We start from the raw sequence: 121896 nt of genomic DNA, 5'->3' as shown, positions 1-121896 counted from the left end.
ATAATTAAACATCATCTATGCAATAATTTCTGCCATTGAATAAAGTTTTATTGGACAGTGTACATAGGCCATCCCATCATTGGCAGATAATAAAAATAGCAGACAATAAGTAGCTAGCTAATAGTCCATACAGATAAATAAATGCATTATGAATAATAGAGAGTAGGTAGGTGAATGTAATAACGCTGTGTTTTCTAATTCCAAAAATCAACACCTGCTGTTCAGATCTCCAGTTTATGGCTAGCTTTTTTTGTTTGTTTTTGTCTGAGACCAGGACCCAAACTCAGTATCAGATGCTTTCACTCACTGGCTTGCACCTTACTACCTGAGCCACACATCCAATCCCAATGGCAATTTTTAATAGCAGCCAGAACAATAAGAATCAAGCTGTCCAGTCCAGAGACTTTAATTCATGTGAACTAGATTGTTCACCTTGAAACCAGTTCTGCAAAGAGTACATTTTCCTGCCTATCCTCAGGTAAATCTATGCAATCTCTTGGAAGAGGCCAAGTGCTGCATGCATCTGGGTTTGGTTCTGCACAGCATGCCTTTTGTGGCTGCGGTGGTTCTCCTTCCACCGAGGGTTTCCCATTAGATTTTCTATGTGGTAATAATGATGGAGAGGATGTGTCAGCCCTGAGGAGGGCTAGATAGGGAGGAGCAATTTCATTGCACTTCCGAATCTATGCTGCCACCTAGCGAATCTCATCATGAGAAAGTGCATTGGTATTAAAGACAGGAAAACCTAGAGGCAAACATCAGTGGCAGCTGTGCCTCAGGTCCTGAGCTGAGCAGCTGACACACATTATCTCAGTTAATTGGCAACAAGCCCTAGCAAGGGCTCAGAGAAGTGAAGAACCTGGTTTGCTGAAAGAATGAAGAAATCAAGAACTTGGCCTTTACTCGTGTGCACTCTTTTCAAAGTGACTGAATGTTTGTGGTGGATTTAGATAAACTCGGGTGGAAGTAGTAATCTTGAGGACTTTTGAGGATTGATGGATGCAAGAGCTAATATCTATGAAGAATTTGATTTGAGTTAGGCATTATTCTAGCTGCTTCTTACACAATAACTGTGAACATAAGAACTGTTGTTGATTTCCTTCTTTTTTTTAATACTGGGGTTTTTTGTTTGCTTTTTTGTTTTTTCGGTTTTTTTTTTTTTGTTGTTGTTGTTAATGGGTATGAACTAGGCCTGGCACTGTCGCCGAGCTCTTCAACTTAAGGCTACTGCCCTACCCCTGGGCCTGGGCATTGTCCCTGAGCCCTTCAGCTCAAGGCTACCACCCTACCCTTGAGCCAAGCCCTACTTCCTGTTTTCTAGAAGTTAATTGGAGATAAGAGTCTCAGGTCATTTTGTGCCTGGGCTGGGTTTGAAACTCGATCCTCAGATCTCAGCCTCCTGAGTAGCTAGGATTACAGGTGTGAGCCACTGCACCCGTCTTAGACTGGATTTTTGAACTCAAAGTTTTGCACTTGTTAGGTAGATGCTCTACTACAAGCTATATCCCCAGTCATTTTTGCTTTAATTATTTTGAGAGGAAGGGCTTACGTGTTTACCCCGGCCAGATTGGATTATATGTAAATCCTTTTACCTATACTATCCCCTGTAGCTGTAATCACAGGTGCATACTTCCATGGTAAGACATGGGCTGAATCTTGCTAGTGTTTTGTTTGGGTTGCATTAGAACCTAGATCCTCCTCTCTCTGCTTCTTGAGTAGTAACTGAGATTATAGGCAGGAGTCATCGTGCCTGGCTTCTTTCTCCATATCCTCCATAGGTCAAAAGCAGCACCTGGCCCAGAATGGTGTAACATAGCAATCATCACTGGTTATGACTTGATGGGAGCTTGTTTCAGCCATTAGATGTATTTTTCTCTTTGGTCTACAGCCTCGGCATTCCCAGAGAGTGCATGGGAAGTGTCCACTTGGTCCCCATGCTCAGGAGGAGGGTGACAACACAGTCCTTGCTCTTGAGAACACTGCACTAATGACACAGTCATACTCCGGGTGGAGGATGCCATGAGAGTGCATGACCAGCACGCTAAGAGAGCTCCAAACAGAGCTACCAGACTCCCAGAAGAAACGGAAAACTTCCTGGAGGGAAGGACTTCCAGCTGTAGGGAGAACATTTCTGCTTCCTTTTTTATTTTTTTATTTTTTGGTCCTGGGGCTTGAACCTAGGGCCGGAGCACTGTCCTTGGGCTTTCTCAAGGCTAGAGCTCTACCACTTGAGCCACAGCACCATTTCTGGCTTTTTTCTATGCATGTGGTACCAAGGAGTAGAACCCGGGTCTTCGGGCATGCTAGGCAAGCACTCTACCACTAGGCCAAACTCGCAGCCCAACATTCTTTCTACTCACCTTCTCCCCAGCATAGACAGAAATGGCGGTGTGTGGCCCAAGTATAATTTCTCTCCAAGCTGTGTTGTGCAGTGACAGCCCCCCCACATTCCTTTCTTCCTGGGTGTTCAGGATTCCTTTTATCAATGTCTGTCCTAGAGCTTAAACTCTGAGCTGGGTGCTGTCCCTGAGCTTTTTCTCTCCACATTAGCATTCTACCCCCTTGATCCACAGCCCCACTTCTGGCTTTTTGGTAGTTAATTGGAGATAAGAATCTCATGGACTTTCCTGTCCAGGCTGGCTTCAAACTATAATCCTCAGATCTCAGCCTCTTGAATCATTAAGGATTACATGTGTGAGCCACTAGCTCCTGGCCAAGCTTTTTATCTCCATGGAGAGACCACCAGGTTGGTGCCTCTGGGCATACTGACCTTCTTCCTCCTATGCTGTCTCCATTTTGTTCCTCACCAGAGGTGTGAACTTGGAAAGTTTATATTTTCTGAGCTTGTTTCCTCACTTATACATTATTCTTCTCAGTGGTAGGAGTGGGGGTGGGGTGGAAAGAGTCTCCAGAATTGGGAGTCCTTACTCTTCATATTTTCCAGTCCTTGCTCTTGAGTAGCTGGGGCCGGGAGTCTTGGGGACTGTGGGAGGGGAGTGGGCAGGAAGCTGGTGTTTGCTGAATCCTAGCATTTGGCCTACTGACGGGTGAGTGAGGCTTGAGGAAGAGGCTCTTTTCTAAAGTAAGCTAACTTTCTCACTCCCAGGCAGCTTGCATGGTCCTTTAAGCAAAACATGCTCAGGAACAGTGCCCAGACTCTGAGTTCAAACCTCAGGACTGGCGCACATGTGTACACACACACACACACACACACACACACACACACACACACACACACACACACACACAGTGATCTGATCCTTCTTCCTCCTGTTCCCAGAAACCAGGGCCCTCGGGTGCGACGTCCTGCCTGGCAGTTTTGGCAGGTGGGATGGATACAGATGGTTTGGTTAAGTTAGGAGGTATCCCCACCCCAGTGTAAATTTATTTTGCTCTCAGGACTAACAGCAACACAAACATTCGGCTGTGTGTTTATCAGGTTCCATGGTTTGTCTTGCTCAACACATTTACCACTGGAGGGTAAAGGACTCTGGTCTCCATGGACAGACTCCTTCACTCCTTTTGACCTTCTACCCGCCTTCCCCAGGGAGAATTTACTAATCAGACTGGACAGAGTCCAGGACATTCCTTGACTCTGTGTGTGTGTGTGTGTGTGTGTGTGTGTGTGTGTGTGTGTGTGTGTTTTAACCAGGTAAGAGGCTAGCTCTGGGTGAAAAGTGGAAGACTATATATGAGAAACAATCTAAAACTACTGTGCTAGAGGAGTGGCTCACATGACACCTGCCTAGTGAGCCCAAGGCCCTGAACTAAACCCCAGCACTGAAGAGAGAAAAATAAGATGCTCTCTCTTCAAGAAACTGTATTTGAGATTCCACTCTGCCTTCTTCTGACCCTTCTGGCTTTCTGTAACCTACTGCTCCCCCCCATTTAGTGTGATGCCATAATATCCCTATAATATGATACTGTATTATAACTTATTTAATGTATTTCTTATCTATTCTCCATTTCAAGAAGCTGGGAGGGGGTCTAAGAACATCATAAGCACTCAATGATTACTTCTTGCCCACTGTATAAATCTTAGGACCACAGCTTTAGATGAAAGTATTAGTTTAGGGAATCCAAAATTACTGATTATCAAACATGGCAACAAACCAAATATACATCGTCCTTGATTGCTCCTAAGTCCTACCTACACACCACTCATTCCCATTAGTGTGATCTGATAGTGGTAGGGTTGGAGTCCCTTCCTGTCTCAGGAGACTCTGAATACTGGTCAGGCTGCAGCTTCTGCAGCCTGTAACAGGACTTCTCTCAGAGAATTTACCACGCAAGTGATCACTGTACGTGGAGTACGAGCTGGGAGTAACAAACAGAGCAGCAAATACAGAACAGAAAATAATCATCTTTGAAATGACAACAAATGTGACACAATATCTAAGCACTAACACCTAAGGGGGTGGCTGCCCAGCTCTGCAGAGCAGCTCCTCAGGAGAGAGAGGCTGACTTCTTTCCAGGTTGCCTGGTCTTCAGTCCTTGTAACTTTTCATCTTTTAGCGCCTTCAGGAATTTATCTGTGGTAGAGAAAAACCAACTTAGCTGTTGTACAAAGGGCTTTTTTCTCATCCTTCTGGTAATTGTGCTTCCTGCAAAAGCCCCAAATCCCTTAAGAGCTACAATAGATCTAAGTGGAATAGTCTAGGGACTGTTTTCTTTCTGGGGCTATAAAATAGGTGCATTAGAGGGTATGTGATGGGATTGGAGTCCATTCCACATGGGAGGGGTTGGGGAGAGGGGAGGACTTAGCCTGCTGTATACAAGAACTGGAATGGCCTTTCTAGAACAATCTACCTCTTCCAGTGGTCAGACTGAAAACCTTAGCCAGGAAAGGTCATGGGAACACACAGCCTATTACCTAATGTGTAATAAACACGTTCTTGGAATGTAGCTGTATTTAACCCCTTTACACTCCAGTGGGGAGGTACCGGTCCACACACGAGGGAGGCTGCCACATCACAATACTTGATCCTAACCAGTTTAGACCTCAGATCAGAGATGGCAGAGGAGTCCAGAACTCTGACCACAGTGTCACAGAGGGTTTCTTCTCCAGGACTGGGAAATGCAGTGTCCCAAGCCTTGGGCCTTCTAGGTAGGGGCAGTTCCCAACTCACTCTATCGACACTTCATGTGACTCTTACCTACTTCTCCCTCATCCAACCCAAACGCCCAAGGTTAAGATGGTGCATTAAAGGTTAGAAGCTCCTAGAGGTAGGGGCTGTCGGTGGTGGGTGGAGCTCCAGACCACAGAGATGAGGTAGGAAGATTCGAGTTGAGGATGGGGAGAGCCAGCTAGAGTTCCAGGTGTGGAGGCTCAGAGCTTACCAAAAGGGTTCGGGACTATAGAATTTGGGACTAAATGGTTCGCGACGTTCTGACGTGTGGTGAAAGGGGTAGGGTCGGTTGACATGCATGACTGGGGCGGTCTGGGCTGGGGGTGGGGGGGTGTGGGGCAGACGGACAGATTTTGGACCTGCGACTCCTGAGACGGGAGTCGGATCATTAGGTTACCATCTGGGTCCCCAGCATGAAGCCAAGGGGGGAGCTAAGGCCGGGTTCAGATTGGTCCCATCTCGAGGGGCACGCACAGCGCTGGGAGTCGAAGCCATCCCCAGTGATGGTGAGCAGCTCCAGCTCCTTGATCCGGATCTCCAGCTCGCACAGCTCCTCGGGGTGGGAGGCAGAGGCGAGCCGGGGGGTGGTGGGGCCGGGGGCCAAGGTCGAGGCAGCCCCCTCGGGCCCTGGCGAGTAGAAGAAGCGCAGAGGCTCATAAGGGATGGAGGCCAGGCCGGAGGGCCAGGGTGGGCAGGGGCGCTCGCTGGGAGGCCCCAGGCCGGGCGGCAGCGAGGGCGTCGAGGCTGGGGGCCCGAGGGGCAGGGACCGACCCCCGGCCGCCCCGCCCGCCGGCGCCCCGCCCGCCTTCAGAGGCACGAAGAGCTTCTTCCAGATGTTGAAGTCGCTCAGCGGCGACGAGGAGATGCCCCGGTCGTAGAGGGACGGGAAGTAGAGGGGTGGGGCCGGCCGCTGGCTCATCGTGGGGCTCTGGCTGCCGCGCCGCCCCTTCGGCATCTTTTGAATGGGAGGCTGCGAGGGAGGAACCCCGCGCCGAGAGAGCGCGCCTCGGCCCCCGCGTCGTCGCCGGGGTCGCGAAGTTCCACAGGCCACGCCCCCGACGGAGCGCGGCCTCGCCCTCCGCTCCAGCCCCACCCTAGACGGGCGGGCCTCTGAAGCCCGAGGCCACGCCCCCGAACGTGCCCCGCCCCTCCCCAGAGGGAAAGCCACGCCCTCCGGCCGTCCGCCCTTGGTTTCCGAGAATGCGCAACACAAACTTTGCGGTAGCCCCGCCCTCTACACAGGCCCCACCCCGCCCTGGCTCCTCCCACCATCTTCCAATTCTTATTTTTTTCTTGTGGTGTGTGTTGGTGTTGGTGCCTGAACTCATGGCCTCAGTGCTGTCCCTGAGCTCCTATCCTTTTTTTTTTTTTTTAGTCAAAGCTAGCCGTACAGCTCCATTTTTAGCTTTTTGGTGAACAACTGGAGATAAGAGCCTCATGGCCTCATGGTCTTTCCTGCCAAGGTTCGCTTTGAACCCCTATCCTCAAAGCTCAACCTATTTGCATAGCTAGAATTAACAGACCTGAGCCACTGGCGCCTGGCTCCTATAATATATTTTAATTCCAAAGCAGGAAGCAGTGATCTGGCCAAGACTGCAAAAGAAAAAAAATTTCAGCCTTCCTGTCCTTTATCAAGGAAGGAAAAGCATTCTCAACAGTCAAACCCCTTTGCCCCAGAATACTGTTCCTTATAAACCTTGTCAGAAAGGAAAACAACCAACCCTTGGATGGCTGACTTTTCTTTCTCTATAGTGGGAGGCAAAGGAGAACTTGGATTGGGAAAGGCTATTACAGCCCACCTCTGTTTCTTCCAAACATAGCTGTTACGAAAGACTCTGGTAAAGAGGAACCTGGTCTACACTTGTAATGGCCTTGAATTTTTCAGTGAAATCAGCTGGTTATCTCCCAAACACATACATTGTCAGGGCAACAAACAGCCAAAAGGAAATCCTCCTGGACCCACCTCAGACAGCATGCCCTGAGTCACCTGAGTATCCCCAAGGTGTTTCTTTATGAATAGCCTGTGATTATTAGTCAGGGAGGGGAGGAAAGGGAAAGGCCAGAAAACATTCTTTGAGCAGTCTCACTGGGGTGAGTGAACCAGGATGGGTGGGGGACCAGTCAAGATCAGTCATTACTAGCTCCACAAGTGAATGGCAGTGTTATCTATGCTGTGTGTGTGTGTGTGTGTGTGTGTGTGTGTGTGTGTGTGTGTGTGTGTGTGATAGAAACAAGTATCCAAGCTGGGTAGTTTTTGGCAAGTTGCTTGACTTCTAAGTCCATTTTCTATAAAATAGAAGAGAAAGAAGTTGCTTCATAGGGTTTGATGGTCAAGCAGTGTTAGCAAAGATTCTGGGAAAAGAGAACTTGGTCTGAATTCATAATAGGTCTGATACAGAGTATCTTCAATGGGTGTGAGGCACCTGGAAGCCCCTCTGTGCTGAGGGGCTTGTCTACAACTAGGAGGTATTCTCCAGCCTTAGCTGTCAACTCCCGGAGGGCAGGAGTCCTTCCCAGGAATTCTATAATGCTGAGTTTATAACAGGGTCTGATAAATATTTAGGAAGCTTTAAAATAGCTTAACATTATTTAAAACATGATTTCAAAAGTGCGGTAGGAAGCTGGGCAGCAGGAACTCACACTTACAATCCTAGCTACTAAAGAGGTTGAGCTCTGAGGATCATGGTTCAAAGCCAGACCAGGCAGTAAAGTTCATGAGTCTCTTATCTCCAATTAATCACCAAAAAGCAGGAATTGGAGCTATCACTCAAGTGGTAGAGTGCTAGGCAAAAAAAAAAAAAAGCTCAGGGACAGGGCCTAGGCACTGAATTCAAGCCTCAAGACCAGCACGAGAGACAGAGACAGAGAGAGAGAGAGAGAGAGAGAGAGAGAGAGAGAGAGAGAGAGAGAGAGAGAGACAGACAGACAGACAGACAGACAGACAGACAGACAGACAGAGACAGAGAGAGAGGGAGAGAGACAAAGAGAGAGGGAAAGAAAGAGACAGATAGAGACAGGGAGAGAGACACAGAGAGGGGGGAGAGAGATAGAGACAGACAAAGAGGGGGATCAAAATATCTACCTTAAACTATTCCATTTTGGCATAAGACACATCTTGGAGGGAAAGTAATTGAGGAACTTCAGTAATTGCCAAACAAAGTATTGAGACACTGAATGAACTCTGTGTAAAAATAGGGCATAAAGTTTTCTTTGCAGCCAGGTCCCATGACTATAATTCTAGGAGCCCCACTTCCCATTTTCTAGTGGTTAACTGAAGATAAGAGCCTCAGGGTCTTTAGTGCCTGGACTGGCTTTGAATCATGATCCTTAGATCTCAGACTAGGATTATGGGTGTGAGCCACCACACCTGGCCACCCCATCACCTTCTTAAAATGATGTATAAACTCACAGGGTTAATCAGTTGTCTCGATTATCACTTCCTTCCTGTGAGGCCTCCATGTAGAAAATAGAAGAAAAATGTTTTATACTTCTACAAGACAGATTGGTTCTTTCTCCAGACTTACCCATCAGAAGAGTAGAAATTTCTCCCCAACACACTGACTTCTGCCTTCACAACTGGAAGTTGGAATTTTCCATTGCCAAAGCTGGCTCCAGCCAAGAAAGGATGGAGACCTGTGACTTGTGAGCAGTCGCTGGAATGTTTCAGTCAGAGACACTGACGGCTCTTCCAGACATTTCCCGTAGGCCTTCTCCATCATTTTAGCTCTTCATTTAGGGGAGTGACTGGCCACCGCTCCTTAACCAGCCACTTGGTATCTGTAGGGTTATCTGATCTGGGGATGTATAAGACTTAGAGCTTGGAACACAAAATGGAAATCCCTTATTCCAAATGCTTGACACCAGGAGAATGTAGGTGTTTGCAGTTAAAAAAAAATATTTTGGAGTATCGATTTTACAAATTGAACATTACTATTTTGAAAGTTAAAAAAAATCTGAAATGTTCCAAAGGTCAATTTCTTTTTTAGGTCCCAGTGTAATGTTCAGATGGTTCCAGATTTGCTGGATACTAGTGCCTTCTGTGATTGTAGCTACTGAGATCTGAGAATCGTGAGTCAAAGCCAGACCAAGCAGAAAAGTCTGTAAGACTCTCCACTTAACTACCAAAAAGTGGCTCAAGTGGTAGAGTGCCAACCATGAGCAAAAAAGCTGTCCACCCTGGCCTTAAATTCAAGTCTCTGTACTACCAGAAACAGTAGCAACAACTACAAAACAGTTCCAGATTTTGGAGTGCTTCAGATTTCTGGAATAGGAGTATTCAACCTGTCCAAGAAGGGGGATTCCTTGTGATGAGGACAGTCCTCTAAATCTCAATTTTTTTAAATCTATTAACCGAAGAGGGTATCTGCTTCATAAAAGGGTTGATATAATTTGGTGAAAACATGCATGAGCGGTACCTGGATATGTATGTGCACTGAAGTGAGGCTGTAATTATTATACAGTAGGCGATGAATTTCACTGAGTCCTGGTGAACTGATAGAGAAAATAGAATGATGGACATTTCCTCCTGAAAACCAAACCTACTTCAGTTAATATCGCAAATTCCATATCTAAGAAGCTAATTTGTCAGACACATACCCATGGCTCATGTCTGTAGCCCTAGCTACTCAGGAGGCTGAGATCTGAGGATCACGGTTCAAAGCCAGCTCAAGCAGGAAAGTCTGTCAGACTTTCATCTCCAATTAATCAAGAGAAAACTGGCTGTGGCTCACAGTGGTAGAGGGCTAGCCTTAAGCAAGAGCTCAGGGACAATGCCCAGGCCTTGAGGTCAATCCTCAAGGTGGGGAGAAGAAGCTAGTGGCTGAAGACAATGGTAATAAACTAATAGGAGAAGCTACAATGTTGGTGATATGGTTCAAGTGGTAGAATGCCTGCTTTGGTGAAACAGGATAACTTGAGGAAATGAGGCCCGGTGAATGCAACTCAGAAATGTGGTATTTAGAAACATAGATGTGTCATCTTTGCTTCGAAGAGAGATGACAGGATGTATTACTTCCTGAGGAATGCATTTCTCAATCCAAAAATTAACACTTACCTGACAGACTGTATGCCTTCCTAAGAAAGTTACTTCCCCAAATTTAAGCAACTTTCTATCCCCAAATACAGATAATAAGACATCTTCCTTATCTCAAGTTTAAGGATCTGTTTTATGGCAGGATGCATTCTTACCTGTAAGAAATATCCCCAAACACCTACAAACTCTAAAAGTAAGACCAGGAGAAACTAGAGCAAGCACCCATCTTGCATAACTTTAAAGCCAGACTTTCTGCTGAAGTGAGGAGACAAAGTCCAGTAACTTCTCACAGCCATCCTGGTACTTTGCTAGGTGGAAGAGGCTTTCCACTCAGCTCTACAACGCCTGATGGTGAGAGAGGCCATTCATTGAATGGCAGATGCCATGCTGTTTAGACTTAGGAGAGCTTTTGCTACACAGAAAACACTGGCCTTGGGTTTCCCTAAATGGTTCAATTCACTTGCCTCTGAGGCTACCTCCCTCTATGGAAAGGTTGAGGCATATATTCCCTAGATAGAAAAGGTCGGCTGGAACCTGAGCTGCTTCCATAGATGGACTGGCCTGCCGGTAGTGAAATAAGGATCCTGGAGCTAAGTAACACCATCTTGGTATCTTAATAATAATAGAAGATAGGCACTTTCTGAGAACCCTATAGAGGTTATTGAGGATATTCTTTGTGAGTTGTTGAGCTCCACAAAACACATGTTCCTTCCAGAAAACTGGGTCCTGCTTGTCCTTTATTGTTTTCCTGGACATGTTGCTCTACCTGTGTACAACACTTTTGTTAAGGCTGTTAAGGCTATCCCAAGCATATGGTTTTTGTCTGTTTGCCTGCTTGCTTACTCAATAAAAGTCAGTCAAATTTTCTTACCACAATGACTTGGCCAGAAATTCTTAGTCTGCAATCAAAGTCAAGGATCCTCTGCGAAAAGTCCCTACTTTGAAAGGGAAACTTCACAAAGACTTACATGCATCTGGTGACATAAGGATCACAAGACAAGTTCAAATCCCAGTACTGGAAAAAAAAAAAAAACAAAAAAGGCAAGGGACAAGAGGCTACTCTGTGTGTGTGTGTGTGTGTTTGTGTCCTAGACACTTGTCTTAACTCATTTAACTTTTCTAATAACCTCAAGTCACAGATGTTCTGTCCCTATTTTATAGCTGAGGAAGTGGAGGCACAAGAGGCAGGTAACTTCCCTCAGGTCCTAAGGCTTCATGAGCACTGAAGTCAGCATTCCATACTGAGGAGCTGGCTCCAGCAGCCAGCTTCTTCTCCCTCCCCCCCTCGTCCCCCATGTCTCAGTGCTTAGAACAGCCCACCCTCATGGCCTCTGCTCTCCCAGGCCTCTTCCTGGCAGAGTGCTGGCACTTCTTGAAAGTTATTTGTGCCACACTAAAGGCCAAGCTATTTTAAGTAACTCAAGACAGTCTTTCCTTCATTATCATCTGAATGAACTGTTGTGTTGGTCTTGGTGTGGGGGCCTGTGGTATTCCAACTGTTTACCATACCCACAATTTCAAGAAAGTTTCTAAAGCATGGAAATCATATTCTGATTTCCATGGGTGGATGTATTTTTGTCATTACAGACTAAGTTAAAAGTAAAAACAATTAAAATTAAGCTACAGCTTGGGAGGTAGTTTATAGGAGGGGTGTGCAGAGGCTAGAAGAGAGAATGGGGTTTAAGCACCATCAACCAGCACCAACTAGTTGACCTTGGATTGACCTTGTAGCTGACAGTGATTACTTACTATTACAGTTGTTACATATTCTGGTCATAACACCGGATAGGTCTGTCTGAATATTCTATTCACAAGCAACAAGTAACACAAGGATTTTCCAAAGGCTATGAGATGATACATGGACTTGAACAATTGAGAACACGGTTCAGGAGAGGCCAGGGCAATTCCAAGGATTTAGCAGCAGGAGGAATCAACTTCCTGTTTTATATGGCTACCAAGTGCTAGATTGTTGGCTGTTTCAATGATTATTCATCACCTTTTTCCTTTGCTTCCTTCACCCAGAGATTTGGGGATTGACCCTTTCCTCTTTTAGCGAGGGAAGTACCACCAAGATACAGTTCCATGGGGAAGGAACAGAAGATAGCTGGAAGTTTTCTAGTAAGGGAAACAAAAGCAATTGAAGATTTTCTATTTTTTTTTTCTTCTTCCCTCCTTTTCTTCCCCCCCCCCTTCCTTCCCTCCCCTATCCTACTCCCATTCTTCCTGTACTGAGGAATGTACACAGAGCCTCAGTGGCTAGGTAAGAGCTCTCTACCCATTCAGTCACACTCCTACTCTTCCTTTCCTTTTCTTGCTTCAAAGTGAGAAGTAAATTTGGGAACTTCTGTAGTCACTTTGAAGTGTTCATGAGGTAAAAATCAGTTATTTCAGCATACCAGCCCAGATACTGCTGGATTGTGGAACCCATCCTAGCCGTTGCTTAGAGCTTTAGGCAAAAAAAGCAGACTTTCTGGTAAGTTAGGTTATCTGTTGCTTGCAGCTGAATACCTGCCAGAGAAACTCATAGTCCCACCAAATGTTTTCTTTTGTATTCTTGTATAAGTTTAATTCTAGGAGAGAATATATGCTCATCTTTTTTTGGGGGGGGGGGGAGGATCTGGGGTAAAAGGGCAGACTACACTTAATCATTTTCCAAGACTAAACTTAAATGGTGCATAGAATTCCTAGAAGAATGGTTCTGTTCACAGTAGCTAAAAACCAAATATCCATTATAGTAGGTGTTATCATTGTAACTGATAAGGCAGAGGCTCTTTAGTGTTCTGAATGCCTCCTACAGCTGGAGAGGTGTGATGTTTAGTTAGCAATCCAATTAACCCTCCTCACTTAGTAGTTGTCTGGGTCAGGGTTTCTTCTGCTGAGCCCCTATAATCACATCTATAATCCTAACTACTCAGGAGGCTAAGATGTGAGTTTGGAGATTTGAGGCTAACCCAGGCAGAAAAATGTCCCAAGAGATGCTAAATTCAATTAACCAGCAAAATTCAGGAGTCAAAATGTGGCTCAAATAGTAGAGCTTTGAATGAAAAGGAGGGCAGTAGTGGTTATAAAGGTAGAATTTACCAAACTCAGGTGCATTGCTGCACAGACTCCATAGCTCTGCTCAATGAAACAGGGACGCATCTGTAATCGAAACAACAGACTTACGTATAGACATCCTGTTCATAGTTGCAAACTGAGAAAATTAAGTGCTTTGATTTACCTATAATGGTTAGAGTTGTATCAGGCATACAAGCTCCCAAGTTGTGATCACTCATACCACTTAGGAGTCCAAAAGTCCAAAATATAGAGGAAAACAGTCGGGTAGGCCCTTATCAGGGTACATACAACTGTTCAAACATGGCTGTGAAGATAGATAGGTATATACTTTAGAGCTTACTAAGTCCAATAGGAAGGTAGAAAGCACATCCTTCACAACCTACCCTGGGTTCCACACACCAACTGAGTGTACCCTCATCCAAAGCTCACCCCCCAAGGAAATCCCAGAATCACTATAGCAGTTTCTGTGAAACTTTTAGTACCAGCTTTCGACTTACCTGGCCTTTGCAGGTTGATTCTGGATCCATGTACCCAACCCATAGTCTATGGCAAAAGTCACAACTACTTTTTGCAGGAACAAACTTTCAGATGGAAGGACATTAAACTCACCCTTGCTGATCTGGTCAGCAGCCCTCTCTTCACCTAACACCAAGAACTTCCTCTCAGAATGTCAGATAGACAAAGGAGCAACTAAAGAAATTCCCAGTGACCACAGCTGCACAACCTGAACAAAGAAATAAATGAAGTGGTATTGCATTATGACCCAAACTATATAATAAATATTTATGAGTCAAAAAAAAAAAACTTTCCTCTTGGCTGGGTGCTGTTGACTCACACCTGTAATCCTAGCTACTCAGAAGGCTGAGATCTGAGGATCATGGGTCAAAGCCAACCTGGGAAGGGCCGTATCTCCAATTAACCACCAAAAAAAGCCAGAAGTGGAGCTGTGGCTCAGGTGATAGGGTGTTAGCTTTGAGTACAGTAGCTCTGTACAATTCCCAGGTCCTGAGTTCAAACAAAAAAACAAAAAAACAGGGCTGGGAGTTTAGCCTAGTGGTAGAGTGCTTGTCTAGCATGCGCCAAGACATGGATTCAATTCCTCAGTACCACATGCATAGCAAAAAAGCCAGGAATGGTGCTGTGGCTCAAGTGGTAGAGCTTTTCCTTGAGAAATCCCAAGGATAGTGCCCAGACCCTGAGTTCAAGGCCCAAGACTGGCAAAAACAAAACAAACAAACAAAAAAAAACAAAAAAAAAATCCGACTCTCTTTCAAGTCAGGAAAAGTGTGTGATACTTACTTCTAATTAACCACCTAAAAGCCAGAAGTGGAGCTATGGCTCAAGTGGTAGAGTATGGAGTGAAAAAGCTAAAGGACAGGGCCCCAATACCAGCATACACACACACACACACACAAAAAAACTATATAAAATCCTTCTCTCTCCCCAGTATACTCTAGCCAAGAAGTAGAGGCATGACCCAAGATGGCAGCCAGCCATTCTCACACTGAACTGGAACTCTTAGATTCTGAGTCTGGATACATTTCCTACAGTTCAACAATTTTTTTATTTTTTTGCTTCAGTGAGTCAACATTAGCTTCTTTGCTTAGCCAACAGCTGTGGGCATGGTCTAGATTTCCTCAGGCAGAAAAAAGATCCTTTTGATGAAAATGACTCCAAGTAAAGTATCTTGGAAGTGAAAGAGGAAAGAGAACACAGGTCATCAAGGCGACTCTAGGTGGTGATGAGGATATCTCTAAATCTCTATTGTCAATGCTGTAGTAAAGGCATCATGACAGGAAAGTCACTCCTGCCAAAGATTTCTTCTTTCAGTTGCTACCATTAAACACGCGCGCGTGTATGTGTGTGTGTACGCTATTCTTCCAAAACAATAACCACACTGATCCATTTTATTAATTTTATTTTCAGAAAAGTATATTACTGCATTGTTAGCTAAGAGATTATATATGCATTTGGTTTTTATACAGGTTCTACCTGGGTATTTGTTTAGCTGGGTGTGGTGGTATATGCCTGTAATCACAGGACCCAGGGGCTTTGAGGCAGGAGGGTGAGTTAGAGGACAGCTTGAGCTACATGGCAAGACACTGCTTCAAAAAACAAAATTCCTTCCTCATGTGCAAAAAAATGTATTACACTGTTAAATACTGATAAGATCATAAGAATATAAAGGCTTAAATCTACATGGTCTTGGGAGTTATTTACCAGTAGCCAAAGAGAAAAGGAAAAACTGTCCTTTTTGAGGAAGCAGAGCTGTGAAAAATTCCATTTGTGACTATGATAGTAATTTCTACAAGTCTATATTTTACATAAGCTATGATTAATCAACTAGAAAACAATAATACCATCAGGCAAAATACATCCACATATCTCTTGTTATTAATGGTAACATCACATTTATTCTTTTTTTTTTTTTTTTTGGTCATGAGGCTTGAACTCTGAGCCTGAGCTCTTCAGCTCAAAGTTAATGCTCTTTGAGCCACACCGCCACCCCCTGCTTTTTGGTGATTAATTGAAGATAAGAATCTCAGGGCATGGGGGGTAGCGTAGAATGCTTGCCTAGCATGCTCAAACCCCAGGACTGGAAGAAAAATAAAAGAGTCTCATGGACTTTCATGCAGGGCTGGCTCTGAACTGTGATCTTCGGATCTCAGCCTCCTGAATAGCTAGGATTACAGCTGTGACCCACCAGTGCCTGGCTCCTACAAACATTTATTCTATAACTGTGCAAAGGAACATTTTTTCTCCTACTACATTTGAAGTAACTGTACTTTGGCTTGGAGTGTTTATTCTTTAATTATGTGTAGTAATCTCTCTTTTCTGTCATTGGTAACTGCCTAGAGACAGACCTTGTGTTTCTATGTACTGCCATTTAGAAAGTATGTCCTCCTTGTCTACTGTACATCTTCTGACTAAGACAAAGGGATTCCAATTGCTTTGTATTAAATAGCTAATTGCTTGGCCTAGGAGTGTGACTTAGCACATTCACATTCCTAGATCTAATCTTTAATGTACAGCTTTGGCTGACACTCATACCTAGAACTTTTGGCATGCCTGCATGGTAATACAAGAGCTGTGAAGTTGTGAAAGTTTGTTTCCTTTTGTTTGTGGTGATACTTGGGCTTGAACACAGGACCTAAGCACTGTCCCTTAGGTTTTTTGTTCAAGGCTACACAACTACAACTTGAGACATAGGTCCACTTTCCAGCTTTTTGATGGCTAATTAGGAATAAGAAGCTCACAGGCTTTCTGAACATGACCTTCAGATTTCAATTTCTTAAGAAGCTAGGCTTATAGGCATGAGCCAGTAGCACACGACTGATAAAAGTTTTATGTTGAGCCAAGCACGCTTGCAATCCTAGCTACTAAGGAGGCTGAGATCTGAGGATCGCGGTTCAAAGCCAGCCTGGCACGAAAATCCGAAAGTCCATCTGTGAGACTCATCTCCAATTAACTACCAGAAAACCGGAAGTGGTACTGTTGCTCATAGTAGAACACTAGCCTTGAGCTGAAGAGCTCAGAGACAGTGCCCAGGTCCAGAGGTCAAGCCCCACAACTCACCAAAAAAAAAAAAAAAAGAGTAAAGGATGAAGAGAAGCGACCTCCTCAGGTTACTCCTACATCTTCACTCCTCTACATCTCTTTTGGGGAGTCTTTCCTGAATACAGCATGGGGTCTTTCTAGTTTCTCTGATCCCTTTCTCTTATCTAAGATGTTCAAGATAATTTTATTCTTTCTCAACAATAACCAATTAGAATACAATAAAGGCTTTGGTGTGCAGCAGCAAAAGCAATAAGAAAATGGGGAGATAGGAAAGTGGAGGAGCTTAGGAGATATCCTCTGGTGTTGCATTAGAGATAAAGGTCCCACACTGCTGCCAGAAATGAGATCGCCAGCAACACCATCTTCCCTGATAAGGCGGCTGATGCTCCAGAAAGTCTGTAGTTACAAAAGTCTTTCTGGCAGCATCTGTACTGGAGATCAGGCTCTCCTAGTCGGTTGGAAATGAATTCGAAATTACAATCCCTCATTGCCCAACACTGGTGATAGATTCGGGACCCTGTGGAGAGATGATACACAAGAGGTAAGAAATCACGTGGGTAAAGTTCCATGCCTCCTTGGACCTTTCATTCTACTTCTCAGAACTTATCCTGGGGGAATGAGAAAGGTCTAGGCAAGAAGAGTCAGTCAGGTGGTTGTGAAGCAATATGATTGATGACATACTTCTAAATGAAACTTTCCTATAAAACCAAAGTCTCATTAAAGCCAGTTTTTACATGTATGTATGAAATTTTCTTTACTCCTTAGTATACTATCCTTTCCTGCTATTTTCTCAGACATTCATCACCCATCATCCATCATCATCATTATCATCATCATCATCATCATCATCATCATCATCACTATCATTATCACCACTATCATCATCAGCATCATCTCATCATTTTAGATATAGTTAATAAAAAAACAAAACATGCAATATTTTTGCCTTTTGAGCTTAGTATATGTCTTGTTCAATATGATCTCCAGTTCAGTCCATTAATGAATTAATGAGTTAATTAGGGACTGGAGCTCAAGAACAGAGGTACAGTCTTAGGTTTTTCATTCAAGGCTGGTACTCTCCTACTTGAGCTACAGTTTCAATCCAGTTTTTTAATGGTTAAGTTGCAGATAAAAAATCTCATAGACTTTCATGCCTGGACTAGCTTTGCACCAGGATCCTCATATCTCAGCCTCCTGAATAGCTAGGATTACAAGCGTGAGCTACTGGTGGCCGGCTCCACACAGTTTTGAAGGACTTGGCTCAAATCTACCTAGATCAACAGTTTCTGACTTGGCCCCCTCAGTGTGGCCCTCACTCAATATCATCATGGAATGACCACTTGTCGCTGCCATCAAAGGCTCTTTTCGGGCCGGGAGTTTGGCCTAGTGGTAGAGTGCTTGCCTAGCATGCATGAAGACCCAGGTTCGATTCCTTGGTACCACGTACTTAGAAAAAGCCAGCCAAGTGGTGCTGAGGCTCAAGTGGTAGAGCTCTAGCCTTGAGAAAAATCCAAGGACAGTGCTCAGGCCCTGAGCTCAACCCCAGGACTGGCAAAAAAAACCAACCAAACAAAAACAAACAAGCAAAAGCTCTTTTCAAGATTCTTAAGTACATTTAGCATAGTTTATACTGCTGCAAGGCCAGTAAATGGCACTTGAGTCAGTACCCAATACTTCCCTCTCTTCTAGACTTTACTGTTATACTCATTCTCTCTTTTAACCACCCTCAAGTGACCACAGAGGTTCAATATTCCCAGTCTATATACAGCAGAGGGAAAATATGGCTCACATAATTTCCCCTTGTGCATTTGAATTAGATGTTTGTGGAAGAATTAACTGGCAAATGACATTCCTATAGTTTCTTCATTTAACAATGAGTTAACAATGGCTCTTGGTGGAGAGGAGGGACTGTCCCCTAAAGAATCAAGAACTTTACATGTGGAGCTTGGAATTTTAGCTGCATTCCAGGAGTTCATAGCAAAATTATCAGATACTCCTGATTCTTACACAGGAGCATTCGACTGGGGCCTTACACTTATGAAAGGAGTTCTCTGTTCTAAGGAAATAAATCCTCTTTCATGTAGGTTTTTTTCTGAACCTGTGGGCTTTCTCCAAGTCCTGATGAGTTTATCTGACATGTTTATAATTCTTTGATTCTGACACTGGGAAGAGTCTGTGTGAGGCTTTTCATTTTTATTTCAGAAATGTAGACCTATGGCTTGGAATGTGGCTTAGCAGTAGAGTGCTTCTCTAGCATGCAGGAAGCCCTGGGATCAATTCCTCAGTATCACCTAAACAGAAAAAGCTGGAAGTGGTGCTATGCCTTAAGTGGTACAGTGACAGCCTTGAGCAAAAGAAGCTAAGGGACAGTGCCCAGGCCTTGAGATCAAGCCCCAGGCCCCAGGAGTGGCCAAAAAAAGTAAGGATCAGGTGGTGGCTCAAACCTGTAATCCTAATTACTCAGGAGGCTGAGATCTGAAGACTGCGGTTCAAAGCCAGCCCCGGCACATGAGTCTAAAAGTTTATGAGACTCTTATCTCCAATTAACTACCAGAAAACCAGACGTGGTGCTATGGCTCAATGTGGTACAGCACTAGTCTTGAGCTGAAGAGCTCAGGGACAGTGTCCAGGCTGAGTTCAACCCCACGACCAACCAACAAAAAAGTGATGTAGGCCTGGGAGATATACATATACACATATACGTATACACACACATATAAATAAATAAATAAATATATATATTTTATATATTTTGGGGGGATGGTTGTGGGAATTGAACTCTGGGCCTGGGCATTGTCCCTGAGCTCTTCAGCTCAAGGCTACCTCCCTACCCCTTGAGCCACAGAGCTACTTCTGGTTTTCTGCTGGTTAACTGGAGATTAGAATCTCACAGACTTTAGCACCTGGGCTGGCTTTGAACTGTGATCCTCAGAGCTCAGCCTCCTGAGTAGCTGAGTAGCTAGGATTATAGGCATGAACACCCCGCCCAGCGGTTATATTTTTATACCCAAGACTACCTTGAAGAAACTGGCTTTTCTTACTGATATCATGCATCTGTTCAAACCAGTAAAACAGCATGCTTTTGCTGGTTTCCTTCCTCTACAATTTGCTAACCTCTATTTTAATAGCAATTATGGAAATGGAGAGTTGTATAGTTTAGCGAATTTGGAAAATGTAGATTAAAGCAACTTGTGCCCACTAGCACACCCCAATGCCCACTTCTGAACATTGCTCTCATGAGATCACCTCAACTGGGGTTCTTGTGGTTATTTCTCTCAGGATTCCCTCTCCCCTTTAGCCTTCTTACTTCTACCTTGTCTTGCGTCCCTTTAGGACTCTAGAAGTACAGGATACCCATGGAATGAGACTAACATTGAATCATTTGAGACAGCCACACAGGTCACTGCCATAATTTTTTTATATATGTCCTTTATATTTACATCCCTAGCATTCTAGCTTGGGCACACTAAAGGCTGTAAGAAATTTGGGAGACAGCACAGTGTCACTGATAAAAACAAAAGTTATTCAATCGAATATATTTCCATGTTCAGATCTTGACTAGGATCTACTGTTTAATCAGAGCTACTGGCTTTTTTTTTTTTTTTTGACATATCCAAATAAAAGACCAGTAGTAGGTAGGTGAGAAGGACAAAATTTTTTAAATAGGCTGAAGGCCTGCCCCAAGTGGTAGAGCACCTGCCTAGCAACCACAAGGCTCTGAGCTCAAATTTGAGTAACACACACACACACACACACACACACACACACACACACGCAATGGAAAGTGTCCAATACACAGCTGGAACGAACAAATGATAAATATTACTTGTGGCATACAAGATGAACAAGAGCTAGAGTGGCCCACATATCTGAGGCTCTCGTTCTGGGTGACATGTAGGAGACATGGGTCAGGGATGCTCTTACCAGATTGTGCAACGAGACATGCATCGAGGTTAGATGCACAGGTCGAGTTGGATTTGCACTCTGTAACTGGGTTAATACAGTGGTAACAGATGAGGCTATAACCTAGAATCAAGAAGAAAGCCTATCAGAATGTCTTTAACAACAACAAAACAAACAAAGGAACCTATTAAACTATAACTGACTTCATCCCTGGTTGGGGAAAACACAGCTCACTACACTACCTCTAGGAGCATGGGGTGAGGTCTGCTCTTTTCCTCCCTGGCTGCCTAGTGCTCAGTCACCATTATTACCATGACACTGTCACCATCCCCACTGGGAAGCTGACAGCCCACCAATTATTCTGAGGAAACAAATGAGCACCCAAGTCCTTCAGCCTGAGCACAGAGAAAAACTTGGGGGCGGGGGGGGAATATGGGGGATGGAGGAGGAAGAGCAAGAAGAAAAGAAGAAAGTAGTCAAAATATTTAAGCCCACACAGAATGCCATCTTTGTCTTTAGAATCAGAACATATGTTGGTGACAGCAAGACATCTGGCTTTGGGATGATTTATGATTCCTTGGGTTTTGCAAAGAAAAATGAACTTACACCTAGACTTATAAGAGATGGTTTATAGGAGAAAAATCCCCTGTGAAAACAGCAAAAGGCATGCAGAAGAATGCAGAAAAGAATGCAGGGGACCAGGGTGCTGGAGTAGCTCATGTTGGTGACTGCCGAGTGTGATTGCAACGCCTTTACCCACAGTGATGGTGTGACATTTTCATTTTCACTTCTAAAGGATTTTAGTGTTGATGTTTGTTTTAATGCTTTTTCTCTTGGTGCCAGTATGGGGACTTGAACTAGGGACTTGCACTCTTGCTTGCTGTTTTGTTTTTTCACCCAGGGTGGGTGCTGTACTACTGGAGTTACTTCTGCTTCTAGTGTTCTGCTAGTAAATTGGAGATAAGAATCTTTTGGAAAGCCGTGACTCACACTTGTAATCAGAGCTACTCAAGAGGCCGAGATCTGATGATTGAGGCCAATCTAAAGCCAGCCCGGCACTCTAAAGTCTGTGAGACTCATCTCCAGTTAATCACTAAAAAATGGGAAGTGGTGCTGTGGCTCAAGGAGTAGGGTGGTAGCCTTGAGCCAAAGAGCTCAGGGACAATGCCCAGGCCCAAAGTTCAAGCCCTATGACCAAAAAAAAAAAAAAAAAAAAAAAAAGAATCTTTTGGATTTATCTTCCCAGGCTGACTTTCAATCTTACTTCTCAGCATTTCTCAGATCTTAGTCTCTTGAGCATCTAAAGATTACACAGCAACTGGCTCCAAGTGTAGGTTTTGGAGCCTAAGAACTGACATCCCGTTTGAAGGCCTCAGATTTTTCAAGAAGTTGGGTAAAAAGCAGGTCCACAGTCTGAACATAAGTCAGCAACCAGGCTCCATGTAGCACTATTTTTTTTATTTATTTATTTTTTTGTGGATCATGGGGTTTGAACTTGGCCTGGGCCCTGTCCCTGAGCTCTTCAGCTCAAGGCTACAGCCCTACCCCTGGGCCTGGGTGTTGTCCCTGAGCTCTTCAGCTCAAGGCTACCACCTTATCCTTGGGCCAAGCCCCATTTCCTATTTTCTAGAGGTTAATTAGAGATAAGAGTCTCAAATCCTTTTGTTCCTGGGCTGGCTTTGAACCTTGATCCTCAGATCTCAGCCTCCTGAGTAGCTAGAATTACAGGCATGAGCCACTGCACCAGCTCCTTGTAGCACTTTCATCCCATCTTCGTGGGTGCAAAATTCCACCCATGAAGATTTTCTGATTTGGGAAAGGTGTAGATTAACTCCTTGAAACATCACCAAATAAAACTCCCTCCCCTACTTTGTTTCCAGTGAGCAAGAAAGATGCCTGGAGAGATAAAGTGACCATCCAAGGAAATGCAGCTTTATATAAAGGGATGGAGCCAGGGCCAGCCCTATTCTGTGGCAGCAATTTAGTCAGATCTGCTTGCTCACCCATTGGTCAGCATTAACTCTCTTTAGGAAGGAGGGGTACATAACAAAAGGAAAAGGGACCCTTTCTCTCCAGTCCCTTCCATGTGCCAGGTGTGTATATATACTTACAAGGAAAAAGAAAGAATGGAGGAAGCAGGGGTTGTCCTAGCCTGGCTATTGGAGGGCCATTTTGAGAAGATCATCTGTAAGAGTGAATGGTCTACTGGCTAGAGCCAGAGTACATTTGGCTTCCTAATGGAGAATCAAGGCCCAGTTTGGAACTTTTATGGGGCAGAAATAATCCTAGCTAATATATTCATTTAGTGTTCCAATATCTGTGTACCTATATGCTACTCATAAAATTTTTTAACTTGGGTTTGAACTCATTTTATACCACTTGAGCCATGCCTCCAGCCCTTTTGGCTTTACTTTTCAAATAGGATCTCATGGGGGTTTTTTGGTCCCCATTTGTTGAAGTAGGTTCTTATTAACTTTTTGCCCAGGCTGGCCTTGAGTTATGATCTTAAGTCAATCACTGCCTCCTTGAGTGGCTCAGATAATAAATGTGAGTCACTGGCCTCTTCATAGAGTTGTATGGTGGGGTTAAGGAACTCCATCCCCATTTTGTAAGAGAAAATGAAAATGCTAACCAACTTATCCACAGACATACCAATACTAAATGACAGAACTGAGACTCACACCCAGACTATTACTTCTAAAACTCAGTTTCAGTTTAACCAAGATAGCTTTTCAACTGCCTTGAATGGTGAGAGGGAAATAGTACAGATTGTGGGGATAAGCTGAAGTCAGAGACAAGCAACACATCCATGGATGATGGTATTCTGGCTACTAAGTGTGGATGAGGGAAGGGAAGCTGAGTGTCTAAGCCACCAGCTCCTGGGGTGTCCTTTCCCAGGTTCAGAGAGGAAATTGTGAGAGGTAAATGCCATTATCTGCCTATGAGGTGTTTCTGCCTAGGGCACATTGGCCTATGTCATGAAGTCCCCCAGAGGCCCCTCAGAGTTCGAGAGAGCAAAGGAAGTCTCTTAGGTGTATACACATGACCATGCTTCACACTTCAAATGACCCACCCTCAGACCTGTCACACAGAAGTAGACTTCTAGAAACGAGAAGTGATAGGCTTTATAACTGAGGAGTCATGTAGTTCTGTGATACAGGTACACAACACGATAGCCTACTATGACAGAATTCTAGGGTTAACAAGAGAGGTGGGCATGGAGTCATGATTTGTTCTTATTTTTTTTTTATTTTTTGCCAGTCCTGGGCTTGTGCTCAGGGCCTGAGCCCTGTCCTTGGGATTTCTCAAGGTTAGAGCTCTACCACTTGAGCCTCAGCACCACTTTCAGCTTTTTTCTATGTATGTGGTACCAAGGAATCGAACCCGAGTCTGCATGCATGCTAGGCAGGCACTCTACCACTAGGCCAACTCCCAGCTCCCTTCTTATTTTTAATTCTAAAAACGAGAACGAAGGCCAAGGTACCAGTGGCTCACACCTGTAATCCTAGCTACTCAGGAGGCTGAGATATATGGATTGTGGTTCAAAGCCAGCCTGAGCATAAAAGTCTTTGAGATTCTTCTCTCCAGTTAATCACAGAAAATTCCAGAAGTTATGCTGTAGCTCAAAGTGGCAGAGTGCTAGTCCAACAAAAAGGAGTTCAAGGAAAGTGTACAGACCTACTTTCCTAGAGTTCAGGCCCCTGGACTAGGGGGAAAAAAAGGCGGGGAGGGGGAACAGGTGCCAATGGCTCATGTTTATAATGCTAGCTACTTGGGAGCTGAGATCTCTGAGCTAAGGAATGGTGACTGGAAGTCAATTCAGGCATACAAATCCAGAAGAATCTTGTCTTTAATTAGCCAGCAAAAAGATGAAGGTGTGATTCAAGTGGTAGACCACCAGTGGTAATTTAAAAAAAAAATGCTAAGTAAGAATGCAAGTCCCAGAGTCCCTGAGTTCAAGCCCCAGTAGCAGCACAAGGAGAGAGAGAAAGGAGAGTTCAAGAGTGTTCTTGGACAAGCTACTCCCTTGTTTCTATATAGTCTCCTATGTATCCCTGTACATTCCAGGAGGGCTAGAGACAATATGAGATAAGCTTTGGCATAAGATAGGCCATCAAAATAATATACTCCACCACCCTCAAAACCTTCAGTATTTTAAATTACTTGTTGGGTTTCTAGTTCTTTCTTGTTTCCTTCTCCACCCATTCCCCCATTCAAAAAAAAAAATCAGTAGAGCCAGAATGGCTTAACCACATCATACAAACATGTCATTCCTGAAGCAAAGCAAGTCATCTGGGCATTCCTATTGTTTATGGAGACCAAGACCCAGACAACTTCCTGCAGAAATCTGAGGAAGGATGTACAGACAGGTGTGGGTGTGGGACGGCAAGCCCAAGGGAAGGGTGGCGCCAAACAGAGATGAAGAAACACTGGTGCCAGGCTGGGCACATATTTTTGCATTGTACTTCTGGATATTCTTTTATAAGTTATTTAATATCTTTGGCCCTTAGTTGTATGACCTGAACTGATGTCATTAGATTGGCACGATGATATATAAGCAAACACATGTAAAATGCTTAGGTTACTGATTCACTTTCAGTGCTATAAGCCTTAGTTAATTTAGCTGCTACTTCCTCCCCTTACTGTGCTCACTGGAGCACAGGAGAAGTTACTGGCAGGCGAGAGCACAGAAGAGTCTGAGTATAGCACACCTTATTAGGACTAGCATTTACTGGATTCCCCAAGCTATGAAGGGTATGACCGAGTCATACCCAATCCCCAACCCCCTGCATAGAGCAACTCTGTAATTCAAGATGAGCTCATGGAGGGTAAAGCCATAACATAGAAAATGGTATACAACCCTGGGCCTAGAACACACTGAAAGCAAAAGAACCAAAGCAAGGCATGAAAGAAGAACTGGGACAGAGTCTAGTGGCATCAGCTTAGTCTCCCAGGTCCTTATGAGAAAGGAAGCTGATGGCCATGTGTAGAAAGTACCCATGTGTAGAGTATGGACCACACACCTGAGTATGAGAGGGCCGCCAGGATAAGCAGGAACCCGAGCAGCCTGAATCCTCCGATATTTCTCATTGTGTCTGTTCACAGAGCCTGGAAGGGAGCGACAAGAAGAACATCATGGACCAATAATATGCTTGCAAATTATGTACAAACTTGAGAACAGGATACCAAGAGGGCCTTTAGGAAATGGGACAGGACGCTACCACACATAACACAAACGGGAAATTTCCAGAAGAGAGTACATTCAGTATAGCTGTGCTAGTTTCTTCCTCCTGCCTAAATTCAGACCTACTTACTGAAGAAATATGCATCTTAGTGGGGTAGACAACTGAAGCTCACTAGATTTAGTCTGCAATTCCCAGACCACAAGCTAGCTCCAACCCATAGTAGCCACATACCATTGAATTAACCCAGTTCCAATATGGGTTGTGTAGCCTAATGAAGATGTAAGAAAATTCAGAGGAAATTTTAATTAATTAAAATTAATCAATTAAAATTAATTGAAGAGCACCTCCTGCTCTTCTGGCCCCACCACAAGCTATAAATTGAACCAGAGGGCTTCTGCCCCAGGCCAGGCCCATAACAAGTGCCACAGGGACACTCTGTGCCCACTTTAGGGAAGGCAAGGGAGGTTGTGGGTAACTTCAATTATTAATCTTATTATGTAAATCATCCATAGGTATCAGGCAAGAAGAAAGGTATAGGCTGAAGCCCTCCTTTCAGCCAATAATGAAACCAAAGCACAAGAAGTTTTGAATCCTCCAGTGTTCAAAGCTTTGCCTAGCAAGCTATCCTCCACTCCTGGGCTCATCCTGAAAAAAGGAAGTGGGAGCTTTCGGGACCCCATGGGCCAGGACTTAGACTGAGGCTGGAGATCAAGTGAGCCACATGCCCTCCTCAGTTTGAGAATCCTAGGACTACAGGATCATCGCCCAGATCTGGGTAGTCAGTTATCTGGCACTGTCCAAACAAGAAAAATACTGAGTCCTATGAAAGAACAGGGGACAGACAAAGATGGCCTGGCATTCCTTTATAAGCAAGGCACCACCACTTTCCTAACACATTGCTAGCTTCCTGCTTGATCCTCATGCTAGGATTCTGGGTAGAGATGGGGGAAGGATATAAAAAATGAGTAGTTGATTAATTGTAAAGTATTTTGTAAACATCCTCAAGAATAACAGCAATTGGTAGAATGCTTGCCTAGCATGCACGAAGCCCTGGGGTCCATTCCTTAGTACCATATACTCAGAAAAAGCTAGAAGTGGTGCTATGGCTCAAGTGGTAGAGCGCTAGCCTTGAGCAAAAAGTGTTCAAGAAGGGGCCAGGAGCATAGCCTAGTGCTGTGGCTCAAGTGGCAGAGTGCTATCCTTGAGAAAGCCCAATTACAGTGCCCATGCCTGACTGGCAAAAAGAAAAAAAAAACAAAAATAATAATAGCAATTAAGCCTCAGAAGGATCTATGACTTTTTTTTTCTGAGCCATTACCTCTTACTGTCCTTCATTAAATAGTCTATCACAAATCCATTTCTAATCAGAAATATGCACATTACAAAAGTTTCCTTTGCAATAGTCTTGTACCATTTTTCTTTTGGTTAAGTCTGTGTCAGAATTTTGAGAAGGAAAAAACCTCTCGTGCCTAAAACAACCTCCATTTTAAATGTTTTGAAGAAATGACTTGATGGTAGATAAAATTGTAATCGCGCTTTGTACAGCTATTTGATAACATTTTTGTTAAGATCTCGGTCCACAAAGGCTGCTCATTTTCCACTGAAGTCAGACATGCCAAGAAAATGCCAGCAACTCCCCTTATGTAAACATACCAGGCCTTGTTGGTGACAGTGGCTTTGCCCAATGTACTAGTCTCATGTTACTGCTGTGGTTCTCAAAGATGTTTAGTTCTTGCAAAGAATGTACTACATATTTGTAATCCTCAAAGAAGATAAACAGCACTAAGCCTTTCTCCTTTGAAAGTGGGTAGACTGAATTACTAGAAACAGTCCTAAGTCACTGTGCATAAGACCCATAAAAATAACACAAGTGAGCTTACTTACTGGAACATATCATATGGGTGAGTGAATAAATTAAGATAGCCTTAGTTGCAGGGCAGATTCATTCTGACTGACTCATTAGCTTGACCCCAAATTCCTTATTAGTAATAATCACTTATTCATCACAGGAGTAAAAAAAAAAAAAAAAGTCAAGGTTACAACCTTATAACAAGATATACAAGTGGCATACAGTTCAATGACAGGGAGATGGGTGGCTGATTGTCCAGTTCCATGCTAAACAGCTAGGCAGCCATGAAGAGAAACCAAAATAAAAGCCACTGTCAAAATGGCTATAATTCCCGGAGAGACCAACAGCCCATGCTTTCTCTTATATGTGAAAGCTAGATCTAAAATATATCAAGGCATGATAAATTATACAGGACTCTAGGCATTCACATATAGTGAGACCAAGAGAATCCTCTCAGGGGAGTACACAAAGGTGCAATGCCTATGTGCCTCTGAAAACATAAAATAATATTTATCAAAATGAACTCCAAGGCTCAGACCTGCAAATGTTTTTCATTAAGATATCACATTTCTGCTTTTTTTTCTCTTTTATAAGGACAACAAAATTAATAGCTGTGGAAACATGTTAAAGGAACCAGAACTATTTGTAAAGGTATATCTGAGACATTTAATGTTTTCGAATAAGTTACAGAGGGAGGAGAGTATTGTTTTTAGAGAGAGGGTTTAGGGTTACAGAGGGAGGGAGGAGGGTTTTTATTTTTAGTCAGATCTAAAATACACTGGGAGATGACAAATTATTCAGGATTCTAGATGCTCACATACAGTGAGAGAAAAGAGGATATTTGTATGAAAAAGTCACTGAGGTACAATGTTAAAGTGCCTCTTCATAGTTACATAAAACAATATACATACTGAAACAAACTCCAAGATACAGAAACACTTTTATCTTTTTTACCTTATAAATGGTATATTCATATGTATATCTTTGGAAGGGTGGGAGAAGGCACAGAACTCAAAAGAAAAGGGTTTCACCCTCCAGTGATCAGTGGAGCAGTGGACATTGGTGAACTGTACAACTCATGGGCAGAGATGGGAGGTAAGGATTGGGAGAGAATGAAAGAACAACTGTACAAAAGGAAATATACTCATCACCTGACTCATATGATTGTAATCCCTCTATGCTTCACCTCTGTAACGATGAAGTAATACATCTAACAAAAACAGGCCTCATGGGAATGGTTTTGACAATTTTCCCTTTCCTCAGAATATGTTCGAAAATGTTGACTTTCCACTGCTCTTTTCTGTGAACTGCTCCCTTGTGGTTAGGAATATTAGAATTGTGTATCAGCTGGGTGTTGGTGGCTCATGCCTATAGGAGACTGAGATCTGAGGATCATAGTTCAAAGCCAGTGTAGGCAAAAGTCTGTGAGACTCTACCTCCAATAAACTATTCAGAAAAAGTCAGAAGTGGCACTGTGGTTCAAATGGTATAGCACTAGCTTTGAGCAAAAGTTTCAAGGACCATGCCAGGCCCAGGGTTCAAGCCCCAGGACCAACCAGGAAAAAAAAATTGTCTCTCACTTCCACTGCACACAAATTATGCTTTTTCCCCCCAGATTGTTTTGCTTCAGAGAAGCCTCCCTACCCACTTCCACTAACAACTCCCCTCCCCCTCACCACTTTGCCCTGCCTAGCTTGTCTAACTGGGGCATCAACTATTTCTGTCTACTGAGATAGGGAAGAATCCTGGGGTCATGCTGGTTTCCTCTTACTTCACAAACTGCTATAACCTTTGAACACATCATCCCACCCCTCCAGAATTAAGCAACACTTAATTCTTTAAGGCAAAGTAGGTTTTGAGATTAAAAAAGAAAAAAAAGAAAAAAAAAGGAAGAGGCAAATTGGGGGGAGAGGGTGTATTTTACCTTGTTATCTAATATATTGTATGTTTATTTGGTTATTTGAAATAGGATAGGGAAGGGGGAAAGCAAGATGAGGGGTGGGGGTGTGGGAGGGAAATGGGGACCAATACATGAGAAAAGGTATCAATGTGAGGTAATGCACCTTCTATCTGGTGAATATAATGCAACCCTTCTATTAATTACAATAAAATATATTTTTAAAAAACAACAAAAAATGATATGAATGTGAAAGAACTATAAACCTGGGGCCAGGAGTGTGGCCTAGTGGTAGAGTGCTTGCCTAGCATGCACGAAGATCCGAGTTCGAGATCCAGGTTCAATTCCTCAGTACCAAGTACACAGAAAAAAGCCACAAGTGGTGCTGTGGCTCAAGTGGTTGAGTTCTAGCTTTGAGAAAGCCCAAGGACAGTGCTCAGGCTTTGAGAAGGCCCAGGACTGGCAAAACAAAAAGAACAACAACAAAAACCCCCCACAAAAACACAACTATAAAGTCAATGTAATCTCTGCTTCCCATTAGAAGAAAGAGGTTGGAGACCCAGTGCACAAAGCAATTGCCTTAGACAGAACAATGCCTGTGTCTACAAAAAATGGGGTCAAACTCTATTCTTTTTTTTTTTTCCTTGTAAGTCAAGGGGCTTAAATTCTGAGTGTTGTTCCTGAACTCTTTAGCTCAAGGCTACCACCCCACACCTGGAGCCACAGCCCCACTTCCTATTTTCTATCTAGTGAGTAATTGGAGATAATAATCTCTCTCTCTCTCTCTCTTTTTTTTTTTAAGTGCTGGGGCTGACTTTTAACCTGGATCCTCAGATCTCAGCCTTTTGAGTAGCTAGTTTTACAGGCATGAGCCACTGCGCCCAGCAGTCATAATCTATTCTAAGAACCTGTTGTAGCAGGCAGCCTTCCATGCAAGTGAACAGGCTAAAATTACAGAGATTAGTCAGGATTATCCAGTTGGCCTTCTGTAATCACAGAGCCCTTAAAAGGAAGAAAGGAGGGCTGGGAGTTTGGCCTAGTGGTAGAGTTCTTGCTTAGCATGCACCAAGACCTGCGTTTGATTCCTCAGTACCACATACATAGAAAAAGCCAGAAGTGGTGCTGTGGCTCAAGTGGTAGAGCTCTAGCTTTGAGAAAGACCAAGGACAGCGCTCAGGCCCTGAGCTCAAGTCCAGGACTGGCAAAAGAAAAAGAAAAAAGAAAAAGAAAAAAAGAAAAGAAAAAGAAATACAGTGGCTTCTAGGACATAAGAATGGCCCTCAACTGCTATAATGGCCCTCAACCTACCTCACGAGGAAACCAGAACAAGATCCTTCAGTCACAAGGACTGTGTTGGCCAGTGCCTGAATAAGCAAAGACAGCCTTTGAAAAGAAACCCATACTCTCATTTTGGCTTTAAAGCCCAATGAAACACTTGTCAGAGTCTATAGGGATGATAGCACTCCATGTTTAATGTGTGTTGTTTTAAGCTGGTAAATTTGTGGTGATGTTTCACAACAATTAAAAAAAAAAAAAGAGCCACACATGACACATGTCCCTGCTACCAGAGATGGGAAGAACATTTGAACCAAGGAGTTCAGGACCAGCATGGGTTTGACCTACTCTCAAAAACAAAAGCCAAACCTAATTCAGCAACCTTAGTATGGGAAAGAAGTACAATAGCATTAAAATCCTTGGACCATGAAACTCCCAATTTCAGTAACCCAAGCAGCTAGGATTATAGGCATGAACTACCAGCATCTGGCATGGTGGGGAGAATTCAACTTCTATAATACATTTGAGATCATTCTTATTTTAATATTTTGTGGCACTGAACACCTCAGGCATTGTATAATCTTACTACCACTGAGCTATACCCCAAGAAGTATGTGGTGTAGCGTGTGTGTGTGTGTGTGTGTGTGTGTGTGTGTGTGTGTGTGTGTGTGTGTGTTGTGAATACTGGGGGCTTCATACTTTCCTTTTCACTCACTCAAGGTTGTCATCATCCTACCTCTTGTGCCAAAGCTCTGTTTCTGGCTTTTTACTGGTTAATTAAGGATAAGAGTGTTCTCACAGACTTTTTCACCAGGCCCAGCTAGGAACCATGATCCTCAGATCTCATTTTCCTGAGTAGCTGGGATTATAGGTATGAGCCACCACCACTAGATTCCAAGAATTTTTAACAACACCATTAACTGCTTGGGGCTGATGAACTGCAAGACTAGACATGTCCTTAAAAACAAAACCTTTAATATCTTCATTTTATAGGAAATCAATGGAGGCACAGGAGGATGAAATTACCAGTCTGAAGGCAACAGGATAGTGGAGAAGTCACTGGGGACGATGCACCTTGCTTCTGTAGCTCAGGGGCTGGGGACATATATTTGGATGAACATAATCCGGGGTAAGCAGTGCCTGAGGGCCTGCTTATCCTTAGCTACTTTGCACATGCTGTAGCAAGTACGTCAACCACAATTCAGAGCAACACTGCATCAGCAAGTAGAGACTAGAAAACTCCACCACCACAATGGAAGAGCCCCTCCCAGATACCCAGGTGCTGGGCCAGCGATGACCCAGAATTCTCAAGAGCACCCAGACCTGCCAGATTTCCCTGCCAAAGCCTCTTTGAACTTGTTCCAGGATCTGAGTAAGTGGCTGAAGAAAACCTCTCCTCAGGACACTCCCACCCTAAAATCCATCTTACCAAGGCCTGTCTGTCTTCCTGTCTGTCTGTCTGTCTGTGTGTCTGTCTGTTTCTTCTGTATTTAGAAGGCTCTCTTTTCTCTTCCTGACCATTAGGTAAAATAGAATGTTTTTCTTTGAGCAGCTTTCACTTTTTCCTGGATACGCGTGATTTTTAATATGAGATCTCACTCTTTGTCCACCTGGCCTAAATGAACATCCCACCGGACAAATATTACTCCCCTGCTCCTGCTTCCCACCCCCAGGCTTGTTTGTCTTCTCAGTTCTTTTGAACTGGAACAAAAAAAATGTCCCCAATGCAAACACACACAACTGCAGCAGGATTCCGGAATGCCTGAATAATTAACTGTTCTCACTACCAGGTTCCCTTTCCTGGCACAATTTCATTTCACCCTGACAGCTAAATGCGGCTTGGTGAAGCAAGGCCAATGATGTTGCTGATGGGGAAATGAGAGAAAACAGCAGCACTGCTACTTAACAACAGCGCACCAACACCATGAGACAAAGTAGATTTTATATACACACATATATATACACGTTATTGTAAAAGCTGACCTTCACACTCTAAGGAGACCCAAAGACATAAAGCTGTCTTGCTCCGTCCAGTTCCAAAGTCGGACCCAGACCGGAGTGGATGAAAAGGGTGGTGGGCCCTGACCCTCGTGCTTTCGGAGTGATTTCTTTGTTTAGATCCAGGCGTTCCCCTGGAGATTCGGGAGCAAGAATGGAGAATGGGAAAAGTCAGCACACAGGGCGACAACGCGCGCGAGCCTCTGAGCCCGGTGGAGCTGCAAGCCCGGGGCCCGCTAGGTCCTGGGCTGGCCGCCCAGGGGCTAGCGCTCCTGCCAGGCCCTTCAGGCCCGCGATGATGGAAGGTTGAGGCGCCCGGCTGGGGAAACCTGGCGCCTCCTGGCGTCCCTGGGCCCGACGCCGCGAGCCCCCGAGTCCCGGCCCGCCCGTGCGTCCGAAGCCGGCCCCAGCGCTCGGACCTTACCTGCGCCGAACAATGCGTCCGCACCTCGTACCTGCGCCACTGAAGCACTGAGGGCCGCTGGCTGGCTCCGCTCCAGAGGCCGCCGGGCTTCCACCCAGCGGAGGGGCTCCGCCCCGCCCAGCCCCGCCCCGCCCCGCCCCGCCGCCTCGCGGAACCCAATCCCGACACGCGCCGGTCCGCGCCGCAGCGGAGAGCCGGCGCGCCCAGCTCCCCGGCCAGGACCCACGCCCTAGGAAACTCCCTCCGGATTCCTCGCGTCATTTTGAGCGTGTTCCCGCGTCGTCCCTCCGCTCAGGTCTGCGGCCCCGCGGCGGCCACCAGGACAAATTGTTACGCGTGTACAGCTTTATGGGGTGGGCGGAGAGAGAATCTGCGGGTCTCGGTTCAAAGCCAGGCCAGGCAGGAAAGGCTGAGAGCCTGGAAATGAGCTGTAGCGCAAACACGAGAGCGCCGGCCTGGAACGAAGAGGCGAAGGGGGTCGTGCCCCAGTTCAAGCTCCATACCGCAGCAGCAGCAGCAGAAAGAAAGCCCACGCGCCCGCCATCCCGGGAACTGAGCCGCGCCGCTTATCGGGGTGGGCTTTTGCCATTCGAAGCCGCTGGATGACTCAGCTGCTCCGGTAGGATAAAGTGAGCGGGCGAGGGCGGTCCAGGCCAACAGAACCACCCCCACACAAGGCGCTGCGGAGCAGAAGCCAGTAACATATCTGGAGGAGAATAGTTGGTGTAAAGAAGACAGCAGGCACTGCGCTTGCACACTGCTCGAGGCTAGCGCTCTGCCACTCCAGCCAGAACGCCACTTGCGGCTTTTTCTGTGTATGGGGTACTGAGGCATCGAACCCAGGCTTTCGTGCATGCTAGGTGAGCGCTCTACCACTAGTCTATGCAACCAGCCCACAGGAGGGGGGGGGGGTCCCCTGTTAACGCATCTTTAACCAAATGGAAGATATGGCCACCACCTGTCCTCTTAGCAAGGATAGTATGTGCTGATTTTCACAAGAAAGGCCTACGTTCACTAACAGTCCATGGCTGGGTTAGAGTTCTTCAGTTCTTCAATGGTGACATTGTTAAAATAGCACAATGAATCCTGTGTGTTATACACTGAGAGTTTAAAAAATGTGAAGTTCCTTTCAAATGAAGGAACTGCTTTTAGACTTTTCCTCCTGCTTTCAGTAACGTCATGTGTACTGAGCTAGGAAGAAGCCAACAAAGGCCATCCAATGGCCAGAAGGACATCCTAACATTTAAGTGACACAAATATGTATGTTTCACATGTTGAAACAATTTCAAGTGGAAGTTATCCACTACATTTTTAATGATCTGTGTTTACTGGAAGGATATTCCTGGAAAATGTATTTTAACAGTAATTTCTCTTGCATGTTAAAAACCAACAAAACTACCACCACCACCCACCAAAAGCACAAAGTTACCAGTTGTGGCAGCTCACACTTGTAATTCCAGTACTTGGGAAGCAAGACAGCACAAGGATAAGTGGCTCAAGGCAGACTCAGGGAAATAAGACTCTCATCTCCACCAACAAGTGGGGCACAGTGGCATGTATGCCTGATAGTCCAGCTATGCAGGCGGCATAGCTGGGAGGATAGGCGTCTGAGGCCAGCCTAGGGCAAAAACAAAACAAAAAACGAACATGAGATCCTATTTAGACCAAAACACAAGTCTGAAAAACTAAAGTACAAAAAGAGTCATGGTTCAAGTGGCAGAGTGTCTACTAGTCAGAGGTTCTGAGTTCAAATTCCATTTCTGCCAAAGCATACAAACATACTGTGATAGGTTAGAACAAGCTGACAGAAAAATCAGAAAACATCTGCAAACAAGCCAGAGTCAGCAACTAAAAGAAATCATATGAAAAATTTAGAAAGGAATTACTACTACTTATGTTTGAATTCATGATTTCAATCTTGTTGGGCAGATACTATTACTTAAGCTATTCCAGCATGATTTAAATATTTTATATATGAACAAAAAATCCATAGTGGCTACATGTTTGGGAACCATTTTTTCCAGAGTGACTTTTGCTTCCTCATACTTGAATGATTAAGATGTTAAGGCATTGAAGACAAGATGCATGGCTCAAGCAGTAGACCACTTGCAAGGCTTTGGGTTAATTTCTCAGAACTGGGAAACACACACACACACACACACACACACACACACATATTCATACTATACAATGTTTATATTGTATTTATAATTCTAAAAATTATATTAGAACAGGGCTGAGAGTTTGGCCTAGTGGTAAGAGTACGTCCCTAGCATGCACAAAGACCAGGGTTCAATTCCTTGCTACCATACACATAGAAAAAGCCAGAAGTGGTGCTGTGGCACAAGTGGTAAAACTCTAGCCTTGAGAAAGTCCAAGGACAGTGCTCAGACCCCGAGTTCATGCTCTAGGACTGGCAAAAAAAAAAAAATATATATATATATATATATATGTATGTATTAGAACAGCAAGTGAATCCTTTTAAGAACATATTTTCATCTATCACTACCACTTTCCCTCTCCCCACCCTGCCAATCATGCCAGTCCTGGAGCTTGAACTCTGGGCCAGGCTGCTGCCCGTGAGCTCCTTTTGCTGAAGGCTAGCATGCTACCACTTGAACCACACCACCACTTCTGGCTTTTTCTATCATTTTATTTGAAGATAAGCGTCTCATAGACTTTTCTGGCTGGGCAGGCTTTGAACCATGATCCTCTGATCTCAGCCTCTTGATTAGCTAGGTTATAGGCATGAGGCACCAGTCTGGCATATCCCCTTTATTTCATTATTTTGTGTGTGTGCTGGTACTGGGGTTTGAACTTGGGGCCTGGACATTCTCTCTCCTTTTATTGCTTAACATGGCACTCTGCTATTTGAGCCACACCTCCACTTTCAGCTTTTTTCGGGTTACTTGAAAGTGTCTTGAGTCTTATACACTTTCCTGCCTCAGCTGGTGTTAAACAACAACCCTTAATTCTCAGCCTTCTAAGCAGCTAAAATTATAGGCTCAAGCCCCAGCTACAAACACCTCTTGAATGGTCTAAACCACACAGAACTGATAGCTAATTCAATATCCTTGTCAGGTACAGTCTCAACATTATAAGCACACTCTTTGCTTTGGCCATGATTACCATGGTGCTGAAGAAGAGACCTTTCTGAGTCATTTGTTCAGGTCACTAGTTGTTTCTTTGTATCTGATAGGAACCTCTCCTCAACCTTCACACCTCATTACCTCTGGTGAAGCAGACTTCAAGAGAGTCTATCACTTCCTTCTAGTTCTTTCGGTCATAGGTATCATGGAATGACTGCTCAGCAAGAACCATCACTGACTTTCCTTCCACTTCCGGAGTCCTTTTAAGTCCCAGGGCACTCACTACATGGAGCCTCCGAATGGCACAGCAGAGAATTTCATATGTTTAGGGATCGATATGAACAAAATTAAAGTTTAAATCCAGCACAGGAGAAAACGATGCTTTGCCACTATAAATAGGAGATGTACAAGGCTGCGTCCAGTACCTAGTGTCTATGTGGTCTGTGGCTGATGGAATCATTGTTGCACAATAAGGGACTGACAGAAAACATGGGAATAAAGGAGGAAACCCTTTTGATGTCTCAATCTGTAAGAAAAAGTGTGCCTTCCTGTTTAGATCTCAATATTGCACCCTTCTCTCACTGCTTTTCCTAGTTGGGGAAAATGGATGGTGGGGCACAAAGTCAGGATGCCTGACTGATTTATGTACTCAGGTGGTGAGCCAACAAGTATCAACCATACTTTCTATCTCAAGAGTAAAGGCTTATTAATTAATTTATGGGAAATGGGCAATAACACGGAATACAAGATTGAAACCCGAATTTGTAAAATGTAAGCTCTTAACACTTGGAGGATTTCATTCCAAACCCAATTATATACTGACAAAAACAAAAAACAAACTGTGTTTCAGGAAAGCATCCTTAATCCTAACAAAGTGGATAAAAGAGAAACAAAATAGAATATTTACAAATTTAGAATCCATGAGACAATATGAGGAATCTTGTCAGTAAAAAAAACCCCGACAGTATATACTTTTACACACTTTAAAATAATGCATCTGTAAATAACCAAGGTCAGCATGAGGATTTTTTAACTTAAACTTAAGATCATATTGAAGACCTTAAATTCAAGTTGTAATGAAGAAAACTTTGTTTAGAATGTGGTGGTTTCAATTCACGTATAGATTGTTTAAGAAAAGATAAGCCATTAGAGTTCGAGTTAGTCAACTGGATAAAATATTAGGAATTGCTTAATGGAATACCTAATTACAAACTTTACTTCTTTTTTTTTTTTTGGCCAGTCCTGGGCTTGAGTTCAGCACTTGAGCACTGTTGTTGGGTTTTCTCAAGGCTCTACCACTTGAATCACAGCACCATTTCTGCCTTTTTTCTATGTATGTGGTACCAAGGAACCAAGATCCTTGGGTCTTCGTGCATGGTAGGTAATCACTCTACCAGTAGGCCAAACTCCTGGCCCCCAAACTTTACTTATTTCAAAATAACTCACAACTCCAAGTCTTTCCACAGAACCATTTTTTCTATCCTTATGTAGCTATTTCTGCCACATTTGAAATGCTTATTCAAAATAATTCCTTTGCATTTCTATTCTAAGTAGAAAATATTTTTTTAAACAAATGTCTGTTCCTTAGCTATAGACCTGGAAGAGAAAAAAAATATAGTCCCATTTCTCCCCTCTACTCAAAACCATAAAGCAAATGAAAACAACCCAACTCCTAACACAGCACCAGGGCTATATTTCATGCTATTTGCCTGCTATATGCTGAGCACAATTCCACTCTTGACATTATTGAAAACTCTTAACAGGTTAGGGACCATCTAGAGCTTTAGTCAGCAGAAAGCAACCTAAAGTAGACGTGAGCAATGACGCCTGGGAATGGGGACATCAAAGACCCTTCTTGGCCTTTCTTCCTCTTCCTCTTCATCTGTGTCTTCCATATCTGCAGAATCCTCCTCTTCCTCTTCCTCCTCCTCCTCCTCTTCCTCTTCCATCTCTTCATGTTTATCAGGACCCATTTCCTAAAGAGAAAAACAATCTTTTGATAAGAAGAATAGGTAATATTGACCAAGACGCATTGTACTTATAAACCAATTTGTTGATTTGAAACCCTTTTTGTACAAATACAAAGGGGAATTTTAAAAATTAGGAAAAAGGAACGTACAAGAGCTCCCCCATTGTCTACAGCCATACCACCCTGAACGCGCCCGATCTCGTCAGCTAAGCAGGGTTGGGCCTGGTTAGTACTTGGATGGGAGACAAGAGCTTCCCCGCTCCCCTGTCCCCTGTTCTTGGGACTTGAAATCAGGGCCTGAGCACTATCCTTGAGCTTTCTCAAGGTTAGTGCTCTACCACTTGAGGCACAGCACCACTTCCAGATTTTTCTGTGTGTGTGGTACCAAGAAATCGAACCCAGGGCTTCATGCATGCTAGGCAAGCATTCTACCACTAGGCCATACTCCCAGCCATCCAGGAACTTTTTTGAAAGTCATTCTATAACCTAAAATGCACACGAGACATGCCAGCTGAGTTTCCACAGCCATAAACAATGTGCAATTCCATAACACACCTGCAGACACTATAATGTAGTGTTCCATGTGTTCAATAATACTTAGTATGGTTGTATTGGCAAATATGTTTAAGATAACCTGTTTATCACACGAGGTAGCAAATAAATCACAGCTAATAAGCCAAGATAAAGGCTGAATTTACCATACTAATGTGTTTTTTTAAGAAAACCATTTTTTACTAATCCATATAGATGGAAAAGAGAATGTGAAAATGCTAATCTGGAATGACCTCTGCTGGTAGCTTGTATGTACTGTCAGAGGTCTGGAAGATTTGTATTGCGCTCCTGCTATACTCATGGTTTTAATTCAAACATCAATAGCCTCTTGTTTTGAAATAAATTATTTTATTTTTTCAGTGGCTTATACAACAACAGTCATTTATTCTTTCTTGGTTGCTATGGTTGGTATTTGGGAAGCACCAACGGGGTGCCTCTAGCTTGGGGTACAGCTGGATGATCGCTGGAACTGGCATCAGTCTCCTCGGGGGGTGCTTCTTCATTCACACGTCTGGTACTTGGACTGGGATGATCCACACATCTGCAGACAAACATCTGGGGCTCCTGGGTGCTTCTTCCTGTCTGTGTGAGGAGTGATTTAGCATGGCAGCTTCTGGTAGTTCGATTTGTTACACAATGGATCAGAGCACCAAATGCATGTGGCATGTGGTCCAGAGAACTAGCTTCTCAAGTGTCACTTAGCCAATTTTCAAAAGTACATCACTAATGGGGAAAAGGGTAGCTTGTACTTTTAAATTACCTTGTTGGAGGTACCAGAGGAGGGCAGCAGGGAGGAACACACAGCATCTGAACATCTAGAAACTGCAACTCTGCTCAACTAGTACACTCTAACCAAGCCTTGATTACTTGACTGACAATTTTCTCTCACACACATCTGAAGACTTGGAGCTGCAACATCAGCCAGAATCTTAACTGGTTTCAGAGAAAAAGTTGGTGCATGAGACTAGGAAAGTCTTCCCACCAAGACTTTTTGGTCTGTTTCTTTGAGATATGGCTGTTAAGGCCATGCTGGCCTTAAACTTGAGCTTCTCCTGCCTTCAACTTCCTCATTCTGTGATTACAGGACATGTGCTATCATGCTTAGCCTCCATCAAGACTTTTACCAGCATTACATGATCCGCTGATCTCTCTTCCGCTGTCTGATCTCACCTTTAAACCCCTGGCTCCCAGGGAATAGAACCAGGTTCATTGGTTTAAGGGCACTAAGCCCAAAGCATGTCAGGAACTCCAATCTGCTGCTCCTTTGGCTGAACATTCTTCCTGCCCATATCTATTTGGCTCCCTCCATCATTTTGTGCCTCAGTTTACATGTCACCAAGGCTTTCCCCTACCTGGTATCCTTTATATTAGATGGTAGTAATATACTCCTTCTACTCCCTACACTATGGTTTTTCTCCATGGCACTTGTTACTACTTGACACATGCAGATAGTGTTCACTTATTACAGTATTACAGTTTGTCTCTTCCAATTAGAATGTGAATTCCAAGGCAGGAGTTTGATCATATTGGCTGCTACAGTACTCAAATGCTGAATGAACAAATGAATATAGGAGAAAGGAATTATGTCACTTAGGATGTAACACAAGGACAGTAACAAAAAAGGTATGATATTTTAGACATGGCATGATTTATATTTCATTATTTGTTTATTTGGATGTTCTTTTTAAACTGAGTCGATGAAGTCTTTGGATCTCAGAAGGAGATTCAAATGCATAATGTGGAAGACTTCAGAAGTGACAAAGCATGATATCCAGGTAGCATGATTATCAATTATGCTAAAGAAGACATTCCTGTTAAAGGCTACTAAGTGAAAAGGGAACCAAAATAAAGATGGATGTTGAGTGATAGGCCCTGCAATGCCCTCACATAAGCACACACAAAAAAATACTACCTACACCAAGGAATAGAACAAGACCAACCAAAAGTGCCCAGTGTTTCCAACCTGCAAAGTATGAAGAATTCCTAAGCCTGCTAGTCCATCAGGCTGGAAGAGGGTAGGGGAGAAACTAAATGATTCAACTTCCATATCAAGAAAACAAACACAAACAAAAAAAAGTCAACAAATATAACCTCCCAAGGTCTTTTTTTTTTGCCAGTCCTGGGCTTGGGCTCAGGGTCTGAGCACTGTCCTTGAGTTTTCTCAAGGCTAGAGGTCTACCACTTGAGCCACCGCACTACTTCTGGCTTTTTTCTGTGTATGTGGTACCGAGAAATCAAACCTGGATCTTTGTGCATGGTAGGCAAGCACTCTACCATTAGGCCAAACTCCTGGCCCCCATGGTCTTTTTTAATGTTGGTAATAAGTCCTGAATTATTCTTTGTTTTATTGATTTCCCACTCTTTAGAGAAAACATTCTCTAACAATTTATTATATTTTTACATGTGATTAGGCAGAAACTAAGACTACGTAAGTAAACACATGGTTGAAGGAGGGTTAAGCATGTAATGGATTTATTATTGTTTTAAAAGAATCTAGTAAGACTTCTCAGTTTTAATTTCTAGTATAGTAAGTACCAAAGTAATCCATCTAAGCAAGAGTTTGGTTGAAGCCATCAGGGAGTTTTAGGCATCCTAAGGGTCTGAGATTAAAATGCATGGAAACCACTGTACTATGGCAATAAAGATGACTTTTCTCACATCTAACAAATATTAAAAGTAAACATGAATGGCCTCAAGCTGACCCAAAAGTATCCCAACTGTCTGCCAAAACAAACCTCAATGCTCTTTAAACTTGAGGCCAAGGAATGGGATTGGAAGAAGGAGATTTTAATAACTGTCAAAGAATCACATCATCAAAAAGATATAAAAATTCTAAGCATACTGGCACACAATTATAAAACTTCAAAATACATGAGGCAAATCTAACAAAGAGAAATAGATATAATCATAATTTTAGTGGGAGATTTCAACAATTTTCAGTAGCTGACAGAATAAAACAACAGCAACAAAAAAAGCAATGAATATACAGATGACATAAAAACAAACTCTGTCAACTAATCAACCAGTTTGACCTGTCACTTGTAGAACAGTATTCCCCCACATGACAGAATATACATTTTTTTCAAATACACACAGAGATCATTTAGCAAGATACATAGTCTTTACATAATATTGGGCCATAAAACATTTAAAAGTACTAGAGGTACACAATAAGTTCTCTAACCACAATAAAATTGGAAATCAATAACCAAAGGATAATTCAAAATTTCCAAATGTGTGGAAGTTAACACATTTCTACAAAAGCCACAAATCAAAATTAAGTTTACAAGGGAAATCTGAGTTCAAAAATCCTTTGAACTGGATATTAACCAAAGCACAGCACATCAAAACTTGTGAAGTTCAATTAAAACAGTGCTTAGAGAAGAAAGGCCTAACATTGATAATCAAAACTTCTACCTTAAAAAGCTAGGGAAAAACAATACCCAAAGAAAGTAGAAGAGAAATATAGACAATGGCAGAAATAAATGTGGTAGAAATATGCAAATAGAGAAAAAAATCAGTAAAACCAAAAGTTGTTCCTTTAAATGATCATTAAGAATGATAATAATCATGTGATGGAAAAAAGCAGAAGATACAAGTTACCAGTATTAAGAACCAAGGATTTATAACTACAGCTCTTGTAGCCATTAAAAGGATATCAAAAAACTATTAGGAATAACTTTACATCAATATATTCAACATTTAGATGATATGGATAAATTCCTTGAAAGGCACAAATTACCAAAACTGAAAGAAGAAGAAATAGAAAATATGAATATTCAAGAAATAAATTCATATTTTAAATTTTTTCCCATATAGAAAACTCCATTCCCAGATAGCTTCTCTGCTGAGTATCAACCATTTAAAGACAAGATGATACGGAGCTCATACAGACAACTGGGCTAGTCAAATATGGAAGTCTGTTACAAGGAGAAGCAAATTCCTAGTAAGTGAAACTTTCTATCATTTCTCCATGGGAAGAAAGCTAAAACTTTGCTTCCAAATTCAGACTACAGGCCCTTTGCATTAGACTATAAGTACAATGGCCTAAAGTTTCACTATCACCCTTTCCCTTCCAAACTGGAGGTGGGACTCCATCTCTGTGTCTCTGTGGGTCAGGCTAACATCACATGCATCTGCCAGACTGACCTCTAACCCATCCACCCACTCACCTCTAACACATGGGCCATCCCAGGAGCTAAAGAGCATTTTCTTAATGTTCAAGGCCAACAACTCAGGTGCACACTAGATGGACTATTTTATCCCTATTGTACACTAGAGCCTCATTACCTAATCCTTTCATCGCCCATAACGTTGAGGCTACTATTATACTTGCCCCAGAAGGTAACCCTAAAAGTGAAGTTGTAAACATATACCTGCTTGACTTGACAAATGATCCCAGAAAGAGACTGCTAAAAGTGCACGTCCACACATTAGGTTTCCTTTGGAGTCATCTCTAGAGGAAATCTGTTTGTTTGCTAAATGAGGAGTTTTAGCAAAAACACTGTAAGAAATTTTTTCCTTGTAATTTTATCTTTTAAGTTTAGCAAGGATTTATTTTAGGGAAAAACTGAAGGAGAAACATTTACTGCTTCCCATGCAGAAAGTGAGAGTTAAAATCTCCTCTTCCTCCAGGCTTAATGAAATCAAGTAAGGCAAAAGAAAGAAAAAGGGGGGGAGGGCTAGGGGGAGAGAGGGAGGGAGGGAGGGAGGAAGGGAGAAAAGAGAAAAGTGGGATGTGGCTCAAGTGGCAGAGTACTTGTCTAACAAGTTTGAGATTGAGTTAAAAAAAAACCCAATACTGTACCCCCACCCCTAAAATTTCTGCTCTACAGCTTCTGGAAGAAAGTATCTTGTAGAAATGGGTAAAGAGAAGTAGCTTCTTTCATAGAAGAATTAAGTCAGTCACCTTTAGGTTTCCTATGTTCAGATCCTGTCATGGCACTAAGGCAAGAGGCCACTACTTACTATGATTCTGAGATATGGCCAGTCCAGTCAGGTTCACAAAGAGGCAAAATCCACAAGAAGCCACCCCCAGCCCCCCAGTTTTATCAATGGCCTTAAGTATCATTTCATGCTGTTGGTGTACAACAGAAAGGACATTCCTTATGGACTTGAGGGTGACTCTGGTATCAGTACAATTGGCACAGCTAGAGATTTCCAAATTCCCTGCCCCATTTATGCCCTTGCCTCGATTCCTAAGACCAATCCAAAGAAGGTTTGAAGAGATACGGTAGTTTGGGCCTCTGCCACTGCCTGGCAATATTTCCTGTGGCTCATGATCCTAACAATGAGAGTGGAAATGACTAAAGGTGCTACTTTGCTCCTGAGCAGACTTCCAAACTTATCAATCTGTTATCAGAGAAATTTAATCTTGGCCACTCTTCTACACAATATCTATACAATTCATTTCCTACTCACTGATCTAGGCTGTGAGACAATAGATCATAGGTCATAATATAGGCTGGAAAGTACGCCAGAGAGCTGTAGAAGTCAGGGAGTAAACTGTCAAACACTCAGTGATTCTGAATAAAGCCAATTCTAACTGATCTAGTGTGGCACTTCTCATATTCTAATATATGTAGTCCATGGAGCTAAATCTTTAAAATAGGCAACACAAGAGTTTCTCTGGTTGAAGTATGAGGAGCTTAGCTTAGCTGTTAAAAGTAAACTATGGGGTCAGGAGTTTGGCCTAATGGTAGAGTGCTTGCCTAGTATGCACAAAGGCCTGGGTTCGATTCCTCGGTAACACATACATAGAAAAAAAAGCTGGAAGTGGTGCTGAGGCTCAAGTGGTAGAGCTCTGGCCTTGAGAAAAATCCGAGGACAGTGCTCAGGCCCTGAGTTCAAGCCCCACAACTGGAAAAAAAAAAAAAAGTAAACTATGATTCCCAACATACTCATATGGCCCCCAAGACACTGCCTAAGAATGACCAAATTTTCTAGAGCAGCATTTATAAGCCCTTTGTCTGAATAAACGAAGATCTTCTGTAGAGTTAATTCTACAGTCAGGTAAGCCAGCAATAGAGGAAACTTTTAACTTACCAATCGCGCTATAGACACCCTGAATGTTGGACATGCCATGTGGAATCGGGGAATGGCAACATTAAAGATCTTGTCTTTAAAGTACAGGAAGTGGAAGATATAATAACCTTCCATATAGCCTGAAGTTGTCGAGAATGTAGTACAGCTAGTGTACTCATATACTCGACCTGGGCTGATGATGGGGAATTCACCTGCAGAGAAAACAAGAAACCATAGGGTAGCATTTCCTAGCAAGAGACTAAAACAAGAAATTGTAAAGACACATCCTAAGTGTTTAGACCAGACAAAACAGCAGTTGTAAGGAAGTGTCCTTATACCAATGGATCAAAAAATGAGAAAGAATTACTTTTTTTTTTTTTTTTGCCAGTCCTGGGCTTTATAGCTCAGGGCGTGAGCACTGTCCTTGGACTTTCTCAAGGTTAGAGCTCTACCACTTGAGCCTCAGCACCACTTCCAGCTTTTTTCTATGCATGTGGTACCAAAGAATCGAACCCAGGTCCTTGTGCATGCTAGGCAAGCACTCTACCACTAGGCCAAACTCCCGGAATTACATTTTAAATAACACTGGGTCTGTAAATAAGTCAAAAAAAAAAAAAAAGGTCATTAAGTACACATGTAGCCCATGAACGTGTTCATGGTAATGAACTGGAAAACCGAGTTCTGGAATAGGGGTTTAGTTCAGTGGTAAAGTAAACGCCTAGCATTTGCACGGCCCTGGACACACTCCCCAGTACCACATGACAAACAAGAAAAACTCCTGAGTTTTATAATTCTGCTGATAACAGAAGTTTATAACTTCAGGATATTATTTTCCTGAAATACATGTTTAAACCCGAAGAATCTGATGGCCCAGAAATATAGGATAATCATAACTTACCAAAAAACAAAAAAACTCAATATAAATGGTAACCAGAACTGAGGTAAATGAATTCCACATAGTAAGAAAAAAAAAATCTGTGCTATGAATTTCAACAATTTCCTCCAAACTTCAAGATTACCAATGTGAAATTTATTTTCTTGCTGTTATATGCCATCTAATTCACAGAATACAGAGTATAACCGTATAAATAGATAATAAACGAGGTACAACGGCACATACCTATAATCCCTACTTGTGAGTTCTGGGATTGGGAGAATGCAGCTCAAGAGCAGTGCTAACAAAAGGTTCAAGAGACTATCTTAACTCAAAAAAGCTGGGCAGGGTAATGCTCGCCTATCATCCTAGCTAGGTGGGAGGTATAAAGGAGGAAGAAGATCATAGTTCAGGCAGGCTCTGACTTGACCTGAAAAAAATAACTAAAAAGGAAAGTACTGGGGATGTAGCACAATGGTAGAGTTTGCCTAATGAGTAAAGTCCAAGGCCCAGAGTTTAACCCATAGCATCACTAAAATACAGAAACAAACATAAAAACAAAATACTGCAAGAATAGGCAAGGAATCTCAGGTGATCCACAGAAAGGAAAAATCAATCTCTAAATAAGTTTGCTTTAGTTTCAGAAAAGTTAGTGTTATAAAGCTACAATAATAGAATAGTAGCTTTCATGTAATATATTTGTGGATGTGAAATCTATGAAGGAAGTGAGCCATACATTTAAATCTTGGGTTACGTACCAACTACTCCAGGCCCCTGAACTTCTTCTACATCTCCTTCAGCATTTGTTATTCTCCAATAGCGGCTGGCCAACTGACAAGCCTTCTCAGGAAGAGCATCCTTTGACATTTCAATCCTGGAGAAAGGAGTGGAATGGTGAAGACATAAATCTGGTCTATCCATTTGTTTTCTTGGCTTTAAGAGCTACTGTATTAAGATGAATAACAGAAAAGGATACTTCCAAAAGAAATTCAATCCAAGGTTTATGTTAGTCATTTACTTTTTTTCTAAGTTCTCCAAGATATTGCTTTCTTTAGCTTAATTTCCCACAGAAATGCTTTCAGTCTATTATGCCTTTAACTTTCAGTGAACATCAGCAATGGGAAAGGCAACTGGAATACACAAAACCATGGGAATTATTCTTCTCTGGTCCAGCAGATTCCTTTGGAAATGATTTCTAGAATAGTATCACAAATGACTTCTAAAGAACTGAAATTCTTTCACTCATCAAAAAACTACAGAGCCTTGTCCTTTTCTCCATTAGGTTCTAAAAAAGCACAAAACAAAATGTCACTAATAACTGGAGTTACGCTCAGACTATTTCTCAAAGCTATCAGTGTCACCTCTTTTCTAGGAATCTACTCTTACTTTCACTTTGAGCATCACAGAAACATAGGTGCATATTTTTATTTTAAACATGCCTCTATCCTAAGCAGGATCTAAATTAAACAATTAGAACAACAAACATCTTTGTCTATACTTGGAGAGATCACAGGCAACCAAATATACCAAATACAATCTCAAAATCTCAAAATGCTTTCAGGTAAGTATATATTACTAAAATATTTCTAGTAGATATACATGAATCATTTGTGTATTGAATAAATGCATTTCAAGCAAAATATCCTTAATCTACTGAAGCAATGGGTTGTCTCCTGAAACAATGTTACAGCACAGAATATTAAAGTTTAAAATATTCATTTTTATATTTAACTCCAATGACAATGGCAATATATGATACACACATAGTACTTAATACATTTTTTAGACTTTTAAATTAAATATAGTCAGATGAAATTTGAAAGCATAGTTTTATGTTTGGTAATTTGACAGCTTCAAGAACACATTAAAACTAAAATAGAGCTTTGATGATTAAGACTTAGTGGCCCCTACTTCCCAAAATATGGGATACAACTTTATACCTTGTGCATATGCAAAAAATAAGTGAGCTGATGGCTCACATCTGTAAATCCCAGCTACTCAGGTGGCTGAAATCAGCAGGAAGATTGTGATTTGAAGCAGGCCAGGCGGAAAAGTCTGTGAGACTCTTATCTCCAAATAATCACCAGGAAACTAGAAGTGGCACTGTGACTCAAAGTGGTAGAGTGCTAGCCTTGAGCAAAAGAGCTCAGGAACAGTGCCGTGACCAACCAAAAGAAGGGGAGAGAGGGAGAGAGGAGAAAATGGCCCCTGTCTTGAAGACTAGGCACCCTGTTGGTGGTGCTATTGAGAACTGATTGGATCATGAGGATGCTAATGTCATTAAGGAATAGATTTAAAATCATAGCTGAGTAGACGGTTAGCAGATTCAGAGGGGAGGGCATGCCTTTGAAGACTGTATCTTGTCCCTACCCCCTTGCTGTATTTCTCCTTCTTGGCTACCATGAAGTGAACATTTACACTCGGCCACACATTCCCACCACCATGATGATCTGCTCCTCAATTTACAGGCCCCGATGCAACAGAGCCACATGACTATGGATGAAAGTTCTGAAATCATGAACCAAAATGTATCTTTCTGTCACTGAGTTTATTTTCTCCAGTATTTTGTCACAGTAACAGAAACCAACTCACTTAGCAACCTCACAGTAAGGTACCTCACACCTATAATCCTGGTTACGTAGGGAACTGAGTCTTGGAGGATCTCAGTTTGAGGTCATGTAAGAATTTCAAGAGATCCCCTTCTCAACCAACAGCTGATTGTGATGGCATTCATCCAGCATCCCAGCTGAAATCAGAGGATCAAAGTTCTAGGCTATCACAAGCAAAAGAAGTTTGAGACTCCCATTTCAAAGAAGAGGCTGGGTATGGTGGTGCACACTTGTCATTTCAGCTACTTCAGCAAGCATAAAATAGGATATTAGTCTAAGCTCCAGAAAAAAATAAAGATCCTTTCTAAAAGAAAAAGCAATGCACAAAAAGAACGTGAAGCATGGCTGAATAGTAGAGCAGCTAAGCTATGACTATATCATTTAAAAATAAAACCAAAAACAAATCCTCACCTGATTCGGTACGTGAAGAAATAGTGAGGTGGGTGTATAGAACTGAGTTCTGGCAGAAAGGACGTGGAAACTGACACTGTAATATCCCCTGTTGTTGCTACACACTCTGGATCATGAATGTATCTAGTAATTAAAAGAAACATTTAAAATCAGGCAACTCCCCAAAGATAAAATGTTTAAAGATGTAATTTAAGTAAACAATGGTGCATTGCAACTTTAAATCCTATTTGTAGATAATCCCACTAAAGATAGACAATTACAATTACACTAGAAAAGTGATGATTCTGCAATAATGACAGCAATCAAGGATCTATGGTCAGTGGTCCAAACAATGGATAGAAACTAGAAAGAGGTTATTTCATCTTTAGACCTACGAAAGCTTGACAAACATCTGAAAACCCAAACTATCTGTTAAAATGATGTCTCTGACTCTGCCTAAGTATATTTAAACCCATAATTAGTCCTGCCTTTAATCTAGAAGCCTTTAACGTATAATTAATCTATTATTTCAGCCACAAAGGCTACTGAGAACTAATATCACCTCTAGGACTAATTACAACACCTGAATGTTCTATTAACAAAGCCAGGTGTTGTGGCTCACACCTGTAATCCTAGCTACTCAAGAGGCTGAGATCTGAGAAGGTTCAAAGCCAGCCCGGGCACTAACGTACTAAAGTCCATGAGACTCTTTATTTCCAATTAACAACCAGAAAACCAGAAGTGGTGCTATGGCTCAAGGGGTAGAGCAGTAGCCTTTAGCTCAAGAACTCAGGGACAGCACCTAGACCCAGAGTTCAAGTCCCACGACTTGAACTCAAAAAATAAAAAAAGATAAATAATATTGGCCAGGAATTATTAGCTGCTGACTTGTTACTGCTTAAGTCAAACAATTGACAATCTTTTTTTCTCCACAAGGAGGAACAACGTAGCTACTACCAAACCATAGATTTAAAATCAAAGTCATTTGTTGCTCTTGATTTATCAAGGTAAGGGAAAAAGATGCTAGTTGGTTAAGTGCTTAGACATTTTGACTTTAGTGAGAATAAAGGAGATTTTAAAATAAGAGGTTCTGTTATTAGTCTTTTGGGGAGACTTCATCTCACATACTGTGATGGACAACTTTTTGTGAATTATACCCCAAAAAGTCCTAAATGAAATACCTGAAAATTTGGTCTCTGATGATGGGGAAGCTGCCAGATACAACATTATTGACGTAGGAGGTAAACCAGTCAGTGAAAGTAGCACCTACAATCCAGAAAGAAGAAAATGAGCAAAGAACAAATCGTTTCTGTAAAATATGCACACAAGATGATGAATTATAATCTTTCCATGCTTAAAATATTCTAGAATTCTTCTAATCTCAACCAGTTCAGTTTCTATTTTCAATTTTATCTACCTTAATCCTTCCTTAGTGTTCTCCCAACTCACATCAGAGACTCCAATAGCTACCTTCAAAACATTTTTTCTAGTACAACAATAAGTATCTTCTGTTCATAGTCCCTAATTCATTTGTTTTCTGTTCAAGATTCTAGTTTGAAGATGTAAACAAAGACACCTCCTGCAGACCCTCACCTTTTTTTTAAATTTTTTTTTGCCAGTCCTGGGCTTGAGCTCAGGGCTTGAGCACTGTCCTTGGACTTTCTCAAGGCTAGAGCTCTACCACTTGAGCCTCAGCACCACTTCTGGCTTTTTTCCATGTATGTGGTACTGAGGAATCAAACCTGGGGTCTTCATGCATGCTAGGCAAGCCCTCTACCACTAGGCCAAACTCCCAGCCCCTTAATTTTGTTTTTAATTTTGTTTTGTTTTTTTCTTTTGTCGGTCCTGGGGCTTGAACTCTGGGCCTGGACGCTGTCCCTGAGCTCTTCTGCTCAAGATTACTGCCCTACCCCTGGAGCCACAGCCTTACTTCCTCTCACCTTTAAAAAAAAAAAATTAAAATACTGCTGGGGATTAAACACATACTTTACCACTGAGTTATAGCAAGTATCCCTCACTACTATTACTATATGACGATATTTTGTGTCAGAAATGCCTTTAAAAAGCCAGATAGTCAGAAGCTGTTAAGTGGGTAAAAGTTAAGTAAGAGGAGATAGGACAGCTAGCAAAAGAGTGAACCATGCCTGCATACTAACCTAAAATTCATTAAAATGTAAGAAATATTCTTCCATGACTAGGGAAAGCTAGTTGTGGGAAGAAGTTATGAAGCATGCAGTTTATACTGGTGACAAAGATTGCTGTTTCTGGGCCTGGAATCTGGCCAAATGGTAAAAACGTTTGCCTAACATGCTGAAGACACGGGTTCGATTCCTCAGTACCACATACATAGCAAAAAGCTGAAAGTGGTGCTGTGGCTCAAGTGGTAGAGTTCTAGCCTTGAGAAAGTCCAAGGACAGTGCTCAGGCCCTAAGTTCAGTCCCTAAGAATGGCAAAAAAAAAAAAAAAAAAAAAAAAAAAATTGCTGTTTCTGGGCCAGGAGTTTGGCCTAGCGTGGTTGAGTGCTTGCCTAGCATGCACGAAGACCCGGGTTCGATTCCTCGGTACCACATACGTGGAAAAAAGCCAGAAGTGGTGCTGAGGCTCAAGTGAGAGAGCTCTAGCCTTGAGAATGTCCAAGGACAGTGGTCAGGCTCTGAGCTCAAGTCTAGGACCGGCAAAAAGGAAAAAAAAAAAAAAACAACAAAAAAAAACAGATTGCTGTTTCTTAAGTCTCTAATATATAATATCTTACTATTCAATCATTTGACACAAAAAATAAAAACATGAAGTTCCTTTAGGTAACTACTTGTTTAACTTAGTATTAATATGCTCAATAAACAATGCACACACGTGTTAAAAGAATTATATGCACACTGCAATTCAAGAAGAGGCCTAAGAATATAAGATTGTGCAACTTACGCTTTTTTAAAATAGAAACAATACTCAAAACAGAAGAGCTTTTCCAATGAGAACATAGAGGCTACTTTACAAGCCAGAAAACTTTACCAAATCTAGACCTAAGAGTGTTGGCTGCTCAACTAACTGAAGTTTTACGAATTCCTTTTTTTTTTAATCAGGAGGAAAAAGGGAAAAGAATAACTTTTTTCCCTACCTATGATAAACATGTCAATAGCAGCTGGATTCCGAGCCATTTGGTCCTAGAAGAGAAAAAAAAAAAAAAGCAACTAATACATTTCTCATTGTTCATTACTTTCATCTTTTTCTGAAACAAAGCAAAACATAAAAATAACATATGGGTTCCAATCGGCATTCAGCCCTCACTCTTCAGATCCTGCTCCTAAAAATCGAGCTCTATGTTTAGGACTTTCCTTTAGGGTTGTTAGAAGATAACCAGACACTTGTCCATAAGATAAAATTACAAAAAGCTATCACTGCTATAGTAAATTAAGAAATTATCCCTTATGGGGCCGGGAGTTTGGCCTAGTAGTAGAGTGCTTGCCTAGCATGCACAAAGACCCGGGTTCGATTCCTCGGTACCACATACATAGAAAAATGCCGGAAATGGTGCTGAGGCTCAAGTGGTAGAGCTCTAGCCTTGAGAAAGTTCAAGGACAGTGCTCAGGCCCTGAGCTCAAGCCCAGGACTGGCAAAAAGAAAAAAGAAAAAAGAAAAAAAGAAATTATCCCCTACATTTTGTACTTCGTTATGTAAATTTTGCACAGGAGTTTTTGACATAAAAATTTCATTTTAGTTTTGTGCATGCACTAATAAGACTGGTTGCTTAATTTAAACGGTGTGTATGAGACTTTACTTGTGTTAACTTTTAAAAACTTTTGTTTCATATGTAAATTTCTTTTTTGTAAATTCATTTTTCAGGGATTAAACATTATGTTAGCAAGTGCCTAAAAAATGTGAAACAGTTTACATATGTCAACTGTAACAGAAGGTCCCAAATGGGTTCATTTTCCTAATAGTTTATTTTGAAGAAAGCCATAAAGATGCTTCAAGCTATCTCACTATGCACATTATACTTGTACTGGTTTTGTGCAGTTTATCTACTTTGTTAGTGGAGTATTTTTTGTATACAACCTGTTACAATTCTGTTTCTTAAATTGAGCCTAAGAATGGAATTGATGGGAAATATACAGTATATATTAATAATGTATATGGTGTTTAAAGAATGGTAAGCATTAATTTCATTGTTCATTGTTAATGAAGGTTTTCTTCAATAAATTTATCTTAAATTTGTGTTTATACAGAAAAAAAAAAAGAAAAAAGAAATTATCCCTCAAGAACACAATAAAAGCTGGGTGCAGTGGCTTACACCTGTAATCCTAGCTTTGACGAGGTTGAGATTTGAAAATCACGGTTCAAAGCCAGCCTGGGCACCAAAGAACGTGAGACTCTTAGTGGGGCTGTGGCTCAAGGGGTAAGGTGGTGGTAGCCTTGAGCTGAAGAGCTCAGGGACAGCACCCAGGCCCAAGAATTCAAGCCCATGACCCACCCCAAAAAAAAAAAAAAAAAAGAAAAAAGAACACAATCAAAAGCTAAAGGAATAAAATATGTAGTTTGTCATGTTATAAGAAAGGATTTTGAATTCAGAATCAAGCCGGGCGCTGGTGGCTCATCTTTGTAATCCTAGCTACTCAAGAGGCTGAAATTGGAGGATTGCAGTTCAAAGCCAGCCTATGCACTCAAGTCCGTTATACTTATCTCCAATTAATCTTCAGAAAACCAGAAGTGATGCTATGGCCCAAAGGGTAGGGCAGTAGCTTTGAGCTGAAGAGCTCAAGGAGAGCGCCCAGGCCCAGAGTTCAAGCCCCACCAGGGGGAAAAAAATTTCAGATCAAGAGACTCAAATACAGCAGTACCCACTGTTTGTCCAAAGGTGACATTTTCTTTCACCGTTTCATACTTTAAGCAAGAACATTAACTCTCTAGTAATGAAAATGTATAATGCTCCAAACTTACTCTATAACAATGGAAAGAAAATGCACATATTTATATGATCCATCAGAAAGTATCCTGAAGTCACAAATACATTCCTACTTACTGGACATTGGTAGAAAACTTCATTTTTGTTTCGACCCTCTGCAGCTTCCACAGCTATGTACTGACTCAAACCAGTATGTATGCAAAATGTTAAGGGGAGACAGTATTTCAGTCCCTGTCTCTGCTGGAATCCCCCAGCAGCCGTATCGACATCTAACAAATCTTCAGAACGATAGTGATTTGACAGCGCCATACTTCCCAACAATCTGAGGAGAAAATACACACAAAACATATCAATAAACATCTGTGCCTTACCTTTGCCATGCACAATTCATACTGACAATGTCCTAAGCAATGCTAGACACCTAGCATGTCTAGCATTTTTCACTGAGATTAGGTCTCACAAATTTTTTGCCATGAGTGACCTCAAAGCACTGATCCTTTTTCTCCTAAGTATCTAGGACTGTGTGAACCATTGAACCCAGTCAGACCTTAATCATAAAGATGTATTGGTAGAAGTGATACTGCAACATTTATTTTGGCAAAACATAAATCTAGCCATAGATATTCTCTTCTGGGTTATTATAAAGAAGGGGAAAGTCCTATGTTCTTGTAATGTATCAAGGATAATTACGATGTACTTTCTAGAAGAAAATAACTTGCATCATTAAAATATAATAATATTGAGCATTTTACCCAGGAACGACCAACTTCTGCCCATTGTGGATACGGTATGAACACCGATAATCATCAGGAAGCTTGCAACCAATCTGAGCTTCAACTGCATCTAGGTCTTCCTCACGAGCACCCTCTGCAAATGCAAACCACACAGAGAATGAGACACACTGAGCCTCATATCTAACCACCTACCAGCTAAGCAGTGCAAGAATCACAGCCAAGTGAGTTCTGTCCAAAACAGAATGCTATGGTGAAGAGAAAGTAATTGAAAGTCATATGAAGCCCAGAGAAAAGCAAAGATCTTGGGTTTCTTTCAACAGGGAAACACTGTAAATTGCAAGGAGGATGATTAGAAAATCCTATCTAGACAAAGCATTAGAAAATAAAGTCAAGCACAGAAATGTTAAAGGGAGTCAGAAAGGAGAAAAACATAATTAACTTACAAGTAAGGCTGAAATTTTAATTTTCAACAAAAACAACAGAAGTCACAAGAATGATCAGTCTCTTCAAAGCAGTGGGAGAAAAATCACTGCTGATTAGAATTTTATATCCAGTGAATACATCCATAAACAGTGTAGATGAAATAAATCTGGAAAGGCTGGCAGTGTACCTCAAGTGGTAGAGTGCGTGCCTAACCAACACAGGGCATGGCTTCAGCTGCCAGCGAAGAAAAAGGAGGAGGCAGGGGAAGAGAGAGTATGGAGAGAAGAAGGGAGGAAACAAAAAAACAACCAGGCAACATTCAACAGCGGCAATCCCTCACGAAAGGAAATAATGAATTCTTCAGCTAGGAAAATGAGGCTATAGGAAGGAAGAAAAAGATACCAAAAAAAGAACTTAAAAATCTAAAACAATGTCAAATACATAGAAAATAATAAAGTTTTCAGGAATATGTTGAAAATCAAAACCATAAAATATAAAATGACTTGGGATATATCTCACTTGCCGAACATGTGAGGCCCTGGGTTCAATCCATAGCACCCTCCCTATCTACCGAAAGAGATATAATTTAAGAGGCAGCAGTGAGACCATTAGAATTAAGGTATTTTAATATTCTTTCATTTACAAGAGTGAAAACTGTCCAGCCCTTGGGCCACCTAAGGTCTGTGAAATCATTTTGTACGTGAGAGTACAAACAAAACAAAACAAAAAAAGCCCCACAAAACCATATACAACAGACACATCTAAAAATAGATGCAGGGAAAAAAAAACTAGATCGGCTCAATTAAAGTCAGACTCTAAAGCAAAACTTTATTAGAGTTAATACTGGGCATTTATAATGACAAAAAGGCTAAACTTGCTATACAGATAAGATTTTTTTCATTTAACAACATACACACGGCCAGGAGTTTGGCCTAGTGGTTAAAGTGCTTGCCTAACAACATACACACATATAATGTGACAGAACTAAAATGGCAAAAGATATTTATATATATCTACAAGAAGAGGTACATGGGTTGTAGTCGCTTAAAATAACCTTTAGTATTTTTTTCTCTTTCTTTCTTTCCTTCATTTTTTCTTTCTTTTTTCTTTCTCAACCCTAGGGCTTAAACTCAGGGCATGGGCATTATCCCTGGGCCAGGGAGCCACAGCTCCACTTCTGGCTTTTTAGTGGTTAAGTGGGGCTAAGAGTTTCATGGACTTCCCTGCCCAAGCTGTCATCAAACCACAATTCTAATGTTTTAGCCTTCTGAGTAGACAAGATTACAGGTGTGAACCACTAGTGTCTGGCTAATTTATTTTTTAAATATGTGTGAGGACAGTTTGAACAGGGCAAGGTTTTCTTAAGTACCTCTCCCATGTAGACAAGCACCTGGCCCCTTTACTGTAGGCTCAGCTGAGGGGAGGTGAGTAGGCTGGGCCCACCTCCCAAGGAAATTGAGCCAGGATACAGATACATTATTTGTCTCTGTGGGTCTGAAGTCCAGATATGACTTAACCTGATCCTCTGCACAAGTATCATAAGACTGAAATCTAGTGTAAACAACACAACTTTTGCTTGGTATTTCTCCCAGTTTAATGTATTGGTAGAATCTAATTCTTCATAATTGTGCAATTGAGGTAATCAATACCTAGAAGCCACCCACCAATCCCTATTAAGTGGCCATTCACAACATACCAGCTTGCATATCTGGGGTCAGTAGGAACACGCTCTCTGGTTTCTGGAAAGCCCAGTCCCTTTTAAAGGTTGACCTGACTAAATCAGGCCTACTGAAGATAATTTTCCTTTTTTAGGGATGAACTGACATTCAAATTATTTAGACCTTAACTGTATATACAAAATCTCTTCACCTTTTCCATAACAGAGCTTAATCACAGGAGAATACATCTATACTCAATGAGAGAAAACTGAACTAGGTTTATACATGAGGAAATGAAAGTCCTGGGGACTATCTGAGAACTTTGCCTATCAGGTTAAGAGATTCTAACTTATCTATCTCAGTGAGGAAAAGAAACAACAGACCAAAACAATAAGTGTGTCAAAGATCAGATCCAAATAAATTTTACTTTTATATAGTACTGAACTCAATAGCTATAGAATATACATTGTTATCAAGTACACATGTAACAATTACTGAGTCATATGCTAAAAAACATAACTTTTTCTCTTTTTGTGCTAGTACTAGAGCTTTAACTCAGAGCGTAGGTACAATTCCATTGCTTTTTTCCTCAAGGCTAGCACTTGACTTCTTTTGAGCCATAGCTCCACTTCTGGCTTCTTAGTGGTTAATTGGAGGTAAGAATTTCACGGACTTTCCTACACAGGCTAACCTGGCACCACAATCCTCAGTTCTCAGCCTTGTAATTAGTTAGGATCACAGGCATGAGCCACCAGCTCCTGGCCAAAATAACTTTTAAATGATAGAAGACATACAGAGTATATTCTTTGATCACAGAGAAACTGAAATAGAAACTATTTTAAAGATCATCAAATTAAAAAAAGCTTCAAATGTTAGGAAATCAAGCAATACATTTCTATACAAACTCATGGCTTAAAAATCAGCACCTGTTGCTTACTTCTAGCTACTCGTGAGGCTAACATCTGAGGATCTCGGTTCAAAGTCAGCCGGGGCACTACAAAACCATGAGATTCTTCAATTAATCACTAGAAAATGGGAAGTGGGGCTGTGGCTCAAGGGTAGGGTGGTACCCTTGAGCTGAAGAGTTCAGGGACAATGCCCAGGCCCAGAGTTCAAGCCCCATGAACCTCTCCCCCCCCACAAAAAAATCAGCATCTATAAAATCCTAGCCACTCAGAAGGCTGAGATCTGAGGATCATGGTTCAAAGCCATGGGCCACAAAGTTTGTGAGACTTTTATCTCCAATTAACTGCCAGAAAACCAGAAGTGGCACTGTGGCTCCAAGTGGTACAGCACTAGCCTTAAACAAAAAGAGCTAAGGGACAGCACCCGGATCCTGCGTTTAAGCCCCACAACTGATTAAAAAAAAAAAAAATCAGAAACTATTTTTTCTCAAAAAATATTTTGAGCTGAGCCTGCCTGTAATGCCAATACTCAAAAGAGTTTATAAAAGTTGGAGGATCATGAGCTTGAGGTTAGCCAAGGCTACACAGTATTAGGCTAGCCTGGTCAACTTAGCAAGACCTTGTTTAAAAGCAAAATAAAAACCTCAAAACACTGTTGCATAAAAATAATGCACTAAATGCCCTTGTACGGAGGGAAGAATCCATGATCTAAGCAATCATCTCAAGTCAGAGGAAATAAATTATAAATTAAAAGTGAAATAAATAAATAAAAAATACATAATTAGAATGGATGCATAAAAAAACCAGATTTTTTTTTTAAAGATCTAAGTAGCCCTGACAGGACAGAGTAAGAAAAATAGAAAAAAACAAAACAAAACAAAATAAATAATTATGACTAGAAGTAGAAAAAGTGCTATCACTACAAATGTAATACAAATTAAAAAGATAAAGAATTTAAAATATTTCATGCCAACAAATTTGAAAATATAGATGAAGTAGACAATTTAGTGAGTAAACATTATGTATTAAAACTGACATAAATAGGTGCTTGTAATTCATACCTGTAACCATAGCCCAGGAGGCTGAGATCTGAAGATCGCAGTTCTAAGCCAGCCTGGGCAGCAAAGTCCATGAGACTTATTTCCAATTAACCACCAAAAAGCTAAAAGCAGGACTGTGGCTCAAGGAAAAGAGCACTCGGGCTCCAAATTCAAGCCCCAGCATACAAGGAAGGAAGGAAGGAAGGGAGGGAGGGAGGGAGGGAGGGAGGAAAGAAGGAAGGAAAGGAGGGAAGGAGGGTAGGAGAAGGGAAGGGAAGAAGGGAGGGAGGAAGGGAGGGAGGGAGGGAGGGAGAGAGGGAGGAAGGAGGGAGGGAGGGAGGGAGGGAGGGAGGGAGGGAGGGAGAGAGAGAGAGAGAGAGAGAGAGAGAGAGAGAGAGAGAGAGAGAAACGATTGAAAGAAGAAAGGAAGGTAGGAAGGATTGAATAAACAGAAATCCTGAATAGTCCTATAGCTAAAAAGAAATTGAATACCTAATAAAAATTCTTCCCATAATGAAAACTGCAGGGTTCAATGGCTTGGTAGCATGTTCTATAAATCATTTAAGCAAGAAATAAGACTGAGCTTACATAAACTCTTCCAGGAAACAGAAAAAGAGGCAACACTTCCTCACTTGTTTTACAAGGCCAGCATCATCTTGATACCAAAACCTGATAGGAACATTGCAAGAAAGGAAAATTACAGACCAAACTCTCTCAGAAAGTATTAATTAAAAAGACCCCCAAAAGCACTAGTAAGCTAATACATTAAAGATAATGTATTATAATAAAAGTAAATTAATTCTAGAAATGCTAAGTTTGTTAGCCTTCAAAAAAATCAATTTAACTTACTACCCAACAGAATAACAGAGAAAAATCATATGGTAATCATAAGGCAGACAAAGTTATTTGATAAAGTTCAATTACTAGCCAAGTGCCAGTGAATTATACCCATAATCCAAGCTAATGCAGGAGACTGAGCTCTGGGGATCTCAGTTCAAAGCAAACCTAGGCAGACAGACCTTCATCATGACTCTTATCTCTAATTAATTAACAAAAGCCAAAACTGGAAGTGTGGCTTGAGAGACAGAGCATCAGCTCAAGCAAAAAAGCTGAGCAAGAATGCAAGGCCTAGAGTTCAAGGCCCAGTACATGTACATGTATATATGTACATGGGTATGGTATCATATGCCTGAATCACAGGACATAAGAGATAAGAGACTAGGAAGAAAGTTCAAAGCTAAGCTATGCTCTTCTGGGCGTGGTGGCTCATGCCTGTAATCCTAACTACTCAGGAGGCTGAGATCTGAGGATTGAGGTCAAAGCCAGCTCTGGCACCCAATTAATCACCAGAAAATGGGAAGTGGGGCTGTGGCTCCAGGATTAGGGTGGAAGCCTTGAGCTGAAGAGCTCAGGGACAGCACCCAGGCCGAGTTCAGCCCCATGACCCCCCATCCCCCCCAAAAAGCTAGGCTGTGCTATATCAGGAGATCTGTCTCAAAAATGTAAACAAACAAAAGAATAGTTAACAAAAATTCCAGAGCAAGCTTCATATTAAAGGTAAAATGTAGGAAGCTTACCCCAATGATGAGCAACTTAAAGATTTACACTACCATTACTTCTATGCAACACAATACCAAGGACTTTACCCAAAGTTTTCATAAAGTAAAGCAAAGAAAGAAGTGATATGGAAAGATGGAAATACAACTATCATTATTTTACCACCTCAGGGAAGTGCAAATTAAACCAATACTTTATCCCTACTAAGAGTAAAGAGAAATTTTAAAGGAAACAACATTAAAATACTGGCAAGCTAACAGAACTACTTGCAAGTATCTTTTGAAGTTTAATATAAGCATATTCTATAACCCAGAAAACCCAATCCTAGTTATTTGCCTTATGTTTATGCATTAAAAACTATATTAAATTTACAGCACTACTGTAGTGACTAGAGCTAGAAAAAAAATTTCAAATGTACATGCTGTGTTCTACTTATATAATGAAACTATATTACAATAAAAACAGGAAAACTATTACATATAATACAGGTGACTCTTATAACTAAAACACAAAAAATTAATACACAATCATACAATTTATATAAATTTGAAAAACAGAAATCTCCTGGAGGCATTATGCTCAACCCAAATATTATGAAAATAAATCATGAGAAAATCTTTAAGGCTATGGTATAACTCAGCAGTAGCATGTGTTTGACCTGGGTTTGATCTCCAGCACCACATAATGCAAATTTTTTTAAAAAGAGATCATGATAGGTATTCTCCAGCAATCTTGTAGCATCAGTTGTGTCTGCACATAAAAAATAAATATAATGCCTAGCGAGGTGACTCATGCCTGTAATCCTAGCTACTCGGGAGGCTGAGATCCGAGGATCACAGTTCAAAGCCAACCCAGGCACTAAAGATTGTGAAAACCTTATGTCCAATTAATCTCTAGAAAACCTGATGTGGGCCGGGTGTGGTGGCTCACATCTGTAATCCTAGCTACTCAGAAGATCTGAGGATCAAGGTTCAAAGCCAGCCCCCAGCCTGGGCACAAAAGGACCTGAGACTCTTTTCTCCAATTAACCACTAGAAAACAAGAAGTGGGGCTTGGCTCAAGGGTAGGGCGGTAGCCTTGAGCTGAAGAGCTCAGGTCCAGGTCAAGTTCAAGCCCCATGACCCCTGTAAAAAAAAAAAAAGAAAAGAAAAATGAGAAAAGAAAACCAGGTGTATCTGGCCCTGAGGTAAAGGGGTAGAGTGGTAGCCTAGAGCTGAAGGGCTCAGGGACAATGCCCAGGCCTTAGGGCAGGGTGGTAGCCTTGAGTCGAGCTCTGGGACAGTGCCCAGGCCCAGAGTCCAAGCCCCACTACAGATTAAGTAAATAAATATAAAGGGCTGGGAATGTGGCTTAGTGGTTAGAATGCTTGCTTATATGCATGAAACCCTGGGTTTGATTCCTCAGTATCAGATAAACAGAAAAAGCTGGAAGTGTTCTGTGACTCAAATGATAAGAGTGCTAGCTTTGAGCAAAAAAAGCTCAGGGACAATGCGTAGGCCTTGAGTTCAAGCCCCAGGACTGACAAAAAGATAAATGTTCTACTTCCTCCTTGAATAAACAACCACCACGTGGATACCAAGGCTAAGGAAAAAATGTCAGGCTCTAGATCAAAGGTCCTTTAAACAAAATTGGGGTTCTGCTTCCTTGGCCAAAGAAGAGTGGTGAATTAAAGACAAGGTCGAAAACAAGAGCTGGGCACAGTGGTTATGCCTGTAATCCTAACTACTCAGGAGGCTAAGGTCTGAAGATAGTGGTTCAAAGCCAGCCTGAGCACTAAAGTCTGTGAGTCTCCAATTAACCACTAGGAAACAGGAAGTGGGGCTGTGGTTCAAGGTGTAGGGCGGTAGCCTTGAGCTGAAGAGCTCAGGGACAACACCTGGGCCCATACTCCAAGCCCCACCACAGACAAAAGAAAAAAAAGAAAATAATCAAATGTTACACCATAAAGCAAGTCTTAAACAGGTCACAATAGAATAAAATTAGACAGATAGCAAGAAAAACTATAGAAACTACACAAATACATGAAGATTGAATGATACACATCGAATGGTCAGTGGGACCTTGAAGAAATTCAGGAAGGAAATTTTCAATTTTCTAGAACCAAATAAAAAATGAAACATACCTGGAATGTGGCAGGCAGTTAGAAGAGGGAAGTTTATAGCTACAAGTCCTTACTTCAAAAATCAGAGATTCTAAATAAATAACCTTATGATGAGCCTCAGAAGTGAAACAAAATTAGGAGGAAATAAAAATGATCAGAGAGGAAATTAATGAAATGGAGACTAAACAAGGTTAAATTCGCACAGGTAGACACATGATAGTGATTCAATATAATCTGTATATTGTACTATCTACACTAGGAATAACTAAAGTGGGGAAGGTGACACTTTATTTCCAGTACCTTTCAGAGACATAACCATCCGAGGGCAGCGGGGCTCCAAATACTTTTTGAGGTCATCCCAGGCCTTTTTAATAGCAGCATAATGATCAATGTATCTTCCTACATCACAGTAAGTGTCTATGAAGATGGATTTCCAGCACTGACGCTTCCGCATTTTCTCTTCCCTACAAAGATTTTTAAAAGACATTTGAAATAACATGTATGCTTTACACTTAACAATATATTTTATTGGGTATTTGTGGTTCCTTCACCTTTTCTTTTGCTTATTTCAGTCACAAAGAGAGGATAGATAGCTAGAAGTGATATAGACATCAGCAATTTTAACAGCAGTTACGACCTAGTGTCCTTTATTTTCATACTTTTTACTTAATTTACTGCTAAAAATATACCAATTATAACTTTCTTGCTGCTACTATTTATCATGGGGCTTGAACTCAGGGCCTGGAGTTATCCCTGAGCTTTTTGTTGTTGTTATTGTTGTTGTTGGTGGTGGTGGTGATGGTGGTTGGGGGGCATGGACTCTGGGCCTGGGGGCTGTCCCTGAGCTCTTCAACTCAAGGTTACTTGCCCTACACCTGGGGCCTGGGCATTGTCCCTGAGCTCTTCAGCCCAAGGATACTGCCCTACCCCTAGAGCCATAGCACTACTTCTGGTTTTCTGGTGGTTAACTGGAGATAAGAGTCTCACGGACTTCAATGCCCAGGCTGGCTTTGAACAATGATTCTTAGAGCTCAGCCTCCTGAGTAGCTAGGATTACAGGCGTGAACCACTGAGCCCAGCTATCCCTGAGCTTTTATGCTCAAGGCTGGCACTCTACCACTTGGAGCCACAGTGCTACTTCCAGTTTTCTGATGGTTAATTGGATATAAGAGTTTCATGGACTTTTCTACCAGTACCGGTTTCCAACTACGATTCTCAAATCTCAACCTCTTGAGTGGCTATGGGCCACCAAGTATGGGCCACCAGGGTAGATCACTGACAGACACTTATCTACTAAGGTCTTTTGTTCAATCTCCAGTAGCACAAAAACTAAAATTTATATTAAAAAGGTACTAAGGGGCCAGGAATTTGGCCTACAGGTAGAGTAATTGCCAAGCATGCACAAAGCTCTGGGTCTGTACCACATATAGAAAAAGCTGGCAGTGGTGCTGTGGCTCAAGTGGTAGAGCTCTATCCTTGAGAAAGCCCAAGGACAGTATTCAGGCCCTGAGTTCAAGCCCCGGAACTGGCAAAAATAAACAAACAAATAAATAAAAAGATACTAAAAGCCTTGCAATTAAAAAACAAAATAAAACAAAAAGAACCTCTAGTTCTAAGCTCAAATTAATGAAATGAGCTATTTATGGAAGTTACCTCTATACTTCCAAATGCCTATACATCTGATACTGAATTTATCCATTTAAATGTACCTGCTGACAATACAAAATGAAAGCAAGGATACAGTAATACTCAAAACTTCTCCATTCTTCCTCTTCCCAGTGTCTGGTAGAACTAAAGCTGGCAGCTATAAACAATGGTACTTAAGCCGAGTGTGGTGGCTCAGGCCCGTAATACTAGCTACTCAGGAGGCTGAGATCTGAGGATCATGATTCAAAGCCAGCCCGGGCACCAAGGAATGTGAGACTCATCTCCAATTAACCTCTGAAAAACGGGAAGTGGGGATGTGGCTCAAGGGGAAGGACTGTAGTCTTGAGCTGAAGAGCTCAAGGACAACGCCCAGGCCCAGACTTCAGCCCCACAAAAAAAAAAAAAAAAAAGACAGAAAAATAGTACTTAAACTTTCACTTCACACTTTACCAATTTAGTCTCGAGCTGACATCCTGCAGTCTAAGAAATGATAGTATTCCTAACCTTCACACCCCAACTGTCTGTCATTTTCACTTTATTCTGGCAAATCTGTTAACATTTGCTGAACCAAGTTGAAGCATATGGCCAAAAGAAATGTCCTACAGTAGACAGTTGTGCCAACAGGCTCGGGCCCATTGGGGATGTGGAAGGGAGGGATTCAGGTAGTGATTCTCACAAAGTTAAACAGGAATGGGCTAAGAACAAAGAGCACCAATATTTACTGGTAGACATAAAGAGAACCAAAACAGGAGACAGAGACCAGGGTTAGAAAGGAATATCAGGATAGACTCGCAGTTTCCATCTGGAGGATAGGAGGGAGGAGAGTCAGATGGACATTTAATGACAGTTGCTAACATAGTGTTAAACAGTAAGAAAGAGCCAGGCACCAATGACTCATGAGTCATTATATGACTCATGTAATCTTAGCTACTCAGGATGCTGAGATCTGAAGATCTCAGTTCAAAGCCAGCCTGGGCACAAAAGACTGAGACTCTTGTTGCCAATTAACTACCCGAAAACAAGAAATGCCACTGTGTCTTAAGTAGTAGAGTGCTAGCCTTGAGCTGAAGAGCTCAGGGACAGTGCCCAAGCCCAGAGTTCAAGCCCCACAACTACTACCACCACCACCAACAACAAATAGAAAAAAGTTCTAATTTTTTTACAGCATATAGAGCTATAGTTTACAACAATTTATTCTATACTTTGTAATATCTATTTTTATAAGAACTAAGAGGAGATGGAAGGTTCCCAACATAAAGTTTAACAAGACAGAAATGCTAATCTTGGTTAACTCACAGAAATGTTAGTATGATAAAAATCATTATATACTATATACATATATTGAAGTATGACATTTAACTCATAGTATGCACAAATTACTGTGTATCAATGAAAACCACAGTTAAAATTTAGCCTAAAGAAATTCATCTACCCCTTTCCACACACACAAAATACATAGTATGAATACTCACTCAGATATCAGCCAGTATTTTTTGCAATGTCTTCTCCATAACGGATCATGAGTTGATAGCTGGCTAAGTCTTCGACTAACATAGCAACAGCTGGCAGTAACCAGATTCACAATTAGTATAAGAGAAAATTACAAAGTTACAAACAAAAATATGGTTAATTTGTTTCTTTTTACTTATTTCCAATTCACTACCATAATAAAATATATTTCTTTTCTTTTTTGCCAGTCCTGGGGCTTGAACTGAGGGCCTGGGCACTGTCACTGAGCTTCTTTTGCTCAAGGCTAGAACTCTAAGACTTTAGCCACAGTGGCACTTCCAGTTTTCTAGTGGTGAATCAGATAAGAGTCTCATGGACTTTTCATGTCCAGGCTGGCTTTGAACTGAGATCCTCAAATCTCAGCCTCCTGACCAGCTAGGATTACAGGCGGGAGCCACCAGTGCCTAGCTTGCGTTCAATATTTTATTACCCTGCATAAACATTTGCAAAGAGAGGGCTGGGAATGTGGCCTGGTAGTAGAGTGCTTGCCTAACATGAATGAAACCTTGGGTTCGATTCCTCAGTACCACATACACAGAAAAAGCCAGAAGTGGTACTGTGGCTCAAGTGGTAGAGTGCTAGCCTTGAGAAAGCTCAAGGACAGCGCCCAGGCCCTAACTTCAAGTCCCAGGACTGGCAAAAAAAAAAAAAAAAAAAAAAAAAAAAAATTGCAAACTCAGGGCCTCATTCTCTCATTTAGCTTTTTCCACTTAAGGCTAGCACCCTACTATACCCCCACTTCTGCCTTTTTGCTAGCTGATTGGGGTTAAGAGTCTCTCCAATTCATCTGCCCAAGCTGGCTTCAAACCAGGATCCTAAGAATCCAGTCTCTTGAGTAATTAGGATATAGATGTGAACCACGAGTATCTGGCTAGGAAAGCACATTTCTAATTATTCAGAAAAGGAATCAATCACAAGTCGTAGAACGTTAGTAAATGATCTCACTGGGGCAACAGACTTCATCACAGAGGGTTTGTCAAGGCCATGGGCAGGATGTTACGCTTTGGTTTTTATATTTTACAGAAACAGCATCCTTATATTTGTACAAACTCAAGTGAAACTCAAAACTAAATTTTGTAAACCTAAGAATCTTGCTAGTTTTATAAATTCAAGTTTTATTTCCTCTCTTCTTGATTTTTCTTTCTCCACTGCCTCTACAATTAAACCGAAAAGAATCTGGAACAAATAGCAAATAAATTTTGATGTATATAAAGGTTGAAAACTACTGTTCTAGAGACTGACTTCAATTATCTAGAGTATGCCACAGGTGATACTGAGACAAGGTGCAAATAGAAATGGTATACAATAAACCACCCTGGGAAAGAAAAGTGATGCTATCTCAGACTCAAACTTTGCCACTGATATTACAACATGATCCCAATGGATTATTCCAGTCCAGCACAGTTGAGTAATGTGCTCAACACAATTGAGTAAATATGTTCCCAAAGTATGACGACTTTGGTAATGGCTGGACACAACAAGTTAAGGCTGAATTGTATTGTAGAGAAAGAAGCTACAGTATACTACACATGACTGCCAGTGAAATTCATGTGTATTCAAATCTATTGATTTTCATAGCTTAAAATTGTGATTACCTAAAGCATTAAAAATGATATCTGTGTCCTCACCTTACCTTACAAGGTCCTTATATAATCTTACCTGCCTGATCCCAAGCAAATTTGCCTGTGAGTCACTCTTTGTATCTAGTCACTCCTTATATCCATCCATACCAGCATTGTAGATTCTCCAATGGGCCATGCTGTTGAACAGTCCCTCACCATGTGAGGCATGTACTATGCTGTGTTTTATATATGGCAGCTCCTTCCACTGCGATTGGTGGTCCCTCAGTCCCCACTCCTCAGCACAGCATCTATTTTGTTCATAACACTTAGCACCTTGTCTTTCCACCTTCTTGATTAGGAGTCTATAAACTCTAGAGGGACTTTATCTGCCTTCTTCACTAATCCCTAACATTTATCAGGTGCACAACAGGCACTCAAAAAACAGAAAAATAATTAGGGAGGAAAAAAATGAACTAAGAGGTAGAGAAGTGCCTCATGTGGTAGGGTGCCTACCAAGCAAACTTAATTCCAGTCTCACCAAAAACAAATCTACTGAATACTTGCTGAATACAAAACCAAACAGAACAGTCCTCACATTCCAGTATGTACAATCTGTCCAGTATAGCAAGTAAATTCCACAAAAGGAGGAAAAAGGTAAAGAGTGTCATCTTAAAGGGATTCACCATACAGGCTGAGAGTTTGGCCTAGTGGTAGAGTGCTTGCCTAGCATGCATGAAGACCCAGGTTTGACTCCTCACTACCGCACACATAGAAAAAGCTGGAAATGGTGCTGTGGCTCAGGTGGCAGAGCTCTATTCTTAAGAAAGCCCAAGGACAGTGCTCAGGCCCTGAGTTCAAGCCCTGATACTGGCCAAAAAAAAAAAAAGATTCACCATGCCAGGTGAGGAAGAGGAGTGCAAGATTTACAAGTAAGGTTTAGCTTAATTAAGCTACACAACAACAACAAAAAATAAGTGTGTGTGTGTGTGTGTGTGTGTGTGTGATATGTGGGTAGTCAAATTTGGCTAGTCTGGACTGTGCACAAACAATAGTGGAGGAGAAATAAGTCTTGAAGAGCCTTAGATAATACACCATATGGTAAGAGCCTCAAACACTACAGAATTTTAATGTCCAGTCTGTAAACAAGGAGTATCATAGGTTTTTAGGGAGAATGATAGATCTATTGTGGGAGAATCACTCTGGAAGCACTCTAAAGTATCAGAGGTAGGGGGCGATGGAAGGTACTGCAGAAATAGGAAGAGTTCAGAGAAACAGAATATTATTCTTCAAATGAACAGTTTGAGTTGGAAAAACCTTTCCTTTACAAATAAAACAGAAAAAACTTTTTGTTGTTTTGCCAGTCTGGGGATTGAACTCAGGGCTTGAGCACTGTCACTGAGCCTCTTTGTGCTCAAGGCTATTACTTGACCCACAGCACCACCTCCAGCTTTTTCTGAGTAGTTTATTGGACATAAGAGATTCCTGGACTTTGCTGTCTGCGCAGGTTTTGAACCAATCCTTAGCTTAGACCTCAGCCTCTTGAGATTACAGGCAGGGGCCACCAGGTGCCCAGCAAAACAACAACAACAAAACAAAAACCCCTTTCTCTTTTTTAATAGACAGAGTAGGAAAAAAAAAGTGTTTTCTAAAAAAAAAAAAAATGTGTTAGCAAGTAGCTGCAAGAAGCTGTGTACTTCTGCCAACCGTAGGCCAACAAACCACTATCTGTAATTCAGAGAAATTTATATTTCTATCCTAACTGCTAACACAGGATACGGGTGGGTGATCAGGTGGCTCGATTTTTTTTTTTCCTATCCTCCTGCTAGGCAAAGAAACTCGGTAGCACAAAAAAAAAAAAAAAAAAAAAAAAAAACAACCCAAAAACAAAAACCTCAGAGCCACGTAGTCAAAGAGGTAAACAATCCTCACACCCAAGGCAGGGCCGGGAAGGTGGACGGGCACACCATCCCCGATGGCCCCCGTTTCTGAAAAGAACGACTCCATATTTAACCGCTGCTCTTCGTTTCTTTCTTGGTTTTTGTTGTGGTTGTTGCTGAACCAGAAACCCAGCGCTTTCCTTTATATAACCGACACCGCTCAGGTGGGAAACCCAACGCGTTATGACAATCCATCACCTGGCATCGCCTCCCCTCACCGGAAGTCAGCACCCAAACACCCCCAGTCCACCGCCCACCCCACCGCCCACCCCACCGTGAGGGGGGCAAGGTGAACCGAGAGTCACATGATTCGCAGTCATCCAAGTGACTCAGGGAGATTCCTCCCCCCCCCCCGCGGGGGTGACACACCGGCGGGCGCGACCTGCCCACGCCACCGGTGCTGGATCCCAGGTCCGGGTCCCAGCAGACACTAGTGCCCGACAGAAAAAGGGGTTCGCTCCCCGGCGTCCGGGGCCCGCGGACTCCGCCGGCGGCGCAGCCCGGGCGGGGACAGCACGACCTCCCTCCGCTGAGGCCTGGGGCCTAGATGGGAAAGGAGACCCCCTCCCCGCCCCCGCCCCAGCCAGGCCCTCCGGGTCCGCGCCTTTCCCCGCCCCCGGGAAGGGGGTGGGGTGAGCGGCTCTAACAGGACGAGGACGGACCCGGTGTCACCTTCCAAGCTGCCGCAGGGCGCCAAGGTTCTCTCTGAAGGCCCGGCTTTCCCCCGCCCCGCCTGGCCGACTCCTCCTCTTGTTCCCACCCTTGCCAAGCGCACTGCCCCATTACTTGATTAGGTCCCGGTAGTCCAAGAAGGATAAGATGAGAAGCAGCGGATCTGTAGGCAGCGACTCCAGGGTCATCGTCATTGCCGTCTCAGCCTCCATGGCCGCCATCTTGCCTAGCCCGATGCAGCCTGGTCCCGCCCCGGCCCCGGCCCCGCCCCTGGCCCCGCCCCCGCCGCCTGACACGCTCGCGGGTCTCAGGCACAGGTTTGTTATGTAACCGCCCTAGGACACGCCCACCCGGAGGCCCCGCCCTCCCGCCACGCCCTACCTCGTACGATCCCGCCCCTGGGCGCCGCACCGCGTCCTTCCCTGGCTCCACGCCCTACGTGGCTGCCTGCTCCCGTCCTGTTCTGCAGATCCACGCATTTTCCCCGATCTCTCCTAACATTCCAGCTCCAAAACCTTCCCGTCCTAACCATTTCACTCCGCGTGTCCTCAAGGCCGCCTCCCAGATCTCACCCTCTGTTTTCCCATCCAGGAACCCCTTCCCTTTCCTGTTTAGCTCCGGTGACCCTCCCACAATCCAAGACTGCTCCTAGCCTTGTGCACACCGTAGGGGCTAGGCCGAAACAACCAGAGCCTCTGGGAAAGTCACTTCTCCTAAACTGAGGAAGGATCTTTGGGGACATTACTGGACCCCCCAACCCCACCCTCGAAGCAACATGTGTAGTCTGTATTAGATGTTTCTCAAGGGGCTTGGAGTTTGGCCTAGTGGTCAGAGTGCTTGCCTAGCATGCATGAAGACCTGGGTTCAATTCCTTGGCACCACATTCATTTAAAAAAAAGTATGATTAGATGTTTCTCAATTGCTGTGGCTGGTTCTCAGCCTGTAACGACAGCACAGAGTGTGAATAGTTAGGTTTTTGTCATTAAATTTACATTCCCAGGGGTTTTGAAGAGCTGAGGTGCCCACAGGGAGTAAAATTTGAAGCCAAAAAGATGGGTGTTGTGCAGCCTTGCCCAGATGATGTATAAGCCTTGGTGTAAAGTGCCAGGTTAGATACCCAACAAGTGTTTGTTCCCCAGAATTTACAAATGCTGGACGGGATCCCTCAACTATCAGACTCTCCATGCTCGTTTTCTCCATTCACAATACCACTGATGAGTTCTCTTTGTGGTTTTAATATTTATAACCCCTACTTTTTTTTCTTTTTCTTTGTTATTATAAGGGTGATGCATAGAAGGTAATCCTTACTCTGTTCAGGAAAACAACCTATAATCACAATTCCATACATCCATAGTATTTATACATATGTTTGTTAACTTTGATTAAGAGTGGTCATTTCTTGTTTATTTATATAAACAGTCTTGTTCAAACTTTTAAGCTAAGGTCATCAAAAAGAAAGTTTAAAGTCAGATTGCTTGATAATCATTTCTATTTACAAAAAAAAAAAAAAAACTGGCGCCTTAGGCAGGACACTTTATGAAGGCATTTAACCCTAGTTTATACTTATGTATGTTGTTAGATGGGCTACATGTTTTAAAACCCATAGACAAGGCCAGAGTTTGGCCTAGTGGTGGAGTGCTTGCCTAGCATGCACGAAGACTCAGGTTTGATTCCTTGGCACCACATACATAGAAAAAGCCAGAAGTGGCACTGTGGCTCAAGTGGTAGAGCCCAAGCCTTGAGAAAGCCCAAGGACAGTGCCCAGGCCCTGAGTTCAAGCCCCAATACTGGCAAACACAAAACAAAACAAAAACCCCAAAACACTGAATTGACTTCTACTGTTGTGCTTTAGTTTGGTCTCAGCTGTGACTTAGTGCAAAAGATTACTAAGAAAGTTTCCTCCATTGTCCCAGTCAGGACCAAGGTGAGAAAGGCACTTGCCCCAAGTACAAATTAAAGAGTGAAAAAGCAAAACAAAACAAAAAACCCTCACAATAATAAAAATAAATAACATTTAAAACGTTTTTGTGTTGATCCAGTTCTTTTTTGAGCACGTACCCAGGGAATTACAGTTTCAAGCAGAAAGAAGCATTTCAGCAGGAGCCCCAGGCACTATGAGAATATGAAGGGCCATAATGGGAAATACATTATCAGCCACATGCTATGTCCACCACTTTCTTTACTCTTATCTGTGAAGGGGTTTCCTTTTTTATCTCTCATCTCACCCTTTGCTATAAAAATCCTAGTGCCTGAACAGAACAGATAAAAATCCAGCTCAGACAACTTCAAATCCCTCAGAAAGGTCTGTGCCCCTCATTGTTCCTCAATAAACATTCCTCGCTTGTTGAGGATTGAGCCTGGCCTTCTTCTTTTCCATTCTCCATTTTCCTAACAAGTATAGGTTTGGGAGAGGATGGTATATCGCCTTCCCTGAGGGGCCTCCTCATAAAGCCCAGTTGAGGGCTAGGGTCAGCAACCTTGGCCATCTAGATGGTGTCCAGGTAGCGCAAGCTACTCTTCTGACCACAAGACATGGGATGGGCAGGAAATTACAGTGTGACCTCAGCCTAGATCCCACTGTAAACCATCTAAGAATCTACCCTGATGTGTCCTCTGATGATCTGAGGATAGAACAGTAAGAAGGAAAGTACCATCTAGTCACTGTGAGCTACCAAAGATGAATTGGAGCTAAGGATATAGCTCAGTTATAAGAATACTAGCAGAAAGCAGAGGCCAGATTGCCATCCTTACCACTATGAAAAGGAACACACACACACACACACACACACACACACACACACACACACAGGCAGGCTAAACACAGAGTCTAGGAACATGGTCCACATATGATGAATGTCCCACAGAACAGTCAGCACCCTACCTGTCAATAATGCCAAACACAGAGGCTGGAAAGATACATTGATATCACTTAATATGGAAAAGAAGTCTATACCAATGAGCTCTCATTCCTTTCTACTTGTCATTCAAAGATTCTCAGTTCTAGTGTAGTTCCTGTCCTAGCTGTTAAGGAAAGAAGAGGTTAACTATAGGAGAATTCCTCTCTGCAAGACCATACTGCATGCCTGGAAGAAGAACAGTAAATTTAGAATTTCTCAAAAATTAAAAAAAATATATATATATATGCCTATGTGACTTCCCTCCTATGCCAGATGCCTATGTCTAGAATATGCTAAAACCAGGCTGAAGGGAATGGAACTCTCCCACACCCCAACTTCCCATAATATATGACAAATTTATTTCTTAAGCTTTGTTTTCAGACAATATGAAGGCCCAGCCCGCTGGAAGGCCTCCAGGCTCTGAGTTCAAAGCCCTAGCACTGGTGTAAAACAAACAAAACCAAAAAACAAATAAACCAAAAAAAAAAAGCAAACAAAACCCACCAACTATTACTATGACTTGATACTGATCTCCCAACTGAGAAAAATAAATTTAGTGATTGAAGTTTCACCCAAATCATCTCCCTCTTCCAGCTTCTTTCTAAAAAGTGGTTTAGATTTTATTCACTGAGGTGAGATAAGCTATTTAAAATTGATTCATTTTTTTCCCCTGAAAGGCAAAAGAAATAGAAAAACCCCAACGTAAGACCAACGGAAAAGACTTCAAATAAAAAAGAATATTTGAAACAGATGAAGTCAATTTTGTGCAAGGGCTGAGATGATCTGAAAGGTAATCCTTTAGGCTATGCTGTAATCATTTACCCCAAGAATATAGAAACCATAATTTTGACTGTGGGCCTTAAATTATCTTGAAGTTTATACTAAATTAAGATGAACAAGAGAAAAGTAAAATAGGGCTGGAAGTCTGGCTCAAGTTGTATAGTGCCAATATAGCAAGCCCAAGTCCTTGAGTTCAAAACCCATGCCACCAAAAATGGGAAAAAAATGTTTTTAAACTATCTTTAAAAAAATCTGCATTTCTGTTGAATGGAAGAAACAAACTTCATGTTAATATTTTGATGGACAAAGTTGTGTTTTATTTTTGTAAGTCCTGGAGCTTAAACTCAGAACCTGGGGCCTGTCCCTGAGCTTTTTTGTTTTTTACTCAAGGCTACTGCTCTACCACTTGAGCCACAGCTCTACTTCCAGCTTTTTGCTGGTTAACTGGAAAGAAAAGTATCCTAGATTTTGGTGCCTGGGCTAGCTTTGAACTAATTCTCAGATTTCAGCATCTTGTGTAGCCAGGATTACAGGTGAGAGCCACTGATGCCCAGAAATATCATAGATTTTCAAAGAATGTAGATCATCACAAAAAGGAGATGGTTGGAGTTATAGCTCTGTAATAAGCACTCCCATTAAATATGTGCCATATCCTGAACTCGATCCCAGCACCACAAAAGAAAACAAAACAGCACAAAGAGAAATGCCTAAGAAAGAAAATTTGCTCACTAGCTATATGTTGGCCCAAAAATAAGCAGTATATTTTAAAGATTAAATATTCATTTATGCTGGGCACTGATGGATCATGTCTAGAATCCTAGGTACTCAGGAGGCTGAGATCTGAAGATAACAGTACAAATCGAACCCAGGCAGACAAATTACTTAGACTCTTTTCTCCAATTAACCAGCAAACATCCCACAAACTAAGGTGAGCCTTAAGTAGTAGTGTGTTAAATCCATGCAAGAGTTCAAGGCCCAAAGTTCAAGCCCCAGTATAGGCATGCATGTATAGTATGTACACACACACACACACACACACACACACACACACACTGATAAAAATGACACAAGATAAAAATGACAAAAGAAGAAAAGGAGCAGGCTTCAACCAACTATGCAACTATGCAACATTAGCATCCAAGTCCTGGCAAGAAAAATCTGAAAGCCATTAGGTAAAAAGGGTATAAAATAAATTTATGCACCTGGTAGAGTGCAAAAGTCTCCAAAAAAGGAGAACCAGACTAAGGGCAGAAGAATCCACATGGAGGTCTAGAGAGGCAGGCAGCTAAGACCCTGACCATACTCCAGCAGCCACTCACAGTGAGCAGGTGTAAATAGCAAGAATGAAATTGCAAGCCACACATAAGAATTTTAGTTGTTACAGTCTTTTACAAGAAGTACAAGATTACAATTCAAACTGGCAGCTGGGCTTCGAGGTGGAGCTTACCTAGCATGTGGTGTGTACTGGGTTAAATCCTCCAAACCACAGAAATGACATCGGATCCAAAGATTAGGTAAAGTTCAACTGGTTTCTCTCCATCTGGACTCCAGTCCATTCTGTTGGTGTTGGTGCCTTGAATTCCTTTGAGTCTCTGAACTGACCGTGTCACTGTGGGAAGCCATCATCTACTCACCCACTTGAACACACTCCACTAGTGAGTACTTCCCACCAATTTCTCTCAAATTGGAGCCATTGAATGTCAATCAAATGCTGGGTCACATACATTATGTATGTAGACATTACATAGCTTGAGCTTCTTTTGGACGAGCATACTGTTTGCACCACCATCCTGGTCTCATGTGGAACTGTGAATCTGGGTGTCTGTGTTGGTGACAGCATCTCTATCCTAATCTACACGTAAAGCCTTTCCTCCAGTGTCACCCACAGACCCTGGTGAGGCTGCTTTGATTATAAACTAGCAATGTCTTTAATGCTTGCTTTGTTGGTGGTTAGAAGTTGCACTCAGAACCTCTCTCATGCTTGGCAGGCACTTACTGAGTACTACCTCCAGCCCAGCTATGTATGCTTTATATCCTACAATATGTACTGTTCAAATCCAATGTTTAGGTACTTGCTTAAGTTAGCTTCTTGTACTGCAGGCTTATCCCAAGGTACTGAGCAGAAAGACAACATGCAGAACATAGCCAAGCAGTATCAAGAGATCCTGAAAGGGCAAATGAGATTTCATTTATTAGTAATTCACTCTCACATAGTACAAGAATTGATATGCTTATAAAGATCCAGACCAAAACATGAATGTCTTCACTTTTTTTTCCCAGTTACTGCTACATTCACTCACTTTAACAAGTCTTAAACTGCTAGGTACATTACCTTTCTCCAAGCTGTAGAACCTAAAGAGGAGCTTCCAGCACACCTAGCCCAACATTTCAGCAGTAAACTGAGGCTCACAAGGGAATTTCTGAAAAAGAAAACAGACAAGTAAATCTCCAAGGCCAGAGCACTAGCAGGACTGGGACTTCACCTGTTGCCGTAGCTGTTTTCCACCCCTCCTTCAAGTATGCAGACTCCTCTAAAAAAGCAAGCCAAGTTAAAACAAAAAAGCCAGGGTTGTTCTACTAAACAGTCTCCCAAGGGAAACAGCATACAGCATATGCACAGGGCAATAGACAGGTCCTGAATTGGGGAGCTTGGAAACAAATGTTCTATCCTCATAGCCAACTGCTGTAACAGGCAGGGACAATTCCACACACAGTGAGGATTTGTTTTGTATTTTATTTTATTTTAATGTATAGAGGGGTTTCAGTTATGTTCACCAGATAGAAGGTGTATTACTTCTCATACATTGATACCCCTTCTCATGTTTTTATCCCCATTTCCCTCCCCCCAAAACGACGATTTCTTAACTAAGCTTGAAAATAACAATATACAACTCTAAGTGCCAGTGGCTCATATCAGTTAATTCTAGCTACTCAGGAGGTCCAGATCTAAGATTGAGGTTCAAAGCCAGCAGGGACAGGAATGCCCCTAAGACTCTTGGGCCAGGAGTTTGGCCTAGTGGTTGAGTGCTTGCCAAGCATGTTTGAAGGCTGTGGGGGTTTCCAGGGTCAGAATTTTCTTTGTCTAGAAGTGCTCTATCAAAGCAGCTCCAGAATCTATACACTCAGGGGAAAAGTTTACAGCCCTGGAAGGGAACTATTAGGGGCTAGAGGAGAGATTTACACACAATGCTAACTCCTCTGGTGGAGGGGGACCTCAGATGTGGGGTAGGAGAAGGAGGGAGAGGAGATGCTTCTGCTTCCTTTCAACTCAGTTAAGGGAAATAGAGCTACTAAGACTCCCACCCCCATCATCCAAGGACAGAGCTAGAGACCCATAGGAAATAACCAGGTAAGATTTGAGTCTGGGGGTGCAGTTCAGTGATGAAGGGTTGCCTAGCATAATATCACATCTGGGGTTCCACACTCACCATTCCAAGGGGGAAAAGGTCGGATAAGGCAAACAGTGTGTGACTGGACAGAACCCTGAGGTGTACACACCCAGTTGCACTCCCCCGTAAAGGAGGTAGTAGGCTTGTTACCTTCATTTTATAGATCAATAAACTGAGGCTCTGGGAGACATTTGTCTAAAGTCTTGGTACAAGACTGACAGTTAAATTGGAGCCTCCTGCTCCTTTCTGAATGGCCTGCCCCACCTACCTCCTTGGCAGTAGTGAAGTAGATTTGTCCTGACACAAGTATCACTACACTAGGAAACTATACACTTGTCCTAGAGCAAGGGAAGCCAAGTAGTAGAGCACCAGTCTTGTACACCAAAGTAAGGTAGAACTTCAGGCCTGGAGGTCAAAAATCCTCCTTCCCCAGAAAAGCAGTGGAGTCGTGAAAGCATCTTCAGAGAGCAGTTGTTCCCACCGCTTTCCAGGAGAGCACGACAGCCATAAATACTGCTCTCCGTGGGTATTTATATTGTTAGTTACTTTTGAAGTAGCAATGCAGTATGAGCACATTTTTTAGAAAAGGTAGTATGACCGGATTTTTTTTTTTTTTAGAAAGAACTGAATTTGCTGGGCTCACGCCTGTAATCCTAGCTACTCAGGAGGCTGAGATCTAAGGAGGATCGTGGTTCAAAGCCAGCCCAAGCAGGAAAGCACATGAGACTATCATCAATTAACCACCAGAGCTCTCTTCCTCTTTGAGCTACAGTTAGCTCAAAGCTCCTAGCTCCTAGCTACTCAGAAGGCTGAGATTTGAGGACTGGAGTTCAAATCCAGCCCAGGCAGAAAAATTCCCTGGAAACTCTTATCTTCAATTAACCACTCAAAAACTGGAAGTGGTACTAAGTAGCTTAGCATGTTACTAGGCAGCACTAATCCCATGTAGTAAGGCAGTAAATAATAGCCCTTTACCTTGAGATAGCATTTGATTGGGGACCTTCAGGTCTGAGCAGTTGCATGACCCCTTATCTACTGCTTGGGCAGCTGCCATAAATCCTAGCCCTTCATGAGGAAGTCCTGGTCCCACATGTCCATACCAGGTCCCCACCTCCTAGCGTACCTCCCCCCACCACTTCCTCATAGATTGTAAGTAGTCACCTCAGACAAAGACAGACACCTTTTCTCCCTGTGAAAATTGGCCTTGCCAGTTTCTTCCTTTGTAATAACACTTCTTTGTTCTACATGAACTTGTGTCTGTGTGGTTTTCAACGTCAGAGCTTACACTGTGGCTTCAAATGGTAGAGTATTGGCATTGAGCAAAAGCGTTCAGGGACAGGACCCGGCCCTGAGTTCAAGCCCCATGACCAAATGGGGGGAAAAGACAAACTGAGGCTGGCAATATAGCTCAGAGGTGGAATGTTAGACTTTGAAAAGCTAAATTGTACTGATTCCACAAGCTGGGTACCTGTGGCTCATGCCTGTAATCCTAGCTATATAGGAGGCTGAGATCTGAGGATTGTGGTTTGAAGCCAGCTCCAACTAGAAAGTTTGTGAGACTCTTATCTCCAATTAAACTGGAAGTGGAGGTGTGACTTAAGTGGCAGAGTGCCAACTTTAGGTGAAAAAGCTAAGGGCCCTGAGTTCATATCCCAGTACACACACACACACACACACACACACACACACACACACACACACCTCAGCCACATTTATTCTGAACACTTTTTCTGTTAGTTGTACATCTCACTATCCTATTTCACCTTGGTGACTTCTCCATTCCAACTTTGCTTCTCCCATTTATATCCATATATGCTGCCTCTCAGGGATAGATTCGTACCCTGGATCAACAGATGAAACTTAGCAGCTCAATGGATCAATAGAAATAAGTTGGGTTTGTTTTATTTGTAATTCAACTTATAAAAAAAAATGATCATCTTGACCTGCTTTTTGTGTGCCTCTAAAACAATTCTTTACTCTGATTGGCCCATTGAGATTACCTGGGCAGCTTTCAAAATGTTACTGGGCCCCATGCAAAACTCCTGATGTAATAAGTGGGACTAAAGTGAAGCCAGGCATTTATTTTGTTTGGTTTGATTATATTTATTTTAAATTTATTGTGTCGGTCCTGGGGTTGAACTCAAGTGTTTGAGCACTATTCCCTGAGCTTCTTTTGCTTAAGACTAGTGCTCTACTACTTAAGCTACAGCTTCACTTCTAGCTTTTTTGATGGTTAACTGAAGATAAGAGGCTTTCCTGCTGGGGCTGGCTTTGAACCATCATCTTCAGACCTCAGCCTTTTGAGTAGTTAGGATTATGGGGTTGAGGAATAGGCAATGGCCACACATTTATTTTCATTCATTCATTCATTCTTACATTTGTTGTAATCCTGGGACTCAAACCCAGGGACTCCTATCATACGATAGGCAAGTACTCTACTACTGAGCTACACTGCCAAGCCCCATCTACTGGTAATTGTCAAATCTTTTCAAGTGAATCCTAAAATCATCCCAAGTTTATTTCTTTGGCTGGGTATCAAATGATGCAAAATCTCTCCATCAAGTCAAGAATTTCTGAGGGAGATCAAAGTAGAAGCATGAGCTCAGGCAGAGACTCTTAAGCGGCAAGAAGCCAGAATTGGGAGGAGGTGTGGCTCAAGCAGGGTGAAAAAATTCAAAGTTGAAATGTGATTTGAAATCTCGATTGAGAGACAAAAACAACATGAAAATGAGAATCAATATCATGTGTGCATAATACAGGTGCTTCAGCTTTGACAAGGCATCATCTAGGGAGAAGATGAGCCAGGAAACAAATATGAGATGATCCGTCTTCCTGTGGCAGAAACTACATTATAGAATATAATGGCACATTGACATCCAGTAATATTACACATGGAAATACAAAAACAAATTGTCAAACTTACACAAAGACAATAGATGAATTTTATTAAGGTAAGAAATGCTACATATTACTCTTCTGGGTTTTCTTATTTGTTTGTTTATTGTGATATTAGAGCTTGAACTCAGGGCCTCAGAACAAATGCTCTACCACTTGAGCTACATCTTCAGCCCTACACTTACATAGGATTTACCACTTGATAGATGCCATACGGAACACATAACACTAGGAAAATTGTGGATTTTCAATTGGAAAAAAATTTCATTAGCAAAGATTTTTGGTAAGGGAGATCTCCAGTAAATGACACGAAAAAAAGAACATGTAGAGATATTTTCAGAAGACTGCTTACCAAAATTGAACCTTGTTAGAAAACAGAGTCATTTTTGGCACTACCTGTTAGGAAACTGAATCATGAGTGTTAGGAAAGATCCAGTGGAGGAAAGGAGAGAAAGAAGGTAAAGACCTCAAGAGACCAGAGCAGGCTTTAATCATGGCTGCAGAGACTCATGTTACTCGGTGTAGGGCCTGAAACAAGGAACTGGAGGGGGCAGGAGTGTTACGGTTTTTACACATTTGAGAGTGAGAGTTTCTTTTGAATGTTGTTTGAACTGGAGCAAGCTGTATAATGTCTTTGCAAATGTGGCAGGCAGGGTACTTTCAGATAAGGTCAGGAGTGAAGTTTTGCTGAGAATTACTCAAGGACAGGGATAAGATTCTAGGGAGGAGATTTTCAGCAAGGCTCCTCAGGGCAGGGTGGTCAGTGAGCCATGGAGCAATACTGAGTTATGAGAACAAAGCAGATTTTTGTTAAACCTAAAGATAGGTACATACACCAATGCTACATTCATGTGTCGAGAATGTAATAAATACGTTGCAACAGAAGAGCCAAAAGACCAAAAACCCTATTCCAAGGTATTCTATACTCTTTGTTTTGTATCTTTAAATTTTCTGTTGAATGATGCAGCAAAAATCTATTTGACAGCACTAAATTCTCTATATCCATCCAAGAAATTATACAAATACTCTATTTGCCTCTACCAAATGTTGGGATATACTGAAAAGGTATTTATGGAACATAAAATTTAAAATTATTGTTGACTATGAGATGGGAAAATTGAGTAGATGCCATTTTGTTGCTAAAACTTAATTAGTAGGAGCATGCCATGCATTCTGGTGATACAAATAAGAATACAGTTTCTAAAATACAAGGCAGATGTATACTCTTAAAATATTGTGCTCAATACTACTTTTGAGTGATTATAAAATTAATGTTAGAAGCCAAATTAGACAGAAATGTAAAATGAGTGTATAATATTCCCTTGAAAGCATACATAAGTTTAGAACATCCTTTGACCAAAAAGTAACTTAGAAGCAGGGAGCCAGGGGCTCACGTCTGTAATCCCAGCCACTCAGAAGGCTGAGATCTGAAGAGCGGGGTTCAAAACCAGCCCAGGTAGGAAAGTTCAGAAATTCTTACCTCCAATTAATCACCAAAAATCCTGAAGTAGAATTGTGGCTCAAATGTTAGAGTACTAGCTTTGAGCACAAAGGCTCAGGGACAGTGCCTAAGCCCTAAGCTCAAGTCCTAGGACCAGCACCCCCCCTTGCCCCCCAAAATAAGAAAAACAAAATAATCAGTGTTCATTTAGAGATATGTTTTATCTATTTAAACATATGTTTATTGGGGCATATATAAATTTGGGGATTATACTACAAATATCTCTTTATTTTCACTTAAGTTCTGTACTTTTTTTTCTTTAAGCCAAAAAAAAAAAAGGTGTGAAAACACACTGCTAATCAGTTCCAGGGTGGAATTCAATTTCAAGCAGTCCTCATCTGTATGAAAATACAGAACAGGGCTGTGGGGACCACTAAGTCTGCAATGTGTTGGGGTTTCCAACCTCAGCCTGGTTTACAGAAAAGAACTGGCTTCTGCATTCTGGAGGCTGAAGGAGGGAGAAGGCCTAGCCTGGGGTTTTCATAACTTTGTGGGAAGGAGCTGCTGTCCACAATGAGAGAGCTAAGCTGAAGGGCTGGAGTCTGGATGTTTACTACAGGGAGCTGGGAGTTATAGAAATGAATAATGCCTCCTGGTTCTCCTTCCAAGAACAGCAAAAGCTGGCAGGGGTTTGAATCCAAATAATTTAATGCTGAGATCCAGTGACAATGGGGCTTTACCTTGAGAGACCCAGGCTCCCTGAGACAGTAGCAGCAACCCAGAGTCACAGAAAAGAGACCCTCACCACCATTCTCTACCTGCCGTCCTTCTAATCTCTATCATGTCTCACTGAGATTGCCCTTACTCAAGAGCATTACATTTTTTAAAAAAAGAAATATAGTTTCTATTCCTTTTGTTTTTAGTTGGGTCTAGGCAGTGAAGAATGGAGAAAGGAAAATAAAAACCTCATCTAAACACTGACATTCCTCTTTTAAAAAAAATGAGGCTGACATGGAAGGCGGTTCAGCATTATTCTATTTGAATATCAGATGGTACTGAGGTGGGAGGCAGCCTTTGCTTTCTCCTCTTTAAAGATTTGTCTTTGTTGGCTGCACAGGTTCATGTTTTTCCTAAGTGTAATAGCTGGGAGGATTCCATCAGTAATAAGAGGCGATTTGGTGAGCTGTTCTGTTATCTGTCAAATCACAAGGCATTTTGCTTGTGCAGGCTGTCATTTCCATTAAGGGAACTGATAAGCAGATGCTGACTTTATTATTTGCCCAAATACAGAGCTCTTGTTTGCAGAGTGTTCAATTTTTCTAAAAGGCTTTATTTATTATTTTTTTAAAGCCTTTCTACCCCCAGCATTGCATTTTGGACAAGAAACTTGAACAGGAACTTGAAACTATTTGTTAACATTTCAGACTGGTAATTGTACCTTTCTTTCTCTGGGATGCCTTTTTTTTGACTGTGAAAGGAAAATGCTGGCCTTATCCTCCAGGTCCACAGTCCCATCATTCTGTTAATTCATATGACAGTTTATTGCTGATAATGGCTTTGGTAAAACACTCAGCGATGTGGATGCTACCCTTCCTAGATAAAAATTATCAACTGTTACGATGTGGATAGGCTGGGCTCTGATGGTCATGCCTGTAAATTCTAGCTACTTAGAAGATGAGCTTGGAAGATCTTTGTTCAAAGTCATCCCAAGGAAGATTTCCATCTCCAACAATCAGCCAAAAACCAGAAGTGGAGCTGTGACTCAAGTGGTAGAGCACCAGCCTTGAGTGAAACAAGTCATGTGAGAACTCAAGGCTCTGAGTTCAGGTCTCATTTCAGTCACACACAAAATGAATTTGACCAATTTAGCATTTTAACTTTTTCTTAGCCTAATTATTAGTTCTTAGACTATGAACTTATAAATCATAATTCCAACCAATTGGTCATCTTCAATATCCAAGAGAAACTTGTTTCAGAATATTTTAACCAAATTATGCATGCTCAAATATGTTCACATTCTTCTGTATATTTTATCTCCAAATTACTTATAATGCAATGAAAGCATCAGGTTGATAATTACTGTATTAATTAGGGAGCATGACAAGAAAAGTCTGCATGTACAGGTGCTGAGTTTTAAAATATTTTTGATTCATAATTGATTGACACTGGCCACATGTAACCCAAGAATTTAGATCAACCATGCTCGCATACACTATGCAACAGGTGTGGTTCTGATGCTTGATTAGTCCCCTCAGCCATGGAAGGCATTTAGGCTCATGGGAACGATCAGTTTATTTTTATAATCATCATAAATAATTTATACTCTATCTTATTTCTGTTATAGAAGTATTATGGAGGACAGCTGTCAAAACGAGATAATGAATGGATAAATATTCACCAATCACTGACCCCCAGATCTAGGAATCTTCCTAGATTCCTGAGTTTAGGGTGAAACCAAAGTCATCAAACTAATGTCCAAATAACAAAGATAAATCCGGCACTGGATTGGGTTTACATTCATGAATACTGTACAGGAATGTGGACCTGGATCCTAATCAGCTGTCCTCATGAGCTCGAGTGTGGGGCTTGCAGCATATGGCATGAAGAATGTTATTCCTTCCTAAAGTGTAAAGGCACCACTTGCAGCTGTGGCCCTGAGCAATTCAACAAATGCACTGGGAATCCTGGTATTCCTTAAAAGGCACATTCTGACATAGGCCTATGTCAACAGCTTGCAGGGGTGATTGGAGGTCCCTCCCCAGTTTTTTGCTGGTTGTAGGGCTTAAGCTCTGGGCTTAGCCACTGTCCCTTAAGCTCTTCAGCTCAAGGCTAGCAAAGCCCTCTTCTTTACTGAAGGGCTCCATTTTGTGGGAAAAATTGTAGGAATTATTCTTAAAACAAAACAAAACTTGGAATGAGAATTTAACTGAAACATCCATTTCAATCAAGGTCTGGATTCCTCTTAGGACGTAAAGAGAGAAAGTCATTTATAAAACAGAATAGCTGTCCCAAAGAAGCCTGTCATGACAACTCCAATTTAAGAGAGTTTCTTGAAGAAAATAAAACCATATTTTGTTTGGGTCTTTGTCTCCTTTTCTTCCTTTCTTCCTTCCTCTCTCCCTCCCTTCCTCCTTTCCTTTCTAGTCCTTTTCTTTTTCACTGAGGCTCTCATTCTCTGTCTCTCTCAAATAAATTGTGTATTTCTAGCACCTGAAAATACTTACGCATGGAAAGTGATGCATAAGTATTACAAATAGGTATCATAAAATGGCTTTTTATATTTTCTGTAGTGTTCACCTTTGAGAGCAGGTTTGTTTTGTCTTTTCCTAGAGAGACAGGAGCCATGACTAGCCGAATGTAAATATTCATTATAATTTCTTTTTTTGTCACCTTTTTCCTCCCCAGCCCCTTCCCAATATAATTTCTTGGTCCTAGACTGTATATTTATTATAAATTCTCTGTTCAGCCTAAACAAGTAAAACCTTAAAGAACACATCAAGCAAATTGCCGATGGCTTATGCCTATAATCCTAGCTGTTCAGGAGGCTGAGATCCGAGGAGCATGGTTTGAAGTCAGCCCAGGCAGGAAAATCCATGATGCTTTTTACCAGTTGATCACAGAAAAAGCCAGGAGTAGAGCTGTGGCTCAAGAAGTAGAGTGCTATCCTTGAGCAAAAGAAGCTCAGGACAGTGTCCAAGCCCGAAGTTCAAGCCCCAGGACTGGCAAATAATGTAACTAATTCATTAATTCCCAGACTCCATTTTGGGACACTCTCCAAAGGAGAGGAGGTGGGGCGTCTTGCTGCTTTCATTTACCATTTCCACTTCCAAAGACATGTACTCTGTTTATTTTCTTTAAAATTAAAATAAAAATAATAAAAATTCCATTGGTTTGCTGCCTCAAAATAAAATCTCAGCTTCTCCTTAGACTTCTAATATTCTAAGATTTCAACCCCCCAAGAAGTCTCCTTTCTTCTCCAGCTACCTTTGAACTTCTTGTCTTAGGGCTTCCTGCGCTTTCCTTTTGTGTCTGAACATGTATATAGCTGGATCCTTCCCATTCTTTTGGTCCTCACAGTACGCCACTTCTTACAGAACATCTTTCCTTTCCTAAACATCCTTCCCCTTTGAACATGAAGACATCTCTCTGTACTTCCTTACATCTTAGCATATCCTTGATTTCATTTATCATTATCTGGAACGAACTAGTTCACGTATTTGTTTCCTCCCACTGGAACGTTAGTGCTGTGGTGACAGCGACTTGGCCTTGTTCCCCATTGTATCTCTGCCTGTAGGGGGCGCTCCAAACATACGGATTGAATGCACCTGTGCAAGCATGCCAGGAAGTGTTCTTGTGTTGTGCACATTACCCATAATTTTCACAATACTATTCTGAAATATTCTTTTTTTCAATTTTTTATTGTAATTAATAAAAGGGTTACATGATATTTGCCAGATAGAAGGTGCATTAATTCACATACATTGATACCCTTTCACGTGTCTTGGTACCCATTACCCTCCCCCCCACCCCCCCACCTGTCTTGGTTTTCCCCCCTTCCCTATCAAATTTCAAATAACCAAATACAAATAAATTCAATATATATTCTGAAATATTCTTATTCCCATTTTACAGATGACAAGACCAATGAGAACTAGAGCCAAATCCACTTGTCTCCAAAGATCACTCTTCTACATTATAGCCCTACTTCCATTTTGTCTGGGAGTATTAAAAGCAAAGAAGAAAAGAAGAATCAGAATTAGAAGCACAAGCAGAAGAAGAGGAAGGGGAAGAGGAGGAGGAGAGGGAGAGGGAGAGGGAGAAGGTGTAGAAGGAGCTCTTTCAAATACTTTAAATACTTTTTTTACAGGTAGTATTAGTTTTAGAATGATGTCTCTTCTTAACATAAGTAAAAAAGTAATTTCAAATAGAGAAAGCATGTGTTTTATTATATAAAATAAAAATTATTGAGTATAAGTGATTTATGAACTGACCTAGGTTACTTAAATCAATGCTTCTATAAAATTGAAATAGAAGGCCAGGTGCCAGTGGCTCTCTTCCCTACAACTGGATATTCAGGAAGCTGAAACTACAGGTTTATGATTCAAAGCCAGCATGGGCAGGAAAGTCCATGAGTCTCTTATCAGCAGTTAACTACCATAAAAAAGGAAGTAGAGCTGGGACAAAAGTGATAGAGTGGCAGCTTTAAATTGAAAAGCTAAATGACAGTGTCCAAGCTCTGAGTTCAAGCTCTAGCGCATACACACATACACACACACACACACACACACACACACACACACACGCACACACACACACACACACATACACATACACAGAAATACCTTTAGCTTCTAGTCGTTGTAAAGATCATTAAGTACTTAGCATAGTCCCTTTGACTGGTGAAAACTTAGTTTAATGTTGCTGAGAATCACAGATTTATTCAGGAAACCCTTAAGAGGTGGTTTATCATGGAAAGAGAGGTTAGACTAGGTAATTTCCTTTTTTAATTTTCTACTAAAATTGCAGAGCTTTTCAAATTCTGTGTTTAAATGGTTTAATCCACTATGTATTGATACTTCTATATAATATAATACAAATTAGATGACTAAAGACCTTACAATTTAGAAAAAGCATTCAAAATAAAAGCCCAAAATTGTTACCATTAGATTCCACCTTCAAACTGCTATAAAGTTTCTAAATGTCTTTTAATGATAGCTTGTTGTACAACAAATTATCCACAAAACTTAATGGCTTCAAACAACAATGATCTGTTTTGCATAATTTCTGGGATTTTAAATTCAAGAGCACTTTAGTCTCCTGGAAATGTCTCGTAAGGTGAGATTCAAGGTAAGTGACAAAACTGCAGCTACCTGAAGGTTTCACTAGGGATGGAGCCTTTGCTTTTTTTTTTTGCCAGTCCTAGGGCTTTGAACTCAGGGCCTGGGCACTGTCCTTGGATATTTTTTTTTCCTTAAGGCCAGTGCTCTGCCACTTGAGCCACAGTGCCACTGCTGGCTTTTTCTGAGTATGTGGTATGGAGGAATAGAATCCAGGGCTTCATGCATGCTAGGCGAGCACTCTACCACTAGGCTACACTCCAGGCCCCAAGAACCTCTGCTTCTATTTGCATAATTAGCAATTAATTAGTAGCAGTTGGCCGCCTTGAAAGTTCTTCATTCATAGGGTATTCTCATATAGCTATCTGAATGCATTCACCAAATGGCAAGTCTTCTTCAGAACAAGGGACAAGAGACTACAAGTAGAAGTTACAGGGTCTTTTATGTCCTAGCTTCAAAAGTTGCACTTTAATCAATTCTACAAATCTGTTGGATAGATTTAATCCTGTTTGATGTGGGCTTGAGGCCAGGAGTCAAAAGTCAAGGGAGGCATCATATGGACCCAGCAACCACGAATGCTTACTCATTTATTATTGTGTTAGTACTGGGGCTTGAACTCATGGCTAATCCCTTTCACTCTTGCTTAGCTTTTTGATCAAAGCTAGTACTCTACAGCTTGAGCTATACCTTCAGCTCTGGCTCTTTGCTGATTAAGTAGAAATAAGAATCAAGTGGATTTGTCTGTCCAGGCAGACTTCAAACTTGATTCTCAGATCTCAACCTCATGGATAGCTAGGACTATAGCCATGAGCCACAAATGCGTACTCTTCACGTTCATACTTAGCTATCTTTAAGCCAAATCGTGCATATCAAATTCCCATCGAGAATCTAAATTGTTCATTTTACAAACTGAGGTCTGGCAAAAGCTATTCTACTTAGTTGCAAAATCAGGATTCTTGATTTCAGTATTCTATCCTATTGCTTTTTATTACCTATTTTAACTTAATTGAGCAGAAGGGGCACATCTGCCCTATTTGACAAGGAATTGGAATAAATATGTGGGGTGGGAAACTGAGTCAGATATGGCAGCCATTGGTTCTCTTAGGGTCACCACAAAGCCATCTTCAGGGTAACCATCAAATAGGATGGCTAAGTAAGCCAAGTTCAAAAGCATCACAGTGTGACAATGGAAATTGACTTATTTAGCTTCAAAGATTCTATTAACTCACAGAAGTGATGTTTTTCTGGGGAAATTAATACATGGCCACTGATAGAGACCAAAATATGGCTTTAGTGCTTTGAAACTTCTTTTGACTCAGTTCTTAGATGTATATGCAAATGTGATAGCTTAGAGTTCTGCCTTAGTAATATACACATTTCAAAGCCAGATCATTAAATCTCAATCTTAATTACAAAGCGATGTGCAAGTTTTAGTAAATTCATTTTATCTAGTTGAGAAATAACCTGCTTCAGAAAATGGTGCTAAATGAATCCTAAACACATTCATGGTGTGTGTGTGTGTGTGTGTGTGTGTGTGTGTACACACCCATGGGCACATAGAGGAGGGTGCTTGCTTGAGATAGATTATCTAATAAGGTGAATGGTATTTTCAAGTTGAGACAAATGACCAATGGAATAACAATAAATTCTAGTATGCATCTTACTTTTTTTTTTATCTGCTCAGTCTTTTAATTGAATCCAAAGTTCAGTCAAGAAAATGCCACAACCGGGAGTTTGGCTTAGTGGTTAAAGTGCTTGCCTAGCATGCATGAAGACCCGGGTTCGATTCCTCGGTACCACATACATAGATAAAAGCCAGAAGTGGTGCTGAGGCTCAAGTGGTAGAGCTCTAGCCTTGAGAAAGTCCAAGGACAGTGCTCAGGCCCTGAGCTCAAGCCCAGGACTGGCAAAAAAAAAAAAAAAAAAAAAAAAGAAAATGCCACAATTCCTGAGTTACAAACAAAAGTTTTGTTTGGGAGTATTTCCAAACATACAGAAAAGTTTCAAAAATAAAAACAGTACTTTATATATCCTTTACCAAAATTTAACATTTGTCTATATTTTTACCCTATTTCCCTTTTCAGTTTTTTTCTATCTTCTGTCAACACACAAATATTGCTGTGAGCTGGTGACTCACTGTAATCCTAGCTATTCAGGAAGCTGAGGTCTGATGGTCAAGGTCTGGGCAAAAATGTCCATGAAACTCTTATCTCCAATTAACCAACTAAAAGCTGAAAGTGGAGATGTGGCTCAAGTGGTAGAGCATCAACCTTGAGTGAAAAAGCTAAGAGTCAGTGCCCAAGCTCTGAGTTCAATCCCCAGTACTACCACCACCCCATTTCCCCAACCTTTTGAGAATGATTAGATACATTGTGATCCTTTATTCCTAAAAATTTCCATGAATTTTTTTTGTGAGTCCTGGGGCTTGAACTCAGCCTCAGCACTGTTTTTGAGCTTTCTCAAGCTAGTGCTCTACCATTTGAGCCACCACTTCTGGCTTTTTCCATGTATGTGGTACCAAGGAATCCAACCCAGGGCTTCATGCATGCTAGGCAAGCACTCTACCACTAGGTCACATTCCTGGCCCTCCATGCATTTTTTTTTTACAAGTCTTCGGTCTTGAACTCAGAGCCTGGGCACTGTCCTTGGGCTTTCTCAAGGCTAGAACTCTACTACTCGAGGCACAGAACCATTTCCAGCTTTTCCTATATATGTGGTACCAAGGAATCAAACCCTGCTCATCATGCATGCTAGGCAAGCACTCTACCACTAAGCCAAACTCCCAGTCACCTCCATGCATTTTCTAACAACAGGTATACTCTATTATGTACCCATGGCAGAACAATCAACTCTCTTTAAGTTTAATGTTTATGTAATTTCCTTGTATAAGTTTAACATTTACATAATTTATATACATACTTATATTCCAGTTTGTTCAATGATATCTGCTGTTTTTTTTTTAACCCAAGGATACTGAAAACAGAATCAGAAACAATTGTCAAATCTCCTGAGCTCTCTTCATCTGGAACATTTACAACACTAACATTTTCAAAGACTAGAATCTACCCTGCTCCTTTTAAGAAACTTAACTTCAGGGGTCAAGAGTTTGTCCTAGTGGTAGAGTGCTTGCCTAGCATGCCCAAAAACCCAGGTTCAATTCCTTGGTATCACATACAAAGAAGAAAAAAGCTGGAAGTGATGCTGAGGCTCAAGTGGTAGAGCTCTAGTCTTGAGAAAGTCCAAGGACAGTGCTCAGGCCCTGAGCTCAAGCTCAGGACTGGCAAAAAAAAAAAAGAAACTTAGCTTCAATTACCCATGTTACACACACACACACACACACACACACACACACACACACACACACACACACACACATATAGCTGAGTGACAGTGTGAGATCTCAAATCCAGCCCCCGAGTGTAAGTCATAACTATCCTCAGACTTATTAGCACTATCCCCAGAGTTTCTGTTTCAGGTGTGGGAAGTGGGATTCATGCACCTGTGTTTTCAGCAACTTTCCAGATGACGTTGTCACTGCTGGTTCAGGATCTGCAGTTTGAGAAGCGCTGAGCTAGAGCAACATCTGGTCCCCAGCTGCCGCTTGCCACCACCACCTGAGCTTGGGTACAACATAATTAGATTCCTGTTTAAAAAGGCCACCAGAGCAGTCAAATTTCCTAACTACTTTCAGCATTTTACTAGCCAGGAGAGACATCACTTCATTATTTCTCCTCTTAAAAACCATGCAAGAAGAAATCATGTAGTTAATTAACAATAGCCTTGGTGAATTATATTTATAATTAAACCCATTTAGACTTGGTGTTTTCCAATACTTTTATAAAATAATTGAAAATATAACCTCCAAGGTTGATTTCCTGGGCATTCTTGGGCTAGCTGGCTGAGAGATGATCACCAGCAGGTGGCGCTGTGAGTCAGCTCATGGCCTGGATGGGGTGAAGGCAGGCACACAAGGCAAGGTGCCTGTTTTAAATCCTCAAAGGCAGGTCTCAACCACTTGTCATAAAATATCCTGAGACACACGTCTTGGAAAATCGAAGTGTCAAGCTCAGCAGCTTTGCCACATTTCAAACTAGGTAATTACCTTCTCTCCCAAAGGGAATCTGTTTTATGTCTCTGTGTGCTTTCTGGGTTACAAGTTTCCTAAAGGGAATGATCTTGTGGTCTTCCATTCACTCCACACAATGCTAAAGTGAATGCGCATTCTACAAGAGCAATTTAATTATTCTACACCCCTCTGAGCTACGTGATGACCTGTTATATCGTTGCCAGCCATATAGAAACCTATATAAATCTCACATAAACCTTTGCAACAAATGAAAGTTTTTATTTGACCTACAAGTAAATTGCTTAGTAACTTTACCTCACCAACAGAAAAAGCAAAACCATTTCCTTCCCTTCAAAAGGGAAGTTATTATTGAATAAACAATACTACCTTTCAGTCAGTCATTTTTATTAAGCCTTCCGTGTTATTTTTTCTTTTTTACTACACACAACAAATACTTTGATATAATCTAAGATAATAAAATAGTTGAACAATTTTGAGGGTTTTTTTTTTAAGATTTACATCTGTGTAGAAACCATCTGTGGAACACCTCAAAACAAAGATGTCTAAAAACACTGATTCAGCAGACTTGTTTTAAATATTTGTTTGGTTAAAAGATGTGCTTTTCATTCCCAACAGAATGTGTCTCCATGCGGTTTCCATTAGATCCAAAACTTAAGGCCTTGGGGAGGTGACCAGGGATAGGAAGAAGCCACTCTCCTCAGTCCTTCCCTCCCTGTGTGGAGAATGATGATGGGATAGGGCTGTTTACAGAAGCTGGGAAGAAGAGAACTCAACTGTACATCTCTAGTTTGTACACATGAATGAATATCAAGTCTTTTACAAGGAGCTCCTACATGCAGATGGGAAATTCCATCATGATGCGTGGTGACCCCCCAAATATTCCTTTCTCCCACTAATCGTGTCAGTTCCTACCAATAGATGGTGGCCACAAGTTCTAAGGGCTGGTTCTTTTGTCACATATGAGTGATGGCCCTTACATTATGCCACTCAATTGCTTGTCTTAGTGCCCAATACAGGTCCACGATCCCTTAAGAAATACCTTACCCCACCCCTGAATCTCCAAAAGTGCCTAAGTGTGAAGACCCCATGGAGACAGTGCCTTCAGGGGACAACCTCTGGAAAGATGCCTCGTGACTGCCTAGATCATCCCGTTGATCTTAGTCCACTCATAGATGTCCTGTTCACACACAATGTCAGAGTTGATGAGGAGGTATCTGTCACCGACACAGAAATGCTTCTGACAGGCAGCACATTTAAAGCATTCCAGGTGATACACTTTGTCTTTCACACGCATGGTCATCTCATAGGCACGGATCCGCTTGTCACAGGAAGCACAAAGACCGTCTTGGCCAAACAGCCTGAGGCCAAAAAGAAACAAAGAAGGGGGGGCGGACTCAGTTGCTGCAGCAGAGACAATATTGAAAGAAAACTGAGGGGGTTCTATGGAGCTTAAACTTCCAGCATACAGAAAAGCTAGACCCAGATGACAGCCGATTAATCTTTATTCATTTATTTATTTATTTTTGAGCTGAGACAATACTGGAACTTGAACTCTGGGCCTGGTACTCTTGCTTGGCCATTTTAGCTCAACATAGGTACTCTACCACTTGAGCCATACCTTCAACTTCCAGCTTTTTGGTAGTTAATTGGAGTTAAAAATCTCATGGAGTTTTGTGCCCAGGTTGGCTTTGAGCCACAATTCTCAGATCTCAGGCTCCTGAATAGTTAGGATGACAAGCCTGAGCCATCAGCACCCAGTGTGAATCTTTCCTAGGTGGCAGAGGGAAGGTTGAATGACATGGGACATTTTGTTTGGTGTTATTCCTCCCTGTCTTGAATTCTCCCTCAGCTTTTAGCAATCACACTCCAGGCCTCCAGGCTGCACTGGGTGGATGTAGACAAGACTGAGTTGCAGTGACTGGTGATAAAGGGCTAGTTAGTCACAAGGTCTCCTAGGGGAACATTCGTTACAACAAAGGAGCTGGTTCCAGGGGACACAGTGAGGGGCAGACCACACATGCAACTCTTCCAAGTCAACAGCTGCTAATTCCTTGAATTCTCCCCCAAGCTGAGAGTTCTAACTCCATGGGACCATTCCCTAGGGCTTCAGCTGCTGGGAGACCAGGATTGCCATGGGAGATGGAGTGTGATGCAGTTTACCCTGCCTCAGAGACCCCGTGGGACCCACAGCATCTCTCCACCATGAGCCAGCAATCATTCATGCTCCTTGCTGGTCCCCTGCTGAATGGCTGAGGGAACCCCTCTCCTCACATCGAAAGCAGGTCTCTTCTTAGCCTCAGTGTCTTGGGAACATTTCGAGTGGCTAATATGGAATACTCAGCGTCAGGGTGGGACACAGTTGGGGTGGGTACAGTGATTGGAAATCCACCATAGGGAGAGGGCCCACAGACTGTGCCCAGGCTAGAGTTGAAGAATGAGCGCCAAAGAGTGGAATACTGGAACCAGACTCCGAAGCTTCCAGGTGCACACCATGCTGGAGTAGCTGAGTAACTAACTTCATAGTTATCTTGTTGGGCTGTTCAGCATCATCACGCAGGGTATGTCAAAGCACTCCGGGTCAACACCAGTTAAGCCTGAATATAGCCACAACTTTGCTACACTTTGTGAACAAGTATGCAGATCCTGGGGCTAAACTGAAGGCCTGGGTGTTGTCCTCTTCGCTTGCTCACTCAAGGTTACTACTATTCTACCTCTTGAGCCACAACTCTAGTTCTGGCTTATTCAGTGGTTAATTGGAGAGAAGACTCTCACAGACTTTCCTACCAGAGCTATCTTTCCATCATGATCCTCAGATCTCAGCCTCCTATGTAGCTAGGATTACAGGCATGCTTTTCTGGAGTATAGGATCATTTTTTTCACCTAGAGATGATCCCATAGGCATGTTAGAGGCAGTTTTCTTGTGAAAACTACCCACAGACCATTTCAGGTAAATACTAATTCTTTAGGAAGTTCTTATTTCAGAAAATCAGAGAGCTTCTGAGAGGCAGTAGGGAAGCTAAGGACAGCTGCCAGCTTTTGCAACACTAGAGCACATGTATGGTCTCAAGAAAAGATGATCTGGTAGCGCCAGGGCAGGCTCATTTCCCCGGGAACCCTGCTTTTCATTGGAAGATCTCCGGGTGTTTTCAGAGCGCTGCCTGGGTACACACTCATTAGTGGAGAACATTTTATCCCACTGTAGCAGATGGTGGAGCGGCAGGTAACCGCAGCATTGGAGGCTACAGAGTAGAAAGACAGTTCCGGTGTTCTGACTATGCAGTAAGTTAAGTTTGGAGCTGAACAAGGATGTGTGGCTTGGAAAACATTAGAAAGGAACTAAGTCCAACTGCCTGGAGTATGAGATTCTTTAGGAAGGAGGCAGTTTCTGAAAGGAGAATCAGGGGCCAAATGGCAAGCCACTAATGAAAGTGAGGGCAGAGGACTATGGTTTGGGAGACAAGTTCAAGTTCCAACCTCACCTCTAACTAGCCAGGTGAGCAAATTCCCTTTTCCTGTCCTTTGAAATAAGGGAATTGGAAGTGAAGGCTCCAAAAGCCCTCCCCAAGTCAATACCCACAGATTCTAATGATAGTAAAAATAAATCAGAACTTGACACAAAACTTGAGCATTAACCTCTGGAAGCAAGAATCATTGTCTTGGGCTGGGTATGCCAGAAAAGCCGCCAAGGCATAAATTTATGTACATGTGATGTGATGTAATATGTGATTTGATGTGTGTGTGTGTGTGTGTGTGGTATATGCCACTCATGGGGCTTGAACTCAGGGCCTAGGCACTGTTTCTGAGCTTCTTTTGCTCAAGGCTAACAAATTACCACTTGAGCCCCAATTTTACTTGCAGCTTTTTTTGTGTGTGATCCATTGGAGATAAGAGTCTCGTGGGCTTTCTTGCTCAAGCTGACTTTGAACTGTGATCCTCAGATTTCAGCCTCCTGAGTGATTTATTAAGGATGTTTTCCAGGGAGGGACTGGGAGAGTAGGGAAGAACCACATAAATAGCAGCGTGCCTCAGAGGGAGCCTGGACTTCATGCTCAGGAGGGCCCAAGTCACATTTCCAGGTTAACCTAGCTCCAGGGAAGGCTACAGGGCTTGGGGAGTGAACCTGGTGTGAACCTAGCGCCAGGGTCTAGTTTGGACCATTATATTTCGGCTCTGGCTGTAGAAAGTGGAATTTTAGGCAGGTGGAGGTTTCCATGAATAAAAATTTGTATAAATTAGATCTAGGAGATCTAGACTAAACACTCATAGCTATTGTGAGGCTTCCAGCAATATAACAGTAGCAGGTGCAGGTTCTACATGGGGGGGTCCTGTTAAATTGCACTGGGTGAGTCAGTTATTAGTATCCTTTAGGAGGAAACATCACAGTAGAAGAGGGATTGGACCCCAACCCCATCAAAGAACCCATGGAGTCACTCCCTTAGCTTGCTTTGTTTAAATACAATGCTAGATAGGCCAAGAATGGAAGTAAACAATTCCATAGCTAAAGGACCATCTCTGGAGCAAATAAGTATGTTTCTCATTTGTCAAGAGGTGTCATGTCTTAAGCTTTCTGCTGCCCATTTTAATAACAATAATATAAATATTAAAAGATGTCTGTGAATGCCTACGCTAACACAGAGTTAATTAACATGTTGCCTGGGAATGTAGCAAGGAGAGAAGAATTATTTCATGTCACCAAGACACAAGTTAATTAACATTGGGTTCTCCCAGACTATTTTTTTTTCCTCTCCTTTTTGAAAATGGAAAAAAGATTAACAAGCCAAGCAGCACTGGTTCTATTCTTGAACGTTATATAAAACCATAGAGATAGCGAGAAACCCAGCTCTTTTGACCTTACTCTATCTGACTTCATTTAATAAGATTCAAATGATTGGACAGGGATATAGGAGGGGCCCAGTGGGGACCATTTACCCGTCTGCTTTCTGACTGATTTGGCAGGCTGGGAGTGAGCAAAACCAGGTCTGTATATATCCCAGTTCTATTTTCTTGTGACTTAAATATAAAAGAAAGAGAAAAAGGAAATTCAACAAAATTATGATCATTGAAAAACTCCATTTTTGTTTTTCAAAATCATTCCATTTGCAAGGACTTTATCAGGAAATGTAGTAGGGAAGGAAAGCTAATTCTTTGGCCCCAAAGACTGACCTGTTTCCTTCCCTGGAGAATTACCTGCAGCTTTGTTATTATTTCCATGTGTAATGTGCTCTGACAGCAGATTTAGGGGGGGGGGAAAGATGCCTGGTGGCATCTAAATAAGCATGCACAGGCTGGGTGGTCCTGAGGTGTCGGGGTTGCATGCTTTGTGGGGCCTCTGTCACGGGAAGATGGCTTAGAGCTGACAGTGACACCACTGAGCTGATCTGACAGTTGAGGGCACAGAGTTGCATATATAGCAGGTAATAAGAAACTAGAGACACTAGAACACTGTAGGCAAAGGCACTCCTTGAGTGTCAAGATGCCTCACAGGGCCAAGAGTTTGTCCCAGAGCAGAAGCAGTATCCTCAGCTTCTGTCTCATTGGTCTTATAGAGTTCCTATTTTACCCTTGAATTTTTCCATCTTTCCATCTGTTATGTTGGAAAACAGCCAGGCGCCAGGGCTCCTTCCAGACATCCTAGCTACTCTGGAAGCCGAGATCTATGGATTGCAGTTTAAAGCTAGTCTGAGCAGCAAAATTTTGGGAGACTCTCTGTCTTCAATTAACCACCAAAAAGCTGGAAGTGGACTGTGGCTCAAATAGTAAAGTACAATCTTGAGTGAAAAAGATAACAGGCAGAGTCCAGCCCTGAGTTCAAGCCCTAGTACCAACCCCCCCCCACACCACACACACCACACACACACAATTTTAAATCAGAATACTGTCATGATAATAGGTTATAAAGGCAATTATCTCTTCGATACTCATCTGCCAAGCCAATACTGTGTGTGTGTGTGTGTGTGTGTGTGTGTGTGTGTGTGTGCATATAAGCCAATATATGCCAATCCTAGACCCAAGTGCTGTCTCTGAGCTTTGTGCTCAAAGCTAGTGCTCTACCACTTTGAACCACAGCATTATTTCCAGCTTTTGGTGGATAGTTGGAGATTAGAGTCTTATAGACTTTCCTGACTAAGCTGGTTTAAAACTGTGATATTCAGATCTTGGCTTCCTGAACAGCTAAGATTACAGGCATGAGCTACGGACACCTGGCCTAAGCTGAGAACTTTAAATGTGGTATTCTACCTAGTCCTTTCCAATTCTGGGAAGAGGTACTACCATTATCTCCATTTCATGGATGAGAAGACTGAGGGGTAGAGAGGTTAAGTCTCTTGGCCCAGGTCTTAGAGCTAAGAAGCAACAAGCTTGCAACGCAAAGTTCCCCTGACTCCAGTACTCCCTGCTACCTGTTGAATATTTCCTTCTGCTATAAGAGCCAATGCTCCATAGTGAGGACACACTTGCTTGCTTTTTTGTTAAATTATATTTTTATTATCTTTAAGCAATTGTACACAGGACTTATTCTTTCTTGTGTGTGTGTGTGTGTGTGTGTGTGTGTGTGTGTGAGTTGTAGGGCTTGAATTCTGGATCTGGGCACTGTCCCTGAGCTCTACAGCTCAAGGCTATCACTCTACCATTTGAGCCACAGCACCACTTCCAGTTTTCTGGTCATTAATTGGAGATGAGAGTCTCATGGACTTTTGTGCCTAGACTGGTTTTGAACCATGATCCTCAGAACTCAGCCTTCTGAGTAGCTAGGATTATAGGCATGAGCTACTGGTGCCAGCTATCTTAAGTTTCTTACACATAGTATTGGGGTCATACAAAAGAAATGTGTGTGTTGGGGGGGGGTATGTATGTTTTGAAACATTCAAATGAACTGGGATGAATCCCTCCCCCCAGCCAGCTACTGGTGGCTCACTCCTGTAATCCTAGTTAGAGAAGAAGTTGAAATCTAAGGATCAGAGTGCAAAACCTGCCTGGGTAGAATCTGAGAGATTCTATCTCCAAGTAATCACCAAAAAGCCAGACATGGAGATGTGACTCAAGTAGTTGAATGCCAGCCTTAAGGGAAAAGGTGAAGCAAGAGCACAAAGCCCTGAGTTCAAGCTCTAGTACAGCACAAACAAAAAGGAACCCACCCCATCCCCAAGTTTATCCATAAAAACTCCCCGCTCCTGTTCTCATGATCCCATGATATCCCTTGTGTGCCTCTCCCCATTCTATCCCTGAGTCTGACCCCAGAATTGCATCCCTATTCGGAATCCCTGTTTCTCCTGCTCGTGCCTTGAAACACATTAGTATTTTCCTACCTACAAGGGTGTCACAGAGACATGACCTTGTCAGGAAAAGAACCCTGTGCCTGCCTCTCTGCAGGGAGACTGAGGCTTGGCCTCCTCTTTGGGCATGTGCTTCCCACACCCACACCCAGACATGCCACGGGAGGTATAGGGAAGGTACCTGAGGTAGTCTCTGCGGCACAGCTTTCGGCCCAGTTTGTAGTAGAGGCGCCGTCCTACCTCGCCCAGGCGACACCCACAGAGGTCACAGCTCAGGCAGTCTTCATGCCAGTACTGGTCAATGGCCTTCAGGAAGTAGCGGTCCCCGATGTTCTGCTGGCAGCCTCCACATGTCAGCAGAGATGGGGGGATCTGCAGCACCTCATCTACTGGCTCCCTGGAGAGGAGGCAAGCATTAGGGACAAGCTCACCATGAAGAGATGACACTTGGGTGCAGGAACCACACTGGGACAAGCAGGGAAGCTCCAGCCACTGCCAACATGGAGAAAAGGAATGGGACAGCACACCCCTAGGTCCAGATTGTAAAGTGAACTAGACAGCCTTGGGTTAAAACAGGAGACAGCTAGACTTCACTGCCTAAATCCTGCAGGGAAACATAGGTACCAAGAGTTACCTGAGCCACCAGCCCTGTGGTAGACAACTGCGAGCTCCAGTCCGTGTCTTTGTTCCTTCCCCTCTTACTCTCCTCTGTCTTCCCAGTCCTCCCTTTTCCTCCTCCCATACCCAGGACCCATGAGACCGCTTTGGGGGCAGTGCCAGAGCAGGCATTTGGGACCAAAGGACTGCTTCACATCTGATGAATTAGAGTGCTGAGAAACTACAGATTACTTATTGAATTCATGTGCCTGTCTATCTTACGCCCATCTTAACATATAAAAACAGAGCTGAAAATCAGTCCTGGTAGCTCACACCTGTAATTCTAGCTACTGGGGAGGCTAAGATCATTGGTGATCGAAAGCCAGACTAGGTCTGGCCAGAAAAGGTCTTCTATCTCCAATGATCAGCAAGAATCCAGAACTGGAGGCACGGTCAGAATGATAAAGAACATCAGTGAGACTTTTCTTTTCTCACAGAAGAATTTTTTAAATAATAGCAAATGGATTCACATAAAGTTAATTTAGCAAAGTCAGTGATGAGGGGTTACAAAATCTTAAGGTAAAAGGCAAGGAAACTGAGGCAGAGGTCTCTATTTAGGCTGCTGGTTCACTGTGAAACTGAAATATGTTAGTTTTACTAAGAAGTCATGCACTGTCTCATGTCCACCTCCAATCCATTGGAACTTACTGGACCTTGAGTACTAGTGCTTCCCGTTTTAAAAGAAATCACTGTGCCCAAAGAACAAGACAGAAGAACAACTCTAGCATTAAATAGGAGACAAGGAAAAGTTAGTTCTTGTTCATTTGTAACAAGTGTTCTCTGGAACCTTACGCAAATATAAATCTGTTTTTTTTTTAAATCTATTGTATTTTTTTAAGATGGACCTTCTTCCAATTATGAAATTCCCAAATAGAGTTTCCTCTTGGGTCCAGCAGAGCTATAAATCTGTGCTTTCTGTTTCTAGCAGGCATTCTTTCCAGGTGTCCTCGTGTCCTAATTGGCTAGTGTTTACAAACCCTCATCCTACTAGAGTTAGGAACAGTGAGACTCTGAGAATCTGTGTTTATGGTTGATGCCGACAAATTCAGGTAACTCTATCCGGGAAAATATAAAAGTATTCCCTAGATATACTAACACAAAATATCAGTGTTTACAGATAGAATATAAGATTATTGTTATTTTTTTTAGAACAAGGAAATGTAAAGTTCAAGCCAGTTTCTTTGGGGAAATCAAGACTTCAGTTTGTTTACTGTACTGGGATTGAACCAAGGATCTAGAACATGCTACCACTCAGTTACAGCCTGATCATGTTAATTTTTTATTTTATTTTTATTTTGAGATAGGGTCTCAAGTTAATTGCCCAGGCTGACCTGCAAATTTCAATCTTCCTGCCTAGCTTCCCGTGTTACTGAAAGGCAAGCGCCATTTCACCCAGCCACGACTAGACAGTGTTAGGAATTCATTGAAATCTCTGTTTCTACAGAGTATACACCAGGATTTCCATCTTCTAGTCTTAAAAATAATGAGCATCCTTGACCTTTTTGAGTGCATCAATTCAGAATTGCATTTCTTCTCCTTTCACAGCCCATGGTCTTACTCTGGGCTTTTCAACACATGCATGGAGCCTCCACTAGATGCTGGTGCTGCCAACCAGGTGTGAAAGAGGAGAATTTGCACTTAGCTGGTACAAAACTGATTGGAATGAAAATGAACTGTTCTTGCGACTCACAAGGAGGCAGTGGGGGCCACCAACTGTATGGTACACAAAATCGCTAATGTACATGAATTCTGCCTTTCTGTTTACCTGTTTAATTTGTGTGTACCTTAGCATGTCTCTGTCTGTATTTGGGGATGATGATCCAAACTGGCTCTAAGAAAGCACACAATGAAGTCTCTTGCAGGAGAAGTTACCAGGAAGAGATGGGAATGGCGTTAGAGGTGATAGAGAAGGACAGGGTAAGATACTGGGCCTATCTTTTTCTATAATTAATGAGAATGTCACATTATTGTGATAGACAATCTGACTCAGTGATTGATGGTGACTCATGCTCAAATTAATATTTGATGCTCTCCCAGAGCCTATCTTGAGCACTACACCTGAGTATCACTTCAGCAGGGATTTGTGGGATAATTTTCGCACAATTTCTAAGCTGGAGGGTGGGAGGCCATATGCTGCAACAATTTCTCAATTAGCTTGTTGGTGTTGAATGGGAATCTGCTCTCTCGCTGGGCACATGTGATGGACTATGACAGGAGCAAGTTGCACCGTAAAGTTATTTAGAAATGTGTCATTTTACTAGCCGCCTGGAAAAAAGAAAAGAACAAACTTCAGAAAGAGAAAACTTCTGTTAAGGAGACAAACCCTCTTGATTTATCTTCTGATAAAAGGATTAGAGACTAAATTCTGCCCATGGAAAGGTATTAGGCATTGATTCAAGCTGTTCATTCCCTTACTGTATACCTGTATGGTTCACTAACCACAGAAAAATCAGCTCTCAGCTGTAATTCTAGGGTTTTTTTTTTTTAGTGAACAAACTCTACTCTAACTCCATTGTTTGCATTGACAGCTACTTTTATAGAGGAATATTTCCCCCATTGAGAATTCAAAGAAGCCAGGCTTTTGTTGCAACAAATCTAGCTCCATATAGCACTGGTATCTTAATCTTCAAGGATGAAGAGTGATGTTTATATTCTTATTGGATCGCAGTCATTCCTGTGTTTTATGAGAACATGCTGAGTTTCTATGCTGGTGACTGAGGGTGAAACTCAGGTAAATAAACACCAGGCTGAAATTGGAGTGGGGGTGGGGGACTTCAAGCAGGAAAGTACAATTCTTTTAAAGCAGGGAAACAAAACAAAACAAAACAAATGCCTCTTAAAAGCACAAATGGACAAGTCATTAACCAGCTCCTTTGGTCTTGTGTAACAAATCCCTTCAAAGGATTAGATGGGGACATCAAAGGAATAAAAATTCAAAACCAGACAGCTAATGACTCTTAAAAGGGCCTTTTCGCTGACAGGGGAAAATGATACCTTAGACACCCCTTGATCCCCAAATTAACACCAGAGAATGGGTTGGGGTGTGGGCTGGGAATGAGAAAGCTAATTCCAAACCTGTGCCAGGCTCAGCAAACAGATGCACCACATGCTCATTAGCTCTGCTTCCCTGACCCCAAACCCTTTTGAGAAGAGAGAGAGAGAGAGAGAGAGAGAGAGAGAGAGAGAGAGAGAGAGAGAGCGAGCGAGCTCTTCCTAGGAAAACACAGCTACACACAAAATGGTGCACTAACTTTTGGGGTTCACAGGTCCCCACTGATGAGCTCTCCACTGGAGGAGGAGGGCACGAAGTGTGGCACGTACCCAGATTAAATCTGGATTAGCTGTTTTAGAAGTCTCCGGAGACCCGAATGAGCTCGGAGGTGGACAAGTGATATCCCTTGCCCTCCCGATACCCGTGGTGCGGGCAGCCGCTTCACCTGGGACCCCAAAGGTGGCCGTTGAGCAATCTCTTGACATGGCAAATAGACAAAGAGAACAGGCCCCCGGGAGAAGCGAGTGCGCAGGAGGGTCCCGCCCCCTCCGCCCACCCCACACCGACCCCGGAGCTCCCGTGCATCCAGGTGCAAACTTTCTGGCGGGCAGTGGGTCCGGGGCGCGTGGTGGGTAGCCCAGAGGGACCGGGCCGACCTGCTGGTGCCGCCAGCCACCCGATCCCTCTCGGTCAGTGCCCAGGAGTCACCCTCGGGGAAGGGACAACCCTGCGAGAGACGGAGGGGGCCGAGGGCGCAGCGCGGGCGCGCACCCGGAGCCCCTCGCAGGGGACCCGCGCTGCGCCGCCGCTCCGGGCACCGTGCTGGAGACCCGGTCCCTGGCAGGGGTGCCACACTTACTCGGACGGATCCAGGCTCTTCCTCTCGATGGCCGAGGACATTGGGGAGGGCGGCGGGGTGCCGGGCGGCGGGGGCGCTCCCTTTGTGGCGCGGGGCTGGCCGGCGGCCAGGACTCGGACCCCTTCGGGTGCTCGGGCGCCGCCGCTCCGGCGCCTCCTCTTGCTCGGGCGCTCCGGTGGCGAGCTCGCCCCTCCGCGCTCAAGGACAGTCACCGCGCTCCCTTCAAACGCCAAAGAGAGAGAGCGAGTCACCGGGCTGCGGGCGCGCCGAGGCCGGGCCGAGGAGCCGGGGGCGGGGGGGGGGGGGGAGTCGGGGCGCACACAGCTTGGCTCCCGGGGCGGCTGCGGCGAGCTGCCGCTGCTCAGGACTTAACCTTCCATCCCGGTCCCCGCCGCCGTCGCCGTCGCCGCTGCCACCCGGTCCCGATCGCGCGCCGCAGCAGCAGCCGCCGCCGGCTCCGCGCGCCCTCCGCCCGCCCGCCCGTGGGGATGGTGCGCGCCCGCACGGAGCCCGTCGCACCTCCGGCGGGGTGGCAGCGCGCCGCTCGCGGGGCGAGGGCTGGGGGGGGGCGGGGAGGGGTCCCCCGGCTTCCTCCTCTCTCGGGAAGGGCTATTTTCGCTCAGCTTCCCTCTGTCTCTGGTTTCATTTCCTTTTTCCTGATCTCGATTCAAATACAATAGAAGGAAATCACATTTAAAGAGACAGCTGCCCAGTCCCCTCCCCTCCCCTCTTTTCTTCCTTTTTTTTTTTTTTAAACGGGGCTCCTGGGGATTAGCCACACAAACAGCCGCCGCCGCAGCCCCGCTGACTTGGCTTCTTAAAGGGGCCAGCCTGGGAGACCGCGAGTTGCTGGGTGAACACCTTACCTCTGCCTGGAGACCCGAGGAGGCCCCGCTGCCGCTGAGTCCTTCTTTCCAGCCCCGCCACCCTCCTCTGCCTTTCCCGCTTCGGTTTAACGAAGGCTGAAAGTAACCAGCCCGGCAGCTCAAGCCAGAAAGAAGATAAGCCAGGCGCCGGTGGCTCACGCCTGGGATCCCACTTCAGGAGGCTAAAACCTGACAGTTGTGGTTCGAAGCCAGCCCCAGGCTGGAAGAGTCCACCAGACGCTTATCTGCAAGTAACCACCAAAAAAAAAAATAAATAAATGAACCCCAAATCCAAGGGGAGCTGTGGCTCAAGTGATAGAATGCCAGCCTAGTGAAAAAAAAAAAATGCTCAGGGACAGCACCCAAACCCCGAATTTAAGGACAGACACGTGAAAAAAAATTAATTAAAATTGTGGTGGGAGGAAAAAGAGTGTGAAATAATCACCTGCAGAAAAGCAAGCGTTGAACCCAAGCCACCGTGGCGCGCGTGTCCCCGGTTCGAGGTCCCAGGTTCACCGTTTCTGAGCGCAGGGTCTCTCCGGTAGCTGCAAACCTAATGGTTGTGGCCAAGCTCCAGAGAGGCAACCGAGCTGTGTGCGATCAGAGACCGCCGGGGTTGGGTTTGGCTGAGCAGTGCTGGGGGCAGCTAATCCCCCAGGGACGCCGGTGGGGAGGGTGGCGGGAGGGAGCACGCTGGTCTGGGTCTCCTCTCCATCTGCCGGCGATAAAATTCCTTCTCTCAGCATCTTTGGGAAAAGAGAACTCCTGCTGCTAAGTCTGGCCCTCTGAAAAGTGCCAGTTAATACCCCGACCAGAGAAAGTGTTTTTCTGATCATCAAGAACTGCTATTTGGAAATTATTCTGCCCTGGGCCAGGCAAATGGGATGGGGTGGGGGAACGGATAGATCTGACAGATCTGATTCGGTTCTAGTGAGAAAAAGGAATGCAGAAGGGAGAGAGGGAGTCTGTCCTTCTAAGGGAGAGGAACTAGGGTTCCCCTGGGCCTGAGAGTACCTTGAAAATGAGTTCAGAAATTAGGATTCCAAGTCTGTTAGCTCAGATGCCATCGTAAGGCTTGTAAAAAGAAAACTCTCAAGTAATTTCAAAATCTACAGTGCATGCATATATGTGTGTATGTATGCATGTATATATATATATATATATATATATGTATATATAACTGGGCCTTAAAAGTCAGGGGCCTTGGATGCTTGCTTGGCATTTTCCCTCCAAGGTGGTGTGCTGTACAATTCCTTCATACTTCCACTTCTAGCTTTTTGATGGCCAGTTGGAGTTAACTGCCCTGGTTGACTTTGAACCTCTATTCCCAGATCTCCAGCTTCCTAAGTAGCTAGGATTACATGTGTGAGCCACCCTTGCCCATGGAATCCACAGTATTATAAGAACAAGTCTGCCTCCCAGTCATAGGCATTTCATTCCCAATTTAAAGATTCCACTGAGGTGCTTGGATGAGCTCACCATGAAAGATCATGGTTGAAAGCCAGAAGTGAAACGCTAGAGGCTTCGTTGTCCACATTCAGAGCCAAATCTGCATGGACTTCTCCATGTATACATGGAATTTATTATCGTCAGTTTCCTTAATGGGTATAATTAGCATCTATGTGCTCATGCCCTTGTATATAATTGTGTGTGTCAAGGACAGCAACAGTAAAGGGGCTTTTTGTACAAATCAGACTGTATATAAGAAGACGTCTTCCAGACCAGACTCTTATTTTATTTTTTTGCCAGTCCTGGGATTGAGCTCAGGGCCTGAGCACTGTCCTTGGACTTTCTCAAGGCTAGAGCTCTACCACTTGAGCCTCAGCACCACTTCTGGCTTTTTTCCACGTATGTGGTACTGAGGAATCAAACCTGGGTCTTCATGCATGCTAGGTAAGCACTCTACCACTAGGCCAAACTCCCGGCCCCCAGACTCTTATTTTTTATTTAAAGAACAGAATATCCCTAGTATTTTTAGAGAAGCCTAACATATATGATAAATACACTACCCGCCATTCTACTTTTATTTCTATTAGGAATGAAAAGACAATGATAAACAATGTGCTTACTTTTGTTTACAGTCAGTGTGATGGTTAAGTGCAGGGGACTCTAGAACTGGACTGCAAGGGTTTGCTTTAGGCTCTTATCAGCTAGTATGTTCTAGAAAAATTACTTAATCTGAGGAGACAACATTGAACAGAGGCTTGGGAGTCTCTGTGCCAGGGAGACCTTAACATGGACTAATAGAAGGAATTAACATCCCCATCCCCGTAACTTCAACTGTAACGTAGGAATGATAGAGCTTATTACATAGGTTGTTGCAAGAGCCAAATGAATTAGTACATGCAAAGTGTAGCACACAGATTGGCAACAGAATGAGGGCAACAACTGATACACAATTGATTGCATGAAAAGCACTTGGCATACATTAAGTGTCCATACATGGCAACTGCTATGGTATAGCTGATGCTAGAAATTAACATGTAAAAGTGAAACGGATTAAAAGTAAGAATGCCCCATGCAAATCAAAGAACTGCTTCCTCTTAAAAAAAAAAAAAAGCAAATAGAAGCTGGGTATTAATGGGTTTCATGGTAGTCAGGAAGCTGAGACCTGAGAATGGCAGTTCAATGCTAGTGCCAGGCAGGAAAGTCCGTAAGGAATTAATTTCAAATTAACCAGCTAAAAAGCCAAAAGTAGGGCTATGGTTCCAGTAGTAGAAGGCCAGCCTTAAGCCAAGGTAAGAGTACAAGGCCCTGAGTTCAAGCCTCACTGCTGCTAAATCAAATATATGCAATTTCTCTTCTTCTGCTCATATCTTGATAACTTGACTGCTTTTGTTAAGTCTAGTATGGTGCCCCCTTTCCATCTCTACTTTTTCAATGGGGGAAAAGAGTTATTAACTATTTTGGGTTCTGAGAGGTAACCACAGAATGGCCATGTTTAGGGAATACATTTGCTTTTAATTATATGCTTCTGCTTTGACCTGAATGTGTGAAGAAAAAGACATGACTGGGTATGACTTTGGGTCAGTTCCTTCTCTTTCACAATTCTTTGGGGAGGATTTCCTTCGAGAAGGCGCATATTTGAAATGGTATCTGAAGATTTCAATTTCACACACAGTGGTTGGAAGAAATAACTGCCTACTGGTGGGATTTCATTTCTATTCAACGGGCAATTAAATTGCTCAAATTTAACATTTAGAATCAAGTCTCAAAATGTGTTTTTATTATGAATAATTTTAAAGCAATCATGACCTTATTGTATCCTACCATAGCAACCAACCAGTACCTACTTTATTCGGAAGAGAAATTCTGTCACTTTGAGGCGATTTGAACATGTAAAATGGCTCTTGAGAGTTGAGAAAAGCTGTTCTTGATCCCCATCCACAATGGGACTGAAATTTAACTTCCTTTACCCCTCTTTGCAGATCTTGAGAACCCTGAAATTTAGAAAATTTCCAAGTTTTCCTTCCGGAATAAGAATGCCAGAACTGTGAATCAGTTTTTGTATTGAATATAACCGTAGATGGGTTATTATGTTTTTTCCAGTGAACATTTTTTATTCTTTCTTGCTTATTACTTTTAAAATTATTTTCCAGGGAAGAACAGCTTTAAGTGACTAACACTACATTTCTTTGCTAAAATGGACTTAAGATAGAAATGAAAATGCAAATGTCGTTGGAGATATGAGACATACTAACAATAACAGTTTGCTCCTTTATTTTTTTGGTCATTGGAAGCCAGGTTTCATCACATGTCTTGCCAGTTGTGACACTCATAGAAACTGATTTTTTTTCTTTGTGGTACTAAGGTTTCAATTCAGGCCTTCCTACTTGCTAGGCTGCTACTCTGCCACTTGAGCCACATCTCCCACCCTATCCACCACTCCCCTACTTTTTTCTGTTTATTTTTTAGATTGAGTCTCATGAACTTTTCTGCTGAGGATGACCTTGAACTGAAATTCTGTTCTCAACCTCCCAAGTAGCTAGAATGACAGTTGTGAGCCACTGATGCCTGTGTGTGTGTGTGTGTGTGTGTGTGTGTGTGTGTGTGTGTGGCTTCAGCTTGCATTAAAATGTGGCTGTTACAGGCATATAGCTTTCAAACTCATTTCAGAACTTTCAAGGGTCAGTTACTATTGATAGATATGTTTTCACAGAATATTAGTTCTATTAGTAACTTTAGTGATAAATAAATCTGGTCGGTCTCTTATACAGTAAAAAAGAGCCCAAAATAAATTTTTAAAAACATCTGTATCAACTGAATCTTAGGAGAATAAACACTGAAGTCAGACAGACATAGCTCATCTGTTTACTATCCTCCTATGTCTGAACTTCGCAGTATCTGCTTCATGGAAATAGTTTAACAATAAAGTTCAGTAGGAGCAGGAATAGGGGCAGACCACAGAAGTTCTTGCTTACCTTACAGGAATTTTCAATAGGATAATATGGTACAGAAAAATGGTTTGTACATTGATAATGTGTAGGAAATGCTCAGAAATGGGTATTATCCTGTTTTTCAGAAGTGACCCCCATCATATCGGGAAGCAACAATCACAACCAATCAGAGCACCCACTGGAGAATGCTGAGATCCAGCTGCCATAGGAAGAGCTGAAGTAAGCCTATTACATCAGCAGGCCCAGGCTTGGGATATCCAGCTTTCAGGCCCTGGAAGGCCCTGAGAGGCTGCTGCTAACTTAATGCTTCCTTGCTTACTGTACAGCCAGCCTTCTCCTGCTTCCTCCACATCCCAGATTTATTTATCTATATTCTTCCTTCTTGCCACTTGTGGAGCCCATCCTTCCTTCCTTCCTTCCTTCCTTCCTTCCTTCCTTCCTTCCTTCCTTCCTTCCTTCCTTCCTTGTACTAGACTTGAACTCAGGGTCTGCGTGCTGTTCCTTGGCAGGTGTTCTACCTCTTGAGTCACAGCTTCACTTATGGCTTTCTGAGGATTAACTGGAAATAAGAGTCCCACAGACTTTTCTGCTAGGTTCTCTTCACATTGCAATCCTCAGTAGACACTACGCTGAAAATGTACTACACCACTTGTAGGCAGGTATGGGAGGGGAAAATTGAGAAAGAACAAAGAAAGGGGTGATATTGTACAAAAAGAAATGTACAGGGGCCGGGAGTTTGGCCTAGTGGTTAAAATGCTTGCCTAGCATTCATGAAGACCCGGGTTCGATTCCTTGGTACCACATACATAGAAAAAAGCCAGAAGTGGTGCTGAGGCTCAAGGGGTAGAGCTCTAGCCTTGAGAAAGTCCAAGGACAGTGCTCAGGCCCTGAGCTCAAGCCCAGGACTGGCAAAAAAAAAAAAAAAAAAAGAAATGTACTTACTACCTGGCTGCACAGCACCTTTATTAACAATAAATATACAAGTAAGTAAATACACTTTAAAAACGACGGTCTTAAGAGCTCAGCCTCCTGGGTAGCTAGGACTATTGGCATGAGCTTCCAGCTCCTGAATTTTAACCATCTCTTCACAGCTAAGAAAAGAGGTAAAACCGAATGAGGAAGGAGCTGCCCCTAGACTTCACATCTCCACATGAGGTGAGGCCTTTGTAGAGCTAATCTCATAGTAAGTCCTGGTGGAAGGCGCTGAGAAATTTCAAGGAATGTGATTTCCGGATGGGCTAGTAGGAGTAAGTAGCTGGAGTGTGAAAGCACCTCCCTTCCCTGTGAGCTGCCCTTGTTGATCTTGCTCCTGGGCAAGCCCAGCCTCTTTACACTGGAGCTTTACATCTATAAAGTGGGACGACGCAGAGCTCTTTCCTCAAAGAGCTCCTATGGAATTCTGTGAAATGAATCAGATACGGTGCTTGGAGAGGACGCTGGAAAACAGAAGCATCCATAGCCATGTAGGATTATCCACTTGAGCCACCAACACCCAGCCCAGCCTTTAGATGAAGAGGGAGAAATAGGACACACAGAGTCAACGGCTGCTTCTGCTCTGCCATCATTACACATACCCCAACATAGCTGTCTGAGTAAAAGTAGATAAGGAACTTGAAAGTCTTTGGTCATTCCTGAATATTACTTATTGAAGAAAAATACAGGCTGAGACACCATTCCGATTCAGGTCAATAGTTTTGTGTTTTTTTTGTTTTTGTTTTTTTTTGAGACAGGATCTCACTTGTGGCCTAGGCTTGTCTTAAAACTCATGAGTTCATAGAATCCTTTTGCCTCTGTTTCTGGAGTAGTTGAGACTACAGCCACATACCACTATGCCCAGTTAAGAGCTCTGTTTTTGAAAGAGATCAGGCCTTTGGCTCCCAGGAAAACTGAGATGCACGTTTATCATCCCCAACTAAGGCCCTCTTGTCATCTGAGCCTATACTGAAGTATTACATCTCCACAATGAATCAAACAGGTAACAGCACAGGCTTTGGAGATAGGCTTATGTTTGAATCCTGGTTCCTTTGCATGGCTTTTGGAAAATTATGTAACAGCTCTGAGCCTCAGTTTCATTACAGGGATAATAATATCTTCAATCACAGAGTGGTAGGAATAAAATGAGATCACATATGCCAAATGCTTAGCACAGTGATCAACACAGGGTAAGTGCTCAATGTGGTAGCTATTTTTAAAATTAATTAAGCAAAGAGAATTCAGAGGAAGAGAATCAATCAGGGCAGGCCTTCTTGGCTGGAGATAGATGAATAATGGATTCCGCTACATGCAGACTCAAACCCAACTGGGAACCAGTGATTCAGGCCTGTAATCTTAGCTTAGAAGACTCAGAAGACTGAGATCTGAGGAACAAAGTTGGAAGCCAGCTCAGGCAGAAAGGTCCATGAAACTCTTGTCTGCAATTAACCACCAACAAAACAAAACAAAACTGGAAGTAGTGTCGTAGTGCAAGTGGTAGAACACCAGCTTTGAGTGAAAAAGCCAAGGGACAGCACCCAGGCCCTGAGTTCAAGCCCAATACTGGTACCAATTTTTTTTTTTTAATCCTTAGACCAAGCAGGATGGAGTTAGCATCCTTGCTGGCATCAGGGGTGTACATGTGACCTGTCTTGCCTTCCCTTTCCAAAGCAGCTTTGGCCACCTGCAGGTGAGTTAGATTCTCCTAGCCTTGAGTTTAAGAAGGGGATGTCAGGAGTCTTCCCTGGCCATTGACTGCTCAGAATCAGGGGTATGTGGTCTGAGGGTCTATACTTCAGACAGATCTTCTATCAGAAGAAGCGTTCTATCAGAAGGAGCTGTGTGTGTGTGTGTGTGTGTGTGTGAGTGTGTGTGTGTGTGTGTGTGTGTGTGTGTGTGATGTGTTTGGACTCAGCCATTGATAAAGAAACTGAATGCACTGAGCCTGTCAGGGGAAGGTGATTCTGACCTTTCCAATGACATTTCCCTCATACTCTGTCTCTACCTTTTCCTGAGTTCACAGCTCAGTCAGAATAAGCAGAGCTGAAGTCTCATCCACAAGCTTTCCTAGAAAGCTCTACTGTATCTCCAAGGGAGGCATCTTTCAGCCCAAACTAGGAAAAGCATTGCTTGCTTCTTTCTGCCACCTCTCTGCTTCCCTTCAGTCATCTGTCATATAGCCTGCTGTTAACCTGTCTAGAATGTGATTTTTTTTTCAGTATCACCACAGTGCTCAAGAATTTGCAGTAATTCCCTTGTGCTTGCAATCTTTTGTGAGTTGATTAACCTCCTTTTATCGGGGGGGGGGGGGTGCAGTTGTGGGGCTTGAACTCCGGACTTGGGTGGTGTCGCTGAGCTCAAGGCTAGCACTCTACTACTTTGAGCCTTAGCTCAGATTTGGTTTTTGAGTGACTAATTGGAAATAAGAGTCTCATGAGGACTTTTCTGTCCCAGCTGGCTAGGAATTGCAATCCTCAGATCTCCACTTCCTGAGTAGCTAGAATTACAGGTGTAAGTCACCTTCGCCTGGCTTGACTAACCTCTCGAGGCCTTCATTTTCTCATTTTTCTAGAGGAAAGAGGTGAACTGGAACATTAGGAGCTGAAGCTCTGAGTGTGGGCCTGTCATTCTAGCAGAACATGGCCTATTTCCCCATGTTTCCATTAAGATACTGCCCACTCCATCAATCCAACTTTCTATTCCACTGGCCTAGACTCTTTCCATCTAGCCTTGATCTCAAATGTTCTGCTCTTGCCTATATCCCTGGGCTGTCTCACTCTTTCTCCTTCTCTGAAATGTCTACTTTTCCCATGCTTCAAAACTGTGGTGCTAGGATAGGACACTAAGTGTAGAGGCTTTAATACAAATAAACCTGATTTTAAGTCTACTTCACAACTTACTATCTGTGTAATCTGAGGCAAATCTTTGTGCTTCAGTGCTTGTAACGATAAAATAGAGATGATTATAAATAAAGGGTTAGGAGTAGTCGTTGAGATAATGTACATGGTGACAGAGCACAGGGCCTGGCACTCAGTGAGTGCTCAATAAATGACCGTACAAAAGCTCCTCCAGTCCTTCTTGGCTCTTCTGTTCATCTATCTGGACTCAGCTCAAGCTATACCTTTACCCTTCTCCTGGTCCCTGTAGCTCGTGGTGATGATCCCCTTCTGGTTCTTGCTGCTCTTGGCTTTATGTCCTGGCTAGGTGCTTCATTTGATTTCATGGATGTGCAGCATCTTGCCACCTTAAAAGCTGCTTTAGCCAGGTACTGGTGACCTAGGCATGTCATCCTAACTACTCACAATCTGAGGATTGTGGTTCAATGCTGACTTGGACAGACAGATCAGAGACTTTTGCCTTTAACTAAACAGAAAAGGCTGGAAATGGAATTGGGGTTTGGGAATGGAGGTAGAAGCTGGAAACAGAGGTAGGTTTGGCAGGCCTAAAACTGCAGTCTTTCTATGTGCTTCCCCAAGTGGCTTCCACTGACCACTGCAGCCTACCTCACCCAGCCATTGGCCTAGATGGAGTTTTGTGAACTTCTTTTTGGTGTAGGCCGTCCTTGGATCATGATTCCCCAATCTTTGCCTCCCTCCTTTGCTAGGACAACAGGCCAGGGCCGCCATACCTGGCCGAAGGCAACTATTATTAAAAAAAAATAGGGAGACCAAGGAAGTTCAAAGGTAAAGCGCATACTTAGCATGCATGAGGTCTGCAAAAACAAAACAAGAACAAGTGCTGGTGTAACGCTTCTGTGTTGCTGACGGGAATGTGAACTGGTGCAGCCATTATGAAAACAGTATTTTTCTAAAAAAATTAAAAGACAATTAGGCTTACCATGTTTATATACCCTCAAATGATGGAAAATAGGGACTTAAATAGTTTTATATGTTAATGTTTAGAGTTATGTTATTTACAGTAGTAAAAGGTGGAAGAAACCAAGTATCCACTGGCTGATGAGCAGATGTAAAAAAGGGAAACATATACATACAGTTGAATATTGGCCTTCTTCAAGAGGAAGGAGACTGTGATAGATAGTGTAACACAGCTACACTTTGGGGACATTATGTTCAGTGGCATAGGACCTCCACTAAAGGACAAGGCTGTGTGCGCGCTCTTCAGCCAGGTGCCTAGAGTTGTTAGATTTCTAAGGACAGAAAATGGAACAGAGTGGTAGTTGGCAGGGGCCATTGGGAAGTTATGGTTTAAGAGCTACATCATTTCACTTGAGGAAGATAAAAAATATTCTGCAGATGGATTGTGGTGTAGGAATGTAAGTCTGTCTATCACTGAACTGGACACTTGAAATAAATCAATGAAATTATAAATTTTGTGCATATTTACCACAAATTTATATATATATATAAAACAAATTAATAAAATGATCCACCTATCATAACTATCTCTCTATCTATAATTCCCTATGTACCTCTGTTCTTATCTATTGCACTCTATGCATCAAATCCCGGAGCCTCCAGTTCATTCATGTACCATTTTAATATCTGCAGCATTATAGCAAAGCCAGTTTCCTGAGCTCTGAGACATTCTTCCGGGGCCCTACAAATACCCTTGCCCACTTACGCTTTCATAAATATATCAGACCCTGATTCTCAGATGCCCTAATCTCCAATGACAAGAAAAAGAGACAGTGTGTTATCATGCAAAGCTTGGTCAATAAAGGGATTCAAGCTCTTCTGTATATCTACCCTCTCTGAGGACCCAAGAGTGCAGTGTAAGAATGAAGGCCCTGGCTGCTCCATTTGGGATGGTAAAGGTTGCAGTGAGAGTAGAGAAGGGGCTTCATGCACATAGATACTCTCTCTTTTTCTTCTTTTTATAGACAGTGTGTAACTGGCGCTTCCCTAGAACTTACTATGTAACCCTGACTGGCCTCAGCTTGACAATCCTCCTGCATGAGGCTCTCAAGGGCTGGGATTACAGGCCTGTGCCACCATGCTTGCACAGCTTTTGTATACACAGCGAATTTGTAATGCTCATTCAGGTCTCAGTCCTTTTCCAAAAGCAGGAGTGGCCACTCACAAACCAACTTAGTGCCTCACACTTTTGGGCCACGGTGCTTTCCATGACATTGCAAGATGACCTTTGAGTCCTATCTGGCAAAGGAAGAGCTATTAAAAAATATTCCATTTGTATTTCCTGTATGACCCTTCATGTGGAAATATCTTTTATCTGGTTACTTTTGCAAAGTAAAGTGAATCATGAGGGCGGTCCTAGGAAGTGTATGCTGACTTCTCTACCAATCCAAGAAGTCATATCCTCACCTTTACAAGGGTCGCATGATTGTGACTTGCTGTAGGGAACATACACATATACATATTTTCCCTTAGCTCAAACATTGCTTCCTGAGGAAAGTCTTCACACACACACACACACACACACACACACACACACACGACAAGGTCAGGACCCACCTGTATATGACCTCACACAAGTTTATGATTTCAATTTATATTTTGTAACTGTGCATTTTGTGACCATTGTGTGTGGCTTCTTCAGTGACTAAACTGAATCTAACAACCTAGCTCAATATATAATACATAAGAAACAAATATTTATGGGTGAATGACTTAATTAATGAACCCATTCTTACCTGTCTCTGTTGTTACTTTAAATCCAAGTTGAAAGGGGGGGAAAAGTCCTCTTTCCAGGAAATGAGAAGAAGCTTCCAGAAGGAGAAAGGAGAAAGGCAAGGTGTCGAGGGTGGAGGCCCCTTATCTTGAGCAACAGAAATGCTCTCACAGTCCTGGATAAACTAGGGGAGATAGCCAGAGCTTTCTGGTAGCCAAGAGCGTCCTGACAGGTCTGGATGCAACAGGGAAGCTTTGGCCTCAGCCTCAGCCTCAGCCTCAGAAAAGGGCAAAGGGATGGCTTCTAACGGTTACTTTGCTGGTTGAAGAGGCTGCTTCCTGCCTGGGTTATTCCTTCCCCCGCCTCCTTATACCAGCCCAGCTTGTAAATGTGAAGGAGTGGCCCCTTCTCCAACATGTGGGGCTGGTGTGACAGGAGTTGTCTTTATCACTGCCTGCCATGTGGCCATTCAGCTGGATATTTTGCTGGTTGGAGGAAGGGACTGTTCTGCTGATCTATCATGACCCTCTTAGTCTCTGAAATCCCCTGCATTAGAAAGGGGAGGTAGTTTCCAATTTGATATGTCAGGAAATGACACCGAAGTCCTTCCAAATGTAGACTAATAGGATGCTTACTCACTAGACTCTAGCATTCTTACTAATGAGAAGGTCTGAGTATTTAAAAGAGGAAGAGGAGGAGTGGGGTGGGGAGGAGGAGGAGGAGGAAGAGGAGGAGGAGGAGGAGGAAGAGAGGCAGCTGCCAGGTACCAGTGGTTCATACTTTGTAATCCCAGCTACTCAAGAGGCTGAGATCTGAGGACCAAAGTCCAACTATCTCAGGCAAACAAATCCCTGAGACTCTTATCTCCAATTAGCCAGCAAAATGACAGCAATAGAGGCATGGATCATGTGGTAGAACATCAGTCTTAAAGCAAGAGTGCAAAGGCCTGAGTTCAAGGACCTGTACTGCTACAGAAAAAGTAGAAGGGGCATCTTAAATAAAATTCAATACAGATGCCATATCACCTAGAAAGTTTCACTTGTTGGGTTCATCTTTGGGACAATTCAGTTATTAATAGATGCCTATTACTGCAAACTATACCTTTTATTGCACACTTACTGTGTGCCTGGCTTATTTTTAAGTTTCTTTTCTTATTTAATCTGGATAACAACCTTCTGAGATAAGCAGTGGTACAATTCTAATTTTGCAGATATGGAAACTGAGGGTCAGAAGTTACTAACTTGCTCAGGTTTCTACAACTGTAGAAATGTGGGAGACTGGATTTCTTTATTATTTTTTATTTATATATATATTTTTTAAATTTTATTTTTATTTTTTTGCCAGTCCTGGACTTGAGCTCAGGGCTTGAATGCTGTCCTTGGACTTTCTCAAGGCTAGAGCCCTACCACTTGAGCCTCAGCACCACTTCTGGTTTTTTTCTATGTGTGGGACCGAGGAGTTGAACCGGGGTCTTCGTGCATGCTAGGCAAGCACTCTACCACTGGGCCAAACTCCCAGCCTTTTATTTATATTTTTATGCTGACACTTGGGCTTGAACTCGGGGCCTGGTACTCTTGCTTGACTTTTTTGCTCAAAGGCTGGTGCTCTACCACTTGAGCCAAACCTCCACTTTTGGCTTTTTCTTTTGGTTCACTAGAGATAAAAATATCACATGGTCTTTCTACCCAGGCTAGCTTCAATTTTAATACTCAGAGCTCAGCTTACTGAGTAGCTAGGATTACAGGCATGAGCCCTGAGCTGGGAGATGGAATTTAAACCCAGGTTTTCTGACTTTCTATCCTTATCCTATTCATACCAATGTGTTCTCCAAGCTCCCTGCAGTGTCATTTTAACAACACATGCGCCCAGGCTCCCACCTAATGTACTTGATCAAAAACTCAGCCATAAGCTGGGTGTAGTGGCTCATGCCTATAATCCTAGTTAGTTAGGAGGCTGAGATCTGAGGGTCGAGGTTCAAAGCCAGCCTGGGCACTAAAGACCAAGAGACTCTTATCTCCAACTAACCACTAGAAAATGGGAGGTGGTGTTGTGGCTCAAGGGATAGGGTGCTAGCCTTGAGCTGAAGAGCTCAGGATGGTGCCCAGGCCCAGAGTTCAAGCCCCACGATCAACCAAAACAAACAAACAAACAAAAACTCAGTCACTGGCTACACTGTAAAAACCAAGGAAGGGCCAAGTATATATGAGCGCATACATCTAGGTAGGTACATAATCTGAATCCCTGTACTGTCAGTCTATGCTAGCATGAGAGGACAAAACCAAGATCTACCCACTTAGCATTTGGTATTGGTAGATTTGAATGGGTTGTTTGTAGAAGCAGAGAGCTGGCCCAACATTGCATGAGGTCCAGCCATATGTTCATAAGTATTATCCCAGGGATTGGCCTTAGCAGTAGGCTTGCTTTGGTGGGAAAGGGAAAGAAGTTTCAGCCAATGGGAAAGAGAGGGGAGGTGAAAGTTATGATTTTGGTGCCCTATCTGGTGGCCACTTCTTTTACATATGTAACATATGCTGAGTGGAAGAGGTCCTTAAAGGGAAAAGACTTGTGATTTGGTGGGGGTGCCCTGGTAGATACTATGGTTAACTCGAGGGTCTTTTTCTGCCACACAGAAGCTGGCAGGGCCATTATCTTCTAAAGCATGGTTTTTACCAATTTTATGCCAAGGCCAGGGTTATGTTAAGGGTTTATGTTAAGGCAAGGGTATGGAGAGAAAAGTCACAAAGATGTAGGAAATAGAAAGGCCGCACAAAGGCCCTTTTATCTCTGTCCTGGGCTGCCAATTGGCATTGTAATTACAATAAAATGTCACAATGTCTTTTGTTTGTTTCAATGGCTGCTCTGGATAATATAATATACCCAGTCTATGGTGTCACGGATGATGGGTTGTATATTTCAAACAGATCGGCATGATTCGGCACAGCCAAGAATACCCAGGTGCCCTGGCACTGACGAAGAGAAACCATCCCAGATGCAGCCATCAGCCATATCAGGCAAAGCCAGGTAGTAATAACCTAAGCAACCCACAGTCACACTGTCAGAGTTTTAAGCCCTCATAAAGCATCTGGGTCAGCCCATGTTCAAGGACGGGACATCTGCACCCTTGACTTTGGCATGTGTGGTGAGACTAGATAGCCTCAGACATGTTAGTTTGGAATACTGGTGTTGGTGGCCAGGACCGCTGAGGTCTTCATCAAGATCCACTTGGTAGTAGGTGTCCTTCCAGGTGCCAGTACTTGTATTCATCATGGGATGAGCCCTACATCAGCCAGCCTCTCTACACATCATGACAGGCTTGGGGGGAAGATTGGTAATACTTGACATCTAGAGATCTGGCTCAAATCTATACAGCCAGCAAGTCTCGTTTATTATCTGCATTGGATGCTTTTGGAAACAAGCAAAAAAAAAAAAGGCAAACTGCCTAGATATTGGTGGCTCATGTCTATAATCCTTGCAATTCAGGAGTCTGAGATCTGAGGATTAAAGTTGAAAACTAGACCAAGCAGGAAGGTCTGTGGGGCTCTTAATTCCAATCTCCAATTAACTACCTGAAAACCAGAAGTTTCTCTGTGGCTCAAAGAGGTAGAGAGCTAACGTTGAGCAAAAAGAGCTCAAGGGCAATGCACAGGCCCTGTGTTCAAGCCAGAAAAGGTTGGGCTTGAACTCAGGGCCTGGGTACTGCCCCTGAGCTTCTTTTTCTCAAGGCTAGCAGTCTACACTTGACCCACAGCACCACGTCTGGCTTTTTATGTGTATGTGATACTGCAGAATTGAAACCTGGTCTTCTTGCATGCTGGGCAAACACTCTACCACTAGGCCACACTCCTGGCCCTAGTAAAGCTTTAATGAGGACACATTGCTGTGGGTGTGGGGTAGACAAGGTAGGTGTCAACAGAAATGAGTTGGGTATGGAAGCTCTTGCCTCTCATCCTAGCTACTCAGAAGGCTGAGAAGGTGGAAACTCAAAGCCAGCCTGGCAAATAGCTCATGATATCTATTCTCAACCAATAACTGTGTGTCGTGACATATGCCTGTTGTCCCGGGTACATGGGAGGATAAAGTCAGGAGAACCATGGTTCAAGTCAAAGCTGGGCCAGCTTAGGGCCATCTCAGTAAAGAAACTGAGAATGCTGGTATATACCTGTCATCTCAGCTATGGTAAGGAAGCATTAAATAGGAATTCTGTGATCCAGGTTCGTACTTGGGCAAAATGTGAGATCCTATCTTAACCAGTCTGAGAGAACTTGGGCAGGATGGCTAGTAGTTGAACTCTAGGAGTTTGATCACAAATTTTACTAAGGTAGAATAGTCTCAAGGTATTTTGTAACTGAGAAAAATGATCATTAAGCAGAAATGGGAAAATTGAACAGGTTTGAGTGATGATATGAAAAGGAAGATAAATTGTCTGGAGACTCTGCTCTTGGGGGAATCCAAAGGTAGCCACTAGAGCATTTCCTGTGCTAGCACATGCTGTGCTAGTCTTAAAGACTTAATTCTAAGCAAGACAGGAGCTCTATCGTTGAGAGGCCCAGCCTATCTAGGGATCAGTGTCAAGGACACATTCACCAACTTCATGGTCCAGCAGCAAGCCACTGTCCCACTAGAGCTCAGAGATGGATTCTCAGCCAGACACTAAGCCAGACAGGGTGTGTGGCAGCATTAAACGGTCCTCAGCAGACTCTGAACAGTTATGTGGGGCAGCCATTAAGAGAAACAGAAGGTCAGACAAGGACCTTGACAAGGACCATGACAAAAATCTGAATAACTAAACAAGACACAGCTGAGGGTCATAGTGTCTGAATCATGCACCACGTGACATTGCAATTAGCAGTGGATTACATGTATGACAGTGTCCAATCAGATTAGAAGGGAGATGAAAGATTCTTACTGCTTACAATGTGTTTGTGTGTTGATCTGTTATTACAAAACAAGGGAAGTAAAAATTATGAAATTAAAAGTTTAGAAACCAGGGTCCTAGAGACTCATGCCTATAATCCTAGCTATCCAGCAAGCTGAGATCTAAGAATCGTGATTCAAAGCCAGTCCAGGTAGGAACATCAGGGAGACCTTTTTCTCCAATTAAAGTCACTGTGCTCAAGTTGTAGAGCACTAGCCTTGAACAAAAGAAACTCAGGGACTGCGCCCAGGCCCTGAGGTCAAGCCCCAGGTGGGCACAATAAAAATGAGGAGTTTATGAAAAATGGTATAGTAAGTTAAGGTTGTTTTATTACTAAAGAAAGAAAACTTAAAAAAAATAAGTTTGGCATAGCCTAAGGGTAGTGTTTTCATAGTGTGTAGAGGTGTAGTTATGTCCTAGACCTTAACAATCACACAGTCACTGAATCACCCAGAGCAACTTCCAGTTCTGCAAACTCCATTCGTGACTGGTGCATCCCTCTTCATCTTCTATATTGCAGTGTGTGTGTGTGTGTGTGTGTGTGTGTGTGTGTGTGTGTGTACATGCATGCACAGGTACTGGGACTTCAACTCAGGGCCTTACACTCTGGCTTGGCTTTTTCACTAAAATCTGGCACCCTGCCACATGAGCCACATCTCTACTTCTGGCTTCTTGCACATTTGTTAAAGATAAGAATTGCTCAGAGTTGTCCTCCCTGTCTGGCTTCGACCCTTGGGCCTCAGATCTAAGCCTCCTGGAAAGCTAGGGTTACAGGCAGGAACCATCAATAGCTAGCTTTTTTCCCCTCAAGGTTAGAACTTGAGCTATAGCTCTACTTCTAGCCTTTTCTGTTTATGTGGTACTAAGGCATCAAATCCAGGGCTTCATGCATGCTAGGCAAGCATTCTATCACTAAGCCACATTCTCCATCCAATACCCAGCTTTTTATATTGGATTTTTAACATTTCTATATTTAGATATATTTTGACACACAAATACTTTACCATTGTGTTACAACTACCTATAGTATTTGGCACAGTAACATGCTGCACAGGTGTGTAGCCTAGGGGCATGAGACTAGCCATATGGCTTGGTGTAAAAGGCTACACCATCCTAGGCGTGTGTTAATATTCTGACATTTTTACAAGGATGAAATCACGTAATGATGCTTCAGAATGGATTGCCATTGTTAGGTGATGCGTGAATGTATTTCACTCATTATTCCTTCATTTATCAGCTAGAAAACAAATGTTTGTCATATGCCAAATATTTCTAGACTCTGGATATAAAACAAAGCATAAAATAGATACGATTCCTTTGTCAAGGTGCCCGCAGCTTAATAGCAAGTCATTTTATTGTTGTTGTTTGACAAAGACTTCTTGCCAGTCCCTGTTTAAATACTTCCATGATTTCTCTCATTAATTCCACAGTGACCTATGGGTTTCCTACATTGTTCTACAGATGAGAAAATGGAGGCAGCTGCCTCACTAATGTCTAAAGTGATTCTGGGAGCACAAAAGAAAGCCCCAATCACTTACTAGGTAAAGCCAGAAAGGCTTCCTTGAAGATTCAACTTTACACATGGTGCCTGAGGAAGTGTGAGTTTGTCTAAGCAGAAACATCAGAGCCAAAACCTCAGATGGTGAAATCACAGTTGCTGCTTCAAGCAGGCATGGGTACAAGGTTGGCACAGCAGGATGTAGAAAACCCGAATACTGCACCTGGCAAATGTACTCAGCTCTACTAGTCCTCTGTGATGACAGGAATTTGTGCCCGCTTTCTTCATTCATCTATTTTTTTAAGGGTATATTTTAAGTTCTGACCACCTTGGGAGCCAAGGCATCTCCGAGGCCTTTGTTACACTCAGAAGGATGTATCTGGAAATTGGAGCAAATGCAGAGGCCCTGTCACTCCATTGCCTGAACACATGCAAACACACACACTCACACACAGAGTTGCTACCGAGATCGAAGTAAACACCAGCCTCTCTTTTGGATGAGAATAATTGAGTGGTCCCCCTTTGTGGCTGGAACAAATTAGATGGGTAAATTAGCAGTTCCTGACAACATTAGCAGCTACCACTTCCCACAGCGAGTGCCAGCTCACTCACTCTGGGTCTCTCCAATTCTTGGCCTCTCAATCAGTGCACTTCCTCTCTCCTTGAGAGAAGCCAGAGTGCCCAGAATATCACGGAGAAAGCTTCAAGGCTTCGGCCCCCTTTGGAATCTTTTCATTTTAAAAAGACGATTTTAATTACCATGTCTGCTGGCTCCTTGAAGAAGAAATGAGCTGCCTCACAGTCGTCTATGCGTAGGCACTTAATGAAGTCGGCTAACCAGCAGGTGATGTAATCCGGTGGCTCTCAATCAGATCTAAGCTGTCGGCCCCACTGATGCCTTCTGGGCTAATTGCTCTGCTTCGCACCTGTTCCTTCTCTGAGGCCCTGGCACCCAAGCACCTGGTGCTTGTGCTGGCTCCTCTCTGCTGGGGCAACTGCTGGCTCCTGTGGACAGCAGGGCCCACTGTACCGGCCTGAGGGATTCGTGGCTGCTCACTGAGGGGGTGGCAGACTCAGGGCTTGGAGGGCTGGGCCTG

General features: G+C 42.6%; 4 protein-coding genes, 2 long non-coding RNA genes and 1 other non-coding gene across 10 annotated transcripts; 1 reads left to right on the top strand and 6 right to left on the bottom strand.

Annotated features, from left to right (window-relative positions):
- Positions 1-4343: 4343 nt before the first annotated feature.
- C16H11orf91 (chromosome 16 C11orf91 homolog) lies at positions 4344-6194 on the bottom strand. Of its 2 annotated transcripts, none has more exons than XM_090348923.1 (2): positions 5527-6194; positions 4344-4532 (listed from the first exon to the last, which is right to left on the bottom strand). In XM_090348923.1, the coding sequence occupies exons 1-2, from the start codon at positions 6082-6084 to the stop codon at positions 4521-4523; spliced, it is 570 nt and encodes a 189-aa protein (XP_090205049.1). In that variant the 5' UTR covers positions 6085-6194; the 3' UTR covers positions 4344-4520. The 2 variants fall into 2 exon arrangements, with proteins under 2 accessions (XP_090205049.1, XP_090205050.1); XM_090348924.1 differs by having other exon boundaries at positions 5604-6194.
- Positions 6195-15119: 8925 nt separating this feature from the next.
- Cd59 (CD59 molecule (CD59 blood group)) lies at positions 15120-33430 on the bottom strand. Of its 2 annotated transcripts, none has more exons than XM_090347906.1 (4): positions 33340-33430; positions 25704-25788; positions 20701-20802; positions 15120-17293 (listed from the first exon to the last, which is right to left on the bottom strand). In XM_090347906.1, the coding sequence occupies exons 2-4, from the start codon at positions 25768-25770 to the stop codon at positions 17085-17087; spliced, it is 378 nt and encodes a 125-aa protein (XP_090204032.1). In that variant the 5' UTR covers positions 25771-25788; positions 33340-33430; the 3' UTR covers positions 15120-17084. The 2 variants fall into 2 exon arrangements, with proteins under 2 accessions (XP_090204032.1, XP_090204033.1); XM_090347907.1 differs by lacking the exon at positions 33340-33430 and adding an exon at positions 32870-32992.
- Positions 33431-37326: 3896 nt separating this feature from the next.
- Fbxo3 (F-box protein 3) lies at positions 37327-69704 on the bottom strand. Of its 2 annotated transcripts, none has more exons than XM_090347904.1 (11): positions 69572-69704; positions 65250-65339; positions 62431-62594; positions 54465-54579; positions 53830-54034; positions 51928-51973; positions 49997-50081; positions 48837-48959; positions 46575-46690; positions 44964-45154; positions 37327-38373 (listed from the first exon to the last, which is right to left on the bottom strand). In XM_090347904.1, exons 1-11 carry the CDS (start codon positions 69676-69678, stop codon positions 38200-38202), a joined length of 1416 nt encoding a protein of 471 aa, XP_090204030.1. In that variant the 5' UTR covers positions 69679-69704; the 3' UTR covers positions 37327-38199. The 2 variants fall into 2 exon arrangements, with proteins under 2 accessions (XP_090204030.1, XP_090204029.1); XM_090347903.1 differs by lacking the exon at positions 37327-38373 and adding an exon at positions 39259-39500.
- LOC150052991 (uncharacterized) lies at positions 41815-44064 on the bottom strand. Its single transcript, XR_016538058.1, has 2 exons — positions 43295-44064; positions 41815-42665 (listed from the first exon to the last, which is right to left on the bottom strand). It is a non-coding gene; the product is annotated as an uncharacterized LOC150052991 (long non-coding RNA).
- LOC150052990 (small Cajal body-specific RNA 21) lies at positions 56196-56332 on the bottom strand. The gene has a single exon (XR_016538179.1).
- A 20873-nt stretch (positions 69705-90577) lies between the features above and the next one.
- Positions 90578-103483, bottom strand: Lmo2 (LIM domain only 2). The gene is made up of 5 exons (XM_090347902.1): positions 103429-103483; positions 102936-103223; positions 102563-102782; positions 98236-98451; positions 90578-92141 (listed from the first exon to the last, which is right to left on the bottom strand). Exons 2-5 carry the CDS (start codon positions 102940-102942, stop codon positions 91922-91924), a joined length of 663 nt encoding a protein of 220 aa, XP_090204028.1. The 5' UTR covers positions 102943-103223; positions 103429-103483; the 3' UTR covers positions 90578-91921.
- A 2638-nt stretch (positions 103484-106121) lies between these two features.
- LOC150052987 (uncharacterized) lies at positions 106122-108993 on the top strand. The gene is made up of 3 exons (XR_016538057.1): positions 106122-106166; positions 107951-108044; positions 108917-108993. It is a non-coding gene; the product is annotated as an uncharacterized LOC150052987 (long non-coding RNA).
- Positions 108994-121896: the final 12903 nt, after the last annotated feature.

The sequence above is a fragment of the Megascapheus bottae genome, chromosome 16, assembly GCF_031878675.1.
Source record: "Megascapheus bottae isolate mThoBot1 chromosome 16, mThoBot2.hap1, whole genome shotgun sequence".
NCBI lineage: Eukaryota > Metazoa > Chordata > Mammalia > Rodentia > Geomyidae > Megascapheus > Megascapheus bottae.
The sequence above is the reverse complement of the archived record's forward strand: the minus strand, read 5'-3'. Positions and strand labels throughout refer to the sequence as shown.

Excerpts from the sequence above, each read along its gene's own strand:
- Cd59 (XM_090347906.1), bottom strand. The coding sequence starts at position 25,770 with ATGAGAAATATCGGAGGATTCAGGCTGCTCGGGTTCCTGCTTATCCTG. Across the intron at positions 20,803-25,703 it reads GGCGGCCCTCTCATACTCAG|GTTATAGCCTCATCTGTTAC; the intron begins GTGTGTGGTCCA and ends TCTTGATTCTAG. Across the intron at positions 17,294-20,700 it reads ATGTCTCGTTGCACAATCTG|GGTCCCGAATCTATCACCAG; the intron begins GTAAGAGCATCC and ends ATCTCTCCACAG.
- C16H11orf91 (XM_090348923.1), bottom strand. The coding sequence starts at position 6,084 with ATGCCGAAGGGGCGGCGCGGCAGCCAGAGCCCCACGATGAGCCAGCGG.
- Fbxo3 (XM_090347903.1), bottom strand. The coding sequence starts at position 69,678 with ATGGCGGCCATGGAGGCTGAGACGGCAATGACGATGACCCTGGAGTCG. Across the intron at positions 48,960-49,996 it reads ATCAGAGACCAAATTTTCAG|ATACATTCATGATCCAGAGT; the intron begins GTATTTCATTTA and ends TTTAATTACTAG. Across the intron at positions 45,155-46,574 it reads TCAGGGGCCTGGAGTAGTTG|GTGAATTCCCCATCATCAGC; the intron begins GTACGTAACCCA and ends TTTTCTCTGCAG.
- Lmo2 (XM_090347902.1), bottom strand. Across the intron at positions 98,452-102,562 it reads AAGAGCCTGGATCCGTCCGA|GGAGCCAGTAGATGAGGTGC; the intron begins GTAAGTGTGGCA and ends CCTCCTCTCCAG. Across the intron at positions 92,142-98,235 it reads TGCCGCAGAGACTACCTCAG|GCTGTTTGGCCAAGACGGTC; the intron begins GTACCTTCCCTA and ends TTTTGGCCTCAG.